The sequence below is a fragment of the Gymnogyps californianus genome, chromosome 2 (genome assembly GCF_018139145.2).
Source record: "Gymnogyps californianus isolate 813 chromosome 2, ASM1813914v2, whole genome shotgun sequence".
NCBI classification, from domain to species: domain Eukaryota; kingdom Metazoa; phylum Chordata; class Aves; order Accipitriformes; family Cathartidae; genus Gymnogyps; species Gymnogyps californianus.
In genome coordinates, this window is record NC_059472.1 from 96,314,221 (window position 1) to 96,429,098 (window position 114,878).

General features: G+C 42.5%; 3 protein-coding genes across 8 annotated transcripts; 1 reads left to right on the forward strand and 2 right to left on the reverse strand.

The window, feature by feature from the left end:
- Positions 1-3,854: 3,854 nt before the first annotated feature.
- Positions 3,855-11,277, reverse strand: GCM2 (glial cells missing transcription factor 2). The gene is made up of 5 exons (XM_050892129.1): positions 11,236-11,277; positions 9,644-9,896; positions 9,126-9,238; positions 7,490-7,615; positions 3,855-7,261 (listed from the first exon to the last, which is right to left on the reverse strand). The coding sequence occupies exons 1-5, from the start codon at positions 11,275-11,277 to the stop codon at positions 6,380-6,382; spliced, it is 1,416 nt and encodes a 471-aa protein (XP_050748086.1). The 3' UTR covers positions 3,855-6,379.
- Positions 11,278-12,621: 1,344 nt separating this feature from the next.
- On the forward strand, positions 12,622-42,512 carry SYCP2L (synaptonemal complex protein 2 like). Of its 6 annotated transcripts, none has more exons than XM_050891857.1 (37): positions 12,622-12,677; positions 12,974-13,039; positions 13,517-13,654; positions 13,743-13,862; positions 15,062-15,166; positions 16,468-16,492; positions 17,515-17,600; positions 17,733-17,821; positions 17,923-17,957; positions 18,701-18,843; positions 19,291-19,343; positions 19,707-19,752; positions 20,560-20,652; positions 20,742-20,802; positions 21,243-21,391; positions 22,224-22,284; positions 24,646-24,764; positions 25,204-25,282; positions 25,443-25,488; positions 26,117-26,162; positions 27,208-27,272; positions 28,875-28,923; positions 30,088-30,143; positions 30,763-30,847; positions 31,466-31,526; positions 32,617-32,666; positions 33,778-33,874; positions 34,337-34,428; positions 34,592-34,655; positions 36,354-36,485; positions 37,181-37,305; positions 38,600-38,694; positions 40,164-40,263; positions 40,344-40,402; positions 40,695-40,804; positions 40,883-40,952; positions 42,206-42,512. In XM_050891857.1, exons 1-37 carry the CDS (start codon positions 12,669-12,671, stop codon positions 42,219-42,221), a joined length of 2,895 nt encoding a protein of 964 aa, XP_050747814.1. In that variant the 5' UTR covers positions 12,622-12,668; the 3' UTR covers positions 42,222-42,512. The 6 variants fall into 6 exon arrangements, with proteins under 6 accessions (XP_050747814.1, XP_050747811.1, XP_050747813.1 ...); XM_050891854.1 differs by having other exon boundaries at positions 30,763-30,817; positions 31,370-31,526; XM_050891856.1 differs by having other exon boundaries at positions 30,763-30,817; positions 31,370-31,526; positions 33,781-33,874.
- A 10,520-nt stretch (positions 42,513-53,032) lies between these two features.
- ELOVL2 (ELOVL fatty acid elongase 2) lies at positions 53,033-99,458 on the reverse strand. Its single transcript, XM_050890896.1, has 9 exons — positions 99,378-99,458; positions 96,157-96,240; positions 78,854-78,917; positions 73,550-73,737; positions 59,505-59,582; positions 58,206-58,377; positions 56,157-56,281; positions 53,776-53,910; positions 53,033-53,161 (listed from the first exon to the last, which is right to left on the reverse strand). Exons 1-9 carry the CDS (start codon positions 99,456-99,458, stop codon positions 53,033-53,035), a joined length of 1,056 nt encoding a protein of 351 aa, XP_050746853.1.
- Positions 99,459-114,878: the final 15,420 nt, after the last annotated feature.

Genomic DNA, 114,878 nt, shown 5'->3' on the forward strand with positions numbered 1-114,878 from the left:
GCTATCCTTACTGTTAACGGTAATGATAATTACATAGCAAATAAAACCACCAGCTAAGCCACCGCGTACTTCGGATTTGTACAGAAATTCCTACCTGTAGTATTCATAGCTGTGATGAAGTCTGAAGGGTTTTTTTTTCCCTAGTGTTTTTTAATTATTATTTATTGTAAGCAATTTATTAGAATGCACATAGCTAATATTGATGCAGAGGGGAAACTTCGAATGCTATATGTATTCTAATATATATATATTTCTAATATAAAAATAATTGTAAAGTTTCTTGGTCCTTTGTAACCCGTATTTCTCCAGTGTGTACAGAAGGCATGGTTAATAAAACTTGCATATTTAGTGTCTGAGTCAGAGAGTGATTTTGGCAGTGAAGTCTCGTTTTAAGCTTTAATTCTCAACATTAGTTTGAAATTCCTATCTTTTCATGTTTTTGAGAGCGAGGGGCAAGAAAAGAAGGAGGTCTTTTCAACACGGTAACTGCTAGTGGCACCATGGAATGAAAGGCAAAAAATTGTTTTAGAAATTCAGATTCATATCTGCTTCACCAAGCTGGCAGCTCAGGTTTGCTGAGCGAAAATGGGAAGCTGTCTTAATGGTACCTTTTTTTCCCCCCGCCCTGGTCCTCATTAACTGGTGTGGTAACTTTGTGATGGTTTAAGCACTGTTGACAGATTAATTGATTCTACCTCAAGTCAACTGGGTGGAACGTGGGGCTATGGGAATTGGTTCTCTGGAATCCAAAAGATTCTACCACTCTCACATAGTTTGCTGAAATGAAAGTACAAGAAAACAACATTATATTTTCTGAAACAGAATATGCCCATTTCCTTTATTAAAATGAAACATCAGAGGTACCTCCCGGGTAAAATGAAGTTCAAAGGTGACACTTGGACGTGAGAAGGGAGAAGGTACCATCACCCCCACAGGCAGAATTCAAGCAGAGATTCAACAGGAGCTGATCATACGCAGCAAAGCATTTAACCATGCATTCACCTGTAAGGATGTGTTTGAACACTATTACACGTATACATTACGTGCGTGGAAGTACCTCTCCGCCGTCAGTGGAAATGGTGCAGCAGTTGCCCTGTGATTTCCCCTCCCTGCCCTCTTGTCCTTTCCTCTCCCTTCTTCAGCTTAGCCTTGTCCCACAGCTGCCCTTCTTTCCCAGTGATGGGCTCCCTCCTCCTCCTCTGGTGCTGCCACCCAATTTCCACAGATATCCCTCTGGCTACCTTCCCCCGCGCGGGGCCGTGGGGCTAATGTGAGGCTTCTGGGGATCTTGCTGGGCTAGTGTGCCTGAGTGTTAACATGGCCTGTAAGACTGGTTTGTGCAACTGTAACCCCTTCTCCAAGGAGATTAGACTGTGGAAGGGAAGGAAGCTACAGCTGCTTTAATGCTTTTATCTGGGAAGTCCCTAGAACAGTGTTCTTGGGTGCTTCTGGGGCATTTCTAGTCTAATTGCAGTCACTTATAAGAGATCTGGCACAAGCAAGGGGTCTGAAGTTTAGATAATTTCAGTATTAGTTTTGCACAGGTGCAACACTTAAATCTAAATTCTGTTACCGGGACCTTGTGTCTGTCAATTGTTGGTACTTTCTGTAACACTCCCCAACGTTTCACACGCATGAAGACAGAAGGGCTGCAGACAGAACTTGCCAGTGTTTAAGCAAAACTGCAATATGGTGCGGAGTTGCAGGACAAGCACTGCAACCCAGTCACTTAACACTTCATTTTGTCATAAAGACAGGAGAGGGGTGCTGTGCTGTGCTCTTGCTATGAACCAGGAAACCAAAGAAAAGGCAACAGACTGAAACAAAGAGACCCAGGAACTGCAGCGATGTTTGTGAGCCTTGCGAAAGGACCTCCAAGAACCTCCTCATGCACCTGCTTCCTTGCTGTTTTACAAAACAACACGGGCGGACCCACTGCTAATTTCCCGTTGAAAGAACCTTCTTTGGTTGCAGTCCTTAAAGGTGTTGCTGCTTTGCTCAAATGCCAGCCTAAGTGCCTGAAACTGGCTTCTCCCAAACGCCATCACAAGTGCCAGCATGCATGTTGAAGCTGATAGGGGTTGTGTAAACTTCATTTGTTTTCCATTTGTTGGAATGAGTTTGAGCCAAACGAACGATGTTTCTGTGTGATACTTATTCGCGCCTGTATCATCCCACTGATCTCCGTGTTGCACATGGACTCTTGCGCGCTCACGGAGGTGTCGTGTTGAAATGCACTCTCCGTTTTGCACAATCCCAACTGTAGCACTGCATAAACAGTAACTGGTTCACCCTCCCTTTGCTTGTGAGTGACAGGCAGGTATTTACTTTACGCAGCTGGAACACCGAAGGCAGTTATCCAGACTTGGGACAGCACTGTACACTGGTCTCTTTTTACTTCTCAGGCAGAGGGATTTTAACACGCCTGGACTAACTTTTCACTCTGTGTGTTTTATCTGCATGTGGCTGCTACTGATAAGGGTGGGAATGACATGAACTTTCCTAAATGCATCTCTAGAACTGCATTGTGCATCCTGCTAAATGGTGTCTCTCAGGAAATATGATCTACTTTTGTGAATGGGAGTAGCTTGGTCATATTAGATAGCTTCCCCCAAAAAGACACAAAGAAAAACCCTAGAAATCCAGAAAAAATCCCAGAAAACCCCCAGGAGAAAAAACCAACCAGTCTCAGAAATCATATTCTGCTCTGTTGCATCGTCAGTGTCTATAGAGTAGCTCTGGTTTCCACTCTTAGAGCTCAGAGGAAAGCTTGCCTCTGTCTTTTAAGATGATAGTCTGTACCCCAAGATGAGGAGATCAACTTCAGGCTCAGTAAGCCCAAAACAGCCAAGTTTCTGCACACCTTGTTTGTAGCATTTAGTGTATTTGAAAAGCCCAGAGGTAACGTGCTTTTGGAAGAGGAGCAAGGGCTGAGTTGCTCAGACTCTCACTGGAGGTCTTTGGCAGGACTGGGTGGACACACATGGCCATAGAGCGGGACAGTGTGCCAGCTCTGTCCTCCTAGCAGGAGGAGATGGGACCACGAAATGATGCCCACGTGTCGTTGCGCCCGTCAGATGTGTGACGTACGCTGCGTTCAGTGGGTACACAGTTGAAAACCGTTGTCACGTGGCCTCTTGTCTCTAGGAGGCATCCATTCAACACTTGGGCTTTTAAACTTTGCCATTAAGAGGCTGTTGTTTGGTACAAAGGGCAGCCATCAGCATGGGGACAGACAGTCCTTTACCTCAGTAGGGCCCTTGTAGTCCATACCAAGCCGGAGCCACAGGTGGCCGAGGTTTGAAAGCACCTTTTTCCCCTCTCCCTCTGTGACTTCGCCATAACAACTGGAATTTGTTAGATGAAGATGTCTGCCACAGTACAGGATGCGGGCTGGCGAGGGGCTCCTCTCGTGTGCTCAAGGTGGGACCAGAAACCGCACTTGAAGGGGATGATTAATGGAAGAGAAGATGCTTACTCGGGGACCGAAGGGAGCGCATCTGTCTTCAGGATGCTCCTTTGCTTGAGAAACAGGCTTTTAAAGTCAATTCTGCAGCTATAGAAACCAACAAGGAGGCTTTCAATTTCAGCTTTTTTGTTACAGAAGCTCGCATTGCCTTTACATTTCTGTATTTTGGAGAGAAAACTCTGTACAACACTAGACTTTATCCCTCTGATCTTTTATCTGAAAAAGGTAATGTACAGATATCTTGTCCCAGACACTTGTGCACAGAAGGGAGTAAAGTGAAGAAAGACTGCAATAACCTTTAGAGTGGTTTTATTTGTTCTAGTGATACAGATGATGCGGTGAGGTAATAGCTACCACAGCTTTTTACTGTGCTTAAACAGCTGTCACATTTATTAGAAATAAGTCCACACCCAAAAAGTAGCATTGTAACACAATTGGCTGCATGTACAGAGTTCTGCTTAAAAGGCTATGTTTAAGAGCATAGCATAATGATTTAAGCATACAGCTACAATGAGAAGTTTTATACCAGTAATATTAACAGCACAAAACCCCCACAGCTTGTCTGAATGTTTTAATACACTTGAAGCTTGAGTTGTGGTTGTCTAACTCCTCTAAAGTCAATATAAAATGCAGCAATTTACAGCATTAAAATTTTCTTTGACTTTGCATCTGCTGTGAATCTTTCCAGATTTTTTAGTCATTTTGTTTGGCCTTATTCCCCTCCAATATGTTTCTTTTTCTTTTAAACTTAGAAGGCTGTAAATCTTAGTTTTTATTCTACATGCCAAATGCCTCAACATGGTTTGGAGTACAGATGAGAAATCTCAGTTCTGTAAACGGGCACAGTGTTATATATTCCTAAACTAAAACTTTGCATCAGTCTTTCTGGGTGGTAACTTGGGGTTTTTTTGGGTTGTTCTTTTTTTTCCCCTCCTTTTTTTTTTTTAGTTTCGTATATGGGCTAATTATCAAACTGATGTTGTTCACCTGAATCTGTTCTTGTCAGTAATTTAGAACACCTGGTAGAAGAATTGCCATGAGTTTGACTAAAAGCCAAGTGAGGTGTACAGCAAATACCCTAAAAGACAAGGTAAGCTTGCTGCAGATGAATTCATTTAGGTTTTTTATAAATTCCAGCTTCACATGGCTTGAATTTTTAAAATGCTGAAACAGGATGCTATTAGCTAAATTCCTGTGGGGCTCAATTTCACATATCAGACTGCATGCATTGTTTTCATAAAAATACAAAAAGGAAGAAAATGTACTACACCAGAAATAATTATTTTAAAAACTCAAGTATTTGTACACCATGCTTTGCAAGTAAGATTTGTTTACCAGTTTGATGATCGCATTACAAGGTTCTGTGTGTTGAAGCCAACTAGCCAGCTGCTTACATGGTGCTTTGTTTTTAACTGTGATTTCATGTTTATTGAAAGGGTACAGTAGCATGCTGTTACTCAAAACATAGCAAAAATATACATAAAACAGATTTTTAAAAAAATATTTGTGTGTCCAAGAAGTTAAAGATACTCAGTAACTTAAGAAGAAGAAGAAATTTTGTCACCCTGACCAGTCCCCGGTGTCTACATAGCTCCCTTGCTCAGCACACACGGTTTGGGTCCGGGTTCCATTCCTCAGTACTAGGCAGCTTTCAGAATACCTAAGTTTTAAACTTAGCAGTACTCCTCTGTTTCTTCTTCTTCCTGGCTTAATGGAACATTAGTTCAATTAGCTAAGAATCTGGGGATGCAAGTCCTTATGTTTTCTTTGTTTAGCTCAAGGTGTCTGGAAATTTTGCTCTCTGACCTCTCGGTTTGTTGGTCGCTCCATTTCCAGGAGAACAGTGCTGTCATGGGGAGTTACGATAGCAGAGAGAAAAATGACTAGGAGAAGTCCCTTGGAGGAAGGAGAAGGATCTAGTGGAGACGCAGTGCAGAAGGGCAACCAGGGAAGGTGCATTCAACACTGACCTGTACTGCTAAGCAGCTAGGATGTCGCATTTTTAGACAGGATGGAGATGTATTCGTGGGTAAGGCGAAATTTCTGCAGCAATACCTGCACAGTATTGGTCTGACCAGCTTGCCAGACCCCTTTAGACAAAAAGCAGTTTCACTGCAAATGGTTTTCAGGAACACATATGTAACCCTGACACCCACGTGATGCTGGGTATACTTGGTGGGGGTCACCTGAGCCTTCTTGCCTCCAGGTTGAATGTTGCAGGGGGTCAGTTCTCAGTGGCAGTGGGGCTTTCCTTTTTGCATAGAAAAGCTGGACAGTCTGTACTCTTGATGCAGGGGATTGAAAAGCAACATGAAGTCAGTGTGTAGGTTTTTCATTTCTCATTTTAGAGAAACCTAACTGGTCTTTCTGTTCATCAAATGGATCACAGCAGGTGAATGGACCATTCAGGTGAATTATTCTGCAAATTGTCTTGCTTTCATTTCTTTCATTTTCTGTCATTTTTTTCAGTTGACTATAATCTGTAGCCAGCTTCCTTCATCTTTTTTTTTCCATTACCTGGTAAGCATTTTGTTTCTTACAGATGGAATGTTTTCCCTCAAAGCTTGAGGCATCTGGCAGGAGTTGTGGCTACAAGCAGATCGCACCCGCTGTCAGAGGAGGCTGTTGACTTCCAGAGGTGCTGTGCCTCCACGTTGCCTTCTCCCAGGTGTGTTGGGGGCTCAGCTCCTCGTGCCGTTTTAGAGATTAGGTGGGGCTGGTTTGAAATTGTATGCAAAATATGCTTCACTTAGCACAGCTCTGGAAAGGCACTTTTGGGGGATAAGCTGTTGCGATGCACTGCTTCATTACCTCTCCTCAAATCCCAAACCACTGGGCTTAGCATGCACATGGTCAGCACGAGAATGTATTTTCCCATTTGCATATATTTGCCAGTTAGGCAACATTTAGTCAATATTCAGCACTCTCAAACCTTAAGGTCTGGCCTTCGTGCTCGGCATAGCTGTTCCCCTGTGATGGCCCATACCGATAGGTCTCCACACTCTCAGCTGGTTTGGACTTTGTGGGGACTGGGTCATGCTGGTAGAGCAATGCTGACTTTATCATCCCAAAGTCTTCCTGAATCTTCATCCCTGAATAGATAGCGCCTGAGACGTTTTCTGCCACGTGGGTATAGCTTTGAAGATTTTTCATGTCGCAGAGGTTGTCGCTGTATTTCAGCGCGGATGGCTTGTAGGCCTGGTAGGACACCTTGGTGGTGGTTGTGATGACCGTTTGCAATGGCGGGGCTATGGGAGAGGGGCTGGGACCGTACCTGCAGGGGTAGTCCCCGCTGTAGTAAGGGTGGTTAGCGCTTGTTTGCATCTGTCCATAGTCGCTCCGGTCTCCGCTGCCGGTTTTCCCCCAAGCTGGTTTCAGTCCGTAATGTCTGCCAGGGTTATCGAAGCTCTTATCGTGGGCGGTCACAGCGTTGTGGTGAGATCCACTCAAACTGAGGGGGTCTGTGTCGATGGCAGGACTTGTCAGATCTTTGTAAAACGTTGGGTAAGGGCTGGAGCTTATAAAGGTAGGAACTCCAAACTCGTAGCTGCAAGGCCTGGGCACATAGATCCTTGGATTCGGGCACTTTGGGTATGGTGATAGCTGGTCCTCTTGGAAGCTGGCTGAGTCGTAAGATGCTTTGTAGAGGTCAGCGTTTTGCAGCGAAGGGTAAGACTGGGCTGGAATCGAAAAATTGGTGTCTGTGATGATACCGACCCTTTCTGGGCCATCCATGCAGGGCAGATTCTGTAGGTTATTGGCGTAACCACCGCTGTCGTGGTACCTTCCTGCCTGACAAGGACAAGTAGATCTTTGAGATTCAGGAATCGATACTGCCCACCCACACGTATATGTCTCAACACTTGCACTATTGCTCATTTCAGCCCCAAATGAACAGATGTAGCATGGTGTAAAGCTTTGTTTTGCCCTGGGATCCCCAGTGTGTGCTTATGACACCTTTTTAATTGACTAAAAATCTTCACTTACGACACCTTTTTAATTGACTAATGACTGACTTACCTCTGAGTTTAGAGGTCTCTTTTTCTGGGAATGGTGAAAAGAGGACATTTGCTTCTTAATTGCACTTCGTCTTGCCTCTGCCTCCAATTTACTCTCTGGCCTGGGGTGGTCATGGACTCCTTTAGCCTAAATTAGGATTAACAAAGAATTGGATGTGAACTGGAAAGGGGTAAGCAAAGAGAAAATGCAATAAGTAGAAAGAGAGGTAGCCACAGCATGGTCTCTGGTTTGGCACAAGAGAACGGGAAGGAGAAACTATACAAGGAGGGATTAAACATAAAAATAAATACATAAAATAAAAGATGATTTGCAGGTAGATAGAAGGAAAAAGTGAGGGAGAAGTCGGTGAGGACTGCAGAGCTGATGAAGGAGCAAAGGTGTTACCTATGTTTGTGACATTCAGGACCAGCTAACTAGAACCAAGGGGAAAAAAGATTATAAATTTAGTTTGGTTGGTTTTCTGCAGTCCAGGATCTCAGTTCTGCTTTATAACACTCACTGCTAAAACAGTATAAATAGGCTTTAAAGAGGTTTCATGCCACCAGATGACAAATATTCTCTACTCTAAAACCAATAAACACCTTCTTGAATAGGACTGAAAAGTATATCCTGGAAAGCCATCCAAAGATGCTCTGCTATTGAAACATCTGTGGATATGCAGATCTACGTATCCAAAGCTATATTGATATATGATGAAACAATACAGTCTACATGTCCTTACCCATTACATTCCCCTGAGTGGACCTACGTATAGTCCCTAATACAAAGTAGAAAACTTAAAATTTCTTTTAAAATGCTGTCCTTTCCTATATAGAAATTAACTTCTAAGTGAGGATTTATCAACTAGTTTGATGGTAAAAATCTTCAGTTTTCTCATGTCTGTTACAGACTATTTGAATAATAATACAGGTGAGAATTTGGGAACATGGCCAGTTTGCTTCTATTTACTGATTGGAGAACAGAATTCACTGCAGTGTGGGTCAGGGGGAAAAAAAAAAAAAAAATCATCCAGCAGAGAATGTAATCTCATAGAATAGAAACTTTTAGTGAAATTTTTGTCCTAATGTTGCTAAAAAAGAACAAATCAACATGAAATTTCAAATTTTAGCTTTTGAAATTTCCTTTTTTTCTGGCAAGTTTTAAAATAATCTTAAAATTCAAAGGTTATTTTCACATGAAGTAGAATTTTCACATTTCAACTTGTGCAATTTAAGTAAGGCTTTTCTTTTCCCATTTATTTATTTTAATAGGAAATAAATATTAGGTCCTTGGCGAGATTCAGTTGTCAGACATGCCAGGGTGCAGGACAACCTTTTTGTTCATATTTGTGTACTGTAAACAGGAGAATTTTAGACATCAATAGTGATGTTATAGTTAAAAGTGAATATAGTTAACTCTCAAGTACTGCTTTTAAAAAGACAGCCAAATGTTGTTTTATTTGTTCCTGCCATGTTTGTATGGCAAGACAGAGGAATTCAGTCATGGACCAGAACTCCACCATGCTCACCAGGCTCAGTGTTACACAAAAAAAAAGAAAAAAGAGGGGGAGGGAGAAATCTCTCTCTCTCTCTCTCTATAATTTATATATAGATATAATTTATATATGTGTGTGGACATATGTATGCATGCTTTTTACCTGGAAAAATATTGCTTTGCCATCAAGCCTCCAGAAGTTAGTGACTGGATAGCCACTATGTCCTCGGCAAGGAATCAGCTCAAGGGCTGAGTTACAGTTTGGGCAGGCTTTCTCTGCAAATAGAGATAGAGAAACTACTGAAGACACTGGTTAAAGGCAAGGATGTTGTCTGAGAGTAAACAGAGCTCAAGAGCAATATGATCAGCCTTCACTGAAATTCAGATTAAAATATGATGTTTAAGGAAATACAACGTAGACTACCAAGTGTAACTGAATGGTATGAGCTAGAGCTGCATGGTTGATATAAATGCTAATGAGTTAAAGTATTTTAGATCCATTTCCCCTTAAGTATTTACAGACAGACATTGATGAAATTTGGAAATAAATGTATTCATCACAGTCTTTGCAACTATGCCTTAGTCCACACGCAAGTAAGGGCGATCCCAGTTTAGAAATCAAGCCCAGCTGAAAGAAAAGGGGGTCCCTTGGGCATCCCAACTCTCCCCGGCGCCCCTCACTTTGTTGCTTCTGCCGAGCCTTGTCGCATATGGCAGGGCGAAGCTGCAGCCTGGCTCCGCCGGGCAGAGCGCAGCTCCTGGCACACACCACCACCCCCAGGCAGGACTTCTTGAGGATCTGGCAGTTGTGGTTGTTGGTGTTGCGCATGGCCCAGCCGCTGAGGTGTCTCTGCGCGTTCTTCTCCTCGCTGGAGTAGATGAACCGCACGTAGCCGTCGGGCCATTCCTGGAAGGCGTCGAAGTGCTTGGGCTCCTGCAGCAGGGCAAGTGGGGGTGGAAGGGCAAGGCAGCAAGGAGGAGAACAAGAGAATATTAGCAGGATATTGCAGCCTGATGTTTTTGCCCTGTTACGAAATACATAATGGGGAAAAAGGGCTTTTTCTATGACCACCCAAGCAACAGAAAAAGAAATATTGAAAGAATGGCTTGTTCAGAAATGCTCTATAAAAGGGGAAAGGCAGTCTGAGCTTCCATGTCTCAAAAGAAAGTCAGGATCCTTTCCTCTTTTGCATCATGATCCATAACAACATGGTCTGTTGTCACAGATGCCTCTTTGCAGTGAGGTTACCCAGCTGTAAGAGATCAGCCTTGTTACCAGAACTTACTGACCGGTCTACCAGTCGCCCAGACAGGACAGAAGCCACCCTGCTCATGCATGCTATTAAGTTCTCCTCTTTGTGGGACTGTGCACCTGCAGGCTGGAAACTAGAAGTTTTAGCCAAGGAATGGTTTCTTAAAGTGCACCTAATACGAGTTGAACAAGGCTTCTGCCAAAAAATAGAAATAAAAAAATTTGCCATTGCAAATATACTTCCAATATATGCATAGTGGTTCAAACAAAGAACATTTCAATTTGGGATTTCACTGGCTTTCTGGAGTTCCTTATCAAAATATAATTACTAGAACAATGAAAGAACAACTAAGATTTTAAACTCCAAATATTTACAGTGCAAGTAAAGAGTTCCTGCAAGGCTCATTTAACATACATATATACCACATGTGAGCAATCTCAGTGAATGCAGATAAACTACCAGCATTTACAGCATTAAGCCATTCTGTAAGTGCATGGGCTCTATAAAATTAAATAAACTCTAAGGTGAAAAAAGATGTGAATTAAAAATGCATTCAGAGCTCACAACTGGAAAAAAGTGGAATGCCCATTGACAATAAAATGTCACATCAACAGATGCATCAACAAACCAATGAAATATTTAGATAGCTTGAATTGTATTAGCAGAAAATAGTCAATCCAAGCTTCTTTTCAGCATTTCTTTAAATGGGGAACAAGGGAGAAGGAAACTGGCCGAACAGTAGAGCTAAAAATTGTTTTAAGAGTTCATACACAGCTAGCCCAAAGTTGTGTATCAACTCCATATTGCTATTACAACTTTTGTAAGGACTACTGCAACCCGCCATGACCCATGCAATTATGTTTGGCAAGGTGCAGGCAAAGGAAACCAGCCATAAAAGGAAGCTTTGCTCAGAGGAAAGATTTTTCCCCTAGCACCCCAGCCGCCTGGCCCCGCGTTATAGCCGGCCGGGGATTTTTCTACCGCGCCCCCCTGGCAGCCGCCCCCCGCCCCGCTCGGTACCTGCGGCAGCTTGGGGTCGTTGATGTCCCAGGTGAGCTTCATGCCGGGGGGCAGTGGCAGGCGGCAACTCCCGCTTTTTTATGCGGTCGGGGCGTCCCCGGGGGGGGGTGGGGGGAGGCTCCCAGCCGGCCCCGCAGGCGGGGCAGCAGCACCGCCCCCCCCCCCCCGCATCTGGGGCTGCTCCCCCCCCCCCCCCAAGAGGGCTCTTCTGTGGTTACCTGGAGATGGGGGGGGGGGGGGAGTGCAGCCAAGGGGGTCTTGCTCGAATCCACCCCCCTCCAGCAGCGGGGGCCGTGACCTCTGCAAATCTGAGCGGGGTCTGGAAGCCTAGTGCGGCAGTAGCAGGGCTCTGCCGCGGGTCCCCGCGGGTGCAGGACCGGAGGGGTGCCCGGCTCCAGGCGCGTCTCTGCCCGGCCGGGATGCCCCCAATGCTTGATTTGGAGCGCGGCTCGGAGCTGCCTGCAGCTTGAAAAGCCCCTGGAGGGAGTCAAAGGCACTGTACAAATAAGCTGCTCTTCCGTATGTGCTCACGTACACCTGCTCTTTAGATTTAGATGTAAACGAATTAAGGGTTATTAAGCGTGTTCTCCCTTCACTCTGTGGCACGAGGTTTAAAACACAAAACCAGAGTCGGTGCCGTTTTATTGATCAGCATATTTTAACTTATTGGAAAGTTACAGGTAACATTTTTTACCTCCTCCTTTTAGGAAAAAATAGCCGAAAGGGCTTTTGGGGGGGAAAAAAGTTTGCTTTTAGGTCTCAGAAACAGAAAGAAAAAAAAATAAAGTACGCATAATAATATAGAGACAAAATCGTTGAACGCCTAGTGCTGCTATAATCCTTTAAACAATCCCACCGGTTCTGAAGGGTTTTCTCATTCACTTCTATCCCCTCTAAAAATCTTACTGAGCTTTACCCTTAGATGTACAAAATAAAAACTAGCCTATAGCACATAAACGCCAGCTGAGACCCGACCCGACCCGACCCCCCCACCCCGACACACAGCAGCCCCCACTGGGGTGGTGGGCTCCTCTTTTGTACCCGTCTGCTCGGACGGGGTGTCAAACGCTATCACCTGGGTGCGGGGGGGCCCTTCCGAGCCGCCGCCCGCCGCACAGGTGCGGCTTTTTAGTGCGGGTGCGAAACCCGGCTTCCCCTCCCCCCTCTTTTCTTCCACCACCCGCCCCCCCCCTCCCCACTAGAGCCAGGGGTAGAGTTAGGTTTGCTGAGGAAAGGAGAACGCTCGGAGCTGTGGGAAACGCTGGCGAGCATCTCCCCTCCGCCCCAAACGCGGGTGTATCCAGCAGCTGGACCACGGTCGTGCGAGGGTTCTGGGGAGGGAGTGAAGGAGCTACAGCACCTTCTCCCCCCCCCCCCCACCTTGCTCCTGTGCCGCTGCGGAGCCAGAGCCCCCCCCCCGCCGCTCCCGCGCCATGGCCCAGGTAAGCGCCGCTCCCGGCGGCGGGGAACCGGGAGCGGGGGGGAGTGGGGGGCACACATACGGCGTGATTCCTGCCCCTCCCCGGGGGACAGCCGCGGGGCTCCGCTACGGCTTCTCCTGGTCGCGGCTTCCGTAAGCCTCTGGTTTGGAAGCGCGGGGTGATTTTTGAAACTTTCCTTAGGAAATAAGGAGGGAAAAACAGCCTTTTGGGAGAGGGAGGGTAAGTAAACGGTCTTCAGCTTTTGGGCAGAAAAAAGTGGCTTTTTCTGTATTTTTCTCTCCCTTTTCTTTTTAAAGGAAAGAAAAAGTGAAGAATGGAATAAAGAGGTGAATGGCAACATGGCAGCCAGAGCAGAAGACTATGTAAATATCTTTTAAATGCATCCTTAGCTTTATCTTACAAATAGTTATATATGTATTTAAAGGTGACTTCTTAAACGGATATGGCATGACCTAGAATTTTTAGTAATTTAATGTAATTTGAGAAGCGCAGCAGACCCCCTTAATCTTTTCCTTAGTAAGTGGGAAGAAATGATTGTAATAGTTGCGGGTCACGGTAACAATTACAAACTGAGTGTACTAAAGAAGTTGCCTATTTCCTTACTCGGTATCCGTTAAGATTACTCAGTTTCAAAGGTTCTGTCTCTTTTAGAGATTAAGAGTCATGTTTCACTTTCAGATGTAACAGCAAAATGAAAGTAGAGAAACAAACAAAGTAAAAACAAATAAACAAGAAGCCTACAGCTTTTAAAATAGCATTACAAGTACTTTCTCATAATCAGTGCTGCAACGATTTAAATGCCCGCTTATTTTATTCGCTTGTTTCCCCTCCCTCCGCAGCTTGAGTCGCTGCTCAATGATGCTTTTAAGGGGAAGGGATTTCAGAAAATAAGCGAACTGCTTCAAGAGAGAGAGATAGAGCCTCCCCAGAAATACAGCAAATCTCTCTTCAACCAGCTAGACAAAGCACTGAGAAAGGCGAGTACCATAAATAAATCTTAACTGTCTTAAAGCCCAGCTCTATGGGTATCAGACTAATGAAGCACAGCGCTCTGTGTTTCTGTAGGAGCTGGACAAGAATGAATTCCAGAATGTTTCGCTGCTGCTGAAATGTATTCAGCTCTACTTTAAAAGTGATCTTGAAGAAGGGACGAGTTTGTTTATTGAGCAAGGACTGATAGAAAAGATGAGTATAATACTGTATACAAGTTACTAATGTGATTTAAGGTTGCTTGCATCAGGAAAAGAACTCCAAGGAAGTGAGAACTAGAGGATGGCTTGTTGGTCCTGCAGAAACAAAATATTTTTTTAATATATTGCACGACCTGAGTGGGAAAAAATGCTTACTTTCGTTGCATTACTTTCAGTACAGCAGCTAACATCATGGCTTCACTTATTGCCTGACTTAATGGGTTTGTGGGGCTTTTTTTAAGCTGACAATGGAAGGAGAGGATGAGTTTTGATGAGTCCCATTTGTGAAATAATACAGAATTTCTAAATGCATTTTAAGTGCTCCAGCAAAACAATTTTAGTAATAGAATTGATGAGCAGTTTGTGCTTTTATAATTTTAAAAACTGACATACTCCTTATGAAGATCCCTTTTTAGATACATAGTAAATCTTCAATTGCATTTTATCTTCTGGGACAATACTGATTTCAGCTGGTAATACTTGTAGTAGCAGAAATGCACTTGTGCCGAAGATGACTAATACCTGAATCTAGCATAGCTAGGAGGGAACTGTTAACACTTGCTCTCTGTTAGCAGAGTTGTACTAAGGAGTCCTCAGCCCAAAATGTTGTAATCCTGCCTTGTAATTATGCTTTTCAGGTATACAGTTGCTCAAAATTCCTGTATGGAGAGATTATTAATAAAGTTTCACCAATTTGAGCTCAGTACCTCCAGAGAAGCATAGATTTCTAGTTAGCCATAGGTGTGTGATGCTATGCAATATGTTTAAAAACATAAAGTATTAAAATAATGACTTTGAAAAAGCTTGACGAATTTTTAAAACATTATTTCAGTGTGAATTGGTGTCCTCTAGAAATTCCCATAGGAATTACGATGCCACTAGCAGTGTGCATTGTGTCAAGGAGGTCCTGAGCACCATGAGTGGGTGCCTTGAGATGAGAAAGGAGGACAAAAAGAAGGGCTGGGGAGGGAAGGGGGGGTAAGTCCTGCTGAGCGGGTGTGAGGGTGGCACTTTTCATGTCCTCCTAGCAAAACTCGAGCTCCTTAATGCTGTGTAGCTTTTGACACAGTATGTGACTGAAGTTCAAGGACTAAAAAAAACCTGTCTATGTGCCTAAGGTTTCCTGCAGATATATCTAGTTTGAGGATTATTAATTCCTTTTCCCAGGTTTTAACTGATTCTTTTATCTTTTACCTGGTATCTTGGTTTGAAAGAGCAAGAGCATTTATGATCCTCATCGACCCAAACACAAATAAGTTTTTGATGTTACTTCTTGAAGACTTCTTTGACTCTGCATTGGTATGTATGTGCATTAAGGGGGCAGAAGGGTTGCCTTTATTGGATAAGAAAGCCATCATTCACAAACAGTTTTCTGTTAAAATAAATAGTTATGCAGACCTTGTGCCCTAGGACTGAGCCTGGAACTCAGCTCAGGTGGTGCGGACAGGCAGTGCCCAGGAGTGCGCTCTGGGCTGGCATTAGACTGAGGTTTGACACAGCTGGGAGGGGCTGCCCAGGGCTGCAGCATTTTCTCATTTTCTAACATGAAGCCAAGTGTTTGTTTTTGCAGGAAAATGTGGAAGAAGTTCTGATGCATTTTGTAAACAAAAGCTTTTGTGCTGAAGCCCTTGTTTAAAAACCCAAGTTTTCAAGTGCAGCCACTGAGCTGCACCTTATGTGCAAAAGTGTTTGCCAAGGTGGTCCTGGCGATTTCTTCCTATGGTGTTTGAAACAGCTGATTTATTTTTAAAGAATAATCTGAGCTGCTTACAATTCTCATTTAGGTTTCTATTTTAAATATTCATAACTTTAAAGGTATTAGAGGCCTAGTGATATAAATGTGCAGTAGGAAGAATGCTTTTAGTTTCTTTCCCCAAGCTGTTCCCCTAATCTTGTTGTCTGTAGCTTACTGGAACTGTGTCACTTTGTGCATCAGAATTTATTTGAATACTTATGACTCTTTTTAGGAGACTTGATAAAAGATATTTGAGCAAAATCAAATTTTCTTCTTTCTCTACTAACCACATTGAAATTACATGAAATACTCTATAAATCATTTGTTTGTCAAAATTTTTCTTTGTCTTCCTGGTCCATTTCTTCCATATGCTTTCACTGTGGAGGGTGAAGTGTTGTTTCATTTGTGTTGTGTTTTGTTTTTTTTTTTAAATTTTCCTCAAGGAACTTTAACACTCTTCAGATATCATCTCTTATGATATATAGTACTGTAGTGCGTAAACATAAAATGTGTTTTTACATAGGCCTATAAGTATAATAAAAGTAACAAAGCGATACCACGATGTGGGTTTTCCAGGGAACCTGAGGGCACTGCACTCTCGAGTGCTGCTGAAATCCCTGGGGGAAGTGGGTGCTTCGCTCCCTTTACCCTCCCTGCATAATGCCAGCCTGTATGATTGGGGTGACCATAAGTGACATACCTGTATCAGGTGGCACTGCTTTTCCTGATGTGGGTACACTAATGTTTTATGTTATTTAGCCCCTGAAAGTTGTGATGGTGGGGGCATAAACACCTCAGCACTTTGAGTACTGCTGTTCTTGGGTTGTGGTGTGTTAACGAAGGCTTCCTTTACTTTTTCCATCAGGTGATTTGCAGGTGCAGTAAAAAAGGTCAGTATTTTTTTTCTTCCATTCCTCAATATCCTGAATCTCAGTCTTGGGAGTACATTTCTTAATTCTGCTTGAACTCTATACCCTCTCTCTTCTCCCCTCCACTCCCTACCTCCTCCTCTGCATTGTTTTCTTTAAATACTCCTGTTGATTTCTCTCCAGTTAATTTTCATTAACACTTACATCAGAGCACAAAAGCTTTTGCTATTTCTCTTTGCTTGCTTCTTTTGAATATGCTGAAGAAAAAAAAATAATCTAGCTGCAGTATCTTGTTTAAATGGTCGGCATCAAGTATTTCACTTGGTCAGAGTAAGTGGTGCTTCTGAAAGGAGTTCAGGCTAGACTGTCTGCTCTTGCACATCTATTCATACTGGCTTCAGATGTTATTCCCTTGCTGAAGGCAACCACCTCCGCAGAGTAACATGGTAACTCCTTCAGCCATCCTAACTAGGCAGAGGGATGTCTGTGTCTCTCTCATTCATTTCAGTGGCAAGATTTTGTCTGTGGCTGCAGCTGGCTTTCCATTAGGGCAGGGGAGCAGGTGCTTTCAGAAAGAGCAAGTATCTCTGTGCTCAGACTTCCAGGCTCACAAGTCATGTAAAAACGAAGCATTACACTGTGGGCCGGGTAACTTGAGCTTATTCATCCTTGTAGCTTATTCTAGTGGGAGCAGAGCAAGCATGAGCGTCTCCTGGTTAATACTCTAGTGGTTTGCTCTGTTGACTTTGACAGAAGCTGTATATTATGGATTTATCTCTTGTGGTTAGTAAGCAGCTTCTCCTTTCTGTACCTATTTAAATAGTTACCCAGGTCAGCAGTTAAAGTATCTGAAGCTTTTTTTACAGAGAAGTTACCAGTTCCATTTTCTGTCTAGGATTAGATGGTTGGAAGCTTTGTTTTAAAATGAATCCACAGCTGGGATATTTTTACTCCTTCAACACAACAAACTGTAGTTGCTTCAACTACCTTTTATATGGAGACCAGCTCATTGCTAGCTGTAACATTTCAAACAATTTTTCTAGGGAAGAAAGAGGTGGTGAATTTATTTTTACCTGAACTAGGGCATCTGGTGACAGAAGCAAATATTTGCTGCACTGTGCGGCAGGAGGTAAGACTCCTACTAGGAGAAGAAAATTACAGATACATGTGCACACAAGTGTGTGTAATTAGATACAAAATGTGAAAAACATTACTGAATTATTTCCCTTTGCTTTCTGCCCCTTCTTCTGTGGGGGGAAAGGCTTTGAGGACCCTCAACTCCATACTCGACAGTGTCCCACGGGAGGAGAGAAAGAAATTCCCTCTGTCTGAGGAGATGTGCTCGCTCACGTAAGTAGTTTTCCCTCCAGCTCCTGTAGCTAAACACCATCTTCCCTGCAACAAGAGCTAAAGTTATTTCCACTTTAACTCATTGCATTATGTTGTTTCAGGAAAGACCTTGCAAAAACTATACTGGAGGTTGGTGGTAAGAAGTATTCAGTGGTTATTCTTATGAAGCTGGGGTTCTCTGGCTTTACTTCATCTGCTTATTTATTATAGATTAATTAAATTATTTCTTTGCCAAGAGTTGATTTTGGGGGAGGAAAATCAAATGGTACTTTAAGAAAATATTAATCAAAAATTGTTAGATGCAACAATGTATTAGTTCTTTCTGGTTAGTATTAGTATTCATATTAACTAATATGAAAAGCTAAACTGATGTATGTAGCAAGGTAATTAGATCAGCTTTATGTATGTGTTTACAAAGTACGCTGGCTATTAGTCTTTAAAAAATAAATTTTAACTACTTTGCCACAATGTGGACAAACTTCAGTTAATAAGGTTTATAGCCTCTTGAGTGAAATTTTTTTGTTTTATCCTAGCAATAACACTTTCTAGGGTGCTACTATGGTACATGAAATGTAACTTAATCCTAGTGAGTTAGTGATGGGGCTTCGCTCTCGTCCCCTCCCTGATCCCCAAGAACATCTCCCGACACACGCGTGTGTCATGGTTAGCACTGCTGCGCACCTCAGCCTCGCTGAGCCAGGGGGAGCTGAGGATGCCTAGAGCTAGTGCTTGGCTGTTACCCTCCGCTGTTTTCCTAGGTGAGACTGAAGCTAGCTGATGAGTATGACTGTATAGTATATAAGTGCAAGAGTAGCGATGCTATAACCCTCTGTTATGCTGGGGGGTGATACTCATCCTGTGCTTATGTTTACCACATAGATTATGACCTTCAGGTTGCCCTTTCAGAAGCACTTTGTAGGTTAATGGCAAAAAAATGGAGGGATGACCTTGTTCACCACTGGTTTGAAGATAACTATCTTGCTGAAGCTTTCAAAGCGATCAAGGATAGAGAATTTGAGACGGTGAGGGTCCTTATTTTGAAAACAACATACTTGACAAGTCTGTATAGGGGCTAGTTTTGGTTGAGTTCAGTCAGGATGTCCTTGTAAGATGTTCCTACAAAACTGATTTTATAAATACACAAAGTTATTTAGTGATTTGTGGATGGTGGTGTTTTTTTTTAATCTGGCAAATATAAAATGGCATATTAAAATAGCTCTTATTTCTAAGTTATTTTACTTCTAGAGCATAAATAAGTTAATTTTTGTGGTTTATGTTTGGAGGCTTGCTGGTCATAAGTTGGGTCCAACTATTTGTAGCAACTCGAGTGTTTCTTCCCTGGTGACCTTTGGCATCACACTGACTAGTTAAAAGCTTATAACTGGAGTAGAGGTTACACAGCCCAATAGAATAACTCTTTGCAAAGGAAATGTAGCCTGATTTTTAATAAGATGTCATTTGTCTTGAAGGACTGCAGAAAATTTCTTAACCAGCTAAATGAAAGGCTTGGGGATGAAAGAAGGTGAGCTGTGAACCAACAGAATAGACTGGTGCTGTCATTACTGCAGAGGGGGAAAAACTAGGATTGTAAACTGACTTGGGTTATATTAAAAAGGATTTACATCACATGTGAATAATTAAGTTCTTCTTAAGAAAGAGTTTTCATTCATTTTAATGGTGGTTCTTTTGAAAGTAAAATCAATGAAGACAATGCATCACTACTAAAATACTGTATTCTCTAAACTTCTCCAAGCTTAATTTACTTCTAGGAATTTATTAATTCTTCTTTGAACAATAAGATTAGTAACCAATCTCAATGATTTTATCTTTCATAAAGTTGGAGTCTGATGTTGAATGTATCATGTGAAGTCTGCTTTTCTTCCAGAGTCTATTCAATCCCTTGCATATCTGCTTTTGCTGACATGAATGAGGTAATAGTCCTTAACACTGTGATACCTTCCCTACAGTGTTACTGCTGTTAAAATGTTACTTTCTGTGGTATATGTTGGGGTTTTTTTTCCCCCTCCCTGTTTTTCTTTAGAGCTTAATTTTGTGAAGTGTAGAGTGTAACCTTCTATTCTAGTTGGAAAGTTTGCTCGTTTCACTTAGCTCCCAACTTACTGCTGCTGACTCTTGCTGTTGTATCGGCCGAATGGTAGAGGCGGTGCTTCTCTTCATGGTGATGACAGAAGAGAGATCTCTAAAAAGAAACAGGAGGACAGGACAACTCTGATTCCTCCGGCAGAGCTGCTCCCAGACTGCCAGAAAACAAGATTAGCCTGATGCCTGTGTAGGAGAGGTCATAGTCACAGTTATAGATCATGCAGATTGCTTTACTGGTCTTTAAGTAAACATATATGTGGCACTATTCCTGACAGTTGTATCAAATCAAAACCAAGTCGATGGAAGCCGGTTCCACTGCTTCTGCTTATTTCAAGTGCTCAGAAACACAGGAAACTTTCACAGACTCTTGCCTGCCACAAACACGCGAGCATTTGTACATTGCCTTTCCCTCGGCTGGTGTGGAGGGATGTCTGACTTTGTGGGTATGGTTGGGTGAGCAGTAGGCTGGCAACTCACAGGTTGATCCCAACTCTTATTTCTGTAAGGTACGCATATGTGTACACACATATGTAAGGCAACTTTTTCCAATTTCATTGTCTTAAAGAAAATTGAGAATGAGACAGCAGTTGTGGGGTTTTTCTGGGAATGGCAGCACTGCTGTTGTGCTTCCCCAGGTGAAGAAGCCATCGGATGAGAAGCTGGAGGAGTTCTGGATTGACTTCAACACCGGCAGCCAGAGTGTGACTTTCTATGTGGACAGTAACGAGGTAACAGCAAAGCCCAAGTGACCTTGGCTTAGCCTAATGCAGCGGGTGCTCGCTCAGCCCTTCTGATGTGGTGGCTTTGGTTTTTAAAGGGTGCTCTTTGGGACTCTGTGAGGCTGTCGAAAGAAGCAGTCAGCAGTTACAGCCTGAAGGGTAAGGTTTTCCAACCAGCATTATCCTCTGTTTGGCTGTGGGTCCACAAGACACATGGAGCCAACCTAAAATCTCACCATCACCAAAGACAGTTCCTGTGTCTTCTCCCCCTCCCTGTTGTGCCCTTTGGTCGCCTTGCACCAGCTCTGCTTGTTGGACTGTCTGTGGGCCCGTTTAGCACAATAACCTACCTTCCCTACCCAAGCAGGACACGTTGAGGGGTCAGTTTATAGATGTGCTAGGGAATAGCATAATCATCTAGATCCAATGAGAAAGAAATGGGTGAATGGAGTAATTGGAAATGTATGGGCAAGATGTAAAAGAAACTGTTTAAAAAAAAAACAACAAACCAAGCAACCCAAACACTTATTCAAATGTTTTTGGGGTGATAGACTGAATGTCTTGCTCTAAAACAGATTTAACTGCTTTTTTTTACGCAGAGAATGATGGAGAAAAGATTGTTAAAATTTACATGAAGATTCCTGCTACTTTTAATAAAACAGAAGCAACAAAAATCAAAATATCTTTCAGTGCTGAGTTTGAAATATTAAGTGTACTTAGAAAAGTCCTGGGAGATGAAAAAATGATGGTAAGCTCAGTATGAGTGTTTTTCTTTTCTAAACTGTATTTTACTTCATATACACTGGGCAAAAACATTCAGTGGTGTTTTTGGGTTTGGTTTTTCTTCATGTCTGTTTATTATATATCTGTCTTCCCCTTGAGGATTTGTGACTCTCCATATATATGTTCTTAGCTTTGGCCTGAAAGAGAGATCAGAGACTTTAGGAAAGAAGTTTCAGGGGACTCAAATTTGTGATTTAGAAGCTGGAAGGTTAAACCGGTTTGTTAATCAGTTCAGTGTGATATGATTTTTTTTTGCTGAGTTTCTGAAGTAGGAAATAAAGCCTATGATATTTAATTGAATAACACGAAGTATAAACATTCTCTTACATTAGCACGAAGTGTCACGTTGCACAGGATGAGCAAATTGTGACATGAGAACCTGGAGGGAAGGGATGCTGCAAGACGCAAATCTTAGATTGACTTTGTAGATAGTACTTTTAAAACATCAAGTTTTTTATAAGCTAATGTAAAAACACGGGGGATGCATGTGATTTTTTTTTTGGGGGGGTAAATGTTAATATAGTTAATTTTTTATACTTGTGATTCATCCACAGACCATGGGGTTTCCAGAAAACCTTACATGACAGTAAATAGCCATAGTATAGTGGCTGTCACTTATCCTTACAGGAGCCGAGACTTTTCCAAATGGTCAACTCAACTAGCATCCAATGATTTGCCTGTGATTTGTTGCTGGCAATTAACAACTGTTAGTTATGTTGTTAAGTAGCTGACTTGACTAGATAAAGATTCTACTTTTTTTAAGATCACTTTTATATGAGATTAATTCACACCAACAGATAAATGCAGCTGAAGAGGAGTCTGTCCATGCTGGGAAGCAAGCCACGCAGAATGAAGCAGGTGGTTTTTTAATTATTATTTTATGAAATTTAAATTGTTCAGTTTTAAAACAAATATCTTCACTTGCAGCCCACAGCTTGCAGTTAACCACATTAAAAAAAAAAAGCAACCCCCAAGCTCAATCTTCTACTGTTTGTATCTTGTGGGTTTGGTAATTGGTGTTCATGGTGGATGCTGAGTCCCTCTAGCCCAGGGAGCGAGGATGGGGTGCCATGGCCATGTGCTACTGGGATTGTGTGGGCTCGGGAACAGCTTACGGAGGCTGGATCTGTGTGCTGGCAGGTAGCCTGGCAAGGCACATCTCAGCTGCTGGCAGACCTCTGACATGCAAAGAGTGTGCAGTAGTGTTTCTCCACCTGCAGCTGCAGTGCAGTGGGATGCACGCATCTATCCTCCGTTGCTAGCCCCATGCATGGTTCCTGGTTTGGCCGTGCTGTGCGGGTGCCTGTGGGAGATTCCCCGCAGGAGGGGACAGTGGCATCTGTGTGCCCATGGAAGCACAGTTCCTCTGATGGATCAGTGCTTGCACCTTGGCACTTAACGCGCTTTCCTCTGCGCAGCGGGTGCGTGTGGTGGTGGTGCAGCCTCTACCAAGGCTTCCCGCAGGGACGTGACTTCTGTTTCTTTCCAACAACATGACATGATAGAGAACGGTGCCCTCTGGTTCCGTTACCCCACGCAGAGCAGATGATGCCCTGGAGATGCCAGGGGCTGTTGTGGAAGTGCAGCTTGGGGAGCAGAAACGCTCGCCCGCAGTCCCTGTTTATAGAGAGAGAGGAGCTGTGCTGCTGCAGGAGGTGACCTGCTGCCGTATGCAGAGGCATCGTGGGCGCTGCCATAAATACCTCGTGCCACGGGGCTGTCTCTGTGTGCGCCCCAACTACAAACGTAGCTGCCTGCCTTATGGTAGGAAAGGCTCTTAGCTGGACCTGGAATAGCCATTGTTTCCTCCTTCTCACCAGCCTACAGCCAATGCTTTGTATTTCTTTGAGTTGGGCACATTGAATTTTCTGTGATCAAATGGTGTTGCTTCCTGTGCTGCCAGTGAACATCTCCTGCAAGATGTTTCCTTCCCGGATCATTGGGCTGAGTTTAACTTTGTTCCAAATATGATAGATGTGGAGGGAACACAGAGCCTGAAGTACAGGTGTAACGCTTGGGTGCCTGACCCAAAGGAAGGTCCAAGACCAGCACTTGTCCAAGGGGAAGAGAAAGTAGCTCCTTCCTTCCCTCTATCCTGCTCTGAAGTTCTTCTGTAAATCCCCACCAAGGCTGTGACCCATAGTGTGAGGAAAAGCTGCTTTCAGCACAAAAGCAAGACATGCATGATGGAAATTGGTCTTAAACAGGAAATATTTCCTCGGCTCAATTTCAGTATCAAATTATTTGGGAGGCGGCTTTTTTCTGTATAGTGATCTTTTCTCTTTGAAGGCTGGGATATGTCCTTGCTGCAAAATTGGCTGTACTTCATTTTTTAAAGTGATTATTTTTTGTGTGGATTATTCCTTGGTGTAACTTGCTTAACAGATCTTTCAAGGTCTTCTAAGACAATGAACTCGCAGCTCTCTTTCTACTGCTACCACCCACCATGTCAGAAAATGAATCACAAGTTTGAAGAGCCCTTAGGTTAGGTAGCATTCTTTCTGTGCCTATGTTAAAAGCAAATTTTTACATTCCTCTTAGTTACTGTGCGTTTCAGATTCCTCCAGGTGAATACCTGAAAGAGCTACTTCCAGCTCTAGATGTCTGAGACAGTAACTTCTTCAGTAGTCCTTCCCATTTTCCTCTAGTTACAATCAAAAATGAGCTAGAATGGAAGTCCTTCACATTCTGGAGGGGTAGGTGAGGGAGAAGCTCCTTCATCAGTGTCCACCATGAAGCACACACAGAGGTACAAGGTGGGCACTACTACTTGAAGCAATTGAGGACTACAAAGGGCAGAACGTAGTTCATCTGTAGTGAAACAACTTTTGCAGTGCCCGTGGAGATTCAATGGAGGGAAACGGAGATGGTGGAAGATCCTGCTGGTCTGTTGCTTTAGCCAGACACAAAGGGTTGTTCCGTGTCTTCCAGAGCTAAGAGTCAAGGTAGCAATAAGATGATAAACTTATACATATTCATATAGTACGAGGGGCTTAGAAGGGGTAGGCTCAAGGTGCTGTTTATTTAGTATTGCAATTTGCACTACGTAATTTGGAATTGTTTGATGTTTTTGTTCTATTAAACAAGATTTTGACATGTTTGCACCTAATAGGTTGTACTGTTATGCTTTTATGCACGTGTATAAGAATGGAAAGGAAATGCATGTGTGTGTGTGTTCAGTTACCACAACGATGTTCTCGCCCCATTGCTGTTCTGCAGTGATACCCGGGTCCACTAATTCGCAGGGCAGGGAAGATCCTCCAAACTCTGAAAACATGGACTCCCTATCAGACAACTTAGCCTCTCAGCACAGCCAACAGTTAACAGGCACTGTACCAGTAAGTGTTTGGTGTATGGAGAAACAGTCCTTGTGCCCCTTTTCCCCCTCCTCCAGTCTGCTTTTTTTATAGGTGTGGTTAAAACCTTCTTTCAAAGAAAACTAGTTTGTACCCAGATCTGACAATGTTTTCAAACTCCATCTTATATCGGTGAGAAGTCAGCCCAAATGCTTGCTTCCAGAGCTGCAATTTTGGCAAAACTGCTTTAAAAAGAAAGAAGAAATTTTACTCCCTCTTAGAAAGGGGATGGTGGGATGCTTTTAGTGAGAAGCTCATAGTATCACTTATATGCAACCTAAAATGTTTTTGTGTGGCTAATGATGAACCTATCATCTAGCTGCTGCCACAGGCTAGCACTGAAAATCTCTGTTCCTAAAAACCCCCCCCCACTTCTTTATTGGTTATATGCATGCTCTGTTCATGGTTTCATGTCTCCAAGCAGAAAACGGTTAACTCTGGTGTCACCGTGATTACAGTGAGCCAGCAGACTGATGCGGAAAATGCTAACCCAGGCTCAGGTCAGGCATGGCTCCCTTCAGTTTCTTAAGTCTGACCCAGTTAAGTGTCACCCAAGTGACATGGTGAAGGCTCTGCTTTTGTGGGCCTTACAGCAAAAACAGATAAAGTGTTTAATAGTAGCTGCAGAGGGTGAAGCTGTAGTTTCCTTGCCTCCTTCAGCAAAAAAGTCCAAAACTCCATCTCCAAGGACGAAAGCTAAGCCTAGGTGAGTGTCTTGCAGACAAAAAGTTGCAAGGTGGGTTTTTTCCTGGTTTTGTTTTTTGTTTTCTCTCCCCTGGGGTTTTAACACATGCAACTTTTGAGGTTTATTCTATCAATTATTAAATGGAAAAAAAAGATTCTGTTTTTCCACCCTGGCTAGCAAGGCTGGTCGCCTGGTGTTACAGCACTTTGGAGTTGCAGAATGGTGATGTTTGGTTACTGGCTTGGCTGCTACTTTGGTGTGACTTTTCTCTCTCATCATTGATTTAATCCAAAAACAAGATACAGCTGTATTACAGAGAGTTTAACTTAAGCTGTGTAACTGGAGCTCACCAGATATGTAGCTATTCATAATGAGGACCATGACTTTTGTGAAAGATCGTGTGATTTTGAGTCCACTTTGGCATTAGTAATACCTTTTTCCAGAGCTTTGCAGGACAGCATTTCTTATAGTTAACGAGTTGGACTTCTGTAGAGCTGTTGATTAGCTTTCTTCCCTACACACTTTTTAAACCACTGCTTTGATGCTAGTTGGTGCAAGTTTTTTTTTTTCTCTTCACAACTGACTCTCTGGGCTTTAAATGAACACCCCCTCAGCACTGCATTCCCCTCATGTGTTCTCTTGTCCCCAGTGAGAAGCCCCTAGAAGAAGAACCCATGGAGGAGTCAACAGGAAAGGTATGTTTGCCTTGAGGTCCACCTGAGTGAAGAGACATGGGGCAGGGAAGAGATGCTCTGGTGGAGTTGCAGAAGAAAGCTAGGATGCGTTGACCCACTCCTGCCCTTGAGTGGTGTCCTGAGCCCATGTAGTGTCATATCTGATGTAACGTGCCATTTAGCACCGGGAGTGAGCTGCAGAGAGGCAACAGCTGCCAACCTCATTCTAGTGTGGCCCAACCAAGTAATTCAAGCTCAGCTGTTTATTCAGTGTATATACCCTCTGGCAGCGGTGTGCTGTCTGTGTGTCAAGGAGCATGGCGTGTGGGCAACCAGCCCGGCCCTGTGTGGAACAAACTCGCACATCACAAGACTTATGTGCGGTCTGCAAGAGCAAAGGTTTGCTTCCTGAAGGGAAGCAAGTCTTGGAAGTCTACAGACATATTTATTCAGTTTTGTATCTGAGCCCTGATGATCCTCCCACACAAAATCTGCCTCTCTACTCCTGGCATAGGAGCTTGCAACCTGGGTAAATTAACAAGTAACTGAGAACCATGTGTAGTTGCGTTTCTTTAGACAACTTGAGCACTTCGAAATTTCTATTGATGTGTCCAGGTATAAAAAAATAATCTATGCAATACATGAGAGAAATTAAATTCCGAAAGCAATAATTTTAATTTGGAGTAGGTACTTAACTTATATAAGAAATCACATTTTAGACTTGTTGTTGGGTTTACATTTCTAGGTACTAGGTTTAGATTTTTTAAAATTATTTTTTAACTGACAATTCAAAGGTTTTGTAACACTTGCCCACTGCACAATGAATTCAAAGATTTTGAACTACTTCTTTCTGTATCCTCACCCCCTTGGTCCCCCAATTTCAGCTCTAGGAGTCCCATACTTTCTGGTAAGAAAGAAGTGCAGGAAACAGTTGCACCTGGACAGTTGTTGTGATAGGAGAAATGAAGTTTCCTGGCACGCCTTGTCTCTGCTTTTAGCAGGCTCTAGGATAAGAACATGACTTTGCATATTGTGGTTTTAGATCCTGCAACTCTTTTCTTTTCAGAAGGATGTTACCTGGGAAAAGAGAAACAGAAAAACAAGTTTGGCCAAGCAGAGGACTGAAGGCAGGTATGACACACAAGCCCTGTGCCCATGCAGGAACTGGTGTACCAGGTGATTTCAGACCATTTCTAGCACTAATGGGGGGAGGGTGTTCCCCCGAGGTGGGCTGTCTGAACAGACAGCAAAACGAGCAGGAGGCTGTGAAGGGTCATAACTTGTCTCAGCGGGAACCTTTGGGTCCCCAAAGCAGTAAAGACTTCAGAAGCTAACTCTAGTCTGCCAAAAATGCCCTCACCTCTGTGATACTATGCCATGTTGTTTTTTTCCGTTTTTGCTCACCCAACTGTAATCCTCCCATCCTCCAGTGAGTTGAGTTATGAGTGGCAGCTTCTTTCGCAGATACCTAAGCTTTTTCAGATGTTGTCCCAGTTCTTTGGCATTGTGTGTCCTAGAGTTTCAGGACGGTCTCTTTCTCAGTTTGTCACCTTCCCTCACCCCCATACATTGATCTGCTCATGTTCAAAGCTAGTGGCACTGCGGGCAGAAGCACTCAAGGGTTTGAGGGCTGTATGCCGTCTGTGGCACTGGAAGTCTGTCTTGTTGCACCCTCCTCCTGCGCCCTCTGCCAAGTGTTGTGTGCAAGTTAATGTCTGCTGCTGGGCAGGAGAGCAAATGAACTGTACGCGAGGATCTCTACTGTGGTTCTGGCTGTTCCAGGGCTTCGTTGGATGTCCTGCTTCAGTCTACTGACTCTTAGCTTAAAAAAAAAAAAACAAAACACCAACAAGTATTTAGATGAATTTTTTGATCGATTGTAGATAAGAATGGGAAAACTTGATGCAGGACTTCATCATTACTACAAGTTCTGTGTTTTAAGACCAAATAACTTGATGCAGCAAATACCGGTTGTAAAACAGGAGCGGCAGTGTAGAGGTTAGAGGTGGAGAACTTCGTAGTTCGGTCATTCTGCTCCCTCTAGTGTTTCATCTGAAAATGAGCGTTTCTTTCCTTCAGGAAGCTTTAACGAGGAGCTCAGTTCTTTAGTCTTCCTATTCTTTCACTAGTAAGAAGGGGAGGGTGTATTGTATGTTGAGCAATAACGGTAGGATTTTTTTAAATAGTTACGATTTGGAGAAAGAAATAAAGGTACAGTTAAGTTTAAATGTTGAAAGACATGAAAACAAAATCTGGATGCATACAGAGAAGTGATTAGAGAACATAAATGTTAGAATTTTCAAAAGGGAATTAAATGGGGTTTTTCTCTTAAATGCTTCTGAAATTATCTTTCCAGACATGATTTCTTCCTACCACGTACTATTATTGGTGACGTGGGAACAAAATGTCCACTACATAAACAGGGACAGACTAACTTGTATCTTCTGAATATTTCTCTTAAAATTAAAAATTTACAATTGAAAGAGTGAGAATCAAGACAGACAATAATAGAGACTAAGTAGGAAAGGAACAAGCATTTTTTTTAGAAGCTGAGAAAACAGCATTTTTAGGCATATAAAGTATCTGAGTGTTTACTGTATAATGGAGTTCATAAGTGAGGGGGGCAGAAACAAACCACGTTATTCCACACCTCCCCCCTCATATTCTTAGTGATGTTCTATAGGGTGACTCTTCACAATTGTATGTCACTGCCACATATATGTTGTCTTGCAGGAAGGAAATCTATGACTTTGAAAACTCAGACTCTGCAAGTCATGAAAAGGTAAAGTTGAGACAGAAGCTGTTAGAAGATGCGCTAAGGTCCCAGCTCCGCAGCTAACAGAGTAGTAACTCGAAGCAGGGGATATTTCTTACTGTGGAAATGCAATAAGGATGGACATGCTGTTACAGCAAAACAGACAACTGGGAATCTGAGGTTCCTGTATTTCTGTATGGTGCTATACATGGAAATGTTTTTTTGGGGCGGGGAGAGTGCTCATCACTACTTGAATCTTGTGGTGGGTACTGTATGATAAAACCAATTGCAATGGGAATTTGAGCTGTTGCTTGAGTGAGGCTGTGGGATGTCTTTGTGATTGAAGGCCAACCTCTGTTTACATTTTACTGAATATTGAAAGCAGATTGCTGAGCATCCTTCACTTTGTACTACTAGGCTAAACCAGAAGAGACTGAAATCTGTTTTCAGGCACACTTGGCACGTTGGGAATCCCTGGTTAGAGCTAGTCATTGCAAAACTTTTGTTGGAAATTCAGTTTGACTTATATTGCAGACTGTTAGAAAAATTGGATAAAAATGAGTCACTCTGTTTTGAAACTTTGACCAGTGCGGGTTTTCCCAGGAAACTGAAAACTTGCTCCTGATGGCTTCTGTCAAGGTGGCTCCACTGTACAAACCCTTTGGCTTTCAGCCTCTTCCCTGGTGCAGGTGCTGTCACTGCTGCCTGCTAATTCAGAGGCGATGGGTGCTTAATGGGACACCCTAAATTTCTGTTATAAACTGGACACCGTCCAGTCCTTGCTGCTGCCACAGGGTGTCACCATAAAACCCTGCTTCATGGTACCCGGCCCAGTGTCCCAGCAGCCCTGTCCAAAGGCTGTCCAGGTACTGTGCGCTGCATTTACAGCATGCTGCTACTAGCGGTGTTAGTGCTTAAAATGGCATTTCTTATGATGGTATTGCTTAAAATGAGCGTTAGTCATAAAGCAAGGAAAGAGAAAGTAACTCCATTTAAGAAGACAAAAGTTTGTCTATTATAATTTGACACTGTTTCAATCAACAAGTCCCACTCCATTAAAAAAGTTGAATTTCCATGCTGGACTTGTAATCCATTCCTCCTCTAGCCCTTTTGAGTCCTGATACATTTTAATTTCGTAGATCATTTTACAGGGTAATTGCACTTTAAGACAAATACCTGCTTCTGTTTTAGGTTGCTGAAGCCAAAGGAAAGATTCTTGGCCAGAAAGTTTCTTCACAAAATCAGAGGTACAGGATTATACATGCACCACTTATGAACCTTTTGCTCTGTGAAAGAAGATTTCATTGCCTTAGTTAAACTGTTTTAAGCTGGGATCAAAAAGGCTGTGTGACGTTTGTAATAAAATAGTTCCCTGCTTAGCTGCCACAGTATCTGTGGATATTATCAATACTAATATTTAAACTGTACCTGAGAACATAAAAGTTACTGGAGAGAATAATGACTCCTGTCCACTTTGACAACAACAGGACTTTAACTCTTAAACATCCCCCTTCCCTGATCATATGCCTAAATTACTGATTTCATTTTTGAAAAATGCTTAAAACCTCTGCCTTTCCTTGGCCACCTCCAGTTACAGCAAGCTGCCCGAGACTTGCCACCTCTAAGTATGTAGCCTAATTTTTCTTTTAAAAGGTGCTGAATTTCAGGTGTCCCTGACTGCTACTTTCAGAAACCAACAAAAGAAGAAAAAACTTGGCTAGTGGCTGTGCATTAATAGTTTGGTCCTCCTGCTGATCTGTTAAGGGGCCCTGCCATTGCTATATGGCTGTGCCCCTTCTGCACTGCTGCGATGTGCTATTGCAGCATCTGCTAGTCTAACTCGGGTCTTTATGGGTTACTTGGCAGGAGTCATGAAATGGGAAACAAGAACGAGGAATCAAACAAGCTCGAGAGAAGGCCGGTAGGTCATGTGTGCTTTGATTGCTGTGTTGTATCCACCTGTACGAATCGGTTGCACCCTTAAAGAGGCTGAAGTTTAAGGCTCACCAGGTGCAGAGGTGGAGGAACGTGAGCCTGGTAGCCTCAAAATAGTCTACTTGTTGCTACTGAAAGCAGTGCTCAGGGTGCATCAGGACTACCAGACCAGCAAGTGAATGTCTCTGTTCGTTTTTTCTTGCTGTGCTCTTGGCTGCAGCTTAGGCATGCCGAGGCTTTCCTCCTTGCAAGAGCTCTCTTATCTAGATGCAGGAGAGAGGGGGAGATGAGGACGGAGGATGCTGTAAACCCCATGTTGGCAAAGGGCAAGCATCTGCCTCTTGGTGTTTTTACACTGCTGGTTTGACAGCTAACTGTTGCTGTTTTGGAAGATTTGACAGCTTAAAATACTTTAGGTATTACACTGGGGAGGAAGAAATGGAATAATTTGGTAGTAAATGAAGGGGAATGGCTGGGGGGCTTTTGGGTGGATGGAGGGAGCTGACTAAGCAGAACTTACTCTTAATAGTGTCTGTAGTCCAGTTACAGGAAACACCTTTTCTCTGAAAGCAACAATGAAAATACAAGCACTGGTCAGAGTGAAAAAAGCTGGATCCTTGACTCTCAGAAACAGTCGTTGCCAAAATCTCTTGACTATACCCGAAAAAGATCCAGGGTGAGAAGTAAACTAAAAGGTAAGCTTGGTCCCCTGTTGGCACTTAATTATGTGCGACGTACTGTACTGCAGATAAGCAAATGGATGATGATTGTTTGAGAGAGAAGAATTTGGCTGAGTCCTGATCTGAGTGGGAGAGAACAGGCTTGAGGCTGGCAGCGAGGGGTGCCCCGTGGAGGAGGTGTATTGCGCACCCTTGTGCTCGAAGAACCGGGCTCCTGTCCCCTTCCTGGAGTGGGGTTCAAACGTCCAGGTGGAAATTGGGCACCTAAATGTCTGTGTGGGTGCAGGCCTCTGTGTAACAGGGCTGAAGAGCCCATGGGTGCTGAGCTGATGGCTGCGTTGGTGCTCTTGAACACAAGAGGAGGAAGATCTCTCTGGAGCTGCCATACCTCCTCCCTACAACACTCCATTCCTCATCTCTTCAGAAATACAATTGACTTGGGGAATAAACCTTGAAAAACCACACAGTTTACAGACCATGGCACTCTGCTCCCCTTTTTATACACTGATAGGCTAATTGTCCTCTGAGTGATTTACAAAATCAGATGTTATGATCTCTGACAGCATTCTCTGCTCAGGCCTGACCAACAGCAAACCTCCCCTGTGGCCATGCTCCATGGCTGTGTAGGCTGCTAGGACCTCCAAAGTCAAATTAAATTGCCCTGGAAAAGTTGGAATGTCTCTGTCCCTTTTGTGGAGGATGAGCCTTGCTCAAGTAGCTGTTGGTTTCTGTAGGGATGACAAAGCAAAAGAAAGTTGAGGGAGAAATTATGCTTTATATTGTGTTTCTGTGGGAATTGTTGTTCTCACTCCAGTGCCAGCCCATGTGTCCTGGCTGGGACTTGGGGACCATCAGACAAGCTGCTGAGCCTGCCCCTTCTTTGGCAACTGCTCTGGACGTAGCGAGTTGCGTACATTTGCATTGTTGCATCTAGCTTTGTTAGAAAGGGTTTTTTTGAAGCTTAATGCAAGCGTTGCAAAGTTTTCTCTTGTAAATGCCTAGAAAACCAAACTCAAAACTGAGCAAGTTAGCTGTCATGCAAACCTTAACTGGGTAAGGCACGCAGTTACGTTGTCAGTAACCAGGTAAGCTTTTCTGCTTGCAGTGCTTCCAATGTCTTCCGCAAGTAGTGGCAGTGATGACCAGACAAAGAAGGTAAGGAGGTGTCATGCTTCAGTGCCTCAGATTTAAAAACATTACATACGCAAAACATGTACAAATGAGTGGAAATCAAATAAATGGGTGTTATCTATCTTCTCAAATGTTCTGATGGACAAATTTGTCTGCTAAGTACTGCTGAGACTGTATTGGTCTACTAGAGAGTGGGAACACAAGGAAGTCCTAAGAAAACACAGGGAACTTCATAGAAACAACTGTGCATGAGCCCTAAGCATGTTGTTCTGAAACGATAATATTTACCTTTGACAGATGGAAAAGTGGGCAGGAATTGCTTGGTGTGACACTTGCCTTAGGGTGACGCAGGTGTCACTCCACAGGAGTGAATTTGGCTCTAGGGGCCTACCAAGAGCTAGAGCTGCCTATCCAAATACCTGCAGAAATCCCAGTGGGGTCCTACCAGGCTGTGTCTCCACGCTGTCCTCTGTCTCCGTACTCTGCGGTGCCTTGGGAAAGCTCACGTTCACCTCTGTGTTTTGCTGGCAATTTTCAGGGCTTTTATTCCAAGTCCTATGCTCACGCTGGGTCCTGGTTCATGCACTGTCCTTCTCCGCTTTCAGCTATAGCTCTGGGAAAACTAACTGTGGATTATACTGGTGGGGGAATTAGTGGACCAGACATACATTGAGCAAAATAAACCACAATTTAGCAGTGCCAGACTTTTTTAGTGCCCAGCCATTGGTTCTGTGTATCAAATGTTTTGGAAAGGTCCCCACGTAAATACAGAAAGTTTGGGGAAAAACTCTCCAGAACTGGTAGTTACATTAAAAGTTTTTATTTTCCCCTGGAAACCTTTTCTTTTCTCTCTTGACTAAAATGCTTTGATTTTGCTTACGCAAAACTTCTTCATCCACTATACAATTCTAATGGCTAAAGGGAGAACTGACATGTGCATTGAACTTCAGGGCACAGATCTCCTTTAGTGTTGGAGAGAGATATCAATATGTTAGACATATTTCAAGTGTATGTCTGCTCTTAGTGTGTTTAAAAAACCAGCCAAACAAAACCCTCCCCCAAAAAACTAACCCAAACCCCTACTTCTGTAGTAATGTTTAAATAAAATATGTGCTTAGACTTGTTTTTGTTTTAGCAGGGAACATCAAGGCAAAGAGTTCAAAAGGAGATGCTAAGGAAAAAAAGGACATCCAGCTCCAAGGGAGACGATTTACCTACAGTGGATCTTGCTGGTATTTCTTTTTTAATCTTCTTTAATGCATTAGAAAAGTTGTTTTGATATCTGTGGGTGTGTGCTTTTTGGGTGTGTTTTTGGTGGTGGTGGTGTTCTTGATTTTGCCTTTTTCATTCACGTTTTCTTCATAAGCAATCTGCCTTGTGATATTTCTTGTAATGACTATGATGGTTATGGCTGGATATGACTATGATATGGCTGGATATTGTTTGTAGATAATCTCTTGAGCAAGGAGAACATTAGCTGGGGCTAATGAGAGGTGAAGGAATGAACTTAACTGACAGCCAGAAATAAAACAGCCTTTGGACTGAGTTTGAGCCACTGTCTCTTCCCTGTGTGAAGAGATAAAGGAGAGAGTGGTGGTTTCTTTTTTTGCTACATAAGTCATTAAATTGAGGTTTCTAGTCAATACAGGATTCAGCCTCTCTTGCCTGTGTCATTTGGCTGATCTCTCGTGCAGATGGAATGCTCTCAGAGGAGCTCGAAGGGAGTCCACTATCACTTGATGCGTCGCCCAAGGGCTATTCCAGTGATGAGGAGAAGGCCACGCAGGTGCAGTATGCAGTGCTTAAACTCCTTCTAATCTGCTGTCAGGCTACTTCTCATCTAAAACTAATGCATCCATGTCTCTGCTTCCTATAACTAGACAAGTCCCTGACAGCTTGTCTGCAGTGCAGGGTGGTACCTTCTTACTTTGTTTTCTTTCTCTCCTTAGAAGTTTCACGATCCATCGGGAAACTTGTCAAGAGAAGAAGGAAGTTCTAAGCGGAAGGACTCAGGTTTGTTAGCCTTGATAACATGGAAGAGTTGTTTAAAAGTAGAAAGGGGTGTTACCAAAGTTGTCATTTTCTTTCAAAGACAAATAAGCACTGAGTTTTTTGAGATACTTTTTGCATAAGAAATGCCTTCTATTTCTCTGTTTTGTATATCATGACAGACTATGGTAAGATGCTTTTATATACATTCCTGAATTCATCACTAACTCTTAAATCCTGTCCTTGATCACAGGGGAACTCGTAGTGTAGCTATTAAGAGCTGGGATTTACAAACTAGTGACTCGAGACACATGAAAACTAATTTGTAATGATTTGGAAGTGCAGTGCAACTTCAATTTAAAAAACAAGCGTCCCTAAAAGTTGTTGACTTTCTTTATACCTAATAATGTAGACGTAGACCATCGTTATAAGTATTTGGTAAACAGTGACTTGTACTGATGCTTATTACTGCTATAGTTTTTTTTAGGTAAGTGGCACTTAGGGACTTTTTTTTAATGAAACTGAACTTGCATGAACTAATTCAAAACTGCAGCACAGTCTCTTTGACTGGAAACAACTGAGTTTCAAGAAAGTCAAGCAGCAACGGGCTGTCTTGATTCTAATATTCTCGATGCTGATGTAGTTCTGAAAGACTGTCTTAAAGTTATTGTTGTGACTATGAACTGAGTCACTGAAGCTTTGGTCTTGGACAAAAGCATCCCCTTTCTCATGAGTTGGCTATGTTCGTGTTCCCAATATGTCTCTTACCTGTCCAGCATTTGCAGAATATACCTTCACTGCACCAATACATCTGCTTAATTTTGGGGGAAGATAAGTGCTGAGAACTTAATTTTTATCACTGTTTACTGTACAGTCTTACAGTTGGAGAGGAGTTGATACCATATGAAGGCATAAGTAGGGTTATGTTCAGAAATTTCAGGTGTGGTCTGTGACTGCATTTGAACTCTTGCTCTGTGAACCCTAAGTCTACTTCAGTGTGCTCCTCGTGGTCCGACTGTCCCCCTTGTTCTGGGCTCCACCACCTTTCTGCTTTCTGCCCTATGGAGACTCCAGAGACATGGTTGGTCAAACACAGACACCTCACTGAGCTCAGAAAAGTGGACAGTGAGACAAAGGGATGATTTTTTTTTTTGCAAGTTTTCCTCAAAATATGGGCTGCAGCCTCCCTCACTGTGTTCTAAGGGTTTTCCTGGGTTAAAAGCAATTGTATGGCAACTCTAGTGAAGCTGCAGGAAAGGCTGTTATGGGTGTGGTTAGTTTTTCTCCCTCTTCTGTATTTATGCTTTTTGGTTTTTCTAAGGAGCAGCTGAAATTAGCTTAGGAACAAATGAGCATAAACAAATTGTGAGCTTGGGTTGGAAAAGAGAATGGAAAAAAGCTGGACAAGAGGGGTTTTTTTTTAATGGTTAGAGTAGTGAGCCAAGAAACGAAGTTGTCTTTAAGATGAAGATATGGTAGCTTTCCAGTTATCTGCATAGCACTAGGCAGTCTAGTTGCCTGCTTTTGCGAGGGAAGAGACTTGCTGGTGAAGTCTTATCCTGTCCTCTAAGTGTGATGCCAGACCCTAAAATGAAGTTGCCCGCTCTTCTGCAGCATTGGTAATTCCAGTGGTGGTTTCTGCTTGAGTAGCTGGTAGGTACTGCCACATACCTCATGCAAAAGAACAGGTCTTTTCTGAAACATCTTCTATTTTCTTTCTAGATATATTAAGTGACACTGTCATAAAAAAGCCTAAATTTTCCAGCTGGGAAACAAGTCACTTGTCCTCTGACACTTCCTATAAATCAAGGAAACTTTTTGATTCAGTAGAGAAGGAAGCGGAGATCCAAACAGGTAAAGTCAGGTTGGCAATTACAGTGAAGTTTTTAAATGCTTTCGCCTCTTCTTTTTTGATGGTAGAAATCATAGTCACACGGAAGCTTGGAGAGGTATCTGTAGGGAGGATATCTTCTCCGAAAGTCAAAATGTAGCAGAAGGCGCGTATTGCGTTGCTGCCATTGGATATCACATATGTAGAGATGTGAATAAGGAAATTTGGGTGCCTTAACCACAATCCACCCGGGAAGCCACTCGATGATCCACACTTTCTAGTCTTTCTGAATAGTGATTGTCCAGAGCTATAAAAAAACCTGAAAAAAGCATGTAGATAATGGACAAAGTAACTGCAAAACACTGCTAACTCCGAACAGAAGGGGGTTAGGCTTTCCTTGCAATGAATAAGTAGAACACAGGAAAACAGTGGCCTGACTCTTTTTCCTTGTGCTGTGCTTTTGCCTCATTATCTGTAAATATGTTGCTCTTTGGTTAGTATCGTGCCTCTTCTTCCACACTGCTTTCTAACAAGTCTTTCTCAATGCATTTTGGGGCAGTTTCCTCCTGCTTGTGAGCTCTAAAAGAGCAAGACTCAAATTCCAGCTCTATAACAAATGTTGTCATTCATGTGAATGACCAACCCTTCAGTAGCAGGAGGGTTTGTATTTCAATAAGCCCTCCAGCATGGCACTAACTGGGCATACACTTTCTCCTAGGTCAGGAAATGGATGATAGTGTGGATGATGTATTTTTTTCCAAGATGCAGAGTGAAGACTTCAGTGATTCAGGGGTGACTGCTGCATTTGAAAGCTTTATCGGCCAACTAAAGAAATTGTTCTTGGTAATGTTTACTCTCTTAACATGTGCGCCATGTGTGGCATTTTCTCATAGTATGTGAAATTACCTTTTTATCACCAGGGGAGTTGGTGCAAATATCCCATCTATATTTTGTGCCCAAGAGCAAGGGTTTGGCTCCAGTGTCTGTTAGCCTGGAGTTCTTAGAAGTATTCTGCACAACCTGTATACTCTAAGAAGTGTTACAGGAAAGGCATAAAGGAAGTTTTAATTAGGCTTTTCCTTTTTTGTCTTATATGTTAGAACATCAGATTTGGTTAGGCATTTCAAATACTTTTCTCAGAGGGAAGGGATGAAAGCTTTTTGAAAGGTAACCCAGCGTAGCGACAGTGTTACCCACATTAGAGCTGTGGGTCATTGCCCTCATGGGCACATATCAAAAATACAGAAACTCCCTTTTGGAGCACAGACCAGTTTCGCTGCGATATAAGACTATGCAACTTTTTCATAATGAAAAACAGAAAGCAATACAGGCTGCACCTGCTGGCTAGAACATGTGTAGATCCATAAGGACACGCTTGTATCTTTGAGATTAATAGTATGTGGAGGTGTTGGTTGCATAATTGATAGTGTATAAGCTGTGTATTCTTGGTTCACTCAACTGTATAGACATACTTGAGATGCAGTGCAACCAACCAACTGCTACTGTTGATTTAGCTTATACACAGTACTGTGGTATTAAACTAAGTTTAATGTGAGAGGACAGTATCTGACCCATCACAAAATCTTCTTGTTTTTAAAAGCTTTGAACAAACCAGACATGGCAGAGCAGACTTATACTGGATCAGCACTTTGTATTGTGGAACTATGAATTTTTTTTGAGCTGGTGCTAGGTGTTCACACTAAACTTTTGGCACTAAGTCCTTGAATCAAGGCTGGAGGTGGTTGCATTTACAAATCAGTTATGATTAAAATGCACACAGTTTAATGCTGATCTGAAGTGGTGCAACAAAGACCTGTTTTTGTGCAGTTAAGTGTGTTGGAGTATGGGTGAAGCTCACTTCTTTGCTGGCTGGGTAACACGACCCTGACTTGAAGTTGCATGGGTTACATAGAGGTTTGTTGGTGTAACTAGTGTAGCTGAATGAAATTAGTTCATTGTTGCAGTACTCTGCCTACGTGTCATCTCGCTTCAGTTTAAGTTTGACTTGAGATGGTTTCCGCTAAACTGAACGGCAGCCCGCGGAGGGATTTGCATTCCAGGGAAAGGTTTTGCAGACTAGACCTGTAGGTTTTGGCTTGGGCCATTGCCCATCCCTAACGGTGCATCCTGTGGCTAGTCCCGGTACAAAAGGATGGAGACCAGTGCACAGAACGTCCTGAGGACTTCGGAGAAGAACGTGTCCACCCTGCTGAACCAGATACATGAGTGCAGGTAAGCTGTCTGCTGCTGGCTGAAAACAGCTTCAGCTTTGCGTAAATTTTGATTGATATGAAAAGGAATGCCTCTTTGTAAGCAAACCTGACAGTAATCTACTGCACTTATTATGGTTTGTAAGACAAAATAGCTTGTGTGTGTGTCTCTTGCTTTTCTGTAAGAGTTTCAGAAGCGTAGGTCCTGTGATTTATCCTGCTTTTCCTGTAAGGGGAGAGTGGATGGATTAATGAATGCAAAGCAAGCTTGAGTTAGGAGCAGTTGATGAAGCAGTCCTTAGACTGTCTTCTGATTGTCATCAGTGTTCACAAATCTGTTTAAAAACCCTCTTGTTACACTCAGTAGCTTCTGTTTCTACATGTTTTAAGAAAGAAGCCAGACTCTGGTTTACTTAATGAAGTGAGGGAGAAGAAAAGTAAGGGGTCTGTTATAGACCCATTTCTGTAGGTTGTCTCCATGTGCGTGAAATAAGTGCCAGCTAGTGGACTTTACAGGCACTCACCAAATGGGGCTTTAAGAAGGTCCTTTTGCTTTACAGGTTGTCAAATTTCTCAGATAGGAGCTAGATAAAAAAATCAATTGAATAGTTATGGATTTGTTATAAGCGAAATACAAGCACAGCCTAAGATATGAGTAAGTCTATCAGGCCTCTATCTACTACACATTAAGTTTGCAGGATTTAGATCAAACGTAGTACGAAATAATAGCCTTTAAACTGCAAAATCCCTGGTATCAATAGGATCTCTATGAGCAGAATTTGCTTGTTGTTAAGGTACATGGAGAAGTTTGTGTTCCAAAAACAAAACCAGGGGACGTTTTTGGGTGGAAGATAAGAGTTGATGGTGGTGAGCTGCTGCCATGCTTTGATGTTATTAGCTAAGTAACCTGGAGCCAACCAGAGCTGCAGGATAGTGGGGACAGAGCTGTGCCAAATCTGTCTTACCCCAGAAGGGTAGTTTCTAAAGTCACCATTAGATGATGGCTTCACATCCCACTGCCAGGGGAAAGGTGGCAAACCCAAGAGAAGGGTGTTGCTGGTTAAGGTTTAGAAATCACTGGCATCCTGTGGCAACACCGTATATGTATATCAAAACCATGGTAGGAAAACCCCTCAGAGGTTATTTGTGCCAAGGTGCGGTCTTCAGATTGGGAAGTCTCTGCTGAAATCCCTGGAGGCTGGGAGAGTATGCAGGACAAGTATTGCACTGGGAACTCTGTTGTATGCTCTGTTCTGGGCCTCCGTTACTGGCTGCTGTTTAAGACAGACTATTTAGCTAAACTCATCTCCAGTTTGACCTGGTACAGCTATTCACGTGCTCTGTGACATACCTGAGAACAAAACTGCCCCAGGTAGTTCAGCAAGGATGTTTGCTTCTGCCTAAAGGCAGGTTTGGTGCTGAAGGGGTTGTCATCTGCCTTGTGCTACTGCACATTAAAGTGTCAAACTTGTTTCTGTTCTCTATCGCTAGGCTGAGTAAGCTGGAGACCTTCCACAAGATTGTTGTTGAAGAGCTTGTCAGTGTTGAGAAGGAAACTCAAGTCTTGGCAAACATGGAGAAGGACGCGGTGGTGTGTACAACTTCTTGTGTGCCAGCCCATGGAGGTACCCCTTCCCAAGTAATGGGGGTTTTCTTTGGGGCTCTTTTTAGGACTTCTGGAACATGCAGTTGCTCAAACTGAATTCTTTCTGCAACGAGCAAAAGCAAAGGTACGTCTCTACCAGCTGTCCTGCATGCTCACAAGTCCTCTGATTGTCAAAGAGGGCACTGGTTAGGCTGGTGGTACCCTCACTGCTATATTGGGAAGTATTCTGAACCCAGTATGGCATCTCCACTTGGTGTCCGTTGATGGAGCCTTTGCAGCCTCATGAGGGTTTTGAATTGGGACTAGGGTGCAATGAGGGACTCTCTGCATGGGAAGTTGTGCAGGACAGGCACGTACCTCGAGACCTGTACCAGGATCTGGAACAAGGTGCACCCTCTGGTCATGTCTGTATCTAGGGGTCAGAGGAGGCGGAAGGAGGCGATCATTTCCGATATAAAAGATACCGTTGGTGCAAACGCTGGGCAAAAAGCTGCAAAAGGGGGAATCCTCAGGTTCATTTTTATTGGTAAATATCTCTGTTCAAGTTTCATCAGTAAGTACTAACGCTTCACAGACAAACTAGCCAAGCTCACTTTTCTTCCAGAATTCAGTCTGTTGACTCGGCCCTGGGTGAAACCGCAAAGAGTTTTGCCGACACTATCCAGAATACAACGGTACGCAGCAGTACGCAAGCAGCTCTGTTATGGGTGGTGGACTCTGAGCTGTGGCCTGATTGATAAGTGTTGGAAGTGAGAAAATGAAACTGAAGTCCTGGGAGGGGGAAACCTTTGGTTAGCTGATCTGTGGGGCTGGTTCTTTGTGGGACCCCTGGCCCCAGTGCGTGGAAAGCATTGAGAAAGCAATGTTTGCCCTGCTAGGGACTAGGGAAAGTGGTCAAAAAGCACTTGCCTAAGGGAAAAGGTAAGGAGAAGGACCATCACGTAGTGATGCTTCTCCTGGGTTCATATCTTGGGGATTCCTTCATCCTGAGACTGGTTTCTGTGTAGTTAGTGACCCTTAACACAGTTCTCTTCTGTCACTTTGTCCCACTTGCCCTTGGAGTTGTGCATCCGTGACATCCTGTGGCTAGGAGCTCTGCAGCCTAACAACACATTGCATACTTTCTCTCACCTGCTTTTTGGGTCTGGCAACATCTAGCCTTGACGCCTCCAAGTTTGATTTCTAAAAACCAAATTTATTCATTTACCTTGTATCCCAGTTACATATTCTGTTTAAGTTCTTAAACTCTTCAGAGCCTAATCACTAACTTCTGCCCTTGTTTTAATTTGTAAATTAAGCTAAATAGTCTGTTAACTTGGATACAACGCTTAGTTTCCATCTTGTCCACCCCATCACATGTGCATGTATTTTTGCTACAGCTGCTGTTCCAGCTTCTGTGCGCAGACCTGATGGCTTTGGGGGTTTAACATTCCTGCAATAAGACTGATGGATTACTATGATATGTGCGATGCCACGTGTCTGCACTGCACAGAGCTGAAGAAAGCTCCCTGTGTTGAAGGAACAACCATGCCTGTGGTCACTACAGTGGACTGGGCCTGGGATTTTAGAAAAGATGCTGAAAACCAAGGGCTTGTTTCTTTTAGCTATTAAAGCTGGAATCCTGAGCCTTTCCATAGGGAAAAGTTTCCATTATGAGCACTAAGTTGCTTAGGGACACAGGCCTTTCCCTTACTAGAGGTGTTCCTGATGAAGGACACCTTTAAAGAGGGGCAGGGCTGAGGGAAGGAGCAATCGTATCATGGGAGCTGCTCATCCTGCAGCACCTTGTTCCAGGGTGGGTGCTTGAGAATTAAAAGCTGAATCTAAATGTGCCTCTAGGATCTTGACAGTTTCTTTTCTTATGCAATATAAATGTTTGTATAAACTTTTGAAATGTTTTCATTATCTTTTTTTTCCTTCCCTGCAGTATGAACGCCCAGTGAAGAAGGCAGTGGAAAACGTGTTCATTGTTCCTTCTGACTAGCAAACCCCTGAATTCATTAGAGCTCTTAGCATTCGAGCTCCTTATGCAGTGTAGAGAAGATGGTCCTGTGAAGGATGTTAATCTATTTTAAATGGAAAGGAAAAAAAGGGGAGGAAAATAACATTGATATTGAGCCTTTCTTTGCTTACAAAAAATATACACTGCTGAGTGGTCCAGTTTTGACCCCTGTTGATAACATCAATTTTTTCTGCAAAATTGCAAGATGGGTCCATTAAGTATCAAAGAAATAGAAAACAACTAACTATCATGATTTAGCCACCAAACTGATACATATACTGGCTTTCTTTGAGTATTCTGCTAATATCTTTATCAAACATAAAAGCATTTAATGGTTGATTCTAAGTAAAATACTGTTTGCATAGGATAACAGTCTCCTCATTTCTTTTGAATTGATGCACTGTGCATGCCTGTATACCCTGCATAGGATGTGGTAGGGGTAGCCTTTCTCGTGTGCATCCAGCACTGTGGGAACTACTGGCTTGAAACTAGAGTCACTCAATTCTGAATTGCAGAGATAAAAGCACAGAGTGATATACTGGCTATTGGCCAGATGCCTGATGGCAAACTGCAGACTGTGGAGGGCAAGAAGCTTGGAGCATTGCAGAGAAAATGGCAAGTGAAGCTGGAGAAATTATTTTTAAACCCAGTGACTATTGGCTTCTAGGAGAGTTCAAAGTACAGTGAACAATGTTAGGATTAGATAAACTAGTATCAAAGGTCTCTTGAAAGTGAGTAGCAGGTAAACCATGCTATTTAACATATTTTGCTTTTACAGAATTCCCTAAATCGCGGTTGCTCTTCACAAACTGCCTTTAATGCTGTGGCAGACTTCACACATGCTAGTGCATCTTAATGAATTTGTGGGAAGGTGGCATGTTTCCAAGCTCTGTCTTTCTATCTACTTATCTTATAAAACTGACCTCAGATTGCTGTGGGGGTTGGAGTGGAGGAATCATTCTCTGCACACAATGTACCTTCATGACAAAAGCCCACTGCTGCCAGGGTTTGTTTCACCACCGAATGTCTTTTGGGGGGCTGAAGTTATTCCTTCTCAAGAAGATCATGCCAGGGTAGCACAACAACGAGAAGCTGCTGTTGCCATCACATAATCACTTTCTGGAGATTATGCTTATTCCTTTAGCTTAAGTAGTCCTGACTGGAGTTGGCATGAGTCAGGACTCCACCTTCATCCATGTCAAGGGATGGTTGGCTCTTTCCTTCTGGGCTGGTTTGAAAGACCAGACCGTTTCATCCCTGCCCTTCCCAAAGCTCCAGATCCACTAGTCTGCGCTCTCCTATTCACAATGTGAAGGGCTGAAGCTGTGATTTTGCATCCACTGTCTTGCACTTATTTCTTTGAGGGCTGGCCCTGGTGACCTGACTACAGTGCATCCTCCTGCTGCTTTCCAGTGTCTTTCCAGCTGCCGTTTGAATCCAGTCTCTCAAAGCACTCAAACCAAGGTGGCTATGTCTTTTGGGAGATGAAGCTGTAACCTCCATGAACAGCTCTGCTTGTGCCTGATAAAGCTGTTTAGTTTTGTAGCCCAGTAACAGAGTTTTCAGCATGCTTTGTGTCCCACTGGTGTGATGGAATGCTGTGGTTGCACCAGCGGAGTTGTTAATCAAAACAGGTTTTAAGATAGCAGACTGAGTCATCTGAGCATCCCTTCCTATTGCCTGGCTGTACTAGGTCCAAAATAGGAAACCATTTGGGGCTTTTACTACCTGAGTAGTAAAGCCAAGGTCCAGGGCCTAGGAGTGTGGTAAGGGCTTGAACTGCCCTGTTGCTTGTTATCGTAACTCAGAGTTCACCCTAGTGAATGTAAAGGGATGCTTTGTGCAATGTGCTCCCAGTCCTAAGTACCAAGCTGAGCCTTCTAGTAGTTCCTGGGTAAATGCCTACATCTGATGATTTTATTCCCCATGACCTGGCCAACATGATGGATGCAACCAGGCCTAACAAGGTGCTTGATGTGAAGCAGACCTAAGAATTAAGAGGAGATTTCCACACTGTGGCTGCTCTTGTATACTGAATTCTGCAAAGCCACAGAAACAGCATTGATGACACGCACCCCAAGGATGCATGTTATCTCCTTTGGGGTGGATGTTGCCTTGGCCGGTTTAGGCTTGCTTACCTGCATCTCCAAGGAGCTTACTGCCCAAAGGGAAGGTTTGAAATAGGAAGAGGGTGAGATGTGATGGCCGTCTCTGGTTTAAGAATTATTTTTAAAAATGTTTTTCAAACTATGGCAATAATTGTTGATCTTTCATTTCTGAGATGTTGTTTGATGGCTTCATTGCTCTCTAAGTTAGAGCTGCTAAGCATTTAAGATTTGTCAGCACAATGGATTAGATGTGTAACAAGTCTTGTTTTGCTATGTTTCCCCGCCCTTCATGTGTGTTGGCAGAATGCTCTCTTGGTGTCTCCTGTGACTGTAAAAATTTAGGAACATTTTTCATCTTTGCTAGATAATTTACAGAAACAAGACTGATTCTCACTGTATCTCTTACTGCTGAATCCCCATGTAGCCTGTCACTACAAAGCCTGGAAGGCAGGTGTTGAGCACTTCAGAGGGCATGGATAAAGGAGAAATCAGGATTTCTTATTAAAAATTCTCATAATGTTGTATGCACCTACACTTGCTCTTAACTGTTTTATTTGAAAAGTCTGAACCCTAAAAGGCTGCTTTTAGTGATAGGTATGGGAGAGCAGAAACAGATGCTATACAGCTTAGATGTCTCTTACTCCTGCACTTCTTTTTCTATCTGTTCATTTAAAAAGCTTTACCTATTGAGAAGCTCAGTGAGTTCTAGCTTGGTAACCTGTGAACTGCCCAAGCTGGGAGGACATGCTGTAAGTTTTGGCCTTGCTTAATGGTCTTTCCATCTGTAGTCAGCAGCAGTTGTGTTTGGAGACAGCATCTTGGACAGCCCATCTCATACTGCTTCCTGCACTGTTGGGTCAGTTCAGCATGTTTGAGCTGAAACCCCTGAAGATCTTAAGTCTGTTTGGCTTCTGCAGATGATATCTTGGCAACACAGACCTGTAACTGGGTTACCCTAACATTTCCTTTTTGGAAGGTAGGTCGTTGACCTTGGCAGGCTTCCTTTGGCTGCTCACTTATGCTCTTTTAAGTGTTATTTATCCAGCTATTTCTTTTATTTTCTTCCTTTCAGTGTAATAGATAAAGCTCAATTTTCAACCTGTTCTTCTGAGCCAGAAGAACAAAAATGATGTGGTGCTGAAGTGCAAAAACGATGCATCAGTACCCAGAAAAAGAAACAGGAAATACAAAGTGTAGGTTAAGGACAACTGCTTCATGCATTTTAAGCTTTTAACCAGTTTAATATTCAACCCTGTTGTAACCCCTGCTATCTTTATGTCATATCTCTTTCAGGGTATGATGCTGTGCCAAGTGCTTGTTTACCTGCACGTTCTGTATCAATGCAATGGTTCATCCAAGGTCTAGAGGGCTACTGTTACCTAGTGGCAAGCCTACACGAAGGCTGCACCACGCCAGCAAAAGGGCTGTCCTCCGTCGCTGGAAACGGGCGGAGTGACCAGAGGAACTGTGTGTTTGTGTTTGCCCTGGCCTGGGGTCGGCTCGCCCTGCCCTCGATAAGGTGTGCTGATGTGGGCTGGAGTGCGCTGGGACAGGTCCCGCCTCTGCAAGCCGTAGACGGTGTCTAAAAGAGTGGTGCACTGGAAAATAGGGACAGCTGAGAGCTATTGTATATTGGAACCAAACACAGCAACAGAGCCTTTCCTGGTTACATATTACAGGGTGGTTTTTGTTTATTATGAGCAAGAGTTGAGAAAGCATTACTTATAGCCAGACTGTGAGAGAAGCCCTGTAAAGCTGAGCCTTGGCACATATCAGCAGCCTGATTTCTCTCCTTTAATTCCAGTGTTACTGGAATGGCCTTAGTAAAGCTTCATTCCTTGGGAAGCTACTAACATCCAAAACTAGTGAATCAAACTCAATACCTTTCTCTCTTCTGCTTTACTTCCCTGTCCTCCACATGTACCCTGTGGTCAGCCCAAAAGAGCAGGTCAAGTGTTTGCATGTCTCCTCCCTGTGTTTGTATTTTCAATCTGAAAGAAATGATATTTTTTTAGATTGATTTTTCCGTTGTCTCTCTTCTGGTTTTCTACCATCAGATCCCAACTGAAAAAAATCTGAGAATCAAAGGATGACTTGATGGGTAAATACAAGATTTGAACAAACAAGTTATTGCAACATTAGCTTTGTTCAAAAACCAAGTTTTTACAGGTAGCGGGGCTGTGTATGGAGAGCTTAGGAGTTCCCATCTACAGTACTGTGTGATAGGAAAAAAGTGCTAATTGGCTTGGTAATTCAGTCCAGTTTAAAATTAAGTCAGAAGAAATGTGCATGTGTATGGTATTTCGATAGGCACCATATCTAAGTCTAGAAACTGCAAATTGGCCAGAGGTGGGAGTGTTAGTTACACATAGCTCCACCAGGCTCCGGTATCTTGTTGGTGAACAGCCCTTGTTCTTAATAATCATGGCTCCTTGTGTAGTGCTAACTAGTTAGGCATGAGACTGTGGAGCTGTCCTTCTTGTGCCTCAGCTTCTGACGTTGCAGTCTTTACAAAACTGCTAGATATCAGCCTGCCTCACCTGAAGGAGCAATTGTACCTTGGAGCCCACTACAGTGGCAGAGATATTTTATGATGAGTGTCTTATGTCACAATAAATGAATCGGAAGTATTTTTGAATTTTGTCCTGGTGCATGTTTGGCTACTTCAGCTTTCATTTACAAGGGTGCCAAGCGCTGCTGGACTTCTGTTTCATGCTGGGTATTTGTGGCTGAAGGAAGCTTAAAGCTGCAGTATCTGGTCCTTTCATCAGTCCATGATCTCTGCTTGGCTGATGGTGACACCTAACCAAGGGACTCATTTATCAGAGTCTTCAGGCTTGCTGTGGGTATGAGCACCTTTCCTAGGCATGGGTGCTCTGTAGGACAGAGGAGCTGCTGGCAGCATAAAGCTCTTGTGTCCATTCAGAGGAAAGGCAATGTTCTGAAAGCACATTAGAAAGGTGATTGGTCCTGCCCTTATGTTTGGAGTATTGCCAGAAGATGAGCTTGGTAAAACACAATGATGTATTTTTTCCATATGACAAATTTTCCTTAGGGAACGCAGGCAGTCATGCGGTTGTGATTTTGCCTGTTGAGCTGGACAAGGTACTTCCTCCTCTCCTATTCCCCTGGAGTAGTCCAAGCATGCTACCGAGTGAAAACATGCCTGACAAACTTCATTTTCAGCTGATAGGATGTGGAAATTGCTTCTAAACATAGCACAAGAAGAGAGAGTGTGTATGGGAGGAGGAAAAAAACACACAACTGTTTAAAGACTGGCAGTCCTTGCAAAGAAGTCAAATGCAGAGACTCCTGCTTTCCATGAATGTGGCTCAAAGTGCCATGCAAACACCTAGTTGCCAGAATCCCTACTCAGCCTGTATGTTTAGACAGGATGCTCTTTGCCACTGTCAACTGTTACAGCTCTTGTCTCTTTCCAAGAGTAATACCAGCTTTTTTCTGCCCGTGGTGGTAGACACTATGTCTGCATGGTAACATCCAGTACAGGGCTTTACAGCAGCACTCAGAACTGCTGTGGCTGAGTTTGAGATTGCTTCTTTTGCAGTTCAACCACCGTAAAAACAATGGACTTGCTGCCCGTTTGTGAGTGAGCATGGTAGCCGTGGAGCATCTCTGCTTTAACGTGTTCCATTTCAGTATCTTAGCTTTTTCCAGGTTTCTCTTCGTGGCTGAAGCTGGGTGTCAAGGATTCCTTTGCATGCGGCTTCTGCATTTTATGGATGGGAAACCATTGGCAAGCTGAGGTTGAACACCTCAATCCAGAAATGCTTTTTCAGTGGGATTCTCTTCGTGAACGAGAAGGATGCTGTATGATGCTTTTATTTTTCTTGTGGTCCAAGTGATTAGCTCACTCATGGCATGTGGAGAAACCTGATTTTCATTCTCTTCTCTAGTGAAACAAACTAAACCCCATCTCTCCCATCTTTCAGGACAGTGGCTAACTACTAGTCTATAAGCTATTCAGGTACAGCCTGCTGTTAAACGACTCCATTTGCATTTCCATGGAGCACTTAATCTGCTTCAGGCTCAAATAAGGTAAGCCCAAAAAGATTGTCCTGGAAATGGGGAGCTGTGCGTTCTGGTCTCCTTGGCCAGAGCGGGGCACTAAATGTCCGTTTTCCATATTCTTGAGCAAGGGCTGTAAATGCAACCTGGTGGGTTGGGGGGAAAGAGAAAAGGAACACTTGCCTCCATTTTATGGTGTTGAGATCCTAGTTCTTCATCCCATTTATATGGTTTTACTGAACATGCTCCGAACAGAAATGAAATGAGTCTTTCAGAAGTAGTTAAACATTTTCTCAAAATTGAAATATTTTTCTGATTGCTTTGAAGGATAAAACCCTAAAATTTTCACATATATTGAGGATAATCTTAGTGCTTCCTTTTACTGCCCTAAAGTGAAATTCAGCTGCTAAACTGGACCAGACTTCCCTTTTTGTTGGTTTGAAATAATCATTCAAGCCTATGTTTTGCCTTTTTCCAGGAAATATGTGTCAACTAAAAGTCTCTCATAGCTGCAAAGTTTGCACCGGAGTCGCTGGAAATTCACATGCTTCTAGGCTGTGTTGACTGGTGATTTATTTGCTTATTTTTGTCAGGTAGAGCTCCCAAATGAGATATTTTAAAGCCTTTATATAGCAGAAACAGTAGGTACAAGAAGCTGCATTGCCAGTAAGGAAGTCTGGGCTGACTGACAGGATTCCACATCTTGGCAAATAATGGGTAAACCAGGCTGTCTTCCCCCAGGTAGGTAAGTTTGGGTGGAGAGCTGATGTTCTGTAAATTGTATCTCCACCATGTCTCAACCGTGGTGCTCCAGTTATGCTTCACTGTGCCCTCACACTGTCATGCACAGCAAAATCTAGAGATGTTTTTGGTATTTGGGGGGGGGGCACCACAGAGTGCATTAAATTAAATGTGAATAAAAACTGGGAGTCAAACTCACTTGAACTAATGAGTGGGATGCAATGGTCGTCTTCCCATGCAATATTTGGAAATTTTCCTCCATCAAAGTTAAGACTGCTCTTTTTACCCATTTGTAACAGATGAATCAAAAGGATCTCACCAGCCAAAGTCTGCAAGGCAAGAGAGCCTGGGAACAGGGAGGCACCAGAGCCAGGATAACTTTAACAAGTCTGTTCGGATTGAAGTTTGCGCTGAAAGTGTTCTTCTCTCTGATGGAAAAAGCAAGCTCAATGTGAGGGTATTCACAACATCTACTTCATGCATCTGAACTAAAACCCAGAGGAGCAAAGGTGGGAGCCTGTTTTGCCTATAGAGCCACTGTTAAGAAGCAGGACTGTCTAGGAGGGACAGGGATGTTCAGTCTACCAGAGAAAGGTATCTTAAGTAGGAAGCGTAAACATGCTGCGTCTGCATGCTGTAGAAAATTGTTTCCTATCAACCTAATTAGTATGTGTGTGTACATGGGCATGATATGCAGATATGCCACCTGCCCAGTCAATGAGGAGGACAGAGCACAGCCAACAGTTGTACAAAAAACACAGGGGAGCTTTACATCGACAGCAGTGAAGGTGGTGTGTAAAGCTATGGAGGTTGTTTCTCAGTCTGAGGTGAATGTCCTAAGAACTTTCTGAAAAAGTCTGAGACCAAAAGTAGTCATAGATAACCAGTTCCCAGCAATTTGATGCCTTAAAGAGCAGTGGAGACAGCCTGATAGTAAAATTTGTTTATTTACAGTGTTATGTATTACAGGAAAATCAGTTTAAAAAGTCAATGCTCCTCTTTCTTCAAAGTTGCAGCATTTTGAAGATGTTAAGACAGATCTGAAGAATTTTAAACACACCTGATTCCAGCCTTCCTGGCTGGTCTGGATCTGCAAGATGAGACCATCTTGGTTTTTTTCCTTTTTCTTTTTTCTCTTCTCCCCACCCTGCCCCCCGCCCCGAGTTTCAAGTAAGGCATTTATTTATTTCTTTTTCTTTTGAATGAGGTTTCCAGAAAAAAAAAAGACGGTATCTGTGGGTTTGGTTGCCATAGTAAACTTTAACAGTTAGCACGCTGATGCTGTTCACCTTGACAGTCAAATGAGTGCTTTGCCATCAAAAGGGTATGGACTCCACTCAGCCTAAAATCCATGCTGGGCCACACAACCATTTTGTTGCCTGCCTCGAATGGTTCAGCTAGTTGCCTTGTGTGCTCTCTTGTCAGCTCTTCCGATTCCCTCTGCCTTTGCCCCGGTTTCCAGTATCAAGCTGACATCTGCAGAGCTCTGAAGCTCTCCCTTTACTTAGGGCTACATACAACACCTTCAGTCAAACCCGCTAATTTCTTACAACTTGTGAATTTTACAGTATCAACCAGAAAGATCTGGAAAGCAAAGGTTCTGGAAGGGCCAGTGAGAACTAGTATATGCACACGGCATCCAGGCTTTGTGACTGTGGGGATTTTTTTTTTTTGGTTGCTGCCTTCCCTCCTTATTGAATGTTAAATAAAGCAAAACACTGACTTGGACTGTGGCCAGCTTCATGAAGAGGGAGCAAATGTGAATATGCACCGGTTAGATGTATGTCTGTGGTGGTGGTGTAAAAGTGTTTGAATATAGCAGTTATTTTGGTTGCTTAGTTCATGATGATGCAGTTTAGCAGCCAGGCTAATGTACTGCCTGTGCTGCAGTATTTTGGGGACTTCAGTTTTCTGCTGGAGCAGAAAGGTTTTGTCCACATTGCAACGGAGATGGAACAGGCTGGAGACAGATGGGATCAAGTAGGAGACTTTCGAGCATAAATTCAAACTGAACTCCGACCCGAGACACCCTTCTCCATGTGATTTTCACCTCCTGCTTTTGCTGGACAAACCCATCTGTTCTTCCCTTGTACTGTACTACTTCCTCAGCCCCTTTCCTTCCTATCCACGAGCGCTCGTGGCTGCAGTCTCTCAGGCTGCTCCCAGCAAGGCTGGCTGCCCTGCACCCGCACCGCTCCCCGGGACAAACCTTCCTGCCTTTGCACCTGCAGTCTCCAAGACCCCCTGATGACAGATGATCTAGAGGGGATAACGGACCCGGGAGGCGGAGAAGAATTGGAGGAGCAGGATTTGGGGCAGCCTCCTCCCTATGCGGGCCCTCTGGGGCTGCTTGGTCCCTCTGCGCTGGTGGCCGTGCCTGTGGTTTGTCCCCTTCCTGCCCTGGGACCCCGTGGGGTGACTGGAGGGAGAGGACATAGTCCCTTTACAGAACTGCTTCAGTCTGAGGGGCTTGCTGAGCTGGGGTGACTCCAAAAGGTGTTTTTGTTGAGAGAATTTATACACACGAGGTTGGAAGAGACCAGAACTACTTCACTGTGAAAAAGGGAGAGAAAAAAGGCTGTGTCCACTTTTAGTAGGGATTTTGAAGGAGGCTAAATGAGAAAAGGGCGAGGGAAGATCCCCAAAGCGAACCTTGGGTATTGTTCATTTCTAACCATTTAAATGGGAGGTAAACGCAGCTACCTGAAGCAGAGAAGATAGTGACTGGCTATTGTGAGAGACACACCGTTACGGCTGCAGACAGCAAATATCTCCTTGCTTTCCTTAGAGGATCATGCCTCAGTCCCATCTGTTTCTCTAGTCAGAGACCAGTCTGAATAAGGCCCACCTAGCACAGAAATTCCTGTATAAAGTGCTTTGCTCATCGCTGAATTCACTTTTTTAAGATTTTCTGCGTCTTCCAGTCTTAGTATGTGGCATGTCAGTTCGCTTCAAATTAGCGGTGTTTGTATAGGATTAACTTTGTGCACATTTACACTCAAAGGATTTATCTTCGTTAAGTTGTTGAGCTACTATTTCTTTCAAAATCCATTTACTCAGAACTCCTATTAATTTAGCACATCCAAAGTGACTTGTTTTGCTCTGACTAGAGCTCAAAACCCCATATCATTGTGTGGTATCATGTATTCTGAATACCATACTGGGCAGTCCCAGTTGCTACCAGTCCAGCCCTGTGAAATAGCAAGCTCCTGCCAGCCTTCACAGTGTGTTAGTCAGGTTGCACGTATGTAAAGCAAGTAAGCACAGTGCATGTCTGTCTGCAAACTGTAGGATGGTGCGCCTGGGCTCTGCCCTCTGTTATGTCCTTCCCCAGGGCTCCCACAGGACCAAAAGGACGGCTGCACCTTGCTGGTGTCCACAGGAGGGAGTGTGCTTTGGGGAACGGCTGGGAAGAAGCAGAGAGGGGTATGGTGATGGGAAAGGTGTGATTCTCATTTCCCTCCCCACCCCCCCCGCCTTTTCCTGACCTTGGCCACAGTTTAGCTGAATGCCTTGGGTGCACGGCAAAGCCTTGCCCCAAGACCTCTCGCATGCACAGAAGATGCTCACCGCGTTAGTCTGAACAGAGTCCTAACCTTTTGAAGGCATTGATGGATTTATCCATCACGTGTTTTATAAGGCGTCAGAAAGGTTTTCTTTTTCATATGCGAAAGATCTTGGCCGCCTTTTTTCCAATGGTGATCTTTGACAGGACAAGTAATTCTCCTTGTTTTATTACAACCTAAATTAGCAGTACATTAATAAGTGTCTGGTACAAAGAACTGATAAATGTAATCAAATAGGTTTTAAGCTAAAGCTTGTAATTCAGTCTTTTTTCTTCTTTTTTTTAGAAAAAAAATCATAGGAAATACTATACTTATTGTGCTTTCTTATTGTTCAGGAATCCATTGGCAGCAGCAAAGTAGTCCTTATGGAAACCGTTCTTGATTTCTGTTGTGACAGGGGTTTCCTTTATAGCTGTTCTTGAAGGTGCTTTCCGGTATGTCTACAAAAGCAAGATTCAAAAGTAAATACTTTGAATTTACTTAGTGCCCCCCAAACACTACTTATGGTTAACTGTAAAATGGAGCTGTCTGGTGTTTGTTGATGCAGATGTATATATTTGCTTCAGACTGCATTAAGGGAACTGTATTATTTTCACTGCTGTGGGTGATATTACCTTAGTAGTATTACTGTAATACTCCTTGATGTCAAAAGAGATTTTAAGCCCTTTTCACTAAAAGCTCTATGGATGCAGGCAGGCTGAAGTTGAAATAAACAATGCAAAGACAGAGCTGCTTGTTTCTTTTTTTCAAAGGAGGGAGGAAGACTGAAAAAGTTGCCCAACAGAGCAAATTCAGACCTCCCAAGTCCTGAATGCGGTACCTGACTTGCTATACAAGTGCAGAAGAGCTGAGCCGCAATGGGGAGGTCATCATTACTGAATAACTGTCTCTTGCAGACATTACTGTATCTATTATTCTTAACTGATTTATATATTTTAATACAAACATATTTTAAGTACTGATGCTCAATCTATATGTGAGTTCATCACGACTGCTATCCAAAAAGTTATTTTTTTCCCCATCCTTGTCAGAGAGCTCTTGGAAGACTGCTTACCTTAATGTAGAAGTTTATGAAGAGAATGACCAGTGTGGCCATGTAGGAAGACTGGAACATGAGGCAGCCAAATGGGAATCCACATGGCTTCACAGCTGCGCTAAGTGTGTGCACAATAGTGAGCAGAAACTGGATCTGTGGAGGAAAGATCATGCATGAGTATTTGCTGAGAAAGGGTCGGTGCTAGCTAAATCAGATATAACATTGTCACCTAGTCCTGCTCTTTGAAAGTTTGAGTACTCTTGAAACTATCCCTTTCTGAACCTGTGAATGTATTGTGAGGGTTAAGTTAAAATGGCACTCCTATGAAATAAAAAAAAAAAACTAAGGGGTCAGATTTCTGAAAATATGAGTTTAGGGGCCTAGTTGGCAAAATGAAAGCTCTCTCTTTTTTTTTTTTTTAATAGGGGTTGTTCTATCTTCCAGACTGTGTCGTGCCAGGTACAGCATTGTCTCTGTTACTGGGCAGAAACTCAAGAAAACTCTGAAGACTCCAGGCAACAGCTTTAGAAGTCTGAACAGAAAATCGAAATCCCAGGTCCGAGGAGGAGTTCAGGTAGGCTGGCGTTTGCATTAACGGAGCTAAGATGGGGACAAATGAAGCAAAAATGAGATGGAGAAGGAATTGCAGAAGGCTGGCTGTATTTAGGACTGTGTGAACCACAGCCCACACTGGTGCATCTGATTCTCCCCAGCCAGCTAAGCATGCCCTCAATCCTGCATGCTGTGGTGCATTTCAAACAGGGCAGTGTGTTTCAACTGCAGGGATGGTCTCAGCTCAGAGAAGAAGCATTTGCTAAATGTATTTCTACGCAGGTGTTTTTAAGGAAACATCTGAACTCCCAAATAATACGAACAGGCCCTAAGATAAAAAAGTGAAAGGAACTTTTTCATATCAAGCCTTATATCTTGTTGATAAAAGCTTTTGATGTGGCTCAGCTCTTTGGGTACAGCAACTGCTGGAGTAGACTTTTAGAAGTCACACAACTTCTGTCTTGTCTAAGAGTTTGTTTACATCGTTTTGCGTTTTGTAGTTGTACCATGGTGTGGTGGGTTAACCTTGGTTGGCTGCCAGGTGCCCGCCCAGCTGCTCTCTGTTCCTCTCCTCAGTAGAGTAGGGGGAGAAAATAAGATGAAAAAACTCGTGGGTTGAGATAAGGGCAGGGAGGGTAATTGGTAAAACTTACCAATTGCTGTTACAGGCAAAACAGACTCAACTTCAGGAAGATTATTTTATTGCCAATTAATAACAGAGAAGGATAGTGAGAAATAAAACTAAAAATACCTTCCCCTAAGCGCCTGTTTCTTCCCAGGCTCAACTTCACTTCTGACTCTTCTACTTCCCCCAAGTGGTGCAGGGGCATGGGGAATGGGGGTTGCAGTGAGTCCATATTGCTTTAGCTCTGCCGCTCCTTCCTTCTCGCGCTCTTCCCCTGCTCCAGCATGGGGTCCCTTCTGCGGGAGACAGCCCTGCACGAACTTCTCCAACATGCGTCCTTCCCATGGGCTGCAGTTCTTGAAGAACTGCTCCGCTGTGGGTCCTTTCCATGGGGTGCAGTCCTTCAGGAACGGACTGTTCCAGCGTGGCTCCCCCACAGGCCACAAGTCCTGCCAGAAAACCTGCTCCTGCGTGGGCTCTTCTCCGCAGGCCGCAGCTCCTGCCAGGAGCCTGTTTCTGTGTGGGGTCCTGTAGTCCTGTGTGGGCTGTAGCTTCCTTCAGGGCATCTCCACTTGCTGCAGCGTGGTGTCCTCCACAGGCTGCAGGTGGATATCTGCTCCACTGTGGTCCTCCATGGGCTGCAGGGGGACAGCCTGCCTCACCATGGTCTTCTCCACAGGCTGCAAGGAAATCTCTGTCCCTCCTCCCCTCCTTCTGTTCTGACCTGGGTGTCTGCAGGGCTGTTTCTCTCACATTTTCTCACTTCTCTCTCTCAGCTGCTGTGCAGCATTTTTTTTTTACCCTTTCTTAAATATGATATCATAGAGGTGCCGCCAGCTTTGCTGATGGGCTCAGCTTTGGCCAGCGGTGGGTCCGTCTTGGAGCCGGCTGGAGCTGGCTCTGTCAGACAGTTTCTGTAACTTTTTTTAATCAGTCCATTTGCCATGATTAAGCAGTGTCCATTTTCTATGCAAGAGATCAAAAATAATGGAATTTTATGGACTGTAGAGTTTCTACTGTAGTGTAGAAAATATTTCTGAGCATCATTTTGTTAAGTTATACCAGGCTGTACTAGTGACTTATTCTGTATGATAGCTTTGTTATATTTGGATTCTAACCAGCTTAATTCTGCAAATGACAATGTTTATCTATCATTCATTTTGGCCTCTGGCATTTTGAAGGATTTCTGGTAGTTAAAAATGAGAGTAAAATAGATACGTACCAATTGTGCCTGAGTGAGGTATTTCTTCCACCAGAGATACTTGCGCATAGAAGGGATGACTGACAGTCCGTAATAAGAATACATAAGCACGTGGATAAAGCTATTCAAAGTGGGTCCAAAGAAACCTACAAAAATCCATCAAGAAAAACATTTTTATATACCAACTGCTAAAAAGTGTGAGAAGATATTATTGCTAGCGATGTCTCTTGCATATGGTAAGTCTTATCCTTTGCTAAAGACATTCCTGATGTGAAGAGATGCTATCCTAGGGACAACCGACAAACTGAATGATACCTCCTACAGGGTTTTCCTCATGCTGAATATTGTATTTTCATCCCGTATTTTTCATTTTCTCCACTTTTCTATTCTGTAGTTGACCGGTTATTGCTTTTGTTTCCCTCCTAAACATTCTTCTTCGCATGAGTCTCTCCATTATTGCTGTAAGCTTTGAACACCGCTGTGGGTGACTGTGCTGCTGGTACCGCAGCTTAGGGCCCTGGGAGGCACCCGCTCTCCTGCTCCCTGATGCAGTAGTAGGGGCTTTACTCTGAATTAAACTAGCCTCGTGTGGCTGTATTTGAGCATCACTCTCATTTTCTTCAGTGGCTCTTCTGCTAGATGCAGATTTCCAGAATTTCACCCTAGATAATACTTTGCTACTCTAATTAGCTACACTTAGTAAATACTAATTCTAGAGCAAATGAATTACCCTCTGTACCTTACAGACTATTGAGAAGTAGCAGCACTACTCCATCTGCTGTATGCTCGTGTGTTTGATGGCAGCGCTTGACAAGATGGTCTCACCAATAGTTTTGATTTTTCCACTGATTAATTACTTAATAGTTACTGATTAATTACTTAGTTACTGATTTTTCCACTCTGTTAATTATAATAGTGCAAAGGTAGTGCAAAGCGTGGGGAATATGTTCAGACGCAACAGAAAGCACAACCCCCTGCTAAGTTGTTTACATCTCTGTAGAAATAGCTCGTAATTGCTATGAAATCCTTGATCTCTGCTTCTACCTATAACAGTGATTTACTTTGATTTTGTGCTGTCTAAAACAAGTGCCAACAAATGTGAATTCTGCTTTTTTTTGTTCTGAAAAACACCTGCAAAAAGTTGCTTTACAAAATATTACAGTGGCCTGAGGTGACTCCCTTTAATAGCTCAAAGTAAGAAAACCAATTTTCTTCTCAACTCTGATAACAATGCCCCAGGAAGCCTCTGGCTGTATGAAGCCCTGGGACAGTGTGCATGTTGGGAGACACCTGAAGTAGTTCTCTGCTGTTTGGACTTTAGTGTACAAATGCCAAGTGAGCGGCATGTGGCAACGTACATCTTTGCCACCTCAACAGGGGAGATGACAATTGCAATATCCTCTTAAGAGCCCCGTCGTTTAGAGATTACTGTTGTGAAATATATTGAACCCAAAATATAATAAGGCAAAGGATGCTGCTACTTCTGCTATTTCAGTATGAAATGTAAGACTGTATCGATCAGTTCTGGCTGTCCAGTAGTTCTACTACTTGAATGAGATGCATTCTCATTTAAAACAAGACAAACTCGAACTGGTGTCTTAATTAGCGATTATGTAAGTAAAGTATCTTGCTAAAGCAGAATGTTGGATTGATGCAGGAGTCAAACTTGTAAAAATGCTATTGAGTTCATTTGTCGTGATTGACACTGACTTTACTAGGGTCATGATTTCCTCGTACATCTGCTTTTGAAGTAGGTCTTGTATGTGATCACTCTTGTGTACTATTCAGCAGTGTTACCCTGTCTAAAAGTGGTTTGAAAAGAATAAATATGAGAGGTTATAGTAGTGAAGTGGAAAATCTAGGGCCTAACACTCAGATATTTTTGCCCTGAACTTTTAACCACGCTGTTAATTTTACTGTGGTCTGCAGGTGTTCAGCAGTTCTGAAAGGCTATGAACCTTAAAGGTGCTGTCATACAGTGCAGGGACACGCTTGCTTTGCATGGTGATGTGATTCCCCTCCAGCAGCAGGTGACTTATACCCCAGGTGATGAAGCAAACAGAGACTTACTTTGCCCACAAGGTATCCAGTTCAGAACACACCACCAAATGTTAAACATAGTGACATGGTGATACACGTGAAGGAAGGTGATCTGGCTGCTTTTCTTTCTCAGTACAAAGAAGATAGTGTCCATGAATTCAATTACTTTGGAAAAATAATACCACCACAGCACCTTGGCTACCTGTACAAGCAAGAACAAAGGAGCAGGAGATCAATATCTGTCCATAAAAGGGCTTAAATATTGCTGTACTTCATCAGTCCCTAGGCACGCAACTTCCCAAAAGGCATGAATATCCTATTGAAGAAGGAGCACAAGCTCTTGCTTCAATTTTATTTCCCTTTTGAATGAGGCAGTTTAGAAAAAACACATCATTTGTTATGTGATTGTATAAATATATAATTATCTAAATATAATTTAAGACATATAAACTTTGAGGGTTTTCTAATTGTTCTGGTTTTTTATCAAAGATACAGTTGTGTGGGAGTTTTTTGTGTTTTGTTTAAGGGTGCTACCATTTATACTTTCCTGGCACTGAACAGATTTTGCTGGCAGCTGCTTTTTAAATAATTCAACTTTGACACTCAACACAATGGAATAGACCCTCGTCTAGAGTTGAGACACTTTATCAGAGCTCAGGATATGTCCCAGAACAGTTAAAGACAGTTAAAACAGAAAGGGGAAACTATCTTGTTGATGGGAAAAGGTATTTAACTGACTTTTTCCTTGCCAAAACACAAAAAAACTTGAGGATTGGTGAAAATTATATAAGTTAACCAATCTCTCTGCCCTTGAGCTCTAACGTTATCTGGAAAGCAAGCCTGAAGTGGAGAATAACAGAGAGTTAATACATGGAATTGCTGTGATGCAGAAATAAGTGTTGAAACTAGAGATGAGCCAAGCCAGCACAAAGTCTCTGCAGTTTTCCAAGGTTTAGAGTTGGGCTTAAATCAGCTTCCAGCTAGAGCCCAACAAGTGTTACACTTTAGATGATTGATTTTTCTCCCAATTTCTTAAATGATCCATATTCTCTGTTATAGTCAGGCAACACTGTTTTGATCACAGCTTGATATACAGCTTTTCAAAATACTCCCTGTCATGCTTTCTATAGCAAGATGCATCTGTATTTTATCAGAAAGATAACACTTCTTCTTTGCTACCAGCTGTTAGGCAACTTGATTAAAACCCTCATGTTAAAGACGTCATCAGCAACATCCTTATAACTGCCGTGAACGCAGAAGTGTTGCACCGAGGATGCAGAGGGAAGGACTGCCGTGGATGCTGGGGGCTGAGCTGCTGCTGTGTCTCACCCGGATGTCAGCCTCCCCTGCGCTGTGGAGGTTCTGGCACTGCAAGTTGTAGCCTCCTTCCCATGTGGCAAGGATGAGCTGGAACAGAAAACACAGCAATTATGTTCGTGAACAGACGTAGCAGTTCACTTTTACCCCTGCAGTTGTTCTGTGTTTATTGAAAAAAGCAGCACGGAAGTATGGTAGGTTCCCACTCCTTCCATGAACTGATGCTCCTAAAACAGATGACTTGCTAATATCTTCTGTTTTGAAATGGAAAAGGCATCAGGTTGTGTTGGAGATGTACACTGAAATGGTATACCTTTTACATTTCTCTAGCTTTAGAGCCTTCAAGGCATCCATTAAAATCTCTCATTACTTAGTGCAGTAAGCCTCACTTGAGCCTCTAAAGCTTGTGCTTGAATATTGTATCTCTGTCCTGAAGCAGTAGGAACAGAGCTTAACATAGCTACTTGTGCAAAACCATGCTTGAGAAAAATTCCCTGATGCCAAGCAAGCAAACAGAAGGCAAATCCAAAGTAGTGCAATGGGAGAAATGTTTCCTAATGCCATACACATGTCTCTATCCTGCACTGTTAAATGCAGGAGGAAGTAGAGGAGAGCGGGCATAGTGCTGAATGGAGACGTGAATAGACACACAAGCAATTTTAGATTTAGCGCATGTCATACTGGGAAGCAGACAAAGCAATGAAATGTCAGGCTACCACACTGCAATGGAGCACAAGGTTTCTAGAAAGCCATATGGTGGCTTTTGATGTGGAATATTTTTATAGTAATGACCACCATAAAGCATTCAGCAGCCCTTTTGGAATAGGGAGCATAATCTGTTGTCTACAAAAGCTACGTAGAGTTCATCGATTTTAAAAACATCTTGCTTATTCTTGAATGTGTGAAAAGTGGGTTTTGGGGCCAAACTGAGCAATTCATGTTCTGGGGTCTGTCTCCCTCTCTACAGAGGATGCAGTGAGTGATGGTGGGAGAAATACATCAAAATGTTACGCTGTAAGCAGAATTGCAAGATGCTCTGAGAAGTGGGTTGTTTTAAACTCTGGCACTACATTCACAGGGAAGGTATGTATCAGTGTCTGTACAGACTTCTCCCTCCACTTCAGACTGAAAAGTAGTCTCCTGTGTTAAATGTGTGACAGTCTGTACAAAAGCAAAGCAGAGATATTTTCAGTGATCAAACAATTAATTCCTAGAGTAAGTACATTAAAAAAATGATTATTGATAATATTATCTGGAGAATTAGTAAATAGCCCAGAATGCTTATTATAAATTCACATTAAAAAGCAATAAAAGCTGGAGAGCCAGGGTCTTCTATTATTTTTCCTCTGAATTCCAATTCTGTGATTGTCCCTGTAATTCCAACATAGCTGGTGTACCTGGCCAAAATAACCAATAGAGATTGCAGAGAGAGATGAAAAGATAATAAATGAGTGTTTTGCAGATAACTGCTGTATAATAACCAAAAAACCCCCACTCCTTTTTGGAAGAGCCCGTGTTTCAGTGGATTCACCCACAGTGTGTGCCAAAGGTCACCAAACAGGATGGCACTGGAGTCTGAAAACAGGGGAAACAACAAAAACCCAGCTAGAGATCCTCATACAAATGCTCAGTGCAGCTGAGAACACAACTTGTCTTGCCAAGTTGGCCTCTGCTTGGGTGTTGTGCCTGGAAGCACGCAGGGCTGGGATGTGTGGGCTCCTCTCCTTTCTCCCCTGTGGCAGGCGGGTGGGAAGGGGAGGCATGGGTCGCACCTCTCCGACTAAATTAACCTGCAGAGGTGCTGAAGAGAAGGGAGTTAAAACTCCTTGAGAAAGGCAAATTATGCCTCTTCATTTCCCTATTATCTTTCAAAAAGCAGCTGAGTGGAAAAAGGGCCATTTCTGTTCTCCGAGTAGGAGGCAGAGGGCATGCAGTTCCCCAGCTGTCCCTCCTGTGGCGTGTCCTTGGTCCCCAGATCTGTGCCTATGCTGTAGCTGGCAATAGGTAGCAGCTTCACGAAGGATGGGGAGACGTTACTGCATGGCTGCTTTTCTGGGTAGCTCCTCTCAGTGCCGCCTTTGTGCACTCTCCTGCCTTGGAATTTCTCTCCAAATGAGAGGTGACCGAGTGATCCCCAAACCGAGACTTTTGGAATAGGCAGGTACAGCATCATTGACAGGCTGTTGTTGAAGATTTGCTCTCAGCTCTGTCTTGTTACTTGAGAAATGCTGAAGAAAATGGAATTGTCATCTTGTTCTTGGCTGGGAGCAGTATGGTCAAACAGTGCTGGAGTATCAGGAGCTCAAGTGGAGGCAGCATCCTGGATGCCAACAGGCTGCAGTGGTGACATATGGGAGCTTGGGTAAGGCATGGCCTCAAACATGAGCATTAACAGCTCTGCCAGAAACCTCTGCTGCTAGTTCTACTAATAGGAGCAGGAAGTAAATGATATTGCCTCTTGCTATTTTATTTTTCTTGCTATTTTATTTTTCTCAGTCAGCTGTAATGAAACCCTCATTGGCTTCATAGGTGGGAAGTGGTGATAGCTGGACCATCTCTAGCCCTTGTGATTGCAGGGAGTTGAAATCATGACCCACAAAACCTCAAAACCCTAAAAACAAATGAAGGAGAAGAGGCGAATGCTTTTCCATTCTTGTGCAGGGTAATGTCGCAGACTAGGGAGGACCCTTTCTCCTGATTTTACTGAGGAACTATAAATTGTCATTGCAAATGCATTCTATTGCTTTGTTAAGGTAAGAGATAAAGTTTGCATTTTGTTGTATTGATACTTTACACAATGTCTTGTAACTTAGCTCTATGATATGATGTGCCTACAACATTTTTTATCTAAAGATCTTAAACAATTTTACCTTATAAGAGGTATGCGATTTCTAACATTTTTTCCCAAGATTAATTAAAACAATTTCACCTATTGCCTTTTATATCTGTAAATTCATACCTTTCCTATGCTTAAATAGGTCAAATTTGTTCATTTCTCTTTTAATGTATCTTTGGGAATCTGCTTTTTTCAGATTCTAATTGTGAAAACACTTTACTCTTTTTCTTTTCCTTTGACAACTAACTCATTTTTTTTGCTTTGCTGAAGATACCTAACCTCATAAAATTTTCTGCTACAGTAGGTAAAATATTGGTTCACAGAAATTTGCTAGAAAAATTTGCTATTTTAAATCTTTTAGTCTGTTTTACAAATGTTCTGATTTGTATATGATTACAATGGACTGATTTTCAAAAATCTCTTTTGTGTTGTTTTCTTTTGTGTTAAAGGTTAGGAAACTTTTCTGCTGGTGCTGAACTGGCCTGCTCGGTTGTGTATCAAGATTTTTTCAAGTTTTCCATTCATAGCTCTCATGTTGGAAAATGAGATGAGAAAACCCTTAAAGGCTCAGAAATAGATAATTCTTTTCAATATCACAAATTTTTAACTTGACATTTGAGAAATCTGCAACTCGTTACAACTGGTCAGCATGCAAATGGAGAGCAAGCTTTGGGGTAAGAATCCCACTCTCTGACTGCAGGGATTTCTTTAATTTCTTTTGTTTGTTCTTCCATGATTCTGTATAATGCCAGATTTTGCAGATCATACTGTGTGCCTATTCCCCAGTCGTTTGACTTGGCAGAAGAGTTCCCTCTGATTTGTGTCTGTGTTTCAAGAGCCAGCAGCTTAGAGTGAAGATCTGTTTTGACTGTCTTAACCTTGCTCTTTCATGTCAGCTTTTCTGTAACTAAACATTTCTATTCTCTGTTGTAGGTGCCTTACATACTTCTGGGTCTCCTTTAGGGAAAACAGGAGAATCCACTTTGAGTTTTGGCTGCTCTACTTTGCAAGCTAATTTTCAAGGTTTATGGCTAACTTTCTAATAAAAAATTAATGGGGAAGCTTGGAAAGCAGAGAGTACTTTTTTGGGATCCTGGTGATCCGAGGCCATGACTTTCATGTTGGCTCTCAACGACGTGGAAGGTAAGCAGCTTACCCAATGGTACCAAATAAGCCAGCTGCATATCTGGAACAGAAGCTGGTACCCTGACACAAGATGTTCAGTTACTGGGTCTCCCCTTCTCTGATACCAAACTCGTATGTTACTTTTACCGTTTCAGTTATATTCCCTTTCACATGCTGAGTGCTCTCGTGACTCTGCAGAGCTGATGGTATTGTTAATCAGGCAGACATGGTGCAAATGCAGGATGTATTAAAGATATAAGAAATGCCCTCTCTCTTTCAAAATACAAATTCTCTCTCTCTCTTGAAAACAATTCTTTGAATGCTTTGCATTCTTGGCAACCTATCCTGAAAATAATATTAACAAATGCATTGTTTGAAGCTATTTAGAAAAACAGATCACGTAAAGAGGAAAATGCTGCCTTGTGAAAAATTTCTACTAAGTAGCAACAGCCTGTTATTAGTCGAGTTTTCATACTTTGCTGTTGCCCTAATATTCTTAACAGATTCCAGTTGTTGCACCAACAAATGACCTTTACTCATCTGCTTGAGTATAAACAGCACAAGGATTCACACTTGCTTCACTGCAGCCATCTAACTCTTGCCTTTTTTAAATGGAAAATCACATTGTTCAGGAATAAGAGCTGGTTCTTCTGTAAGAAATCTCAGCAGAGGGGGGCCAGCAGGTGCCAGAAGATGGTGCCAAAGCCTCTCACCTTGCTGAGTAGCAGGCTAAGCACCAACAGCCCAGACCCAGGGGCCTGTGTCCTGCTTGTTTCAAGCTTTCAGCCTCAAAAATCTCACAGCTGTAGCTTGTTCCTGCATCTGTCCTCTACAGCTAGGCTAGAAAGGAAAGCAACACGATTTTCTGAATGGATATTCCTATTTCTGCTGACTGTGGTTTCTCTGTGCTCTTTGAGCTGTAGAAAAAGCTGTGCATGTTGGGCTGTCTCAGAGAAAATGCATGGAAGCAACAAGGTATTCCCCCTTGTCCCAGGGCGGGAGAAAGACAGAGGGTGAGGCACCAGCACCTGGCTACATCTGGCTGGTGCCTGGTCACCAGCAGTGTTCCTCAGGGTTCAATCCTAGGGCCGGTTCTGTTCAATTTATCAATGATCTGGATGCAGGAGTTGAATGCACTATTAGCAAGTTTTCTGATGATACCAACCTGGGAGGTGCTGTGGACTCTCCTGAGGGACAGGAGGCCTTGCAGAGGGATCTAGATAGATTGGAGCATTAGGCTATGATTAATGGGATGAAATTTAACAAGTCCAAATGCCGGATCTTGCACCTAGGACGGAGTACCGCCAGGCACAAGTATAAATGGGGAGAGGAGTGGCTGGAGAGCAGCCCTGCAGAAAGGGATCCGGGGGTGCTGGTTGACAGCAGGCTCAGTGTGAGTCAGCAGTGTGCCCTGGCAGCCAAGAGGGCAAACCGTGTCCTGGGGTGCATCAAACACAGCATAACCAGCCGGTCAAAAGAGGTGATTATTCGGCTGTATTTAGCATTGGTGCGGCCTCACCTTGAGTACTGTGTGCAGTTCTGGGCCCTGTAATTTAAGAAGGATGTGAAGGTCCTTGAATGTGTCCAGAGGAGGGCAACAAAGCTGGTGACAGGGCTGGAAGGCATGTCCTGTGAGGAGCGGCTAGGGACTTTGGCCTTGTCTAGTTTGGAGAAAAGGAGGCTGAGGGGCAACCTCATTGCTCTCTACAGCTTCCTGAGGAGGGGAAGTGGAGAGGGAGGTGCTGAGCTCTTGTCCTGGGACTGGATCCCAGAGAGGCGTGGGAATGGTTCAAAGCTGCACCAGGGGAGGTTTAGACTGGACATTAGGAAGCATTTCTTTACTGAGAGGGTGGTCAAACACTGGAACAGGCTTCATGGAGAGGTGGTCGATGCCCCAAGCCTGTCAGTGTTTAAGAGGTATTTGGACAATGCCCTTAATAACATGCTTTAACTTGGTCAGCCCTGAATTGGTCAGGCAGTTGGAGTAGATGATCATTGTAGGTCCCTTCCAACTAGAATAGTCTGTCTGGTATATTGTCTTTCTGTCTGGAAACAGTTCAGAAGGGGAAGTCAAAAACTAATAATGGAATTAGTATTCAAATAATTGAATTTCCTCTCAAAAGTTCAGAGCAGAAGGATGAGTACTAGTGTCCTTTTTGTGGAAAAAACACAGCAAGAAGCCTCTTGACATTATTATGTGTATGATGTTTTACTGGGTTTTCTCTGGGACTCCAGCCCTCAGGCCAATTAAAACAACTTGATCTGACCACTGTTCTCAAGCAATGGAGGTCTTGCTAAACTAAGTAAGGAGACTGATCTCTCTATGTAGTGGAAAGAAGGGCCTAAGTTGCAGTGCTGTTAATTGCCTATTTCCGTTGGCCATAGGAAGAGATTTTTGTCAGTCCTTGTGAATGGCTGCTCCTCCCTGGATCTATAGACTTGGACAAAACAGTCCTAAAAGCATGTGCTGGCCACATCCCAAGAAAAAGGAGTCTAAGCAAACACTCAGGACCATGTCTCAGGAAGGAGAGAGGAATGACTTTGTTTTCTTTGCATTTTTTATTTTAAGTGAATTTTAGAATGAAATGCCTCAGAAGATTATCGGTGTCAAAAAACAGAGGCCAGATATTCATCATCTCACCTGACTTTCCCTGTTTAGTTTTTAAAGGGAGAAATCAGCTCCTTGACTGTAACATGGCTCAGTTCCACAAGGATACATCATCTGAATTGTCTTCCCATCCCCAAGAGGCTAGGGTGAAGGCATGACGCAATGCTACTGAGGCCATCGCGCTTTTACATAATAAGTAGATGAATAGAGGAAGGTACCGTTAATCATCCTTGATTTATCATTAAATCAGTCTTAAACAATACCTAGAAAGCTTTCAGGAAGGTTTTCTGGCTAGGACATTCAACTGCACAATCATCTGTGAATAGTATTTGTCGAAGAATATCTCTCTGTATAGGTTGCCTATTTTTAGATGAGCGTCCAAGAATTGTGCTATAATCCCAGATTTTAGATGGATAGCTGAGATGCAGAACAGCCTGTGTTTGCAGATTGCTGCTCTTCTGTCTTGAAGATCTCCAGCAAGCTGTAGTCTGGCAAGACCATAAACCCTATATGAAAGCAGCGTGGGCTAAATTGTTCAGCCCAGGACTGGGGGATTCCAGGAGCCTAGTCCCAGCCCTGCCACTTTGTCAGTGCCTCAGTTTCCCCAAATGTAACAACTTAGTAGCAGTGTTGTGCCAAACAAGAACCATGTGCTGAATAGGAAATACCCCACAGGATTTTTCACAATTAAAATATTTTGTTGTCCCTCTTCATGATGCAGTTGAGATATTTTTCATGGGGACAGAAATGTAAAGATCATGCTTTGGGCTACTCCTTGGTGAGGCTCTCCATCTCTCCATGCATCTAGTTAGAGTTCCAATAATTGCATGCATGTGTCCCCCCAAAAAATCAGCTAATTCTGTAATACACTGACTGGGGTTTGCTATCGTGACCTGCAACATGTACAGCTGGACTCCATGTTGGATCTCTCATCCTGCTGGAGCATTGTAACTAGAAGGATACTGGTTATTCCAGAGCGGAGGAAGTGGTCCCATGCTTTCTTCTTATTTTGATGTCAGAAAGTTCATATCACAGTGACAAAAATAAAGGCCCCTTCCCAAATGAAATTTTGATAAATGTCTGAATTTTTTTTTGTCAACAAAAACTCTTTCAAATGTAAAGCCATGTTGTAGAGAAACTCCCAGCCAATTCCATTTAATACCCCTTAAGTAAATGAGAGACTGCTAGAAGGATTAGTGAACTAATGACTTCAAAATGACTTGAACTTAGTTATGAATGATAATTCCTTTGTGTGTTGCTGTTGTCTGGGATAGTGGAATAGGCTAAAAGAAATCCCTTTTGGGCTTATTTTCCATGAGCCTTTGATTACATCTATTCTGAATAGCTCCTGTATGTTACTTTGTGGTACCAGTGATGGTATCGGAAGCTTTGCACATGTGAAAAAGCATCATATGAATTTTTACTCTTGATTTCCAATAAAGTTCTACTGAATTCTGTTTGAACATGCAGGTGAGATCCAGAGCACTGCCTTTTTGATGAGCAGGCTAAATGTTCTACCTAAATGCAGAGCTCAGAAAGGTCAGTAGGAAAGACATGGGGAACTCGGAGGATGAAAACTGAGAAGTGAGGACAACATGTCCAGCTAGAATAACTGCAGGCAAGGACAGCAGAGTCAGCTCCTCAGCTCTCCAAACAAATGATTTGATTAAGATAGAAGAACACCTGGGAATTTATTCAAAGTTCTTACTTGCTCAAAAAAGCTGTTTGCTTTTGTCCTTACGTTTCACTGCTTTACAGTGCACTCTCAGTGACCTTTTGCTGTCTATTTTTTTTTTTTTCCTCGCTTGTCCCTTCTTCCAAATGATAGAAAAGTGCACCTGATCTCTTCTGGTTTCTCACTTTATTCTTTTCCTCTTGCTCCCCTAAGGTTAAGACAGTCTTTCTGTCCTAATTAAAGAATTACTGCAAAGAAAGCCTTCACCTCAAGCACCAATCCTTATGGACCTAGAATCATTCCTTACTTCTGTGCTAAATTTACATTCACTAACTTCTGAACAATTAATGAAGGAGTAAACAATCATGTATTACAATCTTAAAAAAAAAAAAAAAAATCATTACGTTGAAGTTGGATTTCTATAGCAAAATTCCAGGACAGTTCAAATCAGAGAGGATCTATGTCTTTTTACCTTTCCTCATCACCTGCACTGTTAAAACTTTACTTAGACCTTCTGCTACTCAAGCTCTATCTTTTTAACACTTGCACAGTTAGGAAGCAAATCTTTCTGATGTCAGCCATTATAATGATGGAATAAAAGAGAGTTTAAGTGCTCCTTCTATTCTTGGTTTGTTCCTTTTGTTTTGCCCACTGTTATCCCAAATCCAGGCATTATACTGGGCTTTCTAGTAATTTGTGAGATGTAATCCCAGTTGCAATGTGTAGAGCTAAAAATGATGGCTGGTGGCCCTGCTCATGCCAGCATTGTGCTTCTGACCTTTCCCTGCTATCTGAGGATACAGAGAAGGCAATTCTGGAACTCCTGGGAATCCTCACATCATCTTGGCACCTGTGAACCTGCAAGTCATGACTATAATTCAGAAATTGGACTTACTGTGCGGTGAATTTTCAGCTCCTAGAAACAGATAAAGTGAAGGTAATTTACTTTTTTTTTTTTTTAAATCCTCTAAGGTAAAAGACTTTTCTTCTGGCTTCACTGAAAAGGTTAATGCACTGGGCTTGCAATAGTTGTGCAGTTCTGCTTTTTCCCCTTTGCTCTGAATCGAGGGGTCCTCATATGCAAGTCCTGCTTCCCCACGTGGATATGGTTGCTTCCTTACAAATCCTATGGATTTGTAATAAGTCTGTGAAGATACCTGGGGATACAGGCAGCTTGAGACATCATGCCACCCCTATGCTAATGACACATATCTCTAGATCTCCTTTTTAATCTGACCCAGATGGTGCCAATGTCCTGGTTTTCTCAGTGCCTGATCAACAAAAGGACTTGGGTGAGACCTTGATGACTAGCTGAGATTTAATTTAAATAGGGCAGAGGTGATACTGCTGGGGAAAGCAGCCTAAGACGTGGTAGAGATTACGTTTTTTCCTATTAATGAGAGAGAGTATCCCCACCTGAGTAATTTCACAATTCAGAGATCAGCGTTGGTCTCCTTTGTTTCCAATTTTAATTTATCATTGGAGTTGTGACAGTTTTATGCTGCGGTGAACTTCAAAACCTTATCTTGGCCTCTGGTGCCTCAGACTGCATCCCTGGAGTGTGGTTTGTGAGTTGACTTGCACATGAAATGATTTTAAAATATGCAAAGACCTGATTGCTTTTTCACAGTAAGCTGGTTTTCTGCTCATAGTTGGTACTTTTAGGATCTTAGGCAGAGATTTGTGTAGAGGAAAGGTGTATTTTTCTTCAGTGAGATTGCTAAAAGTTTTAATTTTTATTAAAATAAAAAGGTGGTAGTTGTTTGTCTTTATGCAGATTTTTCGCAACCTTACTAGAAATTGTTGGATCAGTAGACTTGATCTGGGTCTATGAACACTTAATGGTACAGAAGAGTACACAACCAGTAACAAACCTCTGATGCAGGTTTCTCTTGTAGCAGCAAGGCTGGAGGGAATTGTTTTCTGGCCCCTCAGCAGTGCACCTGCAGCCTGCCTAATTTAAGCACAGGACTTGCATCTAAGCTTCAGGTACTTGAAAAAGCCATGCTCCAAAACCAAGTGCCCCACTTCTCCATTATATTCAATGGGGAGAGGTAAGTGCCTTTGGTGACTTCAAGAAAATCCATTTGCCTAAATCAGAAGTCTAAATTAAGGACTAATAAACTGCCCTTCTGGGAGGCCTTCAAAGGCACCTAACTCTTTCTTGACACAAAAATTTTGAGACATCTCAGTAGGATGAGGGCAGCTGGGCAGAGCTGTCTTTCTTTACACCTTGTCCTTCTGGGATGAGAGGGGTATCTGACCTTACACTAATGGCACATCTTAGAGTTGTCCTGGAGCTGTTCCTCTCCAAGTACTTTAGGGATTGGTTGATGTCAAAGCTCATGGAGCTAAAATTGGCTCCCAGATACTTCATGCCCATGGTACAGTGCATGGAGCTATAGCTCAAAAGAGGAATCTGCCCTTGGAGATTTAAAAACAGCCGTTTTGTTATGACTCCTTGCTATAACCTTTGTCATCTTGCCTTGAGGTTGTACAAATCAACTGTAGTCAAAGGACAGCTAAACTAGGTCAGGAGATGAAGGTGAGGAGGTGAATTGCAGCACAGGTACCCCCATCAGCTGGTTTACCATGTTTCTGATTAAAGCCATCATGTGGGACAGTCTGCATTTGTAGATATACCCTTTCTTTTGAATGAGATATTTTTCTTTTGAATGTATAAGAAGCACCTACTCCATTTTGGAGCTATCACAAGAAAAGCTGTGTGGCACCTTATAAACAAACCCAAGAAAAGATAAGAACAACAATGCCAATAACTGTTTGGGGTTTTTTTGGTGGTTTATCTCTATTATAGAGCTTATTTTGTGATTTATCTCTGTTACAGAGACCGGAGGGGTTCAGGTGCACTGGGAGGATGGAGGAATAAGAAAACTGTTATAGATGTCTCTAACTAGGAATTAATCCTAAATCATACTCACTGGAGGGATCAGCTGTGCTTACATAAGAAACCACTGTGCAGAATGTTCTAAATATAGATAACTCTTGCCTTAAAGAGCTTACTGTCCATAAAAGACAGAGAGAATAAGGGCCAGAGAGAAGCTTTGGAAATGAGACCTTTTGAAATGTTGAGTCACCATAACTTTATTCAGTACTGAAGATGATTTCTGCTCTCCTATTTCCCTGTTTTCCTTCAGCAGTGATCTGCAAGCTACCTCAGGCAGGTCTGCAAGTCTTAACTTCCATTCTGCTCCTTCACAGGAGAAGCTGTAATAGGAACCAGGCAAGTAGACTACGAAAAAATACAGAGCCACTATTATGGAAGAGTGTTTCGTACAGTGTAAAAGCAGCCTGGCTGACAGTCCGTGAAACCTGCAGTGAAACAGCTGGCAGTGCAGATCAGTCATGATGTCCCTCAGGTTCCCAAAAAATGCAGAATGTAGAGCTATCAGCCACTGCCAGCCATGCCCAGCTGCAGTCTGGGAGGCATAGATCAGCAGCCTCCAGCTAGAGAATCAAGGTCTGAAGGGACTAATCTGAGGACTACTGCAACTCAGTGATGGTCTGCAGCAAAGTTAGCCTCAGGAAGGACAGGGCAGTGAGGTGGCTGAACAGGAGCTGGCTCAACACAATTCCTACAAGGATGTGAAGGTGACAAAAACCAGGTTTGCTTCATTCGTATAAGTGAGACCTGCTAAAATTCTCTTTGTTCGTTCATTTATGTTGTACAGGCCAATTAGCCTGTAAGAGGAAGGGAACAGTATTTTTGTTTTCTATTCAGATAATCCTTTTTGCCGAGTCCTGCTACTGAAGACAGTTATCTGTATACCTTCAAGCAAAATGGGGATTTAAACATCAAAGTGCTAATTTAAATTCTGGAGGACAATCAGTATGGAGTCATCAAACCTTCCAGCAATTGTGCTTGTTTCTTCTTTGCTCTGGGCCTGATCCTGCACTCTCAGACACCCACAGCAACTGCTGAAGCCAGTTGGAGCTTTGACCAGGACGAAGCTCTGAGTAACACAATCGGTCCTTGTGCACAAAGGCACAAACCTAAACTGCTCTTCAGCCTTTTGACCGGGGCAGTCACCTGGTGTTTAGCTCAAATTAATTTAAAACTTGAAATCTTTGGGGTCCTGTTTGGCTTCTGCAAAGTTTCTTGTCCAGCTGACAGAACAGTCAGTCCTTGTTTTTCTCGTGGAAACTGCTGTTGTGGCTGGGAGCCCAGGCATCAAGAAATGCTGTGAGGCTGTGCAAGGCAAGGCAACAATGTCAGCTGTCCTGGTTTCAGCTGGGATAGAGTTAATTTTCTTCCTAGTAGCTGGTATAGTGTTGTGGTTTGGATTTAGTATGAGAATAATGTTGATAACACACTGATGTTTTCAGTTGTTGCTAAGTAGCGTTTATACTAAGTGAAGGATTTTTCAGCTTCTCATGCCCAGCCAGCAAGAAAGCTAGAGGGGCACAAGAAGTTGGGAGGGGACACAGCCAGGGCAGCTGACCCAAACTGACCAAAGGAGCATTCCATACCATATGAAGTCACATCCAGTATATAAACGGGGGGGAGTTGGCCAGGAGGGGTGGATCACTGCTTGGGCATCGGTCAGTGGGTCGTGGGCAATTGCATTGTGCATCACCTGTCTTTCTTGGGTTGTATTTCAACTCTCTTTTTGTAATCTTCCTTTTCATTATTATTATTATCTTTTAATTTTTATTTCAATTATTAAACTGTTCTTATCTCAACCCGCAAGTTTTACTTGTTTTTGATTCTCCTGCCCATCTGACTGGTGGGGGAGGATGAGTGAGCGAGCGGCTGCGTGGTGCTTAGTTGCTGGCTGGGGTCAAACCATGACACAGCTCACACCTCCACAGGTCACACCATGAAATCAAGCACATCCTTCAGCCAGGGCTTCTCATGCCTGGGGTCACTTTTTAAGCCAAGTCAGAAAATGTTTTGTGGTTTTTGTCTTTTAGTGTTTGTTTTTTAGGGCCGCAAGTGATAGATGTTAACATTTTAATATTAAAAGTACCTCAATTATCACAAGGCTGAGAATGGGGAGCGCCCAAATAATATCAAAATAGTGACTTTTGGCTTCTGTTTCCCACTGGGGAGGTGAAAACACATATGTCTTTGGTGAGGAGTACTGTTTGAGTCCTCTGCTGTTGCAAAATCATCCAATGCATTCAAACCTCTCTTCTGGTTCTGAATGGATCCTGATTTCTGTGAGCGTGTTCCTTCCTGATAAGTACTTGGGAAATAATCTGTGTGACCATATTCAGTCTCCAAGTCCCACAGCACTTGCTTTTGGCTGAAGTGGCAGGTTTTTAACATCTGTCTCTCATTGTCTGACTATATGAGGAAAGCTTCTTAGTCAGGAGAGCAGAAAAATAACATTGAATTGCCAATACCATAAATAAATCAGTACTTACTCTCATCTATAAATCTGTTCACATTTAAGCACTGGCATTTGTACATAGAAAAATCATTCCATAGACAGTTGTATGAATAAAACCCAATCCATGGGCATATTCATGGGTGCTGAAGAATGAGGTGTAGGCATGTTTGAGCTGAGCAACTGCTGCAGATTCAAATTCCTGCTTGCAGACACTGTCCTGGTAGCAGCCAGCTGTCTCCAGGTGTGGACTGTAGCTCAGAAGGACAGTTAAAACATGCCAAGATCTAAGCTGAGAAGGTACTGTACAACTCACTGTCCAATTGCTAAGGGACTTGATCTTAAATGTACTTTGCTGTTGACATTAAATTTCCTAGCAAAACTATCTGTTGCTAAGACATTTCTGCTAAAAACTGTATAACGCTCACCTTTCTCAGCCGTGCTGCATGGAAGAACACTTACCTCTATGAGCATGTACAAGGAGAGCAGCGTAATCCCAAGGTTATATACAATGAGGTGAGCCCTGAGAGAGAAAGGAGGCCTGTCCTTCATGAACTTGTTGCCCAGCCATATGCAGAGTAGGTATGCTCCAGTAAGGAAAAATGTGGGAAGGTAAGAGTCCAAAAGGAACCATCCTCTAACCCTGGCATCTGAAAAGAGACACATGCAGCAGGTAATTAAGAAGGCTGTGGTAAAGTATTGCTAAAATAAGGCAGATCACATCACGAAAATATTCTGCTAAAAGCATGAGAGGGAATCTGCCATGCTTTGCTTGCAAGAGCTATCCATTGCTTTTACCTCCCCAAACATGCATACTAATTCAGAGAATGTGTGCTGAAAACTGCATGGAATTCCCTAATAATTTAAGGTCACTTAAATCTCATTTTAACAGGAAAGGAAGAATGAAAAGAAGAAAACATTCTTATATGCTTTTTAAAATTTAACTTAATGTTTTAATATTCAATTAAATCATATCTTAATCTGCTCAATGGACAGTTTGCAGATAGTATTAAATAGAAAGCATGCATGTAAAGTTGCCAGTTCATATATTATTTTAATTCTGTATTTGCCATATAAGTATGAAGGTATATAACACTTGCTAGAAAACATTTATACAAGGGGAGGATTTTTCAAGAATGTTAAATATGAAAAACAAGTGGCAAATGTTTGCTCTGATTATCTAAGATCTTTGGCAAGGCAAGGGCTTGCTTTCTCACAGTTTCTGCCCCATTTGCCTGGTGCTGAACTGAAATATTAAGGTCAAATCCTGCTTGCCTTATTCACACAAGTAATCCCATTGGCAGTAATCAGATAGTTCAGTGTATATGAGCAAAGCCTAATCCTATATGCCAATCTGGAGGCACCACTGTGTTCTCCTATGAGCAACTGGATGTCATGAGCGAAAGGAGTGTGTTTTCTTTTTTTTTTTTTTTCCCAAGATGGAGCAAAATTTAGAGCTAATTTTCCACAGCAGCAATTTTCAGACATTTATCTATGAAAAGAACAAGGGGTATCATGGCTACTTTTTCAAAAAGGTTACTCTAAATCTGTCATGATTTATGGAGTAAGTGAAGAAATAAGTCCGTGAAAAGCTATTGTGCAGGTCACAGTAGTTCTTTCTGCTCTTAGAAACTGTTTTAAATTACCTAGTTTACTTTTTACAAAGACCAAGATTATATTAAAAACTGTAAAAGAAGAAAAGGTATTCACAGTGCATGAAAAAACATTTTACTATTTTTCCACCTGTGTTGAATTTGGAAAGGACTGGGCAACGGATGATGCACAAACCAAATGTGCCCAAGCATTTAACAAACTGTTGCTGATTTGCAATTTTGCTGTACTGTATTCTTTCCGACTATTCTTTCCTCAGAAATACATGCGTACAGGTATACATAAAGTGAGATTTTAAGTAAGTTAGAGTAATCTGCTTATGAACAGGGCTATGAACATCAGCTTTCTTTCTCATTACAGTCTCCCTCCACTTCCCACCTTACTTCCATCGCAGTGGCTGTAACACTCATCTGTTGGATTTGGGCTCCGCATGGGATGTTAGCTCTTTTGCAGGGAAGACTTTCAACCAGACCTGAGTTACCGTGGAAGTCCAGTGCTCTTCTGATTTTGACCCTCCTCCTGGACTCCCAAAAGCGTATGTTTTAGGAGCATAAGGATTTAATTTATTTAATCGGTATCCTAAACAAAGATGTAGAAAGCAGTCATGTCAGCAAGGCTGCTATCCAAAGAAGGGTCTCCCTATCCAAGGACTGCAACACTTGGTGCATAAAGGTTACTTGTACAAAGGCCAACTGGCATCAGTAGATAACAAAACAGCATGTTTGCTCAAAGAGGAAAAGTAATTGGAAGAGATGAGAATACAAATTAAACTAAACAGCATTAAATGCTGCCTGAGTATGCCCTCAGAAAGTTTTCACTCTGCTGTGAGTGGCCACAAGCATTTGGGCTGATCCATACAAAAGCAGAATTCGTGCGCTTGTTCAGGTCAGCATGTCGAGTATTTTTGAGATCTATACTATTTCCTTTTCAAGAGAAATTATTAAAACCTGTACTCTTACTGATTATTTTCCACTCCAACCTTGGTACCTTGAAGCGTAAGACAGTTATTGGCAGAAAGTGGTTTATAAACGGCAGCCAAGGAACGTGACTGTTTTGTTTCCACTTACACTTATCCCTGAATGACAAGAAGAGGGAGGTTTTTATGTGGCAGGAAGGGAGAGAAAGGGAACGTATTTCAAAAAAAGTTATCGGAAGGAGAGATCAAAAGTATTTCTGCTGACTGATGGTTCGATCTCCATGTTCAAGTACTATAAAGGTACGCTGTCAATAGGAGAAAGGATTATTTTTACAATGTTGAACCCACACAGCATCTGAATTTGAGACAAAGGCAGTGAATAAAGCCACAGTGTGAAAGCGCTGGACTACAGCAGAGGAAGGAGCAGGGGCCCACAAGCTCTGATCGCTCCGTGAATAAGCTCATTCACGGTCACTGGCCACGATGTGCCAGACCCTTGGGGTGAAATCTTGGCTCCTTTGAAATGAGTGGCAGGCCTCCCATGCTCTTTAAAGGTATCAGGCTTTTATCAGTGAGATTTAGAAACGTTTTGATTCAGGTTTCTGTATAGCTTTGGCCACTTGGTGTCTGAGTAAATTCAGACCTTTTTAGGTGCAGCGGGTAGATGGTTTTGCACCAATGCCTTGCTACTGCTCATACTCAATTGAGGAGAGGAGGAGTGCTTATTACTTTATCATAACTTTATTAAAATGTATTTATTCTTGACCACCTCTGTTTCTTTCACAGATAAAACAAGCAACCAATTAGCTAGATTTAGCTCCTGCAATTCAATATTCCTTAATTTTGTGTAACACCAAACAATACTCTGCAGATGAAGGTGACCCTGGAAAAATGCTTTCTTACAGAACAATATAGCTATTTCACTGTTTCTCATTTTGCCTTGAGCTGAGATAATCTCCTATCCAGAATAATATGGACCAACACCAAATTGTAAGACCGCTTCTTATTAAGAGATGCAACTGATGGGCATGTATATGGCTTCTGTTCCCTGATTCAAAGGACTTGGTCTGCTAGTTCAAAAGCAAACATTGAGGTAAATTTGTGTACAAAGTCCAGCTGACACCAGTGAAAAAAGGCACAAAATATGCCTATATGTAAATCAAATTCAGATCTTTGATAGTATGCCCCTTATTTTAGCAGTGCAGTACTGCAGCTGGTGTTAACCTGGTACTACCAATGTGAGCAGAGATTGCCTCTGGGGAATAGTGCATGGCTTTCTGTCTCTTCTTGTGCCCTCAGCCACATCTGGTAATGACGACTAAAACCAGTATAGCGATACCAGTATTTCAGGAGTTACTACCTAAAATATAAACCATAAATATGGGATTGATTTTCAAAAGAAGAGAGCACTGTTATCTATTGTTTTAAGCCATCCTGCTGCTGAATGAAGTGTGCACTGTGGATGAAAATTGGTGGAAAGAAAGAAGGGGAATGGTTTTTTGGTTTTAGACATTTGGGGAAGCTCTCAAGAATTCATTAGATTTTCATTTGTGGGGTCATTCTATCCAATTTAAAACTGTATGCAGTTTATTGTGAATTATTTATGTGTACAAATACATTGGAGGGAGCTATGTTATTCACAAAATGTGTGACACTGTGTCATTATACCACCAGTTAAATTAAAGATCATAGTGAAGAGGCACAGACAAACAAATGCTATTTTCAGCATTGATGTCTGGAGAGGGATGGTGACGTACTTGGCAAGCAGTACAAATAATACTTGTTTAACTAAAGTGCTTTCTAAAAGCCCGAAGGGATCTGTGTGGTATTCTGCATTGGATTAACTACAGTTCGTTCCTTCAAACAATTCGTTCTGGACCAAAAAGGAAAGAGGAATGAAGGAGAACATCATGTCCATTTGAAAAAAAAATAGTAGTACTTTTATGCTTGTGATCAAATTTCTTTGTTAATATTGTAGAAGGCATTAATAAAACTTATTCTGTTTTAGTCACTTCGGCTGCAGTTCCCAAGCTGTTCAGTGTTTCTTCACCAGATATCTTTCTTTCAAACTTCAGATGTACTGCAGAGATGATGGAAAAGATTTTGTAGCCAGCCAGCTAAGAAAAATGAGAATTTCTCGGTTTTAAGAATGCCACAGCTTTCTTTCATTTGTCCTCCTAATTAAGCAAGAACTGTTTCTGGGACCTGGAGGACATTATTGCAACAAAATGAGAATACATAAGCATATGTCCATCCACATGGGCAGCGGTTCTGGATTTAACCATGGGGAAAAGTTTGCAAGGCTATTCCTCAAGTTGAATGTTTAAGCCCAGCCCTATCAGCAGCAAGGTGGCCTTACAGGGACCTTCTCTGAAGACTGTCTAAGCTCCTGTCTTACCCCTTTCTTCTAGCTGCTTGGCTCTCTTAGCCCTGACTTTGATGCTCCGTCCTCACCTTGCCGTAGCCTTTCTCTTTCTTTCTGCAGTCCTATTTACGGTTTGTTTTTGGTTTTTTTTACTATTACTTGTTTCAGTCCTAACAAAGCATGAGGCACTTCCAAGCTACAGTTGTTCAAGTTATTCTTGTCCAAACTGTTTTAGAAAGCAAGAACAGGAAGTATAAAGATGTGTCTGTTCTCCCACCCCATCTATTGGTTTACTGAAATTCTGGATGTGATGCTGTGGGGTGCTAAAAGCCCTTTCTTGGTTTCTCTCTGAGCATCCTTCTGAATTAGGCTATTTGATAGGTAGCTGGACCAATCAATAACTGGATTATGAATAAGAATCAGTCCCAAAGCAGATCTTCCACTTTCAGAAAAATCCAGGCTTTCAATTTTTTTAATCTACATTAGGATGTAAAACTGAAATCCTTTAATATTCTCAGAAACAAAGGCCTCTCAAATCTAGTGATTTTTTTTTAAGTTTCAAAAAAAAAAATTGAGTTTCATTTCTTCTTTCACCTTCAGTATAATCTGTGATTGGTTTTAATTTGTATTACAGTAAATATTATGTCAAACAGTCAAAATAAAAATCTATTGGCTTTCTATAAATGCAGTGCATTGATAGATTTCCTACAATAATGGTGTGTCCCTGCAAATACTGTGATTCTGCCTAGTCCACATTTTTAATGAGAAATTATTCAGATAGAAGATTTTGACTGCTTCTGTTTATTAGAATGTTTTTGAGTGGTAATCTGGATAGGTATTATTTCCTACAAGGACTATAGGTGGAACAGCTTACCTCGAGGTCCAAACATATAGTCCACAAATGCATTTACTTCCCGGTCAAAATCTTTCAGGTACTCCTAAAAAATACAAAAAGGATATGTGACAAAGACATTATGTCATGGCTCACACAGAGAATACAATTAAAAAAAACCCCAACAAACTGGCAAAGAGCATGTCATGCTCAAGTATTTCCAAAGTATGCAACATCATGTCTACTTAAAAAAACCAAACCTCCTTAAAAATTTATTTAGGGCAGATTGTGGTCTAGATAACAATAGAGGCCTCGTTATTGGAAACTGCCCAAACCAGAACTCTTTAGGAAGGGAAATTAAGGTTTTACAAATGAAAAAGAACAAGTATCACAGCAAACCCATCTGTGAGGGATGTAATTTTCACTCTAATAAAGATGCTTTTCTGTTTGTTTTTGTTATGTTTTCTTAACTGAAATAATTTTTTCTGTAGAGAGGCGCTGGCGGTTCCTTTGGTAAGCTCCACAAAGCTGCCTGGTTGCAACCAGCCTAGTGACAGCACATCAGCTGAATATCTCAATGCTTTACAAAGGAAACCTTTGGGGTGAGCCAACTGAGATTTCTCTAAATCAGGCACCGAGCTCCTAAGAAAAGTCTGCAGGAGAACCCAGACCTCCAGTAATTAAGTTCAGGCCATGTAGGGAGGGAGGAAGAGGAGGGCTACATTACAGAGACATTGTGTTTTGAGGTCTAAGTCAACGAAGCTGCTAAACTGGCAGGCTTAGCAAATTTGTGTCTCTTTGTGACTGAGTTGGGAGCTAAGCCATGACCAACACAGTCCTTCCCTCAGTCGGATGTGGTGGCCTCTCCAAAATACTTCTTCCCAGATTCCAGTTCTGGGCAGTGGTTGCCTGCATGCTGGTGCCTGAATAACACTTTGCCACAAGCCAGGTTCTTCCCCTGCTCTGTTCAGCAATGCCCTGCTGTGCTTGATGAAGTAATGTCAGCACAGAGCAAACGCAGCCAAGCTGAGGAGAAAGACACAGAGTGATGCTGAGCATCTCCACAGGGCAAGAGCTGCCAAGGGCTGTGTGTGCCTTTGAATGCCAGATATCTCCACACCAGCCTGGGCTGCAGTCACCATTAGCAGATCTGGCTCGTGAAGAACCACATTTGCACCCTGGCAGGTCCAGCCCTGGCCTCTGCATTCCCCTGCTGGGGCTGGGTTGTGGTCTGGGCAGGGAGAAGCTCCTGGCACTCCCAAGCCCCTTGTGTTTCTTCCCCTCTTACATTTTGGTCCTCAAGATATTCAAAGTGGACAGATTTTGTGTGAATACCTGGGAGCAAGAGATTTTGCAGCATCCCAGGCTGTCTCTGCAAGATGCTGCTGCGTTCATCTTATCTTAAAAAAAAACAATAAAACCCCCAAAACTAAAAGTATATATATATTTGTTTAACAAAAAAATAAAGGCCTTGCTCTGGAAAAGGAGAGAATGAAACTGATGATTCACGATATAAAAAGATTTCTCATACTTCGCAGCACTGAGGAAACTAATGATAAAAACTGAGTGAAGTCCTGGAACCAGGACTGACTTCAGCATGCAACAATCCAACACCACACACCATCCTCCTGCTGTGCCCGACATCACCCGCTCGCTGCGCCACACCGAAGCCCAATTCCGTTCTGCCGACTGAGCGGACTTCGCACCATCCCTCCTGCCCAGACAGACTGTTATGACAGATGGAGCCCAAAATCATGGACTGAATGAACTCAACAGACATTTGACAGAGATGGCCCATAGACTGCAGGAATGATATCTGTGTGTATATATTAAAAGACAGGAAAAGTGGTGGTGATTAATTGGAAATGTATCGGAAAGTGTGGGATCTGGGCGTGACGTAAATGGTATAGGATAAGGGGTGGATATTGGTCTGGTTTTGGCTGGGACAGAGTTAACTCTCTTCTTAGTAGCTGGTACAGTGCTGTGTTTTGGATTCAGTGTGAGAATAATGTTGATAACACCCTGATGTTTTAGTTGTTACTAAGTAGCGCTTATCCCCAGTTCAGGACTTTTCAGTTTCCCATGCTCTGCCAGCCAGCAGGTGTGCAAGAAGCTGGGAGGGAGCACAGCCAGGACAGCTGACCCGAACTAGCCAAAGGGATATTCCACACCATGGAACATCATGCCCAGTATATAAACTGGGGGGAGTTGGCTGGGAGGGGCGGATCGCTGCTCGGGCATCTGTCAGCGGGTGGTGAGCAACTGCATTGTGCATCACTGTTTTTTTTTTCCCCTCCTTTTTTTCCCCTGTTCTTTTTTTTTTTGTTATATTCCTTTTCATTATTATTATTATTCTTCTTCATTATTATTACTGTTAGTGTTACATTTTACTTTATTTATTAAACCGTTATTATCTCAACCCATGAGTTTTACCTTCTTTCCCAATTCTCCTCCCCATCCCACTGGGAGCCGGGGTGGGGGGAGTGAGGGAGCGGCCGCATGGTGCTTAGCTGCTGGCTGGGGTTAAACCATGACAGTCCTTTTGGCACCCAACGTGGGGCCCGAAGGGTTGAGATAACAACAGATCTGACCAGTGAGTGTTAAAACAAATTTGTTATAAGCATTCATTATATTAGCTTAGTAGTCACTGGTCACAATGTTGATTTATTGGCTCTTAGAGTTGTGGCGCTTGTTCTTAGAGTTGTGTTATGTATCAAAATTAGCTTTTAGGAAAGGGTCCTGACTACTGCCCTTGGAGAAAGGCATTTTCTCAATTTCAGACAATTTCCTCAGCAGCCTAAGGATGGCTTCTGTCATAGGAGGTGGCTCTGTTTCCAGGTGCGGGACCTGTGCAAAAGATCTGCTTCCATTTTTACATCCTTGAGCTATGCAGTTTTTCTGCTATTATTTCATGATGAAAGTACTGCCGTTTGGGGAATGCCACACTGCTGTTTGTCTGTGATGTGTTCATCTGCTGCATTAATTTGAAACAGAGCTACTCCTGTGCTTGATGGTTTTGTGGTTAGACTTAACAGACTGCTTTGGAAAAAACACTTTAATGGATTCAAGTGACTTGTAGGAACGAGCATGCAAAGCTACTTGCTTTCATGCTTACATTATATAAACAAATCTTGCATGTCAAGAACAAAATAATAAGCCATGTATATTCCTTTTATATTAAAATGCTGTAGACAAATTACTCTTGGCTGCATTGAAATGGAAATTAGGGACTGAATTCTGCTAACAGTTAGATGGAAGAATTAGAATTGTAGAATAAATATTAAGGAGAAAGAGCAGAATGAAGACTTCAAAAAAAAAATAGAATCATAGAATCATTTAGGTTGGAAAAGACCTTTAAGATCATCGAGTCCAACCGTAAACCTAACACTGCCAAGTCCACCACTAAACCATGTCCCTAAGCGTCATGTCTACACATCTTTTAAACACCTTCAGGGATGGTGACTCAACCACTTCCCTGGGCAGCCTGTTCCAATGCTTGACAACCCTTTCGGTGAAGAAATTTTTCCTAATATCCAACCTAAACCTCCCCTGGCGCAACCTGAGGCCATTTCCTCTTGTCCTATCGCTTCCTACTTGGGAGAAGAGACCGACACCCACCTCGCTACAGCCTCCTTTCAGGTAGTTGTAGAGAGCGATAAGGTCTCCCCTGAGCCTCCTTTTCTCCAGGCTAAACAACGCCAGTTCCCTCAGCCGCTCCTCATAAGACTTGTTCTCTAGACACTTCACCAGCTTTGTTGCTCTTCTTTGGACACGCTCCAGCACCTCAATGTCTTTCTTGTAGTGAGGGGCCCAAAACTGAACACAGTGTTCAAGGTGTGGCCTCACCAGTGGCGAGTACAGGGGGACGATCACTCCCCTAGTCCTGCTGGCCACACTAGTTCTGATACAAGCCAGGATGCTATTGGCCTTCTTGGCCACCTGGGCACACTGCCAGCTCATATTCAGCCAGCTATCGACCAATACCCCCAGGTCCTTTTCTGCTGGGCAGCTTTCCAGCCACTCTTCCCCAAGCCTGTAGCGTTGCATGGGGTTGTTGTGACCCAAGTGCAGGACCCAGCACTTAGCCTTGTTGGACCTCATATAATTGGCCTCGGCCCATCGATCCAGCCTGTCCAGATCCCTCTGTAGAGCCTTTCTACCCTCAATCAGATCAACACTCCCGCCCAACTTGGTGGTGTCTGCAAAATACACCAAGATTGCTTTTTGCATAGGTTACTGTTTTCATTGATCCAGCTTGTGACAGTTGACCTCTTACACCTGGCTAGAATGAGCAGACAGCATGCTGAGTAGATGAGCCAGTCTAAAGTTAAATCTACCTCCTTATGAATGTGCTTAAATGACAAGGTGGGGACTTGTACCAGCTCCCAACCCTGCTCTGGTCTATCTTAATTAGCACTAGATCAATTTCGTGCCTGGTTTGCTTTCATTAGCAATTTGAGAGTAGAAATTTTTCTAGGAGGTGCAGCAGAAGAAACAAATATACTTCTATAAGAACGTCCCAGCATTTGCCTCCCTTTTAGTTTTTTGCAGCTTATCTTAGTTTACAGGAACAAAAATAGAGATTTAAAAGATACAGATTTACAAGGTTGTTAAAGACAATACATTTGTTTATATACCTAATACTAGTACTAATAGTTTGGGAAAAAAAAATTCTTACTTTAAAAAAGGTAGGTCATTTTGTGTGACTAGTCTTGTCACCTTCCTGGCAACACCGCTACAAGAGACCATACTGCATTTCTGGGTTTTAGAACATGTCCTTAATAGTGCCTCTGGGCAGATTAGACGCAAATGTCTTGCTCAACACGATCTGTTGTATTTCTAAAGAAAAGCAAAGAAAACCAGCCTGAACAAAACCACATGCTCAGACAACTCGCTTCTCTCTGGCAAATCACTCTAATAGCCTTTATCAATGAAGGTATTTGAGTTACAAGGCTAAAGATTAATGTGTATTTCATGTTTTTCCTTCTGTTGTACAGGACATTGCTCTGGGCATTGGCAAGGCTAGCAGTTTGGCAGGATTTCGGACAGTTTTGTGGGAAATTTATTTACCTACACCTATGAAAAAGACATTAGGTTATCTGAGCAAATCAAATAACCCAAATAGAAAGAAGGGGAGGGAGCATAAAGGCAATGATGGTAAAGCAACACAGAGAACTCTAATGAGTTTCAATATTTTTGCAACAGAAATGGAAAAAAGTAAGTAGCACAGTGTGCATATGTGAATTACTGTTTTCATGCTGATTGCACTTAAAACACTATTTCAAAGTCAGCAAGTGTGGAAAAAAATCACTTCTCATTCTATGCTTATATATCTTTGTTAGTGTTGGTCTTCACTAAGGGACGAAGGTCTACTGGTTTCCTAATAGCTTTACTAAAAAGTAGTATAAGCTATGCAAAAATTCTGTACATGCTATCTAAACAGTGCAGGTATCAAAATACCTTTGATTTGTCCAAAATACCTTTGATTTGTCCAAAATACCTTTGATTTCTCAAAATACCAATGATCTGTCTATAGGCATTATCTACTGCCCACTGAAAACACTGCCTCAAGTGATTTAAGTTTCTCTTTATATAGCTATATAAACCAGGCTACCTGGATCCAATATAAATGTGAAAAAACTCCTTTCTTTTACGGAAGCAAGTGGATGGACATGCCCCTGTCAGCTATTGTTCCCAGTGACAGTCTTCAAAAATCTCCCAACCACTACTTTAGCAAATTAATACTCCAGTCTAGAAACAAGTTGTTTATAGCCAAAGTAACTTGTTTGATCTTTTGGGAACAGGAATGACCACCAACAGGCTAGGGAGCCCACCGAAAGTCCTAGGTCCTAGTGGCTGCAGTCACAAACCCTTCAGAAAGAGAATTTGCCCACAGGAATGGGGTCTCCGTAACCTGTGCTAGTCTAAGGATGGATATTCTAAAATTAAAGGCTCCTTGAAATCCAGAGACAGCGATACCAGGCTTTTCTGAGCTGGGATGAGGAACTCATATCCAAAATGTTCTTCATATGCATAAAGTACTGTTACAAGCAATAACTGTGATTAAAAGAGAAATAAAAGGCAATTATTAAATATTGGCATACATGATGAGGTATGTTTGTGAGGCTTTTTGTTTGATTATGCAGATTTTAAATGGCTTTCTGAAATAAACTCCCTACAGATGAGTAAACTGTGTTCAATCTTACTTATCCTATCTGGAAACCTTTTGTATTAGTGGGGTTTTTTCATGCAAAAGCCTTGAATGGCATTCAGTATCTCAAAAATCTAAGATAATTTGTTGCTTGTTCCTACACAGCTATACAGAAATGATAATACTCTATACTATAAAAAGAGATCTCATTTCAGGCTTCAAACAAAAAAACAGAAATGGGTGCCAGCCTCTGCTCTCCAATACAGCTCCTGGAAGCAAATGTGATATTTGAAACAACCATGATAGAAAATACACATATCAACTGTACGGTGATTTTTATTATTTAGATGGCAACTTCTCCTTAATTCCCTGAAGATTTGTGCTCTGTAAATAGTCAGTGACTGAGCAGTACTGGAGTTAATCTGAATTTATCAGCATGTTTAAAGAAACTAATTTTAGATGCCTGCACATATTTGGATATACAAATATTAAAGAAGTTTTGGAAAACTGTGGTGTTGGTTCCAGAATGGCTGAAATAGGGGATAAAATGAAGCAAAGGGAAGTCCAAGTTAAATCTCAGGACTGTGGCATAACTGCTTATAAAGGAAATTATTTAGCTTTTTATTGCTTGGAGAATTTAGAATTAATCTGGAACAAAGATGTACAATGGGGGACAATTCTTCATCACAGATTGTTTCAGACCACCTTCTAGGTTTTTGTCATCTTTATCTTCTATGACTTGTGTGTTACATCTGTAGGGGAAATATGTGTATAACAATCCCTAAAGAAAGCACTTCTTTAGGGGTTATTATACACAAACAGCAGAGAAAGATGAAGCTGAAGGCAGAAAGGTGAGCCAGAGGCTGCGATGTATTGTGTCACTATAGCAAGGGGGTATTCAATGAAATTGGGAGACAGGACATCCAGAAGTTGATAATAAACTATTGCTTTATGTAATTTATAATTAATATATGGAACTCACTGCTAGATAATCTCACTGAGAGTAGGAACAAGCTGGAGTGAGCTCATGAGAGAAACAGACAACTAGCTGGGGGATGAGACTGCTTCGTCTCTGCTTCGTCCTATGGATGCACAGGGAGGGAGGGAGGGAAGGAAAAAAACAGCTAGAAGGGACATTATCTTAGATCCTCTTTTTTAGCATTTCAGATTAATAATTTCAAGAGACAGAAACTGGGCTCCTTATTTGAGATGGTAATTTGTGTCTCCCGTGTTCTGGGACATTCTTTCAACTCCGATGGCTGACCAAGATTAGGGGCCAGCTACATCACAAAGCCTTAATCAGCAGCACAGCTATATTGCCAGAGGTCCCAGTAGAAGCACAGCCCTCCGACTGTGGTAAACTGGGCTGGCTAAAGGGCTCTTTTGCCAACGTAAGATGCATCCACGTGGGATGTTTTTGCTAGTGTAGCAAACTCACTGCCAGATTCCTTCCCAACAAGTGGCATCATGAAGCCTGCAGAATTTTGTAACGATCTGTCCTACAAAGGCACGTAATTTGGTGTGACAGGAGTGACCGAAGCTAAGCAGTACTGCAACAAGGGAAGTTCTGCTAGTGGTCTGGGTCCAGAGAGGTGCCCATATAATATGTGAACAATGTTTAGTAATGCTCCTATTTTGCAGAAGATAACCAAGAATAGCTAATAGAAAGAACGCTGATGACTCCATCTAAAGATATAGTCATTATGAGTCCCAAGAGAAGAGAGAACTGTATCTTTGGTTTGGAAATGCAAGTTGTATAATACATTTTAATTTAATGCAAAAATCTCTGTTTGAAAAATACAGTATGGTGGAGAAAAAACAAAAGAAGGCTGTTCCAGCTTTAGCACAGAAAATAAAAAATGAATGGTCTTCATATATTTCTCTTCCTATTTCCTTTCTTCTAAAAGCTTTCACAATAAACTGTGAGCACTCCAGGAGAGAAAGATATTGTTATTCTGGTCAGTAAATTATTTAAAAGACTTCAAGAACAGCTTTGAAGGTAACAAAGAATAGCACTGCTTATTCTTGAGAAACACATAGTATTTCTAAAAGATTTCAGTAAGAGCCATGTCTGGTCTGAAAACAATTTATTTGATTTTCAATGTTTTTCAATGAGATTACATTTTATTCCTATTATTTTCTCATACTATGTAATATATGCTCCATTCCACTACTAAAGCTTCCACATGTATGTGCAAATGTCTGGACAGTTTCCAGTTGATATTACCAAATTCAGCACTTTTTGTGACAAAAAGGGCAATATCTTTGCAGCTGAGGGTTATTTTTGCATGTATTTGGAAATTAGTGGCTGCAGGTTGGCATCCTGTGCAAGCCTGGTAGCTTGCAGGCCTGCCTGTTATCTGACAGAGTAAGCCAGTGGGGGAGCTGATTCATCAGACAGGCTGGTTTTCTCCAGAGGGGATTGAGAACAGCTGTTTGAACAGTGATTGCAGCCAAAAGTGCTGAACACCTTCTCCTGTGCTGATTTAGTCACCGCAGAGAAAGCTGAGTTGATGATGGTGTTACTGAGGGTGAAAAGATAAGGGGAAGGCAGCTGCAAAGGAAAGGGAGGCTCACAGATTTTGCCTCAGTAGCGGCTCAGGTTACGCTACCTGCAAGAAAATGCTATGTTTTCAGTGGCTTCCTCAATAAGAAGACTGGCTAGCAATTTTGGATATGAAAAATGAATGGAAGGATGTAAAGTTTGGTAAGCATAGAAAGACACAGCTAAATGTAGCCAAAGGTTTTATCTTCAGCAGTTACTGCATTTGGGCTAAGTGGCTTGACTTTGAACAACAGATAAGATTTTTTTTTTTTCCCTGAAGTATATAGTTTCTCCTTTGTCCTATGTTCTTGTAATTTTCAAGTGAGGGCACTTGTGCCTAAAGGTTCTCTTATTCTATTGCTGTTCAGAGAAATTCACCACATGGTTTAGCAATGCCTGCAGGAAAGGGGTAGGCTGCTAGCAGTATCTGCACCAAGCCTGAAGCAGAACATTTGACTTGCCTAAGTTACCAGGAGCGTTCTGAAAGATGCTACTTACACAGGCAAACTGAATTTCTTCAATTTCATCTTGATTTTTAGTTCTGCATTCTCTCTACTCGAACATACCTTGCAAGGAAGAGTTAAATTTTCAAAGAGGTCTGGGGTGCAGCATTGTGGTGCATGATGCTGAGGTGTCTTGATGAGCTCCATGGTCCCAAGTGAGATGTCCAAGCTCCCTATGCAAGGCACAAGACCTGGGTACCTAGCTCCCTGTGCTGCGCAGACAGATGGGCTTCAAGAGAGTGCGGGAGGTCCCTTTCTGGAGGGTGGTAACTAAGCAGCTGGCTGCCTCCCCCTGCTTGCGACTTACAGCCGGTGACTGTTTCTGGAGCTGGGTACCTACACAAGTCTTTCCCCTTGCAAACACAGCCACGATAAGAAAGTGGTACCTGTGTACAAGCAGCAGCCAGTGTGCCAGGTGCTCCTGTGATACCGGTGTTCACACCTGCCCTCTGTCTACTCTGTCAGTGGGCTTTCAGCTTGTATTCGCCATCTGCCCTGAGCCTCAGACTAGCAGATAATTCTGGAATATATTTTTCTTCATTTCTTCTGCTGCAGCTCTTGTCTCCCTAAGAAATCCTTCAGTATATGTCTGAGCAGGGACTAGAATCCAGATGTTGAGATGAATGATTTCAGATCCCGTTTTTCCCGTTTCTTTGGTGGCTGACTATGCTCAGAAATTTAGGGGGATGTGCCAGCCCAAGCAGTTAGGGAAGTCATAAAAAGATGTGAGATACGAGTTCAAGTTAGGTAGAAGAGCAGTTTGAAGCTTTGCCTCCCATATAACAGGTGAGGGCTGTACATGTTGAATTAATGGGAACGATAAGGTAGTGGGCTTGACAGCATCACAAGTACCTAGTTTTGGTCTGTATGTGGCAATCTCAAATCCAGGCTTAGAAAACCATGTCCCACAGGGGAGGGAGGGCAAGGAAGGCATAGCTCAAGAATGCTCCCAGGCTTTTGGAGCTCAGACCAGTATAGTTGTATACAGAAATACAGGTGCTGTTACTACTGGAAACACAAACAGCTGGAGAATTTAGAAGCCTCCAACATCATGTAGCATCTGGGTTCTAAATTTTGGGCATAGGTACCCTGAAAAAGAAGTTCAACGATTGAAGGAATAAAGCCAACAAACAGCCCTGTTCAGCATCTAGTTCTCCCTTCACATCTACCCCTGCTTTGCCAGCATTTTTGTAGGGCTTGGTAGTTTCCTAGCATATGTGCTTCAACCAAGCAAAAATCTAGTGTCATGATGCTGATATGTGTCAGATTTAAACTGCAGTTTTGAAAAGGAATCCAGAAAAATGGCACTTCAAAGCATAACTGCTAGCCTGTTGGGTTTTTCTCTTGGTTTACTTTGACTTAATGTTAGCCATTTGCTGTATTTTTATTTTCAAAGTCATTCCGCTTTACCTCTAGAAACAAAAGCATCACTCAAACTGCTGCTTCCATCCTGCAGTTGCAGTCAGTTTAAAAAAAAAAAAAGAAAGAAACCAAACTGGTTAGTATTTTGTTCATTAATTACCCTTACTGCAAGCTGTCTTCATTAGGCCTAGGCTGTAGAAAAATCTTAAAATGAACAGGAATCTCTCTGTGAGACCAGCGAAAAGGATCCAGAGAATATATTCCTTGATCCAGTCTGGACTGAGGACTGCAGCATTTGTGCCTGTTAGTGTTGGAAAATAAGGACAATAGTATGTCATCCCGTATTGTAAAATCGCACCCTCAGCATGCCTGTGCTCTGTAGCAGACTGCAAGGACTGGTGTTGGGGATCTGCTGTACAGGGAACCCCACATACCCCTTCTTTTCTCCCACTAGTGGTTTTTTGGGGGTATTGCTGGGTTCCAAAGGCACCTTGCATAGTACCTTCAGTGACGCTATGTAGACTACTGATTTCCAGGCTAATTTTCTAGGGAAAGGCAATTCTCTATCAGATCTCTTCTTATCCTTATGCTGCCTGATAGCAAGGAGAGTGGAGTTCTGCATGCTGCCTCCCATAGCTTGTCTGTGAGTCCCAGTACGCTGAGGTCTTTGGAATGTATCTGCATATCTCTCTGAAGGGAAAGGGCTTCTTTGGGGCTTGAAGGCTTAGAGATGTGGCCACTATACATTTAAGCAGTGGCAGTCTTGAAATCTTACTTTTTCCTTGGAGTGCAGGCAGAAAGGAGGTCCTAAACATGCTCTGTTGTAAGGGTGAGGCTCTTCAGTTGGTTTCTCCCACCAGCTGCTCCCTGAATGTTCAGGAATAGTATTTCAGAGTGCCTTTTCTTCTGTATCAGTTTTCTTCATTATTTCATGTAATCCCAAGCTTATACTCAATATTAAAACAGTCTCTGCCCTGCCAGAGTTGATTGCAACAGTTCAGCAGAAATCTTTCCTCTTGATAATATACCTCTCTTCTTTGGGGAGTTAGAAACTGTTTTTTTGGCAAATGTGCACCTAAACCAAGTTTCCCTGTGGTCTCCATGTACCTCCGGTGAATAACGTCACCTTTATGCAGTTCCACTTGTGTTGATGGTACTTTTTGTGGGTGTTTCCACCCACAAACCAGACTGGAATATTAAAGAAATACGAACTGTGGGCCTGGGAGACATCTGTTCTCATTGCCCAGGGTGGAGAAACAGCAGAGAGTCTCAAACCAACAGCTCCTGTGTGCAGATCTAGAGGCTTCCACAGAAAAGGGTAAGGCCAGAAGGGACTTGGCATAGACCTGCCCTGAGTTAATTCCCATTTTCTGCTAAAGCTGCTAGTAGCAGAAAGCAAACCCCATCCTTCGGTATCTGTTCCTGTGTTATCTTCAGTATTTTAAATAAAAGTGCTTTCCTTCTGGTGAATGGGAAGCAGATGACTTTGAGGCTTGAAGGCTGAGAAACTTCCACGTCCTCCTCTGTGGAGTGTGAGTTTGGGTGGCCTACATAAGAGTCAGAGGACACGGCTCTCTTAACAACCCCCTGCTTAGGCATCTTACGGCTCTCAGAGTATTATTCACAGAGAGCATTAAGAGAAACGGTGACCTACTAAAGGCAGAGCCTTTGCTGTGCTGCCCACGTGGCACTCATACCTGTCACACTGTGGAAGCAAAGCCCTTTGGTGAGCTTGCTCATTGCCCCCCAAAACAGTGTGCGCTGTGCAAGGGGCTCCCTTTCTTCATGCGGACTGAAATGGGTGCCTGATGCAATTTGCTGTTGGTAGAAATGCACCTTCATCACTGAGTTTAATACAAATGGCACCGTCTGTCAGAAGCAGACAGAGGTGCTAGGAGAAGAGGGCTTAGTGATGGGAGAAGCAGTATGTTTCCCCATCTCCCTTCTGCATCTCGGCCCAGTTTCCAGCAATGCTTAAGTCGGTCATAGTGGAAAAATACACCTGCAGAGCTGTGCAGCTACAGCGTTCCCTCTGACGGGGGAGTTTGAAATACAGCAACAACCACAGTCATAGTGGAAAAATACACATGGAGAGCTGTGCAGCTACAGCGTTCCCTCTGACGGGGGAGTTTGAAATACAGCAACAACCACAGGCTCCAGGTTAATGTGCTCAATGCTAACAGAAAGGTAGCAGGACATATCAAAAACAAGTTGAGCGCACGTTTCTCTCAGAGGTTCAACGCCTTTGATTTCTGTGCAGAGACCTGTTGTTACTGATGGTTACCGGTGAACCTGCCCTTTCTGGGAATCGGGGCAGGAAGGGAAACACCTCTTGGGCTTGGCTTCTCTGCCTGCAGCGGTTTGTCCTGGAGCGGAACGGGGTACACGCCTGCTTCAGGAGGTTTCTGAGGTCCAGGCAAGGCTTCAGCTGGTCACCTCAGGATGGGAGACTGACCCAAGGAGACCAGCTATGCTTGGTCTTTCACACAACACGCCTGCACTCCATCCTGCTCACAGTCATAACCTCAGCGCAGATGCAGACCCCACGTCAGCTGTAATCCATCCCATCCTTACCTGTAGCTGCAATATCCACCCTCAGTTTTGACTTTTTTCTTGGTTTTTACAGGTGTGAATCTATAGGCAACCCTTGCTGCTGCTGTGATGCTTCTCTAAAACAAAAGCTTATGGAATGATAAAGTTTTCTTGCACATAAGGTGGTTTTGGGAAATGCAATAGATGATAACCCAATGCAATGAAAGGCAAAAAAATTAAATTTACTTTTGGGCTTTCCTAACATTCACCTTTCTAAAAAATTGTCATATAAAATGAAGATCAAACTGTAAAATCTTTGTGTGTGTGTTTTCATTCTCTCTTCCTTACTAACAAAAAATACCCTGCTTTTTTTTTTTTTTCTTCCCACTCCAAGAGACTGGGTTTTAACTCTTGATGCTATAAGGCTTCACAAACTATCATAGTTCTTGCATCTCTCTGAAAATGCTAGGTTCTAGCTGTAGTGAAGTAGAATAGCAAGTTCTGCCTTGTACTGCTAAATTTATAGCAATACATGAAGAAAACCCAAAACCACTTTAGTGCAGTTGTATTTGCAGAGTGAGTAGTGCAGCATTTTACTTGGTGTAAAACTCCTGAAACCGGATTGCTTGGCTTTGGGGGTTGCCGTCAGAAGCAGGCACTTTGTGAGCACCTCAGTTCTGCATGACAGGCCTTCACAGCCAGGAGACTCCAGAGAAACACTCTTGTCTCAAGCTTTATCAGTTGTTGGTTGATGGTTGGTATGCTCCTGTAGGAAATGGGAGTTTGAGCTGTTTTCAGCTGAAGAGCCAACATGCTCCAGGCTTTTCACTTCTGGAGAAATGGCACCAATATTTAGGCTCCTTCTGCTTTGGGATTTTTAGTTTTGTTTAACAAGAGGTCTCTCTTCACTTGGTTTTGCAGTCCTGCTCAGTGCTACGCACGCTCATCCCACACATGGGAATAAGGACCTAGGTAGAGGAATATCTGCTTTATGGCTTCTGTCAGGACTCAAATCAGGTTGAAGCACCATCAACATCAAAGGTAAGTTGTAAGTATGTGAGCTATTTCGGACATCAGTCTTTGTTTCTGGACTATGCAACCTGTTAGGAGTCATAGAAAATACTAATTTCTCACATGAAATAAGCTAAGTCTTATTTTACCAGCCACACTACTGTCAGGTCGTATATCATTGTGAGATAAATTGCTTTTGCAAAATTAATCAGTTGTTTGGTTTTTTTTAAGTACAAGGAACAGGAATTTGGAAGGTTTCTGCACTACAATTGCATGGGTTAGAATGAAAGTGATTTAAGAACCCATTAATATTTACTTGGTTTCCCAAAATCTATACATAATTTAAGTACTTGAAAGCATTCAGCCTATTACACATTTTTCATTGTTTTATCTTGTAAAAGGCTGAGTGTCACTTTGTCTCCAGGATGAAAAATTCCCTTTCTGGAACCACCGCTTGCAGGATTTCCCTTCTACAATTTCCAAACTTTTTTTGCTGTGTTCTTTACAGTCATATTAAGTAATTGCTAAAATAATATTTGGCAATTGCAGCACTCAAAATAGAACTCATCTGGCCTTAAAAGAAGAGCGGAAAGGAAGGGTGGCTGCTGTGGCCCAATTTGCAGTATGTGTCAGTCATGTACACTCCCGAGAACTGTATCTTTATAATCCATCCTCTTGCTTGTTATCAGAATTTCAAAATGAAACTGTCACCAAAGCAGATCAGTGCAATCCTTTTAAAAGTAATCCTGCTCAATTCTACCTGCTACACAGGGGAACATCAGCTTAACTTGTAATTAAAGAAGATTTCTCTAGGGACACCTCAGATGTGGCCTGTCAGTTCTCAAGAAAATGGTAGCAATTATTGACCTAATTTTTCCTTTGCTCTAGCAATCAGATTTAAAATGACAGTATGACCTGAGATGGAGCATAATTCCCATCAGTGACAATGTGACAAGACTGTATGACTGTGAGGGAATAAACAAAAAGGAAATTAGTCAAAAATGAAAGGGTAGATAAAAAATCTGCCTCGTTCTAATAGCCTGAGTGAATAAATCACTTTCTCAGGCAAAGCAACAATCCTTGGGTCCTGGCTTGAATAAGAGAAAGTTTCCTTTGGAGCAGGAAAGTCCATAAGTTACAAGCAAAGAACCCCAATGAGTTTTTTTTAGAGAGAGGTTAATTCTGTTACGGTTGCTTCCTTAATGGTCTGTTCAGCTCTTGTTGACTTTACAAGGCATTGGGAAGACAGATCAGTATCAGAATTAATTTTACATCAGCAATACGAAAGCCTGCACAGCTTAACATACCTGCTTCTGAACAACTAGACTTGGTAAAGGATGCCTAACCAAACTACGTAATGAAAAAGCAGCGTATCACTTCTCATTATATAAGAGCAAGGCAGCCAGCTGCACTTTGAGAAGCATAGGAAAATAATTCTACCACAGCAAGGGAGGGTAATTACCCTTTTAAGGCTTTGGATTTACCAGATGATTTGTTTCCGGAACAGAATATTCCCTAAAGATGTGCCTGGGTATACAGCGTCTGCCCAACATGTGCCATGTATGCAACTACACAGTTTTTGCAGCAAAAAGCTTGCATCCTAAATTTAGACCCATACAATGAATAAACAAGATGGGGACAGGGAGCAAATGAAATGGTAGGGGAGAATTACAGCAACAAGTTTACAAGGCAGCTCAGTTTTCTCAGTATGCCATATCTTGATAATTTTGTTTTCCTCATTATTTGCAGACAGATTTTGTCACTGCTGAGCAGCTGATTTCATAAGTTAGTGTAATGCATGCAGGGCTTTATTTTGTACTTGGTGTACATGTTTGGCCATTTTTGTGGAGAAAGCGATAAAGACAAACAGACAACATATCCTTTCTAGCACCGTGAAAATCTCTTAGTTCTCTACTGTAACAAACTTCAAGATGCAAGATGAATAGAAGATCCTAAGCCTCTGCACAGGATCGCATGGCTTGTTGGACAATGAACCTTAAAAAAAAAAAAAAAAACAAACCACCCCAAAAGCAAAAGCTCTGGTTTTCCCACAATCCTGGCAGCGCAGTAAGACAAAGGGCACTCTATGCCGAAGAAGTAGGTTTTTTGGTTGCCGTCCCAGATGTCTGCAACGTTAACACTGTGTCCCCACGGCGGGGATTAATGTGCAAGGGACTGCCTGCCCCTCCTGTTGCCGGCAGGGAGGATCAAAAAGGATTTTCTAAAATGTGTTCCCTGACCGGGGCTCTCCCCAGCTGAACAATTTTGCCTGAGTTTCTTAAACAGCTCGTACTAGTGCTGTGGGGCACTCGCCTACTGCGGGGGACAAGATAGGAGTATTTGAAAACCCGTGTGGGTAGCATTTCTAGTTCCTCTGGGCTCACATAAAAGTAGGGCTGTGGGGTTCCTCTTTAAAATACAATAAATTAAATGAAAAAAAAATATAAACATACAAAAAATAAAATAAAGCCTTAGGGTTTTTTCTTTATATGTTACTTTGACAGACAATTGTCAGCAGCCATTCAGAAAACTCTAAGTCAGCAACTTAACTTGTAAAATATTAACTAATTAATTTCTTAATTAAGACTTTTTCCTGCAACGCTAATTCCCTTTATAGACACACTTTGCTAAGGACAACAGTGGCAGAAGATTGACTGCAGCCTGTGAAGCATGTAACAAAAGAGAAAGATTCTGAGAGCTGTTGGCAAAACTGACAGCTATATACATATATGTAATTAATACCTGTTTTCAAACCAAACCAATAACTGATTCACCTAGTCAGGATGTAGGGGGTAAAATAGCCTTCTAATACATACAATGCTAAAGGTACTGTACATAAGAAAATGAATGAAATGCAGCACATCTTGTTTGCATCACTTAACTGTGTACTGTATTTATAGTCAATGTGTTACAAATTTCCGAAGTTCACTACTATTAATTTCATGCTCCTAAAGTATTTTAAAATTGCCATAGCTACTGAATGTATACAGAATGTTAAGTATAAAAACTTCTAGGAGCAAATAGACAATTATAGCATAGGATACCTTAGTTTTTCAGAAAAAATAATGGTCCTGAAAATACTTTCATCCTCATGAGCAAAACCATCCCCAGTTGATGCAGTTATTAAACTGCACTGAGCTCCTTATAAACATAAATAAAAACCAAATCAGAGCTGGAGAGCTGTTGTGTTTTAGGCAAATGAGAGTCGCTGTGCTGGCTGAAGAGTTGGCTTCCCGTGCACCGGCTTCTCAGCTGTGCTTCCTTTGGGCTGGGAACACCACCACAGACCTCTTGGCAGTGCTGGTTGTACAACTGCTACATATTTCTGTTAAAGTGAGTCTGGTTAATCAAAACTATCCAAATAGAGCTCTTTGGCAACTGGGCTCATCCTGAGTAAAATAAGTTATGCAAAGCTCATGTGAGGAGCCGTGCAGTACAATGACCTGCAGCAAAGGGATGGTGCTGTGTGGCTGGGAGCGGTAATCTCATTTACTGGCACAGCTGGAACAGGATCAGACAGATGCTCACATCCTTGGTTGGCTTTTGTAGTAACTTCCTCAGTATAGATCCCCCAAACTAAAGTTCCTCCGTCCTGCATTTTTAGTGAGCTAAAACACTAAGTTCTTGTTCTCATAAATTTACGTGCTCTAGAAGTTAAAGTCATGCTTTCACTGCCACAGTAAAACTAGAATTATATTTAAAAAGAATACCTGTAAATTAAGATAATTACTGACTTCTGTAAAGTCAGAAAACCCAGAAAGGAACAAAGTGGGATTAAAACCCACAAAAACATATCTGTAACAAAGGCTATGTGTTTGCTTTGTTTCCCAAACCCTCTACTGAATGTCTTATTTAACCCTCATGTAAAGCTACTGAGATGAATTCTGCCCAGCCGTATTTCTTTTGTGGAAAATTGTACCTATAAACATTTAGTTGACCTGGGCTAACTGCCTTCCCAAAGGCACAATGTGTCAAAATCTACCCTGGTATATACCCTGTGTAACCTGCTCAAGTTACTGAATTATATGAGGTATAAACCAGGACATATTCCCACTCCCTTGACGTGTGGGAATGGACCTGGAAGAAGCGGGAGATTTACGAGGGGGCATGTTCATTGCATAATTATAACCCAACACGTACGGGTAGATGCTGCGCTGGCTGCTGAAGAGACCAGCAAAGCTCCACATGGGCGCAATGGTCCACTTGACCAGACTCACTGGACCCACTGCCAGGAGCGGAGCCCTTGTATTTTAATTTCTCTTCAAAATTTGGAACGAAGGAATCTGGCAAAGTAGCTTAGGGCTGCAGGTTAACGTACCTGTGTGCGTGTTTTCTTTCCGTTGCTCTCCATTCAGAGACTGGTAAGGCAGGTCATGTTGTAGCCTGCTTTAGCCACATCCTTAAAAGTAACAGCACTCAGTTTACAGATTTGTTCCTGTTCTTATAGTTTGGGTGAAGGAAATCCAGTTGTGTTTACTTGCCCATTAGAGAAATGGGGTTTTGTTGTTTTGCAGTCATTTGCTACACCATTTCTTGTAGTTGCTGCCTAAACACATAGACTCTTACCTGAACTATTTATAGGGACTTAAGTGGAAAAAGGGGAAGGAAAAGAATGGAAGAGGAGGAGGTGTTTGTAGCATGCTGCTGTGGATTAGAGAGTCCAGATCCCAGCTTCTAAGGTTTCAGCCTTAATCTTCCAACACATGCAAAGCCTTTTAGTTTCACTTCGAGGTCATCACCCACCTACAAAACAGTCTAACTGTGGTGTGAGGAATGCAGGTACAAAACTCAGTACAGGAAGATTTTCAGTTAGGAAGTTATAAGCATATTTCACTCTGGGAAAGAAACCTGAGGTTTTAGGTCAAAATACCTGCTTATAAAATCTAAAATCTGCACATTAAACTTAAAATCAAACAGATTTCAAGCTCATGAGTTTTAATAGACATTTATCTTCTAATTTATCATTTGATGCTAGATATCATTTACAAGTAACTGCTGATTTAAAGAAGAAAAGTAACACCAGAAAAATTCTAAAGGATGCGCATGTCACAATATCTAATATTACGGAAAGAAAACATGACTAGAAAACATTCAGTGCTTCCGTGGGTATGCTGGTCTTGCAATACATTTTGTGTCTTCGTGATTATGTCCAGTATTAGAAGATCGGCTTTCTCAGTAGAGGCTTTTCACACAGCTTTTTTTCATCATTCAGGGAGATCATCTGATAGGATCAGCCTAAGCTGACCTGTAAAATCAAGTGTCATCGAAGTTGGGAATTTCCATGTGACATAACATCTGCATGAGAACACTGCACCGCAGGGACTGCCTCACCTGTCTGGACTGATTTAATTATTAATTAATTCTTGGAGCAAACAGCCATTATAGAGATAGAGATCATGTGGAAAAATATTGGTTCCCTCGATGGGTAAGTATCGATGAGGTTCAGCGCTGCCCTGTAGTGGACAGACAGTTGACAAGAGGAAAACAGAGTTGCTGGCAAGGTCAGCTTGAACTGTCTGAGACCTGATACACATCACAGGCGCTGATCAGGTACCTCTTTCCAGAAAATGAATATCCTCATGAGCTCAAGTTTCCAACAAGTGAAGCAGATGCTCCAAGTCTCTTCAGTTTTACTACTGTTTCAAAGAAGGAGAAGCATCACTTCTTACTTTGCGTTAAATGTGTGTTGTTGGGAATAACTATTTGAAGAGATGACAATTTCTTACAAGTAAATGTAATGAATACATTTGTTTTACAGGACAAGTTAGAAGTAGCATTGATGGCACCTGCAGCTGATTGAAGTATCACTACAGATATCCTTAAAGACAGATAAAATGGGAAGCTTCTATCCTCAAAGAAAAAAAAGAAAAACTAACCAGCAGACACAGAATAATTATTTGCCAGCAAAACGTGTTGTCTGACAGAAGTGGCAAAGGTAATGATGGTAAATCTAGTTATTAAATATCATAGAGCATTAAGGCATTACAGAAAAAAAGCAGCAACAAGAGACTTTCCACTGGAAAACAGACTATAGCAAGAAATATACATCTCTGTTTAAGTCTGTGCTATCTGTGAACGTGGTGAGGGAGCAAATGTGTGATAGCCATGAGAGTTAAGTGAGCAAGTAAAATAAAAGAATTGCAAGTATTACTGGTTTTAAAGAAAATCCATCCATTTGAAATGATTTCTTTTAGGAAGATGCTAAGAAAGAAACCAGGAGGTGATGTCTGAAGACGTCCTTTGGTACTTTTCCCAGCTGGGTATAAGCACTGTTATTTGAGGGCTCTAATTGAATTGAATGCTTCCTTCATTCTGACTATGCACATTTGTCCTTCGTAATTTAGAGTCAGTTACCTGCGGTATTAACCTGAAGATCTGATCAACTAAATATTGATCAAAATATATCCCAAACTGGCTTATTGAGTCAAGTGCAAGATCATTTCAGGTAACAAATTCTCAAACCTCTTCTAATTCTGGATTGATGAATGAAGCGTCATAGGTGTTTAATGATCTCACTTTGCTTTCTGCAACACAGATGCCCATGTCGCAGTATTTTGTTATTTAGCTCAGTATTGTTAATTTACAGGACATTATTTCAACGATATCGTATCCTCTTCACTTAAATAACCACCTTATTGCATCCAACGAGAACTGCTGAGAATCACATTTGCATCATTGTTTGGAGGAGGAGCACTGAGGGATGGGGGGGACACCTTTGTAAAAGAAACAAGAGCACATGAACCCCCAGATTTGCTGAAGACTAGGGGACTGGTATGGGTTTCTTGTTCTCAGCTGATCAGGATGTTCCTTACCCTACTGAGTGCTTAGGAGTTGTTGAGTATTTTTGAGTGCTTGCAGCACGCATACCACGTTTCAGCAAGACCTAAGGTTTAATGAGCCAGAATTTTGAAATACTTACACTCCTTTAAACTCATGAAAACACACCTGGAGGCAAAATGGGATCGTGCTGTGTTGCTTCCCTTCCACATCCGTCCTCGTGACATTGTTCTCTGGCTTGGCTTTCAACTTTGCACCTTTCCATCAAAACACTTTCTGATCTGAATTCTGCCATCTCCCGAAGGTGTCTGGCAAACAGAAGGAAATGACTTCCTGCTTGATGAAAAATAAATTATTTCATGAAAAATTTGTATTAAATGTAGTCCTGAGGGGACATTTCAGTGATATGCGATTTGAAACAAAATCATGCTGGTAATTTAGTAAATGTAAAAGGGGAAAAAAGTGGTGCTTTTCCCTACAGGGTAGGCTATGGGGGATATTTTTGAGTTTTTCTTTTAGTTATTGTAAGCAAAATAACTCTCCTGTAATCTTTTATCTTTCAGAGTTTTTTTGCAGATACTATTAAAATGCAGGCTTACAAAGTCTCCAGCGGTAAGGGAGAAATAACTGCATTAAAACCAAAAGGTTCTCAATATCACTTTTCACTGAAATGGAGAGCTACTGGTATTTTGCAGAGGAATAAAGCTAAATGCTACCTTTTCTATTTCCTTGCACAAACTGCCTGTTTTTGAGCCAAGTTTCAAATGTGTTTCAGCACCAAGAAATCACAAGCTGTATCTCAGCTTTCAAAGGGGAGCACGAACATCCTGTGATGCTTTTGACACATATCAGAAAAAAAAAAAAAAAAAAATCTTAGAGAGGATATGTAACTAACCTTCTGCCAGAAGAGAGCTCTGGAAATTGAAGGGAATGCCATAAAACTAGAGACGTGATATACTTGACTTGTCTGGTTTTGGGGATGGACTGATTCAGTGCTACCTTCTCATGGCTCTTAATCATCAAGCTTCCAGATAAAGCCAGTAGCTCCAGTATTTGAAGAGGCAAAATTTCCAAGGGTGCTTTTGAGGGTAGAGCCAGAGTCTTCTAATACCTTTTTCAATGGAAGGACCTGATTTTTGGGAGGAGATTTGGACTTCTTAAGTAACTCTCATAAAATAAGATGTCTGCTATTTGGAGAGTGATGATAACTGCTGAAATCGAAGCCACCTGCATACTGGCAGGTTGGAAGACATCTCTCGTTTCTGTTTTCAGCAGCACTAGAAGGTGGGAAGAAGAAAGGAACCTATAAACACTTTGCTAATCTGAACTGGTTTTTGATATGCTTGTTTTCTGATGTTTTTGATTTTTCTTTTTCTTCCATAAATTGAAAAGATGGAGTTTTTGTCTGGCTTCATGCATAGCCTTCTGTCAACATCAAAAGATACATCTCAGAAAGAAGTTTAGTCAAGGTAAGAAGGTACTCCTAGGTAAGAAGGGCTTATTTTAAGATTCAGTTCAGTCTCTGGTGTAACAGCAAAGTAACACTGAAATGCTACTCTAGGAAGGCACGTAACCCTAACAGCTGAGTGGACAGATGCAGCTGTTCCTATAAGCATTGCATGGGATATTTTTTGTACTAGACAAGCTTCTGAATTTGGGGAGGAGTGTAATTTTGAGTAGCCAGCCAGTAGTGCAAATTGATTAAACTACTTAGTACATAAAGAGATTTGAATAATAGATTGACAAGCATATAAATATGAAAACAGACTTCATGGTTTTTCCCCCTGGAATTGCATGGACTATTGACAAACACTGAAAACATTAAACTGTGTACATGATAAAACACTGTTCTGCCACAAATACCAACTTCTAGCAGATGCAGAGCTTGCACGACCTCACACCTGACCTTTTAAACTGCAAAAGAAGTAACTTGGCTGGCTGCAGCCAGCAATCGGAGAGAATGCAGGTGTGGATGGTATTATTCAGAACCGTCTTACCAAAAGATGTGCCAATTCCCTGACATGGAAATCACCCTCGACAACTTTGCCAACCATTTATTCCCTGCCAGTTTGAAGGCACTTTGCTTTTTGGAATGGTTTTATCTATGCTCACAGCAAAATGCAAGAAACAAAGTATTTTTTTACTTCAAGCTGGCTGTGAAAATGCATGTGTAATATAGGGAAATAAAGAAACAGATTCTGATGCGTGTTTTCCAAAGTGTCACTTGAGAACACAAAACAACATTTGAAGAGGAAAATATCTTCCTGTTCTGTTAACAGGTCCTTAATTTTTTTTTCTTCCATTTCTCCCTTAAATCCTGGAGGGTAAAAACCTGGATTTCAAATGCTAATCCATGTTTTGGACTTCAGTCATGATTAAAGAAGACCGGGTGAGGAGAGGAAAGGAAATGACAGTTGATTTTCAAGTTTAATAAGGAAGACAAAAAGAGAGTGTGGAAGTCCTCTTATGTCTCCTCCTCCAAAACAGTTCTAAATTTACCTCTTTTAAAACCCTAAATCAGGCTAATGAACTCCAAGGACACCGCTTCTTAAAAGTGTATGGAACCCCAATAATAGAGCACAGTCTGCTGGCACAGGATAAGAGGGTGCACAAGCTAATTAGCTCCCTTCCTCTGCTAACCCGACGGTAGGTATCCTAGAGTTTAATCCACATACAACTGGAATTTTAAAGCCCCAAACTCTTAAACCCATTATACCATGGTAACACCCAGACTGACGCTTTTCTCAAAACAAAATAAAAATGCTAATGACTGTGCTGCATGGTAAGGCCCTAATGACACAAAATGTCTGTAAACTGCTTCAGTTATTGTCACATAGGGGAGATAAAAGCAGCTGTAGACTTTTCTTCATGTGTGTAAGTTACTCCCGCCGTTAGGTTGCTGTACCACATTGTCTTTGCTAGCTGCAAAGTGTCATGAATGGTAAATACTGACTAGCGTACTTCAGGGGGCCTTTAAGAACTAGGGAAAGAATGGTTTTGTTGAGCTTCCTTATGCTTGGTTTTAGGATATTTATTTAAAACTTGGCCACTCTTCTTCCAGCTTCCATTTCTTGCTGTGTTTGGATTTAAAATAATGACACAGAATATGAAGTACTTCTTGTTTCATTTCCATATCTGTCCTTCTTAGGGGAAAAAATCAAAATGTCTCCCTACAGTGACGAAAACAATCTTAATTTTTTATTCTCTAATTACACATCTTCATGTAGAAATTTCTGCCAAATGGGGTTTGATTTCCTTCAGTTTGGGACATCTGACCTTTACCTTTTTATCATGGTCAGTTCTGACTGAGGAAGAGGAAACGCAATGCAGTTTAAAAGTCATTAGCTAGATGAACTTAGTATTTGAAAAAATCACTCAGTTGTTAGATTGACATCAAATCAGAGTACTTTCAGTATTAATGCCAATATAATGTTAATTGTCATATTCTTGAAGATGTAAAGTGTTCTCTCTCACCCTCCTAGATCTGAGCATAACTAGCCCTCAAAAACTAAAGTGTTTTTGCTGTTACTTAGGTAGATGAGAAGCCCCACAGAAGACATAAATATTCATTTTATTTCATATTGAACTCTACTTGTCAGCTGTGCAGCAGTCCGGCGGGTAAAGATGCAGTCACTCAGATATTCTGGCCGATGTATTTAGCATATGATAAGGCAAGCCATGGGGGGTGTATGCAGATAATGGATTTATAAGTTCAGCTGTTGCCAGGCGCTTACAAATTGGCTGCTAAATTTGATACGCTTGAAGTCTGAAGCGTGGCATTTATAACGCGGCAAAGCTGCAGGCCCCAGTCTCACAAGGTGTTTCTTCTCTGTTGCAGCTGGGCAATCCTTCTTGTGCCCTTCCACCGTTGCCTCACAGGGCAGACTCATCCAGCAGCTTTCTGGCTCTGAACAACCAGAGGTACACTTAGTTTCATCCTCCTAATTTCCCTCCCTTCTCCTTTACCTTCTTTAATTACACGTCAGGCTGCACTTGTGACATACTACTTTGTCAGTGAATACGGACTTCAGACTCAATTTATATGAGGCCTATCAATGCCTCAGCTTCTAAATCAGTTTTACAGGCAGTGATTAACAAAACTCTCATATAGCACGGCATGCAAGCATCAGGAAAAATTCCTACCTGATGTGATTCTTTTGATTTACACTTAAAGCTAGCTTAGATCAGGGAATAAACCAGCCATTTATATTTACTAAACTCCAGTAAACTGGAGTTTACTACTGCCTAAAGAAAATACTACTGCAGGCTTTTTCCCGACTTTTAACTGAGTCAGAGGTTCAATTTTAAAGTGTTTGTATCTGATTAACTTTTTTCATTAATAAAATCAAGAGATGCTATTAAACTAAATGAATGTAAAATCAAGTGCCTGATGAACAACAGGAGTCTGTTTCTTTTCACAGATCAGACTGCTGGTAATTAAGATACAATGATCAGTCTTAAAGAATCAAAGGATCTTCCTAGAGATGAAGGGGACCAACACCAAGGCCAGCACGCAGGTTTTGATAAGCAAGTATCTATACCTGGAGGTTTTTTTTAATCAATCCCATCATGTACAAAAGGCTTCAGCGCGTCTTCTTGCATTTCTATGCAAGTACTTATGTCTCTGTTCTATATGCAGTTTCTGAGCATGTTTTCTCATAGCTTATTAATTCTCTATCCGCTAGCCCAACTCTGGCTTGCTGCTGTGGTTCTGGATGGCAGGGCTGCTGAAGTCTGCTACCTTTTCACTCTGATGGAGCTGGAGAGATCTTGTTGGCAGTGGGCGCTGCAGCACTGGCTCCCGTGTCAGTCATGGATTTGTGCTGGATGGATCTCTGTCTACAGAAAATGTTCTCTTCCGGTTTGTGTGTCAATGTTTAGGGGCTGGAACATTTTCTTTGCAATACTCTCTTTCAGGAGGTGCTCAGGGCAAATAACAAATACGAATGGACAATAAGGCAGGGTTTTATTTTGGCTACTGCCACAACGAAGGGAGATTTGTTGCTGTCTAGGGCCCTTTCTGTATGTCCTGCAATCAATGTATGCCCACATCAAGCATCATACCCTGATATGGTGGCCATGATGCTCATGAATGCTTAGAAGAGTTAGATGTCTTTCTTCATTGATTTCAGATTACACCGGTTATCAAAGTCTCTTAGGGAATTTAAAAAATATTCTAGCTTCTGTCTATATTACCCTCTGCAACTGGATTATTGTAGAGGTACAGATACTTGAACCTATTAAATATAGCTTTGCACCATCCTCATGTTTATGCTTACCTTAGTGTAACCTAGCCTCTTTGTAAGTATTAGTTGCCACGCACTGTGCAAGGTTATACACTCTCTTACTCCATAAAAGTGGGATTTGACCCCATGGAAAATACACTGACAAATCAAAATTTATAATCGGTTTAAAGTGCAGTGGTGCAGCCAAATTCTGAGCCAGTGTAATTTGACCTAGATTCACTGAAGTAAGTACAGCTGCAGTGAACTACATAAACAGAACTGTCCCACTGTGGTTGCCCTCATATGGTGGGGATGCCGAGGAAACACTTAAAGCCTGATGAAGGCTGCGGTTTGCTGGTTCAGCAAAATGAAGTTTCAAAAAAAAAAAAAAAGTTTCCTTATGCTACTTTCTACAAATAATAATGATTGAACACCCAGGATGCTGAGGAAACTCTCTTAGTTGAGTTGGACACCAGCAACATACACCTGCTTGTTTGTATGCCACTAGAGAAGGGAGTGCTAAAATACTGTTCCTACTACATGGGCCAAAAATCTATGTTTGTCATTCATTCGTTCCTGATACCTTTGGTAGTATCCTCCCGTGTCCGTGTTTCCCCCCGCCCCCAAGCTCCAGGTCCATCTAGACATTGATGTACTGTAACTTTTAACCTTGCATTAGCGTCATTGCAACATTTTTCATCAAAAGTTCAGGTTTTAGATTCAGCAGGTAATGTTCCAAGGACACTTTTTCAAACTTTTACAGCCAAAGCAACCTTCAGCCTTTATACCACTTTAAGGATTTTCCCAAATTGGCCATTCTCCCCCCAGAATGCCTGTGTGTACGAGTAACAAGGCTTGGGAAATCGCGGCAACTTTTCACCGCTAAGGTTATTGGAGATACAGAAGAGCAAAAGTTGCTAATAGAAACCCACGCATAGCTCTGAATGGCAATTTCTGGATATTGCTGCCAGCTGTTTCAAGAATAATTTCAAGGTTAATTAAACAGCTCTAAGAACCAGAAATAACAGGTTAAGGGTAGGTCTCAGCTATCATTTCCATTAGTACAAATATAAAGTTGCCAATGCCTATGTTACCAACGAATTTTTCCTTGATTTGCACCAGTATAACTGACTTCATCTCAGTCCTGGAAGGAGTCAAAATGAAATATTTTAACTGGTTCAGGCTATTTTAACTTTCTTTCCAGTTGACTCAGCACTTTGGAGCACCTGGATGTTAGCAGTACCAGTTACTGATAAATAATGCACATTACCTTCTGCAACACCAAGTGTCTTTGTAACTGCCTTCACTGTATCATAAGGAAGACATTATCAATGGCTGGTATTAACTTGGGCTTTGTGCAGTTATGGTAATTTAGTCATATATTTTGTGTTTATGTTCCACCCTACGTGATAAGAAATAGGAATTCAATAATGTAGTGGAAAGTCATTCTGGGGATCCTAGACAGCATAAACTACTGCACTGTTTCTGGTCTTTTTCAATAGGGTCTTTTTCTTTCATATCTATCATCCTAAGTCTGAGTTGATTGCAAATAGACTAAATAGGAGACACAGATTCAGACTGACAGCAGATGGATACATGACTGTTAGGAAGAGGACTCAAGTTAATTCATGGAAAGACTATTTGAATATTATTCATGTCTGAATCGCCGGGGGTGGGTGGGGATTCCAAATTGATTTTTATGCAAGGAAGGCAGAATTTACTGTATATGATGCAAAGACATTTAAAAAAAAAAATGTTGTTTAATCATATGAAAGAAAAAGTAGGTTCTGTTGTTAATCATGTCCCAAGCTTCTGATACGACAAGCTTGGACAAGTTATTCAGCCCCACTGTACCTCAGACTGTAAGGCTGCAAAATACCTGTATGATACTGTCCTACTTTCTAAGGTCAGCATTACACTTAATGCATTACTGTTTATAAACAGGATGAGTTCCCTTGGGGAAGCTACTGTGACTGTAAAGACACAATGTGCTATGGGGAAATGGTCCTACCTGCTAAATAGGTGACTGCATTGTTCCACTTTAACTCTCTTAAATGCTAAACTGGAATCTAAAACTCTACTGTTCATTCATTACATGGAAAAAAAGAAAGTGTTCCACTACAGACTGTATGACTAACACAAGAGCTTCTATTAACATACCGCCGGGAACAATCTGTTTATGATGTAACATGCTCAAACGCACCTCGAAACAGAGAAAAATGCACCTGCTTGGAGCGGGGAAGGGCGTGGGGGCTGTGGGTGCACCGCACGCTCCCGCATGCCGCCTGGGGAACTGTATGCACAGCGGCTGCACATCACTTGCTCCTTCCACCCGCGACCCCGTTCCTCCATTCGAGTGTCCCCGCACGCCTCTCGGCTCCCCGCGTCGCACGGGTGTGCGGGGGGCTCCCTCCCGTCCCTCCGCCGCCGCCCGACCCGCGCGGGCGGCTCGGGTGCCCCGCCGTGGGGTGGGGGGCAGCTGAGGGCATGCTCCCCGCTCCCCCCCCCCCCCAAAAAAAGCACGCCCCGAATCTGACCCGTAGGAGCAGAGGGAGGAAGGAGGGCAGCGGGGCCCCGCTTGCAGCCGGCCCTAGAGGAGCGGGGGGGGGGGGGCGGGCAGGGAGGCAAGAAGAGCAGGGGCGGCTCGTTTGCAGTCAGCCGCGGGAGGGGGATGCAGGGCTGCGATCAGCCCGGAGGGGGAGAGGAGGGCAGGGTCCCCGGTGGCGGCCGGCCCGGCGCGGGGGAGGGGGACGACGGGCACTCACCATGGCGGCGGCGGCGGCGAGGCGCTGTCCAGGGTATCGGCCGGCTCGGCTCTGGCGGCTCTGCCCGCCGCGCCCGCGCTATAAGGCGCCGCCTCCTCCCCGGCTCCGCCGCGCCCGCCCCCGCCGGCGGCCACAGGGCCAGGAGGGCCGGCTCCTCCCGGCTGCCGGCGGCACCGCCCGGGGCGAGGTGCGCTGGGCTCCTCTGGGCTCCCCGCCGCGCAGCTGGAGGGGGAGGAGGGCAAAGAGGATCAGGGAGGTGGTGGTCGGCAACCGCAGGGAGGTGGGAGTGCAGGAGGCTGAGCAGGGGAAGAGGTTGAAGAGGCGGCTCCAGCACCGCCCGAGGCGTCTCTGTGGCTAGTGGCCACCGGCCTTTGACAAAACCGTTGGGAAGATTCAGCTCAGAGGAGTCTCCATTGACAGGCCGGTTTGGGAGCAGACAGGGGCACTGGCTGGCTGCGGTGATCCTGACGTGACTCTGTTGCATGAAACGGAGGGCTCGGTCTGCAGCCCAGCACTCGTATTTGCCGCTGAAGTTCTCTGACCTGAAGCCCTGAATCCTCCACGCACCGTGCCAAAACAAGATCAATGTCGCCCTGCTGCCTAACTGTGGCATCTCCCTGGAGATCGGTCTGTTAGGGAGGAATTGATAAGCAAATGTTTATTTAGGTTAGCAAGGGAAGAGGCAAAAATCACACAGAGCAGGAGCTACCCCGTCACAACTCTGCCACTGATATAAAACAGAAAAAGGCCAGGGAAGAGGAGAGGCTTTGTGCTTGGTGGAACAAGCACAAAATTTCATGCCTTCAAAACTGATTTTTGTTCTAAGTGCTAACGAAGCCTTATATCTCCTATAAAACATTTATTTAAACTATCAAAGCTTATTGAAAACGTCCTGCTTCTTTTCCCCATTTTTAATAAAGCAGGCTTTGGCATGTGAATCAAAATCATCTTTCTTAAAACATTAAAATTCTTCATTTTAATTTTATTTTCTAAATTAAAACGTCAAAAATGACATGTTCGTACATGCGCTCCCATTGCTGCCCTCTCAATTCTGTCTGTTCCCAGTTTTGTTGACCAGAGCTCAGAGAACAGCCTTTCCTGGTTTCAGTGGCACAAGCCATGGGAATAAGCTAAGGGGACCACGTGTGGTGCAGGACAGGCAACATCTTCACAAACCAAAGTCTGCTTGATGTGTAGACGGGCTATATTTGTCCGAAATGTAGCGCTGATGCTCTAAACCTCAAGTCTTCCTTCCTGGTAGGCTGTCTGTCCATATACTACTTCACCCCTTGCTTCCTCTTGGACCTAGACGCAGAGATACTCCAAAGGCTGTGAGAATGGCTGCCTTCCCAGGGCTGCCTGCCTGCCCAGAAATGATACTGCCAGAAGCTTCACGTGAAAGCGTGTCCTCATGTAACTTCTAGCCCGCTTTTATGGACGCAGACTTGTTTGCTTGAGCTTCCAAATTCCGGCGTGTTAGTCTACACTGAACTGCCGTAATTCCTGACGTTGACCTGCCAGCCTTTCCTCTAATTCACCTTTTTGATAGGTTGTTCATTTAATTATTTCTGTGTTACTACAGACCGTCTTGAAACATTGAAGAGAAATACTTTTTTATATCAATTCTGTCCCCAGAGAAGTTGTTGCCTAAGCAGAAAATTGTCCCCTTTGTCCAAGAGATTACTCTTTAGGTGCTGCAGAGCAAGGAGCAGTTTGGAAGCTGACTGACACAGAAACATGGTAGTGACTCAGTGCATTGGAATACTTCAGCCTCACAATTTTTATTTCAATTTCTTTATAGTCCAAAGAGGCTGGAGTTAGTGTGTCAAGCCAAATCCAGACCTAAGAACATGGTAATACAAAATATTTTTTTCTTTATTCTTTATTTTCTTTGTCTAAAACAGAAAGGAAACATATGTTCAAGTTTGGTAAAGATGTAACATTTCTAATTTCTTGAGTTCCTTGTACCCGACACATTATATTAACACTAATTAATGTAGTTTCCTTCTATAGTAGCAATTTTATTTTTTATCAAAACAATAATGTCTCCAATGAAGACACACATAGGAAGCAAATAGGATTCTGGTGGCATCTAAAAGAAGCTGTAATAGTATTACGGATATTTTTAACACCTATGTAATGACCTGAATTTGGAGATTTAAGGGCTGCGGCAGGATTTGGGTTCATCTGTTTTGTATGGAGGGCGACGCCATGCATTTAGTTGGATCTTGAGCACTGAGCACAGCAGACCTCTGCCGTGCACGTTAGCTTTGAGCGGTTGTTGAACAGCATGTTGTGCTGAGAGGAAAGGCAGAAAAATAAGTCAACCTGTGGACAAATGGAATTGCTTAGTTCCAGCCGAAATTCCCTGGAAACGAGGAGACTAAGTGGAGGCAATTAAAACAGCACTTCATTCTGGGGCGATGCTGTTACACGACAACTACTGTTCACAGTGAAATACCACAGGGAGTCAGCTTGAGTCCTGCTGGTGTAGGGGTTGTTGTAGGCTGGACCTCTTCACAAACCACCTAACTTATGGAATCACAGACTGCTTGAGGTTGTCAAGGACCTCTGGAGGTCATCTGGTCCAACCCCCTCCTCAAGCAGGGCCCCTTACAGCCAGTTGCCCAGAGCTGCGTCCAGTCAGGTTTTGAACATCTCTGCATCTCAGGAAAAGCACCTCTGAGTTGCAATGACTTCAGAGCTGCCAGGTCCCACTGGGTTTGCAGCTCAGCAGGAAACAGGGTGGACAAGGTACCACTGACCAGCCAACTACCAGCAACTCTCAGCTCCTGCTAAGTTTCAATCAGTAGGATAAAGTTTTAGTTTGGGAAAGAAAAGTGAAATCAGACATGTCTCCTGTTACCAATCACTGCTCTTGATCACGATCTCCTCCAAAACTTGGAATTTAAACTCAGGACCTGCCTGTTTCACAAAATTGTCCTCTCAGTAGCATCTGTCCAACTCACTGGCAGAATGTCTCTTCTTTCCCTCAGCAGCTAGCTCAGACAAAAGAGGTTATCTTTCTTCTGTTATCCATTCTTTTTCTAATTTTATTGGCACAGGACAACGGTTATGTGCCTAAAGATGTCCGTTCTGCTAGTGACACCATGGGGAGTTACGAGGGCAATGTGTCGGAAGTTTTGTTGGCTCTCAGCGAGTGCTTAAGAACTGTCAGTAACAAAATTGCGTTGAATCAAATCTGAGTAGTCAGGCTAAAGCGAAAAGACTTTGTAATTCATCAAAACAGATTTGAAAGTTTGTCCTCTTGTTTTTCTCTGGTATGGTTAGTTCTTTCTATAATGTCATTTTTTCTGTGCTTTTCATTTTTGAAACTATAGCTGGTGTAATATGTCTGTGCAGCTAAAGCTAAAACTTGTATTAAATTGCCAGCTGTGAGCACGTAAAATAAAAGCTAAGTCACAATAAACTTATGCTGGAGGAAGTACTGAATTGAGCAATTGCGCAGCTTTGCAGTTTTTTGTAATAAATATTATGTTTTAGCACCCTCTTTCGGAACAAAGTAATACTGCCGGTATTTACTCTTAAAGGCTTTGCTAAAGCTGGAAAGCAATTGCAACGTGTCCAGGAAAAGTCCTCGGCTGCAGTCACAGATACAGTTTGGTTACGTAGTTTGGTATTCTATAAATTTACATAAATAGAATTTTCTCATCCCTCTTATGCTTATCATCTTTATATAAATAGTCTGTATTGTTCATTTAAGTCAGCCAAGAACTGGGAAAAGATTGATGGCTCCAAACCAAAAACTGAAGCTGAGTTGTTACAAAAGACCATAGTTAGGTGCGCTGTTCCTCATTGTCTGCACGTCTCCTGTGAGGAGCCTGGTGGCGTTAGCTTGCTGTGAATTGTGGATGGACCTGAATGATCTCTCTCATACATGCTAGTATTTAGTGTCAGGGTAGCATACGGAGGTCCCAGTTTGGGAGCATGGTCTTGCTGTGTTGAGACCTATACCAAAGAGCTTACAGAGCGATGCCTAACAGTGTAATGCAGAGGGAAAGGGGCAGAAGGAAGCTGTTCTCTGTACTCCTGCCCCGGGAAATGGAAATGTATTAATGCCAAACGAAAGATAGCGGGGGGAAGATCACCGAGTATATTCCGAATAGAAGAAAGGGCTACACTTTGCACCTTCTGCATGAACTGTCACTACCTGGCTAGCTTCCGGGGTACAAGTGATAGGCAGTCAAGCTCCTATACGTTGTTTTGGCTCCAGTAGTTGGTATGGTTGCCAGTTGACTTCAAAGATATTGTATGTGCCAAGAGAAGGATTAAAAAATTAGGACACCGTAGAACAAAAACTGCCTGGATTACTTTAACTTGCTCTTCTTGTGCATATTCATTTCAATAAGCCTTATTTACAATCATAGCCTTTGGCAAGACTCCTGCTTCATCAATGCACGGTGCAAATGATAATAAACAAACAGGAGGCCATGAATGATGCAAAGGTCTGGAAAAGGAGAAAAGATAATCTTGTTAAAGTGGCTGAAATTCCTTTTCAGGACTAGAATACACTCCTTATATAACATAATTTCTATGTGGTTATGGGAGATGATTTAAATATCTTTTTTCTACAGCTAGTCAATGATTTTATTCTTCCTTCTGCTGTCTGCCTCAAGGTAACTGGGTGTAGATTTGTCGAAGTGCTGTGCACTTACAGCTGCATCTGACATCAGCGAGAGCAGTGCTACAAGTAAGTTGAATGCAAGGGAAACATGAGATTTTCCCCATATACCAGCTGAAAAGGAGGCCAAAAGGGGCACATCCGAAATCAGTTGATACTTCAAATGTGTATTTCAGCCTCAGTCCTCTCCCTGGTGAATGAGGGATAATAACTTCCCTCACCTTGTCTTGCTACGCGAACACAAACACTAGTTAACTTACTGCTGTGAAACAACTGGTTAGTCTAGATGCATCGTCTCTCACACCCTGAAAACGAGGCCTGTGCCCTCAGCATCTGCATTCCTCTTCCCTGTCACTAGTCTTTAGCTCTCCTACTCGCAGCGTTGCGTGGTCTTGCTGCTCTGCGGAAGCGTGTCAAATGCTGCTGCTTTGAGCCGACCCGCGGTCTGGTGCACTCTTTGGCAGAGGCCCTCTAAATGCCTGCTCTCCCATCTTGTGCTGCAGTCCCTTTGTTGCCTGACGACCTGACCATCCTCTTTCCTCCACCCCGAGAACACGTCTCAATGCCTACATGGTCGTACACACGGAGAGAGAAGATGTGAAAAGTTTGATCAGTGTTGAGCATCACAGGAAAAAGTATTAAATGTAGAATATTGACAGTATGCAGTGAGCAAGTGTTGCGAGATAATGCAAGATAAAAGACCATAATGACATCATCAGTGAGTTTTTCCACCCTCTTCCATCCTCAGATCCTGGAAAGGTCATGGAGAAAATCCTCAAGGAAATTGTCTCCAAACACATGAAGGTCGAGGTGACTGTGAATAGTCAATGTAGATTTATGAATGGGAAATCATGCCTAACTGACCTGGGGGTCTTCTACAACAAGGCAACTAGCTTGGTGGATGAGCTAGAGAAAGGGACACTTTCTTTACGTTCTAGAGAAAGGGACACTTATATAAATAAAATTAAGGTTTTCCAAACCAAACATACATTGATTGAAAGGCCCTCCACCTGTGCAGTGTAATATGAGAAATCTAATTGCTACCTCTTTTCATCTTTATTTCCCAATATATTGCCTTGGATGGTATCATGTATATTTGATCATGTACATATGGTCCATGTATATATATATCTCTCCATGTATACCCATGATCTATATATATGGATCATGTACAGTTATCACTCCAAAATTATTTCATTCCAAGATAATTCTTTCTTCAGTTACGAATACTGGGTGGTTCTGTGATGCTTGAGGATGTGATGTGAATTAATCAAGTACTATTAGTGAAACAGTTTGGAACCATAGGATGATGTATATGAAATATTTTAATAGCCCTAAAGTGTGACAGCTATTTTACAGGAAAGAGAAAGCGGCGGTCCCATACCCAGAGAACTTACTCTAACTGTAGATGATAAGTGAAAAATCACAGAAACTGAACAGTGTAGCTAGGAGGGATCTTAAATATTTTTCAGAAGTTAATATGGTAGTAGCTGTTACTGGTTTGCTGTTTGTTTGCAATGCAGAAGAAACCTTGCTTAAGTACGTGTAACAACTGCTTAGGCTAGAATTAGAGTGACGTTTAAAGATCAGGAGACATATCAAAGTACAAAGTTACTGAGAAATAACAGAAAACATTTCAAATTAAATGATACTTGCAAAAGACATGCTGAGTGGGTTAGGCTGAGCATTAAACAGGGCCGGGAATGTTGGGAGAGAAGGCTAGGAACGGAAAGAGAGAACTCTGGTTTGATTTGGTGAAGTGACAGCAAATTTAAGGATGTGAATGGGAGACTGCATGTGCAAGTAATTTTGGTTTATGGGTATCTTGAAAGGAGGAGTTATGTGGCATGCTCAATAAGCAGGAAAACCAAGAATTTTTAGCTTCACTTAAAAGGGCAGATTTTTAAATAACCCATAAAAGAAACACAATGGAGAACTGGATTAGCTTTCTCTGATGTCTCACTGCGATGGTGACATCTCCATGGGAAATTAGGCTTCTGTAGTAGTGGATTTAAGCAGACATTTTCAGTAGTGTTAGAAACATTAACCAGTGTGTCTTATACTACAAAGGAAAGTTATAACCTTACTCCAGTGCTAAAGGCAAAGTCCGTATCATAATCAAGATTCTCTCACACTTATTTCATGATTCCTGGAAGGTATTACTTCCTCAGTTTTCTCTTAAGTGGGAAAGACCAGCTATAAATCACTACAATGTCAACGGAGGGCAAGAGCCAAGGTCGTGTGGAATTTGAACCACGCTCGGGTGGCACAGGTGTAAAAACGCTGCCTTGGCTCAGGCCTGGTAGCCCTGCTGTCCCCTTATCGATCAAACAGGGGGAAGCAAGGGCAGCAATGACAAGAGGCAGAAAGAGGAACTAGAGATCAGGTTGCCCCATCCTTACTAAATCACTGCACGGGAAGCAACCTGTCCTACGGACTTCCCGTTCTGCTTCAGCCACGGCCGCACCTGTATTGCACCACACCGGCTGCTCCCCTCTGCCTCACACAGCCGTTACAGGCCGCGGCCCCTGGCCGGGCACCGGCCCAGCCCACC

Bases quoted from the DNA above. Each gene is read 5' to 3' on its own strand.
- GCM2 (XM_050892129.1), bottom strand. From the start codon at position 11,277: ATGAAGCTCACCTGGGACATCAACGACCCCAAGCTGCCGCAG. The intron at 9,897-11,235 runs GTACCGAGCGGG...GCCCTGCTGCAG, and splicing joins ACGACCCCAAGCTGCCGCAG to GAGCCCAAGCACTTCGACGC. The intron at 7,616-9,125 runs GTAAAAAGCATG...ATCCTAATTTAG, and splicing joins GCAAAGCAATATTTTTCCAG to GCTAAAGGAGTCCATGACCA.
- ELOVL2 (XM_050890896.1), bottom strand. From the start codon at position 99,458: ATGGGCATCTGTGTTGCAGAAAGCAAAGTGAGATCATTAAACACCTAT. The intron at 58,378-59,504 runs GTGAGACACAGC...TTGCTTGTACAG, and splicing joins CAGGGGAGGCTGACATCCGG to GTAGCCAAGGTGCTGTGGTG. The intron at 56,282-58,205 runs GTAAGTCTCTGT...GGATTTTTGTAG, and splicing joins CTGGATACCTTGTGGGCAAA to GTTTCTTTGGACCCACTTTG.
- SYCP2L (XM_050891854.1), top strand. The intron at 18,844-19,290 runs GTGAGGGTCCTT...TTTGTCTTGAAG, and splicing joins AGGATAGAGAATTTGAGACG to GACTGCAGAAAATTTCTTAA. The intron at 31,527-32,616 runs GTAAGCTTGGTC...TTCTGCTTGCAG, and splicing joins GGTGAGAAGTAAACTAAAAG to TGCTTCCAATGTCTTCCGCA.